The sequence below is a fragment of the Danio rerio genome, chromosome 23 (genome assembly GCF_052040795.2).
Source record: "Danio rerio strain M-AB ecotype USA chromosome 23, GRCz13ab, whole genome shotgun sequence".
Taxonomy (NCBI): domain Eukaryota; kingdom Metazoa; phylum Chordata; class Actinopteri; order Cypriniformes; family Danionidae; genus Danio; species Danio rerio.
Genome location: NC_141043.1, coordinates 12,687,733 through 12,831,911, shown reverse-complemented (window position 1 = coordinate 12,831,911; position 144,179 = coordinate 12,687,733). Strand labels below are relative to the sequence as shown.

Here is a 144,179-nt window from a genome sequence, read left to right as displayed (position 1 = left end):
AAAAAAAAAAAACAGCCGCGAAGAAACTCGACACAGAGGAACATTAACCCCTCACTGCCAACTAGCGTTTCAGAAGTGTTAATGCAGACCAACAGTGACAGCACGCAGAAGTATAAATAAATGCATGCGCTGTGGGTTATGCCGGTCACTTGACGCAGAAGTACAAACCAGGCTTTATACTGTTACAGCCATTAAAATAGACCAGACTTGTATTTAATATAAAGTGGATGTTTTTTAATTTAATTTATTAAAATAATTTAGAGAAACGTTTGGAGTTTTTTTTTTGTTTGTTTGTTTTTTTAAAATGTAAGATTTAGTTTAAGTGACATCGATATTCAAGCGGTATGTTGTCCACAGTAAGTTTACTCAATTTAACCCAGTGGTACCTGCAGCCATGCTGTATGACTATATGCACTGCGTGTGTCTACCATGAGAGGGCACAAATTAATGCAGCTTTTTTATTTATTTATTACATAATTGAAAATGATTATTAAACAGTATACACTACAATATATTGACAAAGCAAAAAATAATGAGAATAAATAAAGGTGTGCATTTGTGTGTTTTAAATATGTACTTGCATAGTGGGAGATGGGTAAATCTATTGGCTTTAGTTTTGCTGGCAGTTTTTCCACACACTAAAAAATACAATTCAGATAGCTATTGTTTAAACAAGGTTTAAAATGAGTAAACGCTCTTTAAAACAGTTAAGCTTCATTGAGACATTTGCCAAAAGCCCTAAAACTAATGAGACAAATACTGATCCCTTGCATGGGATCTCATACTGATCTCATCAGCACCTGAGCCGGGGGAACTTCAGCACTCCAGCCCGTGTCTCTTTCATCTGACAATTCAAACCCGCCAGCTGCATAACCTCCTTGCATAGAATCGCTATCATTCAAGGTGTTTTAAACAATTTTAATTTTATTTAGGCTAGATTATTATTTTATTTGATAATCCAGTTGGTGTTTTGGTGTATATATATATATATATATATATATATATATATATATATATATATATATATATATATATATATACACACACATATATATATATATACATATATATATATATATATATATATATATATATATATATATACATACATATACATATATATATACATATATATATATATATTTATATATATATATATACATATATATATATATATATATATATATACATTTATATATACTAAGAGACAAAACTATACAAAATTCGGTTTGTAAAAAGATATTTTTCCAAGACAAATATACAAATTATATTTTAGTTTGAGCCCATTCATTACTCAACTGTGGCTGAATGATTTGTTGCGGTCAGTGGAAATTAGGGATTTAGTTAATGCTTCACTACCACAATCTTCTGTCATATATTTGCAAAGTTTTAATATGTCATAATTTTAAAGATCACGCCTTGAGCGCCTGATATTTCTTTGGTGCTGCTGTGCTTTTATAACATTTAGATTTGAAAGAAACTAAATTAATATTAAAAATTAAACAAATTATGTCATAACGAATGCCCCTAAATATTGAAGCCATTGACAGCAAGCATCAGTGTTTCTTGAGATTGAAATAAGAATAAGGGATGATGAGGTGGGGTAGAGCTAAATTTGTGCATAATTGGAATAAAATCCTGCAGATGCCCCTGGATTTACATTGTGCATAACAAGTTGACTCATCATTTAAAGTTGTCACTATTTAAGAAGTTGACCAGAAGTTTGTCTTTCCTCTAGTGTTTTTCAGTTTTAAGTTCGCCATAGACAGTTTTTCTCTTTATGTTCTCTATTGTATGTGGCTGGAAATCTCTATGCACAAGGCATCACTGGCGCTTTAAGATCGCACATAATCAAAGTTTTTTCTAATGCAGGCCCGAAGCCCAATACGCTTGCTAGCTATGACGTTAATATTGGCCCGAAACCCGGCCCTAGGGGCATAAAAAAGTCAGGCCCCGTTAGACTCGGGCTTAAATGCAGGGCTCTAACCCATGTGACTGCTGTGAATTTTGATTCAAAGGTTTAAAAACCCTTGTGGGTCAGTAAAACGTATAGCAAGATATTAGGCATGGATTATATACATTTCTACTGTTTCAAAGCACTGTACCAGTCCCACGCACAGGTAAATCAACTGAAATACAATAGTAACTTACAGTAAAAAGCTTTTGAAATATACTAAAGTGTATTAGCATATTATTTACAACTATTTTTAAAGAAGGTCTCTGCATATTGTAGCATAGTGTGTAATGGAAGCCAGCTGGGGAGTGCAGCACAAAAGCCTCAATCCAATAGCTTCCTCCTTAGAGCATTTTATCGCCGATAAATTGGTCTGTGAATGAATTGGCAGGGCTCGAAATTAACCTTTTTGCTTGGTAGCACCGGTGCTCCTAACTTTAAAAATTTAGGCGCATCAGCCAAAATTTAGTCGCACCCACCAATTATGAGCACCGTTACTACAAGTTTTATACAAACAGATTTATTGTATTTGAAATCAACACTAATCAAACTAACAAGCAAAAATAAATAATAGAAATATGTGTGCGTGAGGAAAATATGTCTCAACGAAATCCCATGATCACAAGAAAATAGATTTTTATAACAGAACTGAGTGACCAAAGCATCCACGGAGCACTCACCGGCCCTGCACGCACTGCTTGAATGAATCTGTTAGTGATATAACTGTGCTGTTCTCACAAGTGCTGTCTGATATTGCACTGATGCTTTTGACACATACTGTATCTTATTACATGCATACATGTTAATAGCCATACCAGTCTTTTCATGAGTAGCGATATTAATTTACTCAGTGTAAGCCCGTTTGCGATGGTGTACGTGATGTTAAATTTGACATATAGCTGACCCTTGCACAGCGGACAGCATCTGGCAATTATATGAAGGATTAAACAGAAGCTCTTGTGCTAGATGTGGCAAACAGTTACCTGAAAACTCCATCCCACAGACTTTTTATAGCGGACTTGAAGCCAACAGAAGTCTTCTACTCTTGGAAAAGTGTAGAGGTGGATTAACATTCAGCACATGATCACTAGTAAGATGTGTCATTATTTGTAACTAGATGGTTTCTAAAACTAAATCTGTCCACGTTATCTTCAATCTCATCTTTAGCACTTTAGTTTTCCGCGGTAGTAGCTCTCTGTCATCCGAAGCCAGAAGGCGCTGACTGAGTGATTGACAGCTGATATTAACCAATCATTCGCGTTCAGTGCTAGAGCAGTGGGCCAATAAGAAGAGCGCGAAGCAGGGGCAAGCATTACGGACTTGGATTTGCAAGTTGACATGACAACTGTTTTAAACCATTCCTGAGCGCTGCGTTTCCCGTTCCAAGTGCAGACAAAGAGCTTAGAGATGCATTCTGCGTAAATGTCTCCCAAACCCACGCATGTGCTGAACATTTTGCAGTAAAAACTGGTCACACACAACAATTTTAAGCACTCGCAGAAATGCTCCCAAATATATTTTAAGGTCGCATAGATAAAATTTCGGGCTCATATGTGACCAAAATGGTCGCAATTTCGAGCCCTGATTGGTCTTGAATAAATTGGTCGGTTGTGAACGCTTGACATTTTTGCAACACAGTGCTTTCCCACACTTTAACCAGCAGAGGTCCTCATCAAGCTCCGATTTGGAAAGCTTTGGAAAGTAATGACCCTTGTTCCGATACAATTGAGGGTTCACTGGTTGAGAAAGCTTAATTTCACCATCAATACAAAATATGAAAGCTGCTAAACATTTACTTCCATAGTATTTGTTTTTCATACTATGAAAGTCAATGGTTACCAGTTTTCAGCTTTTTTCAAAACATCTTTGAGTTCAAAAAAGAAAGAAATTCATAAAGGTTTTGACAACATAAGTAAATAGGTGACTAAATTTTCATTTTAGAGTGAACTATCCCTTAAATTAGAGGTTGCATCTTAAAGGGATAATTCACCCAAAAATGGAATTTACACACCACTTATTCTCCTTTATGTGGTTCCAGTACTTCACGAGTTTATTTTTTCTATTGAATGCACAACAAAAAAGGCATCTTGAAATGGTGAAAAGATGGGAAGTGCAGAACAACATTACACAGTGGTAAACACTTATACAAAGCTAATGACAAATTTACATTTTGGAAAACATTTTTACCTATCATAAGACACAATTACATTGATAGGAAAAATCCTTTTACCAAGGACGAAACAAATATACATATTAGAAAAACAATTAACAATACGCAAAATACTTTTAGGAGTCCCGAAACAAATTTACCGCAGATTCTTTATGGAAAGGGAATGTACCACACATAATAAGTGACTGCGATGAAAAGTGTTGCTGTCGGTGAGCGCGGTAAATTCGTGTTGTGGAGTACATGGCGTAAATAAAGTTTATAGTAACTGAACATGAACAAATTGATGGTCGAGGAATGTTTAACATAAGGAGCTAAACGCTAAAAACGTGTTTGATGTTTCTAAAGGACGAAAACACCAGACATACTGCATCAATGAGTTTAATATTTTAATGAGGGCCACTCAAACACTGTAATTGTGGACATAATGCCAAATCTACATTATGTAAACATCTGCTTGAGGACTCTTAAAAGTAAACTGAACAAAGCCGGTGTTGCGGCTGTGTTAACTGGTGTCCCTTTCCAGATGTTCCAGAAGTTTGCAGATTCGTCACTTTTTCACAGCAACAAAACATGCCCATACCAAATAAATATTCTTATTACTTGGTGTCAGTGTAAATGTAAACATCATTGATAATATTTGTGTGGCAGAACAGTATATAACCAAAACTAATGTAAAGAAATAATTATAATTTACATGTCATCAATGGGATTAGAACCCAAGTTAAAGGGTCACGAAACACCAAAACACATTTTTTGAGCTGTTGACAGTCGTATATGTGTCCCACACTGCTAAAAACACTATTAGGGCACCTATATTTCACTAAAAAGTGTAAATTGGTTGTTTTTGCGTTATTTCAAGCAAATTTGTACTTCCTGTTTGAAACGAATTTTTGAAGCTGCGTCACAGTCATGACATAATAGCATGTATTCCAGCGTGCAGACTGGGCGTCTGTGCCTGAGTGAGTCTTATTACGTCTTACAGTGTGATACATTAATGCATGAGTAAGGCTTGGTTCAAACCAATCAGCGCGCTCTACTGTGCAACTTCATTAATAATCATTAGTGTCACCGTGTTTACACCACAAAGACAAACAAACAAACAAAGTTTTGTTAAGTTTCGTTTTCATTTTCTCTCTGTGAGAGCTTATCTGGATCACGTGTGGATTAACAGTGTACGTGATGCTCGACAACAATAATTTACGCGTCTAAGGGGGATTATTGTTTACCTAAGAGCTGTTCTCATCTGCAAACGCTGAGATCTGGATTCGCTTGTAGTATTCTCTCCATAAAGACGTGGCTCTAGTTGCTAGGGATTGTCCTGTCTCTACAAATTTGGTAAGTGAGCGACCAGTGCTCTTTGTTTATTCAGTTTGTTCGTATCGAATTAAGTTAACTATTGCACTGAGTGCAGAAATGTTAGCACCGCATTTTGTGACCGGAATAACACGCGCTGCTTTCCGACGCTACCTGCCGTGTGCATCTAAGTTTCCGGGAAATGCTGAGTTTTTTTTTCTCTCATTCGCCGTGCAGTATCAAACATTGCATGAAAAATACACGCTTAGAGCAGTTCCTCGAATCAAATATATCGTTTGTTGCGAGGGGCATGAATGAATTCCCTGAATGAAAGAGCCAAACTGCAGTTAAAGTCCAACATTTAATAATTTGGCAAATAATTTGACTACAGATGTCCATGTAGGTTAAACACTATCACTTCCTCTTGTGTGTATTTTGACTGAAACTGGCGCGTGCCCAAATAGACACTCCTACACCCTCCCACTTTAGTTCCTCCGACACTCCCCCCTAAACAGAGCTGGGCACGCCCACTTTTCTGACTTTTTCCAAAGTAGAGGTCTGAAAACACCCTGCTGAAACGAGGGGGTTTCATGGCCCTTTAAAAAGTTCAGCACGAGTATCAATCAATCTAATAGAGCTATTCGGGACTATACGTTGAGGCCAGATTTGATCCCTTTATCAGTCAACATATGTTATGCTTTGGTTGTGGACTCGTGAGAAATGACAAAACAAAACATGATTTTCATAGTTGTAGACTCATGCTAACCTGTGCCTTTGGACTTGTAACCTGTGTCTACAAAGTCACACACAAGCTGATATTTTCCGGTGTGTGGTACATTCCGCATCACTTCTGGTGTGTGGTACACAGAGAGGTCGCAGTTCAAACAAAGAGTTTATTCAGTATAATGATTAACAAAGGGCTGAGGACCGGATGCTGGAGCAGGTAACGGCAGATGAGGAAGCGGATCCCACAGCGAGGTGACTGAGCAGTACAGGTAAGCAAAAGGTTAAATAATAAATAATAAGACTGGACTAGACAAAAATGTAGAAAGGAGTAGCAAAGTGTCCACTAATAAGACAGGGCTGGTATAAGTAGAGAGATGGATTGGAACATAATAGCAACAGGTGAGTAATGCAAGCACGCCAGCGCTAATTGTAAGAGGGAACAGCTGACGTGAACAACAAAGAAGATATGATCAAACCTGACTCAAGACATTTCCGTAAAGAATCTGTCATTGTAAATTTGTTTCAGGACTGGTAGGTGTTATGCATCTTTTTAATTGCTTTTCAAAAATGTAAATTTGTTTCGTCCTAGGTAAAATCCGTTTTCCTATGTACTTGTGTCTTATGATAGGTAAAAATATTTTCCAAAATGTAAATTTGTCTTGAGCTTTGTAAAAGTGTTTCACACTTTGTAATGTTGTTTTGCACTTCCCGGCAACCGTAGACTTCCATAGTAGGAAAAATAATACAATGGAATTCAATGGTTACTGGCATCAAGCTGTTTTTCAAAATACCTTCTCTGTTCATCAGAGGAAAAGAAAATGCAATATGTGTTAGGGTCAGTTAAATTCCTGTTCATTTTGTGGTGAACTACGGGTTCAATAGCAGGTGTAAGCACTTACCCAGGTTGTAAAGTAGAGCGAGGGCCTGAAACTCCTCTTGATGCTGGTGTTTTCCCTCACTGTAGCTCTCCAGCAGCCAGCTCAGGCTCTCCTGCAGGTGAGTGTCATTGATGCGTGGGTCATAAAGCTGAAGTGGTTGCCCACAGAGCCTGTAGGAGGAGTAGAGGAGGAAACGCACACTTTTCTCCAGCACCGCCACACAGTCAGGCCCAGACACACGCTGGATGATCATATCCTGTCGGACACTACGTAGGCGGTCAAACACAAAACTATACACCTGTTGATGAGGAGAGAAACAAGGCAAGTCTGTGAGCAATCAAAAATTTCTATGCTAATTTCGCTAGCACACATTGATATTCTGTAGGTGCAAAATTCATCTATGCAAGTTAATCCACTGAAAAATAAACATTTTTGGTAATCTTTAATTAAAATCTGAGCATTTTCTTCTGATTTTGGCATAGCAGTGCTTCTTTAATGATGTCAGTTTGATGCCTTCAGACACAATATTATTAGCCATACCCCTCTTACCATTAGTTTGCTATTAGGAAAAAAGGCACACAAAAGAAAGTCCTGAGTCTACTCAATATTCCATGTCAGTATGAAATACATCAAAATACTGAAAAAAGTCTCTTTTTTCTGTGTTACAAACATTGTAACAAGTACTAGGATATTTCTATTTTGGACATAAATATTAACCCTTTACAAAATTGTGGTGCCATAAGGCAACATGCTATTTATGTTCATTTCCTTAGTGTAGCCAATGATGTGCTTTGGAAATCACATGACATACAGTGTTTTTCCTGTGGCGCGATTTCTGACAGTCGTTTATTGTAAGTAGTTGCTGAATGCAAATGTAAACATCACTAAAAAACAAAGCATCACATTATGTCAGATCCACAAAAAAAAAAAAAAACATTTCGGAAACATCACCTCCAGTAAGTTATGATGATGACATATTCACAACTCTTTTTATCAGATTAGTTTTTTTTTTTAAATCAATTAAACATCCAACTAAATGGCAACACTGCAATAGTAGAATGTGCAATATTGCATTAGGTTAGCGAGCTAGAAGATCAGCTGTGATCTTTTAAGTTGTAACAATAACAACATGAATGCTAGTGATATAATGTTAATTAGTCATATGGTAATGGCATTTGCATTATGGATAAAATCTAATTTTAATGACAATACTTTTTGATGGGATATTAACACAGGGAACAGTGTATTAGCGAGCACCACCATGTTCTATAGTAAGTGAAAGAAGAAAAGGACAGAACTGGCTCTTCCTGCAGATGAAAGTTAGAATGAGATGGGTTTTTGGGGATGACCATGAAAATAATTCAGATTGGACATCTGATAAGAGCAGTGATGGAGACAGCCCAACTAAATTAGCTCTGAGGCAGATAAGACAGGAGTAGTATAGTATATAGAATAATATATAAACATTGTTAGCTAGTGGTTAAATTATTTTGATGCATCTGGTTATATTTGGCTTGTTATTTATTGGTTATAACATTTAATGGAGGAATATTCACTCGTTCATTTTCGGCTTAGTCCCTTTATTAATCCAGGGTTTGCTACAGCGGAATGAACCGCCGACTTATCCAACACGTTTTTACACAGTGGATGCCCTTCCAACCGCAACCCATCTCTGGGAAACATCCACACACACTCATTCACACTCTGGACAATTTAGCCTACCCAATTATCCTGTACCGCATGTCTGGACTGTGGGGGAAACCGAAGCACCCGGAGGAAAACCCATGCTAACGCAGGGAGAACATTCAAACTCCACACAGAAACGCTAACTGACCCAGCCGAGGCTCGAACCAGTGACCTTCTTGCTGTAAGGCAACAGCACTACCTACTGCGCCACAGCGTCACCCTATCTTCTCTACAGTGCAGTGATATTTAATATATGTCAGTAATAATGCAGCTGAAACCAATGACTGTAAAAAATATGGACGACGCGACAGCCCTTTTTCCCATTGAACGCCTTGAGGGCAAAACGCCTGCTTGACGGGCACAAACTGTCGCAAAAGACTGCTGAAATTGGAGCCTTGACATGCGCAGAAGGATTGTCTGATGGAGCCAGAGGAGGAGCCGCGAAAATGAGCGGAGTCGAGCTTCCAACCAAACGCTTTATGTAAAATCAACCACGCCCCCCGAACTTCTCAGCATGCGTTTGCTGTCATATCAACACAAATGGATGTAAAAACGTTAACAAATATGAGGGTTTTATATATTCAATCGCGCCAGCTCCAGGCCGCAGCGCATAACCTACTCGCGGCGTCGCGGGCTGATTCCGGCTCGCATGCGGCAGCGCCGGCTCGCTCGGCCGCCGCATCTGGCTCGATTGACTCGGGCTGGAATTGGGTAGTGAGTCCAGGCATCCGGAGTAGGTCCAGCAGAGGTAGTCAGTCTGAGTTCTAAGAGATAAGTCTCCGGCAGGCGAGAATCTAGCCGGAACTGTGTTTTGCTATCTGGGTGGCTAGGCGTGTATCAGCAAACTAATAAAGCCCGAAAAAAGCCCTGAACTTAGCGAATAAACAGTGTTCCACCAGGATCATGTATGTCAGAAACTATAGTTTACTGCTGAACTCATTTTGTCATGGTAAAATAACACAGAAATCTAATAATAACACTTCAGTCTACTTCAGTCTCCTGCCGAAGGCTCAGACGCCGCGCTTTGAGAAACTGTCAATCACTGCTGTCAATCACGATGACACGCCCAGCATTAAATAACTGCTAAAAACAAACTGTTTACAAAAATGAAGATCTGCACCTATTTCAGCACAATAACCAGTGCCTTAATCCACCTGAACCATCTTTCGGGACATTTTATTGCAAGTGTAATAATTTTTTTTTATTTGGGCTCAAGTCTCCTTCATTAACACGGAGGAGGCGGGCTTTATGACTTGTACTGCAGCCAGCCCCCAGGGGGCGATCTAACGGCCGAGACCCTCACTCAAACGCAGGCTTGCGGCACACTTGGCTGAAACATTTGAGGTTATAGGATTATTCATGCTCTGCTGAAAGCAAGTTTTTCATCCATATATTTGATGTTTCCCTTTAATATTGGAAAAATGAACCATTAGGAAAAAAGGTGTTTTTACATACAATTCACACAAAGCATCATGTAGGAAAAATGTTGACAAAAATATACAATAAAAAATTATTGCAGCATTTCAATTGAAAATTAAAGCTGTGCAATATGGCATACAGTATACAGTGCTCATGAATACACCCCATTTTGAAAACAAATATTTTTATCCCTTTTCAGTGAATATAGGCAACATATTTTGGTGCACTTAAACAAAACAGAATTATTAAACAGATATTTATTACAATTATATTTTTATCCCCAAACATAATTAGAAATCGAAAGATAATACAATTAAATTCAAGCAAAATAATGCAAAAAATAAATTACAACCTACAAAATTTCAACAAATGTTTTATTTTTTTTTATTTTTTTTGCTTCTCTTGCTTTTTCCTTTTTTGTTAAATTTGTATTTAAAATTTTTCTATAATGTATAAAGATGGGTATACTTGTTTTGGGACAATTATCCTGAGTTATTTTGTTATGCTGAGTTCAGACTGCATGATTTTAGCTTCGATTTGGACTCCCCAACAGGTTTTGAGAAATCACGAACAAATTCCTGAAATCAAAGGCAAATCGGTGCTCGTTCACGCGAGAGAAAATCACATAGTATAAACTATTAAGGACGCGATCTGAGAGAATCGCAATAGTAGAGAATCCGATGAGTCCTGTTAGCAACTCAAATCATGCTGTGTGAAATGAGTTTTGACTGAAAATAACACTAGCGATTACCTACAGCCAATAATAGAGCAGCATTCACTAGTCTGGGTATCTGCAGGCCAAATGGAGGTTGGCAGTATATTTGGACTCAATAAGTGGAGGAAAAACTAAAGTAAAGTTGGACCCAGCACCGTGTCTGTTTGACTTGTCATCTGAGCAATTCCACAACCAGGTCAAAAAGTAAAAAAAAGTTGAGGAAAAATTGCTAATTCCCTTCAAAACCCAGGTAAGCTAAAAGAGAAAGTACATTTTCTAAAGCCTTCTTTTTCCATTATGTAGTTAATATCGAAAGATATATTTCGTGACATTGCATTGTTTCCATGTCACTTCTCGTGTTTGATTGGTTGTGAAACGTTGTTTGGACAAAGTTGTCTGCGATTCTTCCTAATTTAAAGTCATGGAGTGTGAAGCCCCCTGTCGCCAATCCATCAGACAGTGTAAAAACTGCACTGACGGAATGCTAAACCAGATAGTCATGCAGTGTGAAAACATCTGTGACACAACTCAGATAAGCTCCAGATTTGGCTTCAGTACTGACTAATCTAATGTATATGTACAAATAGCATATTGTATAGCTTTCTATTAAAAATATGAATTTAAAAGAAATTTGTGAGGGGTGTACTTACAAATGCTGAGCACAGTATATCGTATGAACAATAAAAAGTCTATTCTTTTAAATTGTGCGCCACTTATTTTGTGGTGTCACATTGTTTACATGAACACTTTTTTTTTTATCATTTATATGAACACAATATTACATACCACTACAGAGATGCAAACAAAAACATAAATAACAGCATCTTGAAAGTACAAGGTTTACTTTTGTTTTGCACGTATAATCATTAGTTTTGAAAAATGTTTTGTATTTCATTAATTTACTTTTCAGCTTAGTCACTTTGTTAATCCGGGGTTGCCACAGCAGAAGGAACCGCCAACTTAACCAGCATATGTTCTACGCAGCGGATGCCCTTCCAGTTGCAACCCATCTCTGGGAAACATCCATACACACTCACACTCACACAGTACAGACAATTTAGCCTAACCAATTCACCTGTACCACGTCTTTGGACTGTGGGGGAAACCGGAGCACCTGGAAGAAACCGACACGAACGCATGGAGAACATGCAAACTCCACACAGAAACGCCAATTGACCCAGCCGAGGCTCTAACCAGCGACCTTCTTGCTGTGAGGCGACAGTACTACCCACTGTGCCACTGCGTCGCCGTTTAGTATTTTATTCATATTTATTTTATATTTCTACATTTGTAATCAAACATTCCTAGTTTTAGTGCTTTTACAAATAGAGCATGTGGGAGAATTTTCTCCATGTATTAAAACAGGGTTCATTTGAGTAAACTGTCCCTTTAAGGTCTGTGACTGTGTGAACATTTCAATATTTCAGAGTTTAAAACATCTGGTCACAAGTAAATTAAAAGAATTAAATTTAAATAAAATAAATAATATACATTGAAAACTATGCAGAGTTGATTATTCAATATCTGTACCTGAAAAGTAAATACCTGATAACCATTATTCACTTTGATCTTTACTATATTTTATTTATCTTGTAAGTTACTTTTTATTTGTTATTCGAGATTCACTCGTCTACAAAATCCCCCCCCAATCAATCTAAAGAAACCAGTTAAGTCATCTGGTGAAATTGTGTTCACGTCGCAATCTGTATATATATATATATATATATATATATATATATATATATATATATATATATATATATATATAAATACAGAAATACAGAATATCGTAATGTCCAATTTTTCAATGTCACGCAGCCCTAATTCAGGTATACAGATATTTGTTAAACAAATTTCCATGACTTTTCCAAAACTTTGTGGGTTTTTCTGTTTTTCCAAAACTTTTCCAGGCCTAAAAAATGCAATGTCAAAATTCCATGATTTTTCCAGGTTTTTCATGACTGTATGAACCCTGTTAAAAATCTGTGGGATAACCTGGAGTGACCGTTTCTAAAACGGTAAAGGACAATCTACTCACAGTAGTTAGAAAATGTATGAGATTTCAGTCTTATCGCTCAGCCCTAACAGATTTATATAACACAGACTACCATCTCCATACCTCCGTCCATGGCTGAAATGTAGAAGACGTTGCGACCTCATCAACCAGATAAGAGACGGTCTTTAAAAGAACAGACGGTGGTCGGAGGTCACTAGCTCTGGTGGAATCTTTCCCGGCAGCGGGCCGTGAATACTCTTTTACAGCACGTGAGATGTCAGCACGTGGCAGACGGTCCTGCTCGGTGCCGGGCAGCATCTCAAACCTGTGCAGCCGGCTTTGAGCTTCCCTCTGCCGTAGCTCGTAGGCAGGGCACATCGTCATGCAGGAGCCATGAGGCACTGAGGCTTCAGCTTTCTGATCCTGGATCACTCCAGTCTGTTCCTTCTGCCGGGGTCCTCGGCCCCTCCGAGAGTGTGACCACCTAGACATCAATACATAAAACAGAGTAAAACTGGAAATGAAGATATATCCAACACAGAGCTGGTAAAAGAAACATCTTTTCCTGAACATTCATTAATTTTCCTTCAGCTTTGTCCCTTTATTTATCAGGGATCAGGGGTCAATACATGAAATAACCAATGATACGCCAGATTATCCAGCATATGTTTTATGAAGTGGATGCTCTTCCAGCTGCAACCCAGTACTGGGAAACACTCATACACTCTCACATTCATCTACATACATCCACTACGGCCAATTCAGTTTAACCAATACACCTATACCCACATGTTTGGACTGTGGGGAAAACCTAAGCGCCCAGAGGAAGCCCATGCGAACATACAAACTCCAAACTCGACTTTCTTGCTGTGAGGCAACTGTGCTAACCACCAAGCCACCGTGCTGCCCTTTTCCTAAAAGTATTCCTGAATTACAGTAAAAAATTAAAAAGTAAATATTGAATCAGAATCGGTTTTATTGCCAAGTCTGCTTATACACAAACAAGAAATTTGTTTGCCCATTGGAAGCTTCCAGTGTACATAAAGTGACAAGTGACAACACGAAAATAAATATGAAAAAATACAACAAACATTAAACAGAGATGCAATTAGACAAAAAGCTCTGGATGTTGAATTGTATGTACAGATTTGTAATAAATTTACAAGTTATAAGGTGCTGTGTAAAATTTGTTTGTTTTATTTCGGCTAGAATAAAAGCAGCTTTTAATTTTTTTAAGTCTATTTTAAGGTCAAAATTATTAGCTCCTTTAAGCTGTTTTTCCCCGATAGTCAACAAAACAAACCATCGCTATACAATAACTTGCCTAATTACTCTAACCTGCCTTGTTAACCTAATTAACCTAGTAAAGCCAGTAAATGTCACTTTAAACTGTATAGAAGTGTCTTGAAAAATATCTAGTAAAATATTATTTACTGTCATCATGGCAAAGACAAAATAAATCAGTTATTAGAAATAAGTTATTTAACCTATTATGTGTATAAATGTGTTGACCTTTACATATGCACATAGGTGTGTGCTGAAATACGTTATTTTCCTGTTAAGTTCAAAGTATTGCAGAGGTCTGATTTCTGATTTTTTTTCCTTACTGACAAAATCTCGTTTACATTTTTATTGCCAAAACGCATTACTGTATATGCATAACAATCTGTATTCTGCGTGCATTAACCTGTATTGCTTTATACTGTTACATACGCCCTACCACAATGAACTAAGGCTGTTTCTGTAAGCGAAAACACTTTGTAACCTTGTATCAGACAGAAGCGTGCTGACTGGCATTTAAATATAATGTGTTCATTGCATTTAATCGTGCGTTAATCAAAATAAAAACAAGCTTTTAGAGAACTCACGCAATGCTCATGGCTGTTTTTTGATAATTTAGTGGGCGGCTCTGCTTTGCCCTGAAGACAGCTCCGGTTCTTTTTCTTCTTCTCTTGAGTTTTATTGGGGGTTGGCATACAACTTCTAGGTGTATTGGCGCCACCTGCTGGTTAGGAGGGTGGGCCATGATCGGAGTAAGGCATGATTTTAGAAAAGTATGGAAGTTTTTTCCTAACAAAATTAAAATGAAAATTCAAATGCTTAAAAGATCAAATGATAAATCAAATGCTCAAACTATAAATCAAATGCTCAAACTGACATTGCAAATGATAAATCAAATCCTCAAACTGACATCGCAAATGGTGAATCAAATGCTCAAACTATAAATCAAATCCTTAAACAGACATCGCAAATGATGAATCAAATGCTCAAACAACTCTGCAAATGGTGAATCAAATCCTTAAACGACTCCGCAAATGGTGAATCAAATGCTCAAACTGACATCGCAAATGGTGAATCAAATCCTCAAACTGACATCGCAAATGATAAATCAAATGCAAATGAGGTTTCAATCAACCAGCATAGGCGGAGCTTTAAGGCGGAAGAGTTCATTATTGACAACTACCGGTAGCGCTATGACTTTTTCAAGGCGTTCAGATTCGCGTGCACTATTCCAAGTCGTATCCGTATGAGAAAGAAGTTTTTACTCGTGAAAGAGAAAGCGAGAAATCTCCTACTGCTTCTGTCCACATTCTGAAGTGTTCATCAGATGGGTACATCTATCATAGGAGGCCACTAAAAAGCATACGGCAAGATGATGATGCTTCGTCACATTGTGGAAAAACTGGATGGATGCAGACATCTTACAAGTTATTAAATCCAGAAAGACGGTTCCTTGAGTTAAGTTACAGTAAAATAGCAATAGTTAAGCTACTGTACAGTGAACTATAGAATTACTGAAAGTGTAAAGATGCTTTACAGTATATTTATTTTATCTTGCTGTAAATGATCGTGTAGGAACTTCTGTAAGCACATGACGTTACGTTTCAAACGTTAATTTACATAAAGACGATTATTCAATGTCTGACAGAAAAATATAAGAGGTATTGCAGATTAGCAAATTATAACATTAAACAGACGTCTGAGTGATTTGTTTGTGCTGATGTAGAATGCACTTTTGTCAATACAGCTTAGGTTAGATACATGTAATATTAATACAGTAATGTTTTCTTCTGTTCATTTGGTGATACATTTATGAAAGTATAATTTTGAGCACACAAATCACAGAGGTAACGTGACTTGTCTGGTTGTTATAGAGAAGGAAACACAAATGTTTGTGTGTTAGCTGGTGCAGAGTAACTGAACAAATGCTATCATCATATTTGTTTAACAAAATATTGTTATTTCAAACAGCTATTACAACAATTTCTTTAGTGTTGATTTATATGCCATTTCTGGGCTGGAGCAGGACTTGCAAGGCAAGAAAACAGAGAAAACCTGAATCCAAAACATGAAGTAAGATCATGTTATTACTTCCAATTCAGAACTCAAATGAAACTCAAAAAGTGTGCTGTTAAATGACTTCTTTATTAAGAGCTTTGCATAATCTGAAATGTCCTCGGACTGGTGTGTGCAGTGATGACGATGAACAACAGCAGTGTGCAGATGAAGGAAATGTTGAAGATGCTGTAGTGCCGTGGACAAGACCCTGCATCCCTCCACGTGCCTGCGTGTCCTCATCTGAGCCAGATGCTGGTGTGGTCTCTTCATCTTCAGTATGAATCGTTTTCAATTGTTGATGAATAAATTAATAATTTCAATAATGTATAACTTCATTATTTCATTTTTTGACCGAAAACTAAGATGTACTCACCTTGGCTACATTTGTCAAGTGACTATTCATGCATAGCTGTGGCATGTGTGTGTGTGTGTGTGTGTGTGTGTGTGTGTGTGTGTGTGTGTGTGTGTGTGTGTGTGTGTGTGTGTGTGTGTGTGTGTGTGTGTGTGTGTGTTTGTGAACAGCGTTTATTATTTTTGTAAGTGTTTGGGTGGGCTTTGCAGTCTAGAGTAAATACTTACATTTTTCGAGTGTAAAATTTCTCCAAAGGAAGATCTTCAAGCTGCTGTCCGACATCTTTGTGCAGATGTACCAATTTGCCAACATTAGAAAGGCTATCAGGTGGGTTATCAAGTTACTGGTGCTATTAGGTGTTATTGCTTCTGTCCCTGCTATTTTATTTGTATTATTATGGGATTGTTATCAATAACAATTATTATTAATCATTATTATGCAGAAATAAAAAATTCTTACAGGCTTAGGGAAACTGTATTGCTGTATCTTAACAATTAACAAAAACAGCAAAAAGAGAACAACTGTAATGGATTTTCTTTTAATATAAGAATATATGATTATATAATCAAACAAGACAGGAAAACGAGCTTTAAGCATGTTCTACTTGTGGATAAAAAATGTTACACAATAAAGGTAACAACAAATTAGGTGAAATTTGACAAGGATACCTTATGTAAAAAATATTAATTTAAATTAAGATTAATTAAACCTGCCATTTATTTAAAGTTGCGCTTGTACAGTTAAGTTTTTTTTTATCATCTTGCCGTATGCTTTTTAGTGGCCTCCTATGATAGATGTACCCATCTGATGAACACTTCAGAATGTGGACAGAAGCAGTAGGAGATTTCTCGCTTTCTCTTTCACGAGTAAAAACTTCTTTCTCATACGGATACGACTTGGAATAGTGCACGCGAATCTGAACGCCTTGAAAAAGTCATAGCGCTACCGGTAGTTGTCAATAATGAACTCTTCTGCTTTAAAGCTCCGCCTATGCTGGTTGATTGACATCTCATTTGCATTTGATTTATCATTTGCGATGTCAGTTTGAGCATTTGATTCACCATTTGCGGAGAGTTTAAGGATTTGATTCACCATTTGCGGAGTTGTTCGAGCATTTGATTCACCATTTGCAGAGTTGTTTGAGCATTTGATTCACCATTTGCGATGTCGGTTTAAGGATTTGATTTATAGTTTGAGCATTTGATTCACCATTTGCGATGTCAGTTTGAGGATTTGATTTATCATTTGAGGAGTCGGTTTGAGGATTTGATTCACCATTTGCAAAGTCCGTTTGAGCATTTGATTTATCATTTGAGGAGTCGGTTTGAGGATTTGATTTATCATTTGCAATGTTGGTTTGAGCATTTGATTTATAGTTTGAGCATTTGATTTATCATTTGATCTTTTAAGCATTTGAATTTTCATTTTAATTTTGTTAGGAAAAAACTTCCATAGAAAAGTTTGGACAGTTCATAATAACATGCTCCACCCACGGTTTCTTCTTGCCCACAATAATCACATTTTCCAGTCTGATGTTATTTCATTTTGTACAATGTTCTGTTGAGTCCTGGATGTAAAAATCTAATTCTTGAAATTATACACTCTTCCCTCCTACTTCTATTTGTAATTCTTCCTTTATCCACATTTCTTTGTATATTAAACAACCACCTCCCATTTTTTCCTTGCTCCTATTGTTTTTGCCATCTATTTTTTAAAAGTTGTTTGATTAAAACCTTCATCTCACTTTTACTATATTTTATTTCCATGTTGATTTTCTTGTAGCTTCTTTAGCGCCACCGTACCCTCATCTCCCAACTCATTCCCTGTTATTCCACTATGAGTTGGAACAGAACTTAACTTCTAATCCTATCATCTGAATGCAATATGTTTGCAATATCTCGATTAATATATCCTTTCTGCTTTCAGATAGTCCACTCTCTAATGTCATCAGTGAGGAATTTGAGTCCAAAAACATACCAGTGCTCCTAATGGTCTGTTTTCCTCAACCCATTGAAGTGCTATTAGTATTGAAACCATTTCTGCAGTATAAACTGATAGATCATCTAAGATTCTTTTAATAACTTTTTTTTTCTAAAATCTATTACTGTGTTTGCTACCCCCACTCTATTTCCACTATCTTTAGATGCATCTGTATATATTAAATATTTGTCTTTAAGATATGTTTGCACCATTTTAATATTAAAATTGCCCTCTGCACTCTTATCTCTATTCCTTACCAGTGATGTATCAACAATAGGTTTTGGTAGTAACCATTCGTAATTGACCATGGTACTGTTGGATTCCATTTCTTCTGCCTCTTTTGGTACAATCCACCCAAGACTTTTTTAATACTTCCTTTCTGAAGGTTTTAACACTTCCTTAACTGGATGATCAAAGTTATGTCCCTTTATATTGACCCAATAGTTCATTGTCAATTGAACTCTCCTAGGTTTTAATGGCATTTCCCCCAGTTTCAATCTGAAGAGCTGCTGAAGGGGTAGACATTATAGTCCCTGTTATTAATCGTGACGCCTTATACTGAATTTTATTCAGTTCCTTTTATATACTTACATTAGAAGATTGAAATACTATAGATCCATAATCCAGTACTGATCTTATTAAACCATTATATATTTTTTTCATTGCAACCCTTTCAGCTCCCAGTCTTTATCCAGCAAACATCTCATTATATTTTGTGCTTTCCAGCATTTATCCACAATTTTCTCAATGTGTACTTTAAAAATTGAGCTTCTCATCATACCATACAACTAAAAACTTAAAACATGAAACTCTTTCTATATCTTGTCCATATAACTTCAGAATTAACTCATCGTTATACTTTTGCTTTGAAAAAATTACAGTCTTTGTTTTTTCAGCAGAGAATCTAAACCCCCACTTATATCAAATCAAATCAAATCACTTTTATTGTCACATCATCAGCAGCATGTGTGCTATGCAGGGCCCTATAGCAAATCCAAGGGCCCCCCTTCAATTTTTTTTACCCCACAAGAGTGTGTGTGTGTGTGTGTGTGTGTGTGTGTGTGCATATATATATATATAAATATATATGTATATATATTAGTGCTGTCAATCGGTTAAAAATAATTAACTAATTAATCGCACCTTTTTTAAAAAATTTGCATTTAAAATACTGAAACTTGTAATTTTGGCTATTCAAATGTAAAATTAATGTAAACGCAAGACAAAAACTATTTAAATTCAAAATATAATTGTTTAATATAATTTTCGTTTAACTTGTAACACAGATTTCTTCATGTAAACAACATACCCACAATAAACAATCAGGTCCTGGCTTGGCAGCCATATTTTTTAAAGAAATTAAAACACAGGCATGTTAATGACATTTAAATTTCAAAACAATCAATGCCAATAAAGAAAACATTGATTTCCATGTTGGATTCTAAGTGGACTGCAAAAAAAAAGCCAAAATACAGGAATTGCAGATATGGAAAATGAAAAATTATAATAATAAACTATAGAATACAAACTGTTGCACTCACTGTAAAGTTTTATTGCCGTGAGTTAAGAACATTAATTATAAAGTAGAAACAATTTTGCTTAATCCTTCTTTACATTCATCCAGTTGCTAAGACTAGGAGTATCCCCCAAGTGCACAGAGACTCCCAAATGCCCGCAAATGATAATTTCTCACAAGCCGGTCGTTAAATAAATTTCACACCCCTCTCCCTCACATCCCTCCTAGATCTTCAGGTAGCCTGTCGCGCGCAACTCAGCCCACCGTCCTTCAGGTACGTCTCGCGCGCACACGCCCCTACTCAGATACGTCGCTCACTCCACCCCTGACATCCCTCAACGGGCTTGACACAGACACACACACAGACACACACACAAAAAAGTCTATGGCTTGGGTGGCTGGAGCCGCTGATAATTCTCTTGGCTTTCCTCATGCACCGCCTGGTGTAGATGTCTTGGAGGAAGGAAAGCTCACCTCCTACTATGCGTCCAGCAGTTCGCACAATCCTGTCACCTTGGCGATTGCTGCTGGTGCTATTTTCATACCAGGTGGTAATACAGACAGACAGGATGCTCTCCACGAGCGGAGGATGTGGGGGCTCATTCCAAACCTTCTGAGACGCCTGAAGAAGAAGAGGTGTTGTTTTGCCTTCCTCAACACTGCGTCTGTGCGAGCAGTCCATGTCAAATCCTCAGTGATGTGTACTTCAAGAAACTTGGAAGTGCTGACTCTCTCCACTGGTGTCCTGTTGATGGTGATGGGGGTGTGTTCTGCCTTCTCTCTCCTGAAATCCACCACCAGCTCCTTGGTTCTGCTGATGTTGAGTTAGAGGTAGTTTTCCTCACACCACTGCGTCAGAGTGTGCACCTCCTCTCTGTAGGCCGTCTCATCATTATTGGTGATTAGGCCCACCATCGTTGTGACGTTGGAGCTGTGTTTGGCTGTACAGTCATGTGTGTACAGGATGTAGAGGAGTGGGCTGAGAACACAGCCCTGTGGAGCACCAGTGTTAAAGATTTGTGTGGATGAGGTGATGTTGTTCATTCTGACCAACTGGCATCTGCCTGACAGGAAGTTCAGGATCCAGTTGCACAGAAAGCTGTTCAGACCCAGAGCTTGGAGCTTCACCACCAGTTTGGCTGGCACTATGGTGTTGAATGCTGAGCTGTAGTCCACAAACAGCATTCTCACATATGTGTTTTTGTTTTCCAGGTGAGACAGAGCAGTGTGCAAGGTGAAAGCAATTGCATCATCAGTGGAGCGGTTATTCCTGTATGCAAATTGCTGAGGGTCAGTGTGAGCGGGCAGTACAGAGCAGATGTGCCATTTAATCAGCTTCTCAAAGCACTTGCTGAAAATGGGTGTAAAAGCAACTGTGGTTTTAGCTGATTGCATGTGATTTTAGCTCAGGGGTGGCCAACCTGTCAGGGACTAAGAGCCACTTTTTTCTGTGTTACTGCAAAGAGCCACATCATACACATGGGCATACATAAACATCATCCCATTCCTTAATCATGTATGCACGCACACAATATCCCACACCAACATGATAATATCAGTTATTTTCAACAGTTATTATTGTGTGCACTCTCACACACAAACTCTCAGTTCAAGCAAATCCACAAACAAAAATAGAACAATTTTCAATAACATTTTTCTCTTTTTCTCAACTATGCTGCTTAGTGACACTTCTGGCATTCCTTATTTTGAACAATCCTCTTCAAATCTGGCTTGTATTCTGTTGTTGCCGCTCAAAACAATTCTTTCAAATAAGTGTCAGTCAGAACAGATCGATATAGTGCTACTCTCTCCACTTCAGTAATGTCCAGCGGCAGAGTAACAGCTCATGCAAAGGATGAGACGGACAAAAGTAATAAATGCATGCCCTTCTTTTACTTATTTTCGTGTTGTCAGGTTCACGGTGCAAACAACTCTCGGGTGGAATAACTTGAGTGAACATAAAACAAAGCAGAGTAAAACCTTTTTCCTCTGCTTCAGCTGCACAGCACACAGTGAGCTCACATCATCCAGCATGCGTGTCGAACTACACTACCCACTTCGCTGTGGACTACAACTCCCTTAAATAGCAATTCTTAAAGCGACCACTCTCCTCTCCTACAACACTAGTGTGTGTCGTAAATTTTGACGTCTCATCAATTACAAATTATCAGACCGGAGGTTTTGAATATCAGAAAATAGACTTTATTCTCCATAATAAAGCCAAGAAAGAGCAGAGCAGAGCAGACCCCAGAGCATTCTGAAGTCTCTCCTGCACCTTCTCCTTTATTTATGTTTTTGACACACCCCTATGTGTCTCTTTTTAACTTTTGACCATTTTTGAATAGGTTTTCTCGTCTAAGGGGTCCTGCTATTCTTGGCTCTCAGCCCACTAGCTCATGTCAACAGAGATGTTACAGGTCTGTGTCAGCAACTGTTTTGACACCAAAGTTCTCTCTCCATAGATGCAACTTATGTAAAAGGATTAAGTGTTTACATACATTGTCATGAAAGCATAATCACTTGATAATATGTTACTTATTCTAACTTCTGACACAAATAGCTTCATAGAAGTATTTAACATAAATAATCAGTGCTTTACATATTCAGTTATTCTGCACAATCAGTCACTCAGCCTTCTCCTAGTGTTGCTCCTGTGCAGGCATACTCATCTTACACAGACATATCACTGTATTTTTAACACAGGCTGGCATGTTTGCTGCAAACACTACATACATTTTGAGAAGAGAAAATTAACTGCTTTACACTTAGAAAATACTTCATACAGAGAGAATAAAATCTTCTTCACTCCCTCCTCTTAAGACTTTAGTCTTAATATTATTGTCTTTTAACCCCAAAGTGCAATTTCATAATCCAGTTCTCTTAATTACCTCTATCTAGTGACTGATATTAGCCACATAGCTGTTATCAATTGACTAGATTATGCCACTGTACTTTGACAGAAGTCCAGCCAAACATCTTCCCTTTCTCTTGATTTGAAGGAAGTAAAAGACTGTACTCTGTTTTTCTCTTAACACATCAAAGACAACAATGTTTTAAGCATAAGTTGTCAGAGACTGGGATAAAACCCGGGTCTCCTGCACGAGATGTTGGCCTTGAACCCACTGAGCCACACAGGCGTTGAAGAACCAAAGTCACAAAAAGGAACTTTCTCCTTAAGAGGAATTTATTAATGGCAAAAAAAAACACTTCAATAGAAGATAAAGATAGAGCAGACAAAAAACAGAGACTTTTCCAATTTCAAAAAAATGCAAAAAGCTCAAGAGGCAAAAAAATCAGGATCAGTAACTGCTCAAAATTACTACAAAAACATAATTCACAAAAAGCTTGACAAAAGGTAATTTTTCAAATAGAGGAACTCAGAGGATGACAGGCTAGGATCCACAATAACCGAGCAAAGAACTACTAAACTGAGGCTACTTAAATACAAACAGCTAAACAAGGAACATGTGAAATCAATAGCTGTGATTACAAATACAAAATAAAGACAAAGAACGAAATGAGGACATCTAGTGGTGAAGAAAAAACATTACAAGAAAAAACTGAAATAACATGGGCAAAATCCTGACATAAGTATTCAGTTGGTTCAGTGCTAGCTGCTAGTTTTCACACTCATGTAGAATATACTGAAGTGATACTATATATATAGGTACCATGAAAGCAATATGCAAACAAAATCAATATGCAAACGTAAAAAGCATCAAATGTTGATCTTGGAAATGCGTGGTTGATAGTCTGAGTTCTGAAATCTGCAGTTGTGCATTCATCATCCCTTGATTTGTGACACTTCTGTATGTGGTATTCAGGCATATTATCAGAATCACTCTTTACTTTGTTCTGATAAACTCTTGCTTCCACACGTTGCACTTAGTAGCTCAGAGCTTTGGAATATTCAGGCTCCTCTGTTTCCGGTCAGCTTTTCCTTGCTGGAGTTGTTTCCTTTCGCTCCTTTGAGGCAATGGTACCTCATCAATGGCATTCACTTTGGCAGCTGTTGGATTTGCCCTCATCCAGATATGGTACTTTCCTCCTGAGCTCTCCAGAGCATCCTCAGATAGATTCAATCATCAACACCAATTGGACCTTGTATCACTGCTCTCTCACATGGCTCCTTTCTGGTTTCCTGCACAGATATCGCTTTGCACATGGCAATTAATTGTTTCTTCATAAAAATCCCTACTGCATTAGACATCTTTGCAAATCATTCCAAGAGGTTATGTGCAAGGTTATAGGTGAGATTATATGCCAGGTTTTATGCAAAGTTTCATGTGGTTTCTTGCAAGGGTCATGCGGTTTCTTGCAAGGTTTCTTTCAAGGGTCGACCCAATAGCAGTTCATGCGATGCAGTGTTAGATGCTTGTTTCTGTCAGTTTCCATGCCATCACTCACCAATGCACTTGTTAGCAAATTAATCCCATTAAGTTTATTATTTTCACATATTTTATTGAGCGTTGGTCTTGATGGATCATCTTCATCTCTTTCAGCCATTTCTGGTAATTGAGCATAATACAATTACTCTCTTTTTTGCTTTATTCACAATTTTCCATACTCCTTTAGATGTTTTTATTTATTGATCATTCATTAACTTCATGAATACTTTATGAATGCAAACCCATTATGAACTTATTTCTGAAGGCATTTCAAAATTTAGGAAATACTTCTCTTGTCACAGATGTAATAACTATCCCTGCTTCAGAATAATTCTCTATCCAGTCAACACCAAAAACAGTCATCATCTCACTTTGTTTGGAGCAATGGTCTCCACTCAAGTCTTTTAATTGAACTAGATCTTTGTGAAGCTGCAGATAATTCAATCATCCACATATTGTGACAGTGTCCATACTATGATCTTCTCCCTAATTTTAACCCTTTATGCATTCTGGTGTATACAGTATATGCTAGTCATCAGCCTACACAAGTACAAACAAGTTTCTACCCTCCTCTGGTAGTTACCTAAAATAAACTCAATAGAAACTAAGCACTTAATTTACCATCCAAAAGAACATATCTTCACATACAATATGAACTTCAGCTGGAAAATCTTTTCTTATTGATTTTCTTAAATCATAACCTAAACATAATCTTGTTTTGTCTTCATATGTTGTTACAGCGAATTCCTTGTTGATTTCGCTGTCCCCAGCAGGTAATGTTTTTAGACGCAGGACACTTGCTTGAATTTTGATCCATTTTTATTCTTGCTTCCAAAACATGTTCCAAAACAAACAACTTACAATAAAATTCTCAATGTCCTCCAATTGAGCGTTTGAAAACTGTGTCTCTCCCCACTGGCATGCTTCTTGCTGATTAGGTTCAGCTGATATTGGCTTTCCTACAGTGCAGTGACTAGTATGCCCCATAGGTGGCAGCACAACAGCTGGCAAAAAGTAAGCCAAAAATAATACAAAATAAAATAAATTAAATACATTACTTTCTTTCTAATTCAGGGCTCCGACATCCGGCCCCTGATTGGGGATTCCACAATCATAACAATATTTCCAAATCTTAAGGAGCCAAATATAATTCTATAAAGTTACAATTTACATCAAATTTACATTGTAAAGAAAAACAATAATAATAATTCTAAACTAGAAAATGATGTAGCTCATAATAGAGGTAAACATTTAATTTTCTTATTGATTTACATTTTCATACTATGAACCTTTCAATCAGTCTTTACTGTCTATTTATTAGATTCTTCAGCCAACAGGCACAGTTTATGGATAGGTCTTTGAAGTGTACCTGTTTTGGTTTTCACTATAGCAACTCTTACAAGACCTTGGCTATCCGGTAGAGTCTTTAGGATCCTTCCCATTAACCATGAATTTCTTGGAGCAGTGTCATCAACTATGAGTACCAAGTCTCCGGGAAAGAAATTGTTCTTTATTCGTTGCCACTTACTTCTCTTCTGCATTAACAGAAGGTATTCTTTAATCCAGCGTTTCCAGAAAAGATCAGCAATATATTGTACCTGCTTCCATCTTCGTCGAGAGTATAGATCTTCTTTCTTGAAACATCCTGGAGGAAAATTTGGTTGTCGTTTTAACTGAAGGAGGTGATTGGGGGTTAAAGGTTCAAGATCGTTAGGGTCATTTGATATAGATGTAATGGGTCTGTCATTTAGGGTCATTTCCACTTCACACATTGCTGTATGCAGGCCTTCATCATCAAGTATTTGTTCTTTGGTAACAGAATATAAAACCTTTTTTACTGATTTAATCAATCTTTCCCATACACCCCCAAAATGTGCTGCAGATGGTGGGTTGAACATCCAGTTTACTCCAATATCAGTCAAAATTCTTGTAATCTTCTCATGTTTGAGCGTTTTCAATGTTTCTTGTAATTCCTTTTGTGCACCAATAAAATTAGTTCCTTGGTCTGTTCTAATAGTTGCAACTGGGCCTCTCCGGGCTATGAATCTTCTTATAGCATTTATACAGGAATCTGTATCAAGAGAATTTGCTACTTCTAGATGCACTGCACGTGATACAAGGCAAGTAAAGATGACTCCATACCTTTTTACATGTGTGCGACCTCTTTTAATTTCCATAGGGCCAAAGTAGTCTATTCCTGTGTTTGTGAAAGGCGGCAAGTCAGGGGTTATACGGTCTTGAGGTAAATTTGCCATCCTTTGTTTGCCTACTTTCCCCTGAATACGTCTACAGAAGATGCAATGATGAATTATACTTCTTGCCATGTTGTTTGCACAAGGTAGCCAGTAGCGCTGAAGTAATTTGGAAAGCATGTAGTTTCTTCCTAAATGGCCATAACTCTCATGAATGTGTTTTAAAATTAATTTAGAAACAGGAGAATTTTTCGGAAGAATAGTAGGATTTTTGATTTCCAGTGGCATTGCAGATTTGCCAAGTCTACCTCCTACCTTGAGTAATCCATTCTCAATGAAGGGATTTAGATTGGCAATAGCACTTCTGTTTTTAACTGGATTTCCATGTTGAATGTCTTTGAGTTCTTCTTTGAAGTGCTGTTCCTGTACATATCGAATGATTGATTCTTCTGCATCTTTGAGATCTTCTACAGACAAATTCGGTTCAGTTATTCGGTGTGCAACATTAGAACTTGTATCAGGGATTACCTTATTAGATTTCTGTTTCCTTTTCAGGTTGGCTTTAAGGAAGTTCTTAAATTTTAGAATCCATCCAACAGCTCTCCTGAGCTTGTTCCATTGGGAATAGTATTCAACCAGTTTGTTTGTAGCAGGTTTTTGTTCATCCATTATAGTTAGTGCATTGACATTGACAAAAATAGGTTTTTTGACCTCTGGGTCATCTGGGTCAACTGAATAGGTGATAGGCATATTAGAACAGTGATCTTCCTCTAATTTAAGGAGATCTGGTCCATGTAGCCATTGTTTCATTTCTGTTAATGCACTGGCATCTAGTCCTCGAGATGCACAATCTGCTGGATTATCTTTAGATTTCACATATCTCCACTGATTAGGGTTTGAAAGATCTCGAATAATGGAGAGTCTATTTGCTACAAAGGTGTGAAATCTAGAATGTTCATTGTTTATGTATTTGAGAATTAACTGACTGTCAGTCCAAAATACAGATTTTTCCAAGGGTAGGCAAAGTTCCCTTTTCAACATTCGATCAATACGTGATGCTAATGTAGCTGCTGTCAGTTCTAATTTGGGGATGGTTATTTGCTTAAGTGGAGCAACTCTTGCCTTGGCCAAAACAAATGCTGTTTCGGTCTCATTCTTGTTATTGCTGTATCTGAGGTAGCTCACAGTTCCATAGCCACATTCACTTGCATCACAGAAGTGATGAAGTTGAACTGTTTTGAATTCTCCAAAATCTGAGGACTTAATGCATCTTGGAATTTGAAAATTAGATAGCCAGTCCCAGTCTTTGAACCATTTTTCCCATGGACCCTGCAGATTGTCTGGGATTTTCTCATCCCAGCCACAACCTGTTTTGCAAAGTTCTTGCAAAATTAGTTTTGCCTTTAAAGTAAATGGGGCCAGAAACCCAAGGGGGTCATACACAGAGTTTACCATTGAAAGTATACCTCTCCTGGTGGGATTTTTCTGTTTTTCTTTTATGTTGAATGTGAACACATCTTCATTCGTATCCCATTCTACACCCAAGGCATGTTCAACAGATAGTCTTTTCCTGTCCAAATTCAAGTCTTGAATTGGGTTTCCTTTCTCGGTTTCTGAGAGTGAGGATACAACAACTTTGCTGTTACTGACCCACTTTGTCAACTTAAATCCACCTTTAGCACACATTTCTTTAAGATTCTTGGCTAATTCACATGCTTGTTTCTCTGTTGCAATGGATTTTAGGCAATCGTCTACATAGAAGTTGTATCTGATAGTATCTGCTACTTCTTTACCATATACATTTTCATTATCATCCGCTGTCCGTTGTAGAGCAAAATTAGCACAACTTGGTGATGATATGGCACAGAACAGATGAACTTTCATCCTGTACTCTTCAAGGTTTGTCTCAAAATTACCATTAGGCCACCATAGAAATCTTAGAAAGTCAGTGTGGTCTGGAAGAACTCTGACTTGGTGAAACATATTTTGAATGTCTGCCATAAATGCAATTGGCTCAAGACGGAATCGTAGGAGAACTCCTATAAGGTTGTTTGCCAAATCTGGTCCTTGAAGAAGTGCTTTGTTAAGGGATACATCTCTAAATGAGGAAGTGCAATCAAATACTACACGTATAGTTTTTTTGCGTTTATGATACACACCATGATATGGTATGTACCAAACCTTTCCATCTGGTTTATCAAGCTGTTCTTGGGGAATTTTTTCTGCATATCCCTTTTGCAGCATATTTTCCATGAAATCTCTAAATTCCTTATGGTAGGCTTCCTCTCCCTTCAACCTTTTCAGAAGACTTGTTGTCCGCTGAAGTGCCATTTGTTTGTTGTTGGGCAGCTTTACATCATCTTGTCGAAAGGGTAAAGGCAAGTGGTAGTGATCATCTTTTAATGTTACATTGTTGGACATAATACTCATGAATCTCTTGTCCTCCAATGACATTTCTCTTCTTTCATCATAAAGTCTTTCTGAAAAGTCCATATTGTATTGTTTAACCAATAGTTCTTCTATATTTGCAACTGATATTCTGTTCACAGTCACTTCAGCAGCATTCACATTCTGTTGCCCAAAGCCACCTAGAGGGCCGTTGACTGTCCACCCAAGGACCGTTCTTATGGCATATGGGCCATTGTTCTGACTATTTACTATTTGCCAGGGCTCCATCACTTTTGGATTATTAATGCCAATTAATAATTCAACCTCAGCATCAATTTCTGTCAATTTGACATCTTTCAGATAGGGCCATTTCATCTGATCTTTAGTAGTGAAAATATTTTCCTTAGAAACAGGAATGAGGTTTTGAGTGTATACTTTGGATAAAGGAATAAATAAGTTTCCTTCTATATCACTAACCTCCAAGTCGTTTATCTCATAGGTTTTGACTGGCTTCTCTGTTGACATCGTCTTTAGCAGTATTTCAGTCTTTCTTCCATTTGCATTGAGTTTTTCCATCAAGTTCTCGGTGCAGAATGTAGCTGAACTTCCTGGGTCTAGAAAAGCATAGGCAGTTACTATTTTTGTCCCTTTACCCATTTTTACCTGAACCGGCGTTATAGCAAGTGAGTATTCTTTCACTTTACTGTTGCCTTCACCCAGAGAAACCAACCCACTGCTCACTGTTGTTTCATCTTGGAGATCTGTATTGGTGCTGACAGTTTTTGCTTTCACACTTTGCCTCACACAGTCCTTTTGCTCAGTTCTTTGTTCAATTTCTTCTTTTGTTTTATGTAGCAAAGTAGGATGTTGTTTCTTACAAATGTCACAAATCATTCTTTTTTGGCAGCTCTTGCTTAAATGACCTTTTGCCAAACAGCCAAAACAAAGTCCTTTGGCTTTCAAGATGTTTACTTTTTCATTGTTTGGTTGGTTTTTGAATTGTTGACAATTGGTGATTAAATGATTTCCATTGCAGAACAAACAATAGAATGTAACATACCTGTTGACATCTTGGAAAGGTTGCTTCCTTATTGGTCGATCTTGATTAAATGTTGAGACTGCTGTCGCAAAGCTGCTTCTTGACTTAACAGAAGATGGTATATGAGTCACAGTTAAGACTTTCTGCTGCTGTCTGCCTGCAGATACATCAGTCAGTTTACCAAACAAAGGATCAGATGCGATCTTCACTTGTTTCTCAAGAAACTCAACCAGATTTTCAAATTTTGCTCTTTGATTTTGTCGCTCCATGATATCATAAGCTGTTGATCGCCACTTTTCTTTTATTTTATAGGGCAGTTTTGATAGGATGACTTTGAGATTTGAGGAGTTATCAAGTTCATTCAGGTAGCTGAGCTCTTGCATAGCATTACAACATCCTCTTAAATAAAGAACATACATCTGCAAGGCTTTGTTATCTTCTGTTTTAATATTCGGCCAGTTCATTGCCTTTTCCAAATATGCATTAGATATTCTTATCTCGTCCCCAAAGTTCTCTTTAAGCAGTTGCTTTGCCAATTTATAACCTCTTGCTGGCTCTACATGAAGACAGCTGTGAACCAAGTCTCTAGCTTGCCCAGATGTATACTGTTCAAGATAATAGAGTCTGTCTTTGTCATCTTGAGTTTTACTTTCAATTGCATGCTCAAATGTTCTCATAAAAGACATAAAATGAATAGGATTACCATCAAATACTGGAATCGACTTACTTGGAAGTAAAGCCAGATTTTGCTGTTTGATTAATATTTCAACCAAGTCATTTTGTTGCTTAGAATGAATATTAGGTGCAGTTTGTGGTCCTGTGACATACTCACTTGCTGATGGATCTGCTGCAGTGGATTTTGTCTTTGACTTTACAGTCTTTGGACTTTGAAGCAGCCGAGGCGATTGTCCCAACATTCTTTCTTGAAATGGTGTTTTTGGAATTGCTCCAAGCGATGTGTATTCAACAGGGGTTAACATCTGTTCGATATTAGCATCAGCTACTTGCTGTCCTTCATCAAAATACATGTTCATATCATCTCCCTGTGTTTCAATTTCAAAACTCTTGTAGACTTGGATTTTAGCATTAGCTGCAGCAATATCTGTATCCAAATCCAACTTTTCCTTCATTGCTCTTAGCTTCGCCTCCTCTAACTCCAATTGTTGTTTCTTCTCAAACACAGCGGCACGTTCCATTAAAGCAGCCTTTTTAGCTTCGGCTTTCATGCGTGCTGATGCAGCAGATGATGCTGAAGAAGAAGATTTACCTGATTTTGATGATAATTTTGAAACGTTTGATGCTGCACGCTTTTGAATAATTCCAGAAATACTGTCATCAAAGTTCACGCTATTATCAAGATTGTCTTGTTCATCTCTTTGATATGAAACTTCCACTTCCTTTTGAGTTTGAGCAATCCAAACATTTATCTCATCAATAAATCTTTTAAAACAATCAATTTTTGGCTTATACCAATTTTGTTGATCCACCTTTCTTTCTTCTACTGGCTGCAAAATTTGCACTGAATCATTAGCTTGTTCAAACTCTTCAAGAGTATTAAGAAATGTGGTTAGAAGGCGCTTTACTTCATTAACATCTCCAGTTTCAGATTGTCTTGATTTTATTTCATTCATTTTACGGGTACATGCCCCCAATTTCCCTTTACGTGCTCCAATAAGCTTTGTTAAAGAGTCTTTCTCTGTCAAAGCAACAGTCTCTTGTGATTCATCCATTTTGCCAGTAATTAAATCTTTGTACTCACAGATATTTTGTCATCTTCCAGTCTGTAATGGAAAGCAAGCCAATATTCCATCCAAATTTTCCATCATCGAGATAGTTTTCAAACTTGCTACAGCGAATTCCTTGTTGATTTCGCTGTCCCCAGCAGGTAATGTTTTTAGACGCAGGACACTTGCTTGAATTTTGATCCATTTTTATTCTTGCTTCCAAAACATGTTCCAAAACAAACAACTTACAATAAAATTCTCAATGTCCTCCAATTGAGCGTTTGAAAACTGTGTCTCTCCCCACTGGCATGCTTCTTGCTGATTAGGTTCAGCTGATATTGGCTTTCCTACAGTGCAGTGACTAGTATGCCCCATAGGTGGCAGCACAACAGCTGGCAAAAAGTAAGCCAAAAATAATACAAAATAAAATAAATTAAATACATTACTTTCTTTCTAATTCAGGGCTCCGACATATGTAATTATTGCCTTTAAATTCCATCAAAAATTATTAGTCATTTATACATTTATTACTACTTTAAATTTAAATAGAAATATCTAGGACAGATTGTATATTACAGTAAATGTTTCAATTAATGCTCTTATATTTTTACACTTTTCAATAGAGTTTTATACCTATTTCAGCATTTAGTGGTTTTCTTTCTGGGCAGATCTACATCTGATTTAATTTAAACCCTCACTGTGCTGGCTGATTTTATCTGCATCTCAGTCCTGTAATGACAATCATTTAGTTGGAATTTGACACTTCTTTCTTTGCTAATTTATTTTCTGATCTATATATTAATTCCTTTTTTATCTTTGAGTTATTTTCTTTTGGCTCATAGTTATTTCCTAAGGCACTCCCATTAAACTAGTTGTTTATACAATTTTGATGCCTTTTTTATCAGCTGACTAAAACTTACTGTATGTTTTGTAAATTTATTTTTGCTCTGTTTTAACTATTATTCCTTATTAATTCCTTATATTGTTTTCTTAAACACGTTTCTCTTTCAATTTTTCTTATAGTAATTTAGAACTGTTACTTTTTGACCTTATGTCCTGTGAATTTATTTCAAATTGTTATTTAAATCTTCTCTTTAACTATAAAGCATTTTTCTAGATTTGAATTTTTCCAGTTTTCAATATCCAATATTGATTTAGGTCATTCACAATAAGATTATGCTAAGATATTTCCTTTAACTAATATTAACTTCTATACTTAATTCAATTCTTATTTATTGTCCAAATTATTAATTGCCTTATTAAAAGCTTTTTCTCTTTTTCTTTAGTCAATCTACTGCCTTGTAATTTATCCTTCTATGTTTAAGGACTTTTATGATTAAACCTATTAAAACTTAAACCTAAATTATATTAACATTCATCATAATATACCATTTCAACATTACACATTTAAAGTTTCACCTTAAAATTACCTTATAACACTTTTTCTTACTTAAAAATTTGCATGATAATAATTTCTCTCAAATTGACAGGAGTCTGATTTGATACAAGAATGGGTAGCTACACTTTTGTTCTTAATTTTCCTTCTGTAATGCTTGAACTTAATTTGGACTTTAGGAGCTACTTTGAGATGGACTGTCAGACTATCCCCCCTCGCAACCTGAGACAACTAGCTCACAGATTGGTGCTTCTGTGGTGTCCTGAAATTCCTTCATATCAGGGCACAGTGTTTCCCCCTCTCTCTTTGGGCTGGCTTCTTTCTTTGACTGTAAAGTTCTGGTGGAGCGTTTTTTCTCTCTGATCAGTTCATCAGTCTCTTGTTAGTGTCTCTTTTGAATGTCTCTGAACACATGTAGCTTTTTCAGTCCTCAGTAAATCCTGGGTATGCAGTGCCTGCATCACTGCTGTAGCATGTCACAAGTGTCAACAGCCATTTTGCTCATTGTGTTTTTCAAACACCTTTCCATTTGACAGTGCACTCAGAGATGTCTGGTAGGTACAAGACTACAGTCCCCCAAAGTTCATCCATACGTCCTCTTAATTAATATATATAGAATTTTGCTCATGACTTAATAAATTATTTTTTTTCCCCCATTTTTTCCTTCATCAAATAAAGACTCCTTTTATCCATTTCTTTTATTAATTAATTTATTTATTTATCTATTTTTGTTTATTGTTTAACAACTTATTTTTTCTAATTCTCAATCATTTTTATCATATGTAAATATGCTTAATTTTCTATTTGTTAAATGTTCTTATAATTAATTTCTTTGGCTTCAGATTGTGCTTCACTTATTTTTCCTAATCTTATTCTAGTGTTTCCTCACTAGTTACATTACATCTTACATTATTTTAATTTCTCTAACATTTCCATACCTGTTTTAATTCAACAGTACTATATGGTGGCCTAATGTCTGATATACCTGTTCAATATCCTTACTGCAATAGCTTAGAGTTCATAGTACTATGTTAACTCCACATGTTTGTTTACTTTGTAAGAGTTGAAATATTGCAAATATTCTGATATCTTTGACAATTCAAAACATGAGCTGAAAACAGAGACTGGTAACTTCACAACCCAGCAAGGGGGAATGCGGGAAAAAACCAGTTCCTGCTGCATTTGCATCTGAGTATGCTGAAACTCAGCTTCATCCCCCAATCTCACGCATATGGTCATTTCAATGTTTGAATGTTCTAGATTAACCAAACTGACTTTAACTATCATGTTTGATATCATTTGAAATGTCTCAGTGCGACTGGTACAATGGTCTCATTCTCTCAGAAATAGACATAATCTAAACAATAAATATATAACTTCAGGCATCTTTTGAACCACTGTGAAGGGTGTGACTTTCCCTTTTGTTATTCACACCCCCTTCCTTGAGGGAATTCTTGGATTATTTAAGGTAAGGGTTGAGAAAGACTCAGCGCGATTCTGCCTAACCAGATCAGCCCATAACATGGCTTGTTCCATGTTATGTATATTTCAAAGTCAGGAATGCATCTTTTTCATCTTGGATTTATCTTTGATAATTTGATGTTTTGTATTGATCGTTTATGAATTGACTGATTGAATTTGGCATAATACATTTACCTGACTAATAAATTATGTTTTGATATATTCAAACCTCGTGTTATTATCACTGATAAATGTTGTTGTCCATAGCACTACAAGCCACTGTACAGGTTAGTAACGGACTAAAACATGTTAGACGGAGCAGCGTGGCACGCTATACAATGTTGGTAGAGATCAGACTAACAAATTGCCATTTATTCATGTATACTTGGACTGTAAAAGGCCAACTATTTAGAACAACAAAATATTGTTGAAACTACTTTAAATGTGGATATTTAGGCCTTCATCTACAATAGTATAATCCTGCGCGATTATTATTAAAATACTTTGTCTTGAATTAGTAGATAACAGATCTATGGGGACCACATAAAAAATCTCCTAAATTGAGTAAGTAGTGTTCTGCCTTTCTAGGAGAGTGGTTAATCGCCTCTGTTTAATGACCAAGACTGACAAGCTTGTATTAAGAGATTGTATACCCGGCCGGTGCAAGACTCGAGATGCTATCGGAATCTGAGTAAATGAGAATAAGGTATAATAACAAATCAAAAGAATATTCAATCATAATCTAAAATAATGTGAAAGGAAACAAAATAATCTTATCAATGTTTTATAATTGGAGTCAGATAAAACGAGGATAAATATATTAATATTCTAAACCACCTCATACTAAAATTGGAGTCAGATATGAGTTAAGTTTAATATAAATCAACATTGTGCACTGGAAAGACCGAACATGCAGTGAACCTTCATCCACCATTGGATACCGTCATTGGACCAACTGGCTGGACCCTACAACTTAAAGCATTTTTCCAATCTGAAATGCAATTTTTAATTTTAAATTAATTTTTAAGTACATAAAATATTAACTATATATATTTTTTAACTCACTCTATGATGTTCTTTTAATGTCTCCTCATTGTCTATGCTTTACATCTGAATCACTGCTTTACTACAAATAGCTGTTGGCTCAGATGACAGCCTGTAGCTGACTTTAAAACAGATGACAACAGTCAACTTACTCCACAACAATTTTTTATTGCACTTAAACATAATTTTATCTTTTAAAGCCAAATCTTAGTTTCTTCAAAATGTTACTGTTTTTTCAAATTTTTATTTTATCTGTTTAATATATATATATTTTTTAAACATCTTCTCTTTTTATTCTATTAAACAATGTTTGGACTTCTTTTTTCTCCATTTTCCTATGTTTCTTTTCCTTTTCAAAAATTAGCATTTTTGTCTCCTAGATTTTCCTAATTCATTTTTCTTTATCTTATTTTCCTTAAACATTTGATCATTAACTCTTCAATTAATCAATATTTATCAAAGTTTTCTCTTCTAATTCTTTATTTACTAAAATCATTAACTTATCTATTTTTATTCATACTGATTTAGTAAATTTATTTCCTGATCAATATAGCTATTAATCTCCATATGTAGTTATTTCTATGCTTCAATTTTTAATTTCTTAATATTTATTTGAAGATTAAGGCTGTGGTAAATTGGCCAACTCCTGATTCCCGTAAGGCCCTGCAGAGGTTTCTGGGCTTTGCCAATTTCTACCGGCGATTTATTCGCAATTTCAGCCAGCTCGCCGCACCTCTGACCGCCTTGACCTCCTCCAAAACGCCGTTCAGGTGGTCCAGCGCAGCCGAAGCTGCGTTCTCAAAACTGAAAGGCTGCTTTGTTTCAGCTCCAATACTGATAACCCCTGATCCCTCCCGGCAGTTTGTGGTGGAGGTCGACGCGTCAGAGGTCGGGGTCGGAGCTATCCTGTCCCAGCGCTCCTCCTCGGATGGCAAGATCCACCCGTGCGCGTATTATTCTCATCGGTTATCAGCCGCAGAAAGTAATTACGACATTGGTTAATCGAGAGCTGTTGGCCGTCAAGCTTGCTTTGGAGGAGTGGCGTCATTGGTTATAGGGGTCGGGGGTCCCTTTTATCGTCTGGACCGATCATAAGAATCTTGAGGACATCAAATCCGCCAAAAGATTAAACTCTAGGCAGGCTCGGTGGGCGTTATTTTTCGGACGGTTCAATTTCACCATCTCATATAGACCGGGATCTAAGAACATTAAGCCCGACGCGTTAACCCGTCTTTTTGATTCTTCGGAGCGTACATCGTCACTCGAACCCGTAGTGCCTAAGCGGATTGTTATTTCTAACATCACATGGGAGATAGAGTCGAAGGTTCGCGCAGCCTTAGATGGGGTAACGCCCCCGATTGGATGCCCACCGAGTCGGTTATTCGTGCCAGAGAGACTTCGGTCAGATGTTATTCGATGGGGACATTCCTCCAAAGTAGCCTGTCATCCTGGGGTGAGTCGCACATCATTTGTTATTAAACAACGATTCTGGTGGCCAGCATTGGCTCGTGATGTGCGTGATTTTGTATTGGCTTGCTCTGTGTGTGCTGTTTCCAAGACTTCCAATCGGCCACCCGCGGGACTCCTTCAGCCGCTGTCAGTACCTTCGAGACCCTGGTCCCACATCTTGCTAGATTTCGTTACGGGTCTGCCTCCCTCCAACGGCAACACGGTGATTTTAACCGTAGTGGACCGGTTCTCGAAGGCTGCTCATTTCGTCCCTCTGCCCAAATTACCGTCAGCCAGAGAGACAGCGGTTGCTGTCATTAATCGCGTCTTTCGCATTCATGGCCTCCCGACGAACGTGGTTTCTGACAGGAGGCCTCAGTTTATCTCTAAATTTTGGAGGGAATTCTGTCGTTTATTGGGGGCTACTGTGAGTCTTTCGTCTGGCTTTCATCCCCAGAGTAACGGTCAGACCGAGAGAGCCAATCAGGATCTTGAGCGCACATTGCGATGTTTGGTCTCACAGAATCCCTCCTCCTGGAGTCAGCAGCTTTCGTGGGTGGAGTACGCACATAATTCGTTACGAGTGTCGGCCACGGGCCTTTCTCCGTTTCAGTGTAGTCTAGGTTACCAGCCACCAGTTTTTCCCAGTCTGGAATCTGAAGTCGCGGTCCCCTCCGTTCACGCCTTTGTCCAGAGGTGCCGCCGCACTTGGAGCAGGGCCAGACAGACCCTCCTCCAAGTGGGTGTGCGCACCAAGGCTAAAGCCGATCGCCACCGGTCTAAGCCTCCCGTTTACGTTGTCGGTCAAAAAGTGTGGCTTTCTTCTAAGAATATTCCGCTCCGCACCGTTTGTAATAAGCTAGCTCCTAAATTTATTGGCCCATTTATTGTCACTAAAATCATTAGTCCTGTGGCAATTTGCCTCAAATTACCTCCAGCGTACAGGAGAATTCATCCCGTGTTCCATGTATCTAAAGTAAAGCCTGTTTTTCATACGGCAATTAATCCGCACACACCAGTTCCCCCCACTGCCGCGTCTCGTAGATGGGGAGACTGCTTATTCGGTTAAGCGCATCCTGGATTCTAGACGGAGGGGACGAGGATTCCAGTACTTGGTGGACTGGGAGGGTTACGGTCCTGAGCATAGAAGTTGGGTTCCGTCCGGGGACATACTGGATCACTCTCTTATCGATGATTACAATCGCCAGGTATGCTCGTCTGGGAACGCCAGGAGGCGTTCCTAGGAGAGAGGGTATTGTCACGATTGTGGATCTGTCTGTTCTTCTATGATGTGTCTGCGTGTGTGTATGTGTGTGTGTGCGGTGTGGTGCAATATGCGTTTTACGTATATGCGTGTATGAGTGTGTGTGTTGGGTGTCTCTTTGTCTGTGTTAGTGTCGCGTTGCTGTCAGTTGTGTTTACCTTATCAGCTGGGTGGTCACGTGTACGCTGTCACCAGCCTTGCCGTGCGCAGCACCGCTCAGCTGTAATCAGCGGACCACAGGTGCAGCGCATTACCGCGCCTATATATGTTCAGCGTTTCTGTCTCACAGTGTCAGTTCGTTTTCTTCACGTCTGTTTGTCTGTGTCCTGTCAGGTTCCGGTCGCTAAGTTCTGGTCGTGTGTCGCGGGGAGAGCTCTGTGTTTGGACTCTTGTACCTTATCTGTTGGCGGCTCTCTGATCTTGTTCTTCAGTGCTCCCTGTTCGATTATTACATTTCCTGCTGCTCACTTGACTCACTCATCATCTTCCTGCGTTCTTCCTTCCGTTATTCTGTCTGAGTCAATAAATATATTTTACTTGCAATTGGGTCTCCCTGTATTTCGTGACAATCTTATTACATTATTTTATAATATTTCTATTTATTTAATACCTTATAATATATCTTTACTCTTTAGCTTCTATCTGTCCTGTGAAACTTTTGTTCTTAAAATAGACAGATTCTTACCACTCCTGAAGCAGACCTTCTTCCAAACTGTCGACATGTCAGGAATTTCAGTCCCCTCTCTGCCTAGTTCATACTTAAAACACTTCAAACACACAGAGATTATTCAGAAAATGTTTAACTCGTATATTTTTGTTTTTAGTCTGTGTCTTTCAAATGCAATATGATCTCAATTAATTTTATGAGGCTTAAACCTCCTCTGTATCACAATCTCTTCCCTAAACTGCATCACTCTCTATCTTATTGTTCTTAAATCACACAACATATGCAGTTTTTCTTTTATATTATAATAACCTCATCTCTTACACTGTGTAACCTGAACCTCACCTCTATTCTAGTCTCTCTAGATCAAAGGTGATAGCTTCTAAGCACCCCAGCAACACAGACAAATACACAAATACTTACAATTACATAAATACACCTCACTCCTCTTGAGTGACCTGTCCGAGCAGCCTCTAACCTTAGAGCTGTAACCACAGAATTCTCCACTACACTCCTCTTTACATTTACATTACATTTAGTCATTTAGCAGACGCTTTTATCCAAAGCGACTTACAAATGAGGACAAGGAAGCAATTTACACAACCAAGAGCAACAATGAATAAGTGCTATAAGCAAGTTTCAGGTCTATAAAGTCTAAGAAGGGAATTATTAGTAGTATTATTATTATTTATTTTTTATTTTTTTTTTTTGTACAGTTAGTGTGATATTCAGAGAGGCAATTCCAGATTAGGAAGTGTAGTGGAGACTAAATAGTTGAGTTTTTAGTCGTTTCTTGAAAGTAGCGAGTGACTCTGCTGTTCTGATGCAGTTAGGGAGTCCATTCCACCAACTGGGCAGATTGAGCGTGAGCGTTCGCGAAAGTGATTTCTTCCCCCTTTGGGATGGAACCACGAGGCGACGTTCATTCACAGAACGCAAGTTTCTGGAGGGCACATAGATCTGCAGAAGCGAGAGCAGATAAAAAGGAGCAAGGCCAGAAGTCACTTTGTAGGCAAACATCAGAGCTTTGAATTTGATGCGAGCAGCAACTGGCAGCCAGTGCAAACGGACTAGCAGCGGAGTGACATGAGCTCGTTTAGGTTCATTGAAGACCACTCGTGCTGCTGCATTCTGGAGCAGTTGAAGAGGCTTGATAGAGTTAGCTGGAAGCCCAGCTAGTAGAGAGTTACAGTAATCCAGTTTGGAGAGAACAAGAGCTTGAACAAGGAGTTGAGCTGCATGTTCAGATAAGAAGGGTCGGATCTTTCTGATGTTATAGAGTGTGAATCTGCACGATCGAGCAGTTCTAGAGATGTGGTCAGAGAAGATTAACATCAATCGTTACTCCAAGGCTTTTCACCATTTTGGATGCAGTAATGGTTGCCCCGTCCATCTGGATTGAAAAGTTATGGTGTAGAGTCGAGTTGGCAGAAACTACAAGCATTTCCGTTTTTGCGAGGTTCAGCTGAAGATGATGATCTTTCATCCAATGTGAAATATCCAACAGGCAGGCTGAAATGCGAGCTGGAACCGAGGGATCATCAGGATGAAAAGAGAGGTATAGCTGGGTATCATCAGCATAGCAGTGGTAGGAGAATTCATGTCTCTGGATGACTGGTCCTAGAGATGATGTGTAGATGGAGAAGAGAAGTGGCCCAAGAACAGAGCCTTGAGGTACCCCAGTGTTTAGATGCTGTAGTTTGGACACCTCACCCCTCCAAGACACCCTGAATGATCTGTCAGTGAGGTAAGATCTGAACCATTGTATAACAGTGCCCGCAACGCCCAGTGACTCGAGCGTAGATAGCAGGATCTGGTGGTTGACAGTGTCAAAAGCAGCTGACAAGTCCAGCAAAATGAGGACTGATGATTTAGAGTCTGCTTTAGCCAGTCTGAGATCCTCCACGACCGAGAGCAGGGCAGTCTCAGTTGAGTGGCCTTTCTTAAAGCCGGATTGCTTGTTGTCCATGAGATTGTTTTGAGTAAGAAAGTCCAGGACTTGATTGAACACTACTTTCTCCAGAATCTTGGCCATGAATGGAAGCAGGGATACTGGTCTGTAGTTTTCAAGTAGCGTATGGTCCAGGTTGGGTTTCTTTAGCAGTGGGGTTACCCTAGCCTGCTTAAATGAAGTGGGGAATAAACCAGAGTCAAGAGATGTGTTAATTATGTGAGTCAGTGTTGGTATGACTGCAGGAGAGATGGCTTGCAAGAGATGAGAGGGAATGGGATCGAGTGGACAGGTGGTTGCATGGCTAGATAGCACGAGTTTGGACACCTCAGACTCAGAGAGCTGAGAAAAAGAGGTGAGTGTGTGTGGTGTTGATGGTGTACCTTGCGTGTTTGTTGTAGGTGCAGCAAATTGAGCACTGATTTTTGCAGTTTTGGTGCAAAAGAATGTAGCAAAGTCATCAGTAGTAAGTGTGGAGGATGCGGGTGGAGGAGGAGGATAGAAGAGGGAGGAAAATGTTTTAAAAAGTAGGCGAGGATTAGAGGCATTGTTGATTTTCAGACGGTAATATGTCTGCTTTGCCGAAGTAACCTCAGCTGAGAAAGAGGACAGAAGAGTTTGGTATGTTAAGAGCTGTGCAGGATTTTTAGTTTTCCGCCAAATTCTTTCTGCAGCTCGAAGTTTTGAGCGATGCTCACGGAGAGCATCCGAGAGCCAGGGTGCAGGAGGACTCGTGCCAGTCTGGCACCAGGCCTGGATGCAAGAGGACATAATTGGTCTAGACATGATGCTAGTGTGGAGCAGAGTGTATCAGTGGCACTGTTCGAATCAAGTGCAGAGAGTTTGCAAGATGGAGGAAGAGAGTCTGAAACAATGGTGGATAGTCTATTGGGTGAGAGAGATCGTAGGTTTCTGCGAAAGGTAACCAGTGTTGGAGTGTGTGGCGGCTCAGGAGTAATGTGGATGTTGAGAGACAGAAGGAAATGATCCGATATTTGTAGTGGAGTTACTATTGTTTGATCAGCGAAGCAGTGTCGTGTGTAAATAAGGTCTAGCTGATTACCTGATTTGTGGGTAGCAGAGGTAGGTGCTCTTTTTAGGTCAAAAGAGGCAAGCAGAGTCTGAAAGTCTGCAGCAGACTCTTGAGTGACTCTTGAGTGACCTGTTACTTCTGCTCCCGTCTTTACTGTTCTTCAGTAAAAATAGCATTTCACAGGATTTGTGCCTTTTTTCCCCCAGCCTTCTGAATAATAATATTTATTATTATTAAAACAGAATGGGTACTCCGAGGTCTTTGCGCGCTTCTCTCTATACCTTAATCTGTTTTAACTTATTAATTGTCACCACACTTTAAGAACTTCCTCTTAAAGCTTAAAAATGTTCTAGGCATATTCTTCATCATTAAAAAATTTCCCAAACATGAGTAACAGTTACTAGTTAACGTTTATCCTATCCGTCAAGGTCCTCTTAGGAAAACACAGATCATTTGCATGCAAATTGTTATTTTCTCCTGGTATTCAAAACCCCATTGTTTTCCTTTTATATCTTTACTTTTTTATGTTTACTTTTACTTTTTTAGTTTTACTTGTAGTTCGTTATAGCTGAAGAAACAGTTCAAGTGACTTTTTACCGTTACAAGCAGGTCCTTGGCAGAAAAAACACAAACGTATAAGCGGAAATTGCTTACCGTTTTTTATCGTGGCCACATATTTGTGTTTTTCCTCCAAGCCCCAGCACGTCGGTCCGTGTATCATCCGTTCATTTGATTATTCCTTTTATTACGGAAAACGAAACGTCAGAAAAACGATGAATATTTCGTTTTTCTGTTTATTCTGTAGGCAGAAAAAACGGAAACTCATCTGTTATTCTGCTTATTAACTTAAAACGAAATATTAAAACAAACACAAAACCAAAACGAAATAATGAGTCAAAATATGGTCCGTGTACGGTCCGTGTACATTTTGTTCATTTGTTTTCCATTTTCAAACGGAATAAAGGAATTGGAGAAAACGGCCATTTTTCCGTTTTTCTTTTGCTCACGAGAAAACGAAAAAACGAGATTTTGGCTGGATTTTCGTTTTTTGGTTTAGGGTAGGAAAACGGATAAACGACTTTAAAATTCATTTTACACATGTAGGCGGTGCTGAAACGCCCACTTTCCTCTAATTGGTTAACCAAATCTGCGCTCCTGACGTCACCCTCAAAATAAAAGCCTTACACGCAGGCTTTTAATTATTATTATTTAATTATATATTAACTAAGTTTACATATTCTATCATTTGAACCACACACAGTTAGCAGGCTTACATTCATTGCGTATGTATAAATTAAATAAAAACGTAAATCAGCAGTATTCTTAGACATTTGTCATTAAAATAAGGTCATAGTTCACTGCTGTGCACCTGATGCTGAGCAAAGAAAGCCATTTCCGAGCAGCACCTGGTTTACATGATTGTTTCAGAGCTATTGTAGGCCTAAATAATAGCCTACTCTGTATAAAATAATAATTTATTATTATTATTATTATTATTATTATTATTATAAGGCCTATTATTATTAGTATTGTTATTATTATTATTTACTTAGTTATTCAATGGTGTAAGAACACATTGGGCCCTGCATGGGGCTATAATAAATATTTGTTTCTATTGGATTTTCTCCTATTTTAATTTAATATATGCCTTTAGCCGATTGTAAATATTTATTTGATAATTAATACTTTTTTATTGCAACGTCAAAGTAGGCCTGTCTTATTATTATTATTTTTTGTTAATCTTTTGTCGTTGTTGTTGTTATTATTATTGTAGCAGGGACATATAGCCACAGGTGTGGCAGAGTGTGCTGGTGCCACCCAAAGTGGCATCTTGCACCTGAAAATAGATGCCTTCGCGCTCAAGCGTGCGCAAAAAACTTGCACAGGCAAAAGTAATGATGAATGTGTTGAAGGAAAAAAAAACATTCTAATTATTTGTTAATAAAATAGTGCAACATTATTCTCAGTCAGTGTAGGCTGAAAAAATTAAGATCGCCAGCATTTCAAGGGTGGTTTTATTTTTAGTTCATTGCTGTGACGCGCTATATTTCACTAAGGCTGCATGAGACTGCGCATCTTGCTTATTTTCTCTATTTTACATACATAACATATCATACAGTCCAGGTTCTACCGTTCTAGTGAGTGTGGGGCATTGCTTTACAGTGGTAAAGTGGATTTTTTCTTGGCAAATTCATAATGATTCGCTTTGTTTAGTAATAAATTTCATAGTTATAAAATAACTACATTTCAAGAATATGTTAACCCTTTCAACTATTTAGGATTATTTATTGCATCAAAATTAATTTCAAAGTAACATTAAATGTACGTATAAACTGCTTAATTTGTGTGTGTAAACACCTAAGATGCAAAAAGCTTATTTAGACCAGAATAGGCCTACTAAATGCAACGGTCAATGTATGTAAACTTATGACCTAAAATGTCTTAAATGACTAAATTTAAGCCTTATTAAGTTTTTAAATAATTTAAGTTTAACATAAATGATTTAAACTTTAAACTTCAAATTAACAGAGTATGGCAAATAAATTGTTTATTAAATGGAGGTCAGGTGTCTATCTTAATTACAATTATTAAATATTATGACACTATAATTCAGTGGTGTATTGGAGAGTACGCACCTTTTAATTAATTAATTTTAAATAAGTGGTTTATCCTAAATAAAATGCAATGGGATCGGTGTGCAATGAATAGTTTGAAAACCCCTGGTTCAGACTAGACGAGCCAGCTGTCTGTGCGCTGCGCTAATAACTTGGCATTTGCTCTTTTCGGTGCTGCCAGATGCATTTATAGTGCATAAAAAATAAAAAAGGTAATTCGGTAAAGCGCGCGATGCGCGCAGAAATAAGCGCACTATATGCATATGTCGAATTAAGTTCTCTTTTTCTTTAATCAAGACTTTTACATTCGAGGAATTACAGTTATTAATAGCTTAGTCCTTATTATTATATATTATATATAAAATACACAATTTACGGATCAAGCCTAATGAAGAATAAGAAGAATATGCAACGCATTATGATCCTTGAATGATCAGAGCACATTTATATAAACTATATATTTTATATAATCAATAATATTAAAAAACATTATACATTTAAAGTAATGGAACATTATATGTTATAAAATCTAAACTATTATTTAGGCTACAGGCTAAATAAAGGCGACTTTTCGGGGCTGTTCAGCGCGTGCGTCAAAGAAAAGACATGACACAATCTCTATAAAAACTTGTTGTTTATTTACAATATCTAAAGGGATATAAAACATCTAACATGCCTCTCCATTCTCAACGAGTTTCTGTGTTCTGCATCCTTCACAGACCGAGGTCTCATTCCGAGGTAATCTGTAAATATTCTCATTTGGTTCTGGCACATTCTTGATTAAAGGTGAAACTGACCGGCGCAACGGATGATTTGTCATCTAGGGTGACTACAGTTATAATACAGGTTATGGAACTATTTCACTTTAATTTCATATTATTTTTTTATTAAACAAACAAACCAGTTTTTGTTTTGGCTCTGCATGCAGCATATTGGATCTTTGAAGCATTGCACTTCAAATGTTATTCCTTTTTTTTATTGTATTTTTAATATTTTTAATTATACAACACAAAATTGGTTCTAAACAGATACATTTTCCTATAGGCTATGATGAAGTGTATATTTTTGTTCACACAGGTCCTATACAAAACTGTGTGGATGGATGATTTGTTTCTCCGTGAAAATCACTCATTTAATAAGCAGAACAGGCCAAAATGTTGTTTAGCTTGCGTCAAACTGGATGGACAATTTATAAACATATTGAATACAATGGCTGGTTATTTTATGCAATGAGGGACAATAGGCCTATTACAAATTAAAGAAAATTATTTGCATATTAAAACGAAAATATATAATACAACAACAGATCCTACCTCGTAAGAAATAACTTTAGATAATGTAAATAAGCATCAAGTTTTTTTTTTGAGATTGTGTGTCTAATTCAGTAGTGTAGTGCGTTCGCGTGGGTTTCCTCCGGGTGCTCCGGTTTTCCCCACAGTCCAAAGACATGCGGTACAGGTGAATTGGGTAGGCTAAATTGTCCGTACTGTATAAGTGTGTGTGTATGTGTGTATGTTTCCCAGAGATGGGTTGTGGCTGGAAGGGCATCCGCTGCGTAAAAACTTGCTAAATAAGTTGGCGGTTCATTCCGCGGTGGCGACCCCAGATTAATAAAGGGACTAAGCCGACAAGAAAATGAATGAATAATGTGCAATACTAATTTAAAATACGTATCACTAACCTTATATGTGAAATAGCAGGGCCCGCTGTAGCACTTTCTAAAAATGTCAAATTATTAGCGCAACGCACATGTAGCGAGCTCATCTGTTTTTTTTTCTGTTTTTCTCACAATTTTTTTTTATCAACTATAATGTGTTTAATTAGTTAATTTGAAATTTATTTCATTATTCCAGCAATAATTGTTGAGTGAAAGAATGCGCTAGAAATATGCATTGCGGCTCCCTTTATTGTACAGGCTTATTGCACTTAAACTTTTTTAGGTTCGGCTCTCGAATTAGTAAGGTTATGAGTAAATGTTATTTAAAATATTTAAGCCTGCCATCTAGCCTACAATAACAGCAAATTTAATAATAAAAAATAATAATAAGACAGGCCTACTTTGGCGTTGCAATAAAATAGTATTAATTATTAAATAAATAATTACAATATATAATTAAAATAGGAAGAAATAAATGAAAACAAATGGTACCCTTTGTTTTTATAGCAGGGCCCAAAGTGTTCTTATTCTGGTTCTGCTAACAACTATTAAAAAGAAAAAAAACACACCAAACAATAAAAGCACTGGTAACTGGTAATAATAATAATAATTATTATTATTATTATTATTATTATTATTATTATTATTATTATTATAAAGCCCTTGCTCTGAAACAATCATGTAAACCAGGTGCTGCTCGGAAATGGCTTTCTTTGCTCTGCATCAGGTGCACAGCAGCAAGAAGCTTGGCAGTGAACTATGACCTTATTTTAATGACAAATGTCTAAGAATACTGCTTTACGTTTTTATTTAATTTATACATACGCAATGAATGTAAGCCTGCTAACTGTGTGTGGTTCAAATGATAGAATATGTAAACTTAGTTAATATATAATTAAATAATAATAATTAAAAGCCTGCGTGTAAGGCTTTTATTTTGAGGGTGACGTCACGAGCGCAGATTTGGTTGACCAATTAGAGGAAAGTGGGCGTTTCATCACCGCCTACATGTGTAAAATGAATTTTAAAGTCGTTTATCCGTTTTCCTACCCTAAACCAAAAAACGAAAATCCAGCCAAAATCTCGTTTTTTCGTTTTCTCGTGAGCAAAAGAAAAACGGCCGTTTTCTCCATTTCCTTTATTCCGTTTGAAAATGGAAAACAAATGAACAAAATGTACACGGACCGTACACGGACCATATTTTGACTCATTATTTCGTTTTGGTTTTGTGTTTGTTTTAATATTTCGTTTTAAGTTAATAAGCAGAATAACAAATGAGTTTCCGTTTTTTCTGCCTACAGAATAAACAGAAAAAACGAAATATTTATCGTTTTTCTGATGTTTCGTTTTCCGTAATAAAAGGAATAATCAAATGAACGGATGATACACGGACCCACGTCCAGTGTCACCCGATCGTCTCTTTCCAGCCCCACGTTGGGCGCCATTTGTCGTAAATTTTGACATCTCATCAATTACAAATTATCAGACCAGAGGTTTTGAATATCAGAAAATAGACTTTATTCTCCATAATAAAGCCGAGAAAGAGCAGAGCAGACCCCAGAGCATTCTGAAGTCTCTCCTGGACACCTTCTAAAGTCTCTCCTGCACCTTCTCCTTTATTTATGTTTTTGACACACCCCTATGTGTCTCTTTTTAACTTTTGACCATTTTTGAATAGGTTGTCTAGTCTAAGGGGTCCTGCTATTCTTGGCTCTCAGCCCACTAGCTCATGTCAACAGAGATGTTACAGGTCTGTGTCAGCAACTGTTTTGACACCAAAGTTCTCTCTCCATAGATGCAACTTATGCAAAAGGATTAAGTGTTTACATACATTGTCATGAAAGCATAATCACTTGATAATATGTTACTTATTCTAACTTCTGACACATATAGCTTCATAGAAGTATTTAACATAAATAATCAGTGCTTTACATATTCAGTTATTCTACACAATCAGTCACTCAGCCTTCTCCTAGTGTTGCTCCTGTGCAGGCATACTCATCTTACACAGACATATCACTGTATTTTTAACACAGGCTGGCATGTTTGCTGCAAACACTACATACATTTTGAGAAGAGAAAATTAACCGCTTTACACTTAGAAAATACTTCATACAGAGAGAATAAAATCTTCACGTGCAACTTAAGCAAAACTGATACTAAAATTGTTTAATATTTGGTTATGTAGTTCGGGCCTAAATAAATGTTTGCTGCAGTTTTTAATCGTTTAAGTTCATTTGATTGAATATATATATATATATATATATATATATATATATATATATATATATATATATATATATATATCAGTTCATATTATTAACACATTTATTGGGTAAAATTGCTGCTTTTTACTGTCATTCAATGTGTTTTGGTCATTATCAATACACAAAATAAACAATAAGAAATATAACGTATTATGACTCCAGAATAATTATTTTTTTTAGGAAACACTGTAAACTTTTTCAGAAACCTTATTTTCAATGAATGGGAGAGCAAAATAAATTGACTTCAACTCTAGGCCTTTTAAAAGTTTACAGATGCAACAATGTGCCTTGATGTACTTGAATCTTAGAAATGTGTTATCCTACACCAGTATAACGTTACTTGTCAAATAAATAAACAAGGAAGATTATTTTAAGTTTAAGTTATTTAATTATCTTGTTTATGAAGACTGCAGAGTGATGCATGAAAAAAAAATGAATTTAAATAATGTTTTAGGTATTTTGGGATATACATGTTAAAATGTGCTCCTAAAAGTACGTGGCCACTGCCCGCCCCCCACAGGTTAATAGTAAGCTAATGTAATTTCATAATGCAAATCTTAAATTCATGCTAACCAACAAATGATCAAAGGAAATGTATTAATGTAATACAATATGAATTTATGTTGACTTTAAACTGTAATTATATTGTTCTATTAAAAGGATTTTTTAAAAATATTTTGTCATCCACCATCATTTTGTGGCTAAAAAAGTTTAGATTCAGGCACCGTTTTGGCACCGGTATCGTTTTAAAAGTATCGATTTAGCACCGGTATTGAAAAAATAAAAAAACGATACCCAACCCTAACCAGTTCAGGCAGCATTTTTAACTTACCCTGCAGGATCAGGTTCAGTCTGTCCAAGTGACACAGCATGTCGACTAAAAATGCCAGATCCATAATCCACTCGAGGTCCGAGAGCTCGGGATAGTCCTTGTCCTTCCCTTCCATAATTAGTTTCACGGCATCCAAAAGCTCAAAGAAGCGAGACAGCTTTTTGACAACCACCTCACAGTGCAGTGCCGCGGCAGGTCACCTGGAAGGCCTTGGTCCAGCTCAGCGATGAAGCCTGAATTTTCTGAGGTTAAGCGCATGTGTGCAGATGTAGTTGACGATTTCTATCACAGGCTTCATGACATTGTCTAAATTTAATGATTTAGACATGAGTTGCTTCCTTTGGATGATGCAGTGGAAATTTCAAAAGTTGGGAAATGTTTGATCAGCTTTGCACAGCCCCACAAGCTCATTCACGGATCCGATCATGGCTGGCGCTCCATCGTGGCTATTGCAGTTGGTTTCGGAATGGGCATCATTGTTTCTTTCACATCTATGCCACGGGTTCTGTCTTTTAATGGCACAATATCAAGGAGTTCTTCTTTTATCATACATTCATTTGACACAGACCGTGCAAATATTGCCAACTGAGGCTTGTCTTGTATGTCACAACTCTCATCCTATGCCTCACTAAAATACTCACATGCTTGAAAGTCAGAGTGCAACTGTGATTCAAAGCCGTATTTTTTTAATGAAGTCCCCTTCGTTGTATGACTTTTTAGCCCGTGCTATGCTCTAAGCCAGTTGATATGATGCAAGCAATACGGTCTCTGAGTTTTTCGTAAATATTTGGAAACATTGCATCTGCTTTTCTGCCTGACTTTTCAAAGCAACCAACTTGTGCTTGCAAAGTTAAGTCCCTTTTGGAACAGGGGCGCCTCCAAGGGGTGGCCAGGGGTGGCCACGGCCACCCCTCGGTAAACTCTGGCCACCCCTGTGGCCACCCCTTTGGCCACCCCAATATAATTTTGCGGTTGACATTATTGATTTAAATGAACTTATAAATTCCCAATATTTAGATAAATAAATAAATAAATAAAATGCAGTCACTAAATTATTGTTGGTGTTACTGACGTAGCTCTCCCCCTCTGGTTCAATGCTGGTGAAAGCAAACTGACGCATGCGCGCAGAAAACCATTCCCGCGCGCCTCACGCACTCCTGTGTGAATCCCGGTTGGTTGTTTGCATGCACGCCGACATAATAGGCACCGCTCATGCGCCGTGAAACCGGAGTAACAGCCTTTTGTGTAGAAGTGTCGGCACGCAGCGAGTTTTGAAAGTCGGTTAAAGTTTATATAATATGATGATGATGATGATGATGATGTTACTTTCACTAAGCATGCCTTTAAAGCAGAAAGAAGGGATAATGAGTCAGGGAGGTAAGACTTCATAACATGATTTATCAGCCATGATCTGGTCTAAGACCACAGATAATTCTATAATACATTTTTTGTATTCTTTAGAATTGTCATAATTCATTTTCATGCAAAAGGTTTCTTAAGTGATGTTGGCATATCACTCCAGTTGTTGTTTTCCAATAATATTTAGGACTGATTTCTGTTATTTATTCAGAATATTAATTGTATATTAATATTATTTGTATTTATTTAGAATAAATATAAATAAATTGTTATATTTATTGAATAACAAATCTAACAATTCAAGAGAGGTGGGGGTGTATAGGGTGTTTCGCCCAGGGTGTCATTTAAACTAGAACCACCACTACCCTCCCCGATCGTCCTTGACAGCACGCACACACCTTCAATAGACAGCAATGGCAATTTAATATTTACCTTAAGCTACAGTATATCAATAGAAGAAGCTGCATTAATAAAATGGCTCAAAAAGCAATATGGATAAATGATATTATTAGGTATAGTGAGTGTGTATAGTAATGCCTTTTGTTCAGTTTGTTCATTTGTTTGGGTAATTAATAAACTCATTATTCTTTCATTCATTTTCTTTTCGGCTTAGTCCCTTTATTAATCCAGGGTCACCACAGCAGAATGAACCGCCAACTTATCTAGCACATTTTTACACAGCGGCAGCCCTTCCAGCTGCAACCAATCACTGGGAATAATAAACTCATTAATCTTCATTAATTTTAGACATGGCATATCATGATGTACAATAAAGGCACGTAAAAAAAAGAAGTTATTTATACAGTATATGAAAAGTGTTTTTAAACTAAACATAGATTTTTATTTGGTTTGCACATGTACTTGCTGAATTATTTCAAAGAATGAATTGCAATATTTCAAGTAGAATTAATTAAATGAATAAAAACTACATTATTTCATTTACCAGAAACAAAAATATAACATTACACTGAATTCATTATTTTTTTTGTGTGCCACCCCAAGATTTGGTGCGGCCTCTTCTGGCCACCCCTAAGAAAATTTTCTGGGGGCGCCACTGTTTTGGAAATTCCTGTTCGATGTTAGGATGGAGTGAGCTGAAGTGACGCTGAAGATTTGAAGCTTTGAAATGCGCTAATGCTGCGTGACATATAAGGCAGATCGGCTTGCCATTACGTTCAACAAAAAATATAAACCCTCCCACTCTGTCAAAAACGTCCTGTGTTCTTCTTCATATTTTCGTTTGGCTGTGCTTTTTTCCCAGCCATTTCGAGAGCTAACTTAACGGAAATTGTTTACAACGCAAATGATGTCGAACCTATTATAAAAATCCAGTAAAACATCTTTAGATATTTCACTTAAATTAGACATTATTATATAGCAAACTTGATCTTTACCTGGTGCAGACACTCTATTGTTCCTTAATACATAATTTAACTCGTCAAAATTAAAAGGTAAATTCAATACCACATTTACATTTTCATGATCATTACAAATCTCTGTATTTTGATAATGTGTCCTCATGTCCTCTTTTTTACCTTTCTATAAGGTTTTCTGTACAATGAATTAAAAAAAAATTATTGCACTAGCATTTCTGCTTTTTCTTTTTCTGTAACAGCTATTTTTCCACTATTAGTTAATGTTGGGAAACTATATTCTCTCCTTATACCATTCATTTTCCTTATCAAACCCCAAACCCTCGGAATATCAATTTCTCTACCCAAAGTATTGCAGAATAATCTCCAATACTCTCTTTTCGCTATCTTTATTGTTCTTCTAACCAATGCTTGTGCCTTTCTATAACTAATTAATTCCTCAAAATTAATGGTTCTTTTTAGTCTTTTAAATGCTTTGTTTCTTTAATTGAATTTCCACATTCATTTGTCCACCACAGAACCAATTCGGTAACGCTTTCTTTTACAACCCGCAAAGTACCGCGTAAGTACAGTGAAATTACAGTGTACTTTTCTGTACGTACTGTGTAAGTATAATGAACGTATGTGTAGGTATGAGGGAACAAACCGTAATGCTTGGGTAAAAAGGGGGTAACAACCAGATGTTCATCACGAAAATGACCGCGTAAGTACAGTGAAATAACGGTGTACTTTTCTGTACCTATAGTGTAAGTATAAATAACGTTTACGTAAGTATAAGGGAACAAACTGTAATGCTCGGGTAATAAGGGGATAACAACCAGATATTTAGCATAAAAGGTACCGCGTAAGTACAGTGAAATAACGTTGTACTTTTCTTTAAATTGCAAAAGAACAAACCATAATGTTTGTGTAAAAGGGGAGTAACAATAAGATATCCATCACGCAAAGAAGTATATCAAGTTTACGATGTACATTTCTTCAAGTATTGTATACATATAAAGAATTATGCAAGGATGGTGACAACCTATTGCTATCTGCAAATGTACTGTATATGCACCTGCGTGAGTACATTAGTTCTCTTATTCAGTGCTTGGGTTTTATATGGGGTGTTTAATGAATAAAAGGTTTACAACCTGTGAAATTATGAACCCTTATTGTATACTGTATGTATTTTAAATCTGCAATTCAATATAAAATATATTTCCATACACTACTTACCTTATGTTTACTCGTCGATCTCACCAAAGCCATCAATGTCTCCATAACTCACTATCAACAAATAACTTTGCATGACATAGGCCTACCGTCAGGGTTCAATGCAGATTAAAACAGGCTCGCATCTTTACTGCTGTTGCACAGGGGGGCTAACTGTTGCATTTCAGTAAATGTATAGCTGATGCTTTATAGAAAAATCTAGTAATTTGGTCTTCAATCAATAAAAACTGCTGCTGTAGTTTACTCTGTTCTTAGTGTTCAAGTATACACTAGTATGTTAAAGTTCAGCTTCTTCCCTCTTTGTTCCCTGTAGTTAAAGGGTAAATACAGTATTTGTTCCCTCCTTGTTCCCTGTACTTACAGGATAAATACCACATTTGAGGGTTGTAAATTAAAGTGAAGCTTTGTTCCTCTCTTGTTACCTCCTTGTTCCCTGTACTTACAGGGTAAATACCACATTTGAGGGTTGTAAATTAAAGTGAAGCTTTGTTCCTCTCTTGTTACCTCCTTGTTCCCTGTACTTACAGGGTAAATACCACATTTGAGGGTTGTAAATTAAAGTGAAGCTTTGTTCCTCTCTTGTTACCTCCTTGTTACCTGTACTTACAGGGTAAATACCACATTTGAGGGTTGTAAATTAAAGTAAAGCTTTGTTCCTCTCTTGTTACCTGTAGTTAAAGGGTAAATACAACATTTGTTCCCCCCTTGTTCCCTTTAGTTTACAATGTAAAATCTTAAAGGCAGTGAAATAAATATACAAACACACAATATATTTCTTCTTTACTTTGTAACCTTTATTTTAATAAATAAGCATTTTAAAAGACTTCATATTAATCAAACATTGTCTTGTCTATCATTGCCTATACTCATTCATTTTCTCTTTGGCTTTGTTAATCTGGGGTCGCCACAGTGGAATAAACCACCATCTTATCCAGCATATGTTTTACGCAGTGGATGCCCTTCAAGCTGCAACCCATCTCTGGGAAACATCCATACACACTCACTCACACGCATTCACTACGGACAATTTAGTCTACCCAATTCACCTGTACCGCATGTCTTTGGACTGTGAGGGAAACCGGAGCACCCGGAGGAAACCCACGCGAACGCAGGGAGAACTCCATGCAGAAACCTTCTTGATGTGAGGAAACAGCACTACCTACTGTGCCACCGTGTTGCCACCCAGCTGCAACCCATCACTGGGAAACATCCATACATACTCATTCACACACATACACTACGGACAATTTTACCTTACCCAATGTCACCACATATTTTTGGACTTGTGGGAGCACCCGGAGGAAACCCACGCTAACATGGGGAGAACATGCAAACTCCACACAGAAATGCCAACTGACCCAGCCTAGGCTCGAACCAGCGACCTTCTTGCTGTGAGGCGATTGTGCTACCCACTGCGCCTGCCTATACTCAAACAGCAAAATAACACATTATTTCCTTCCCCCTTTTTTTCTGGCATCTCTTGCTTGGCTTCCTCTTCTGCTCTTCTCAGCTTCCACTGAGGACTCTGATGGTGAGTGGCTCATGAAATCCCATGGGTCTTGCTGCTCTGCATTTATATAAAATATATAAACAGACAGAAAGGCTTTTAGTAAGCTATAGACATGTTTATTTTCCTGTTTAATGTGTGTGTAGTGGTTGTCCAACAATTTCACACACTAAACATTTACAGATACCATACAGACACTATACATTACTATCAAACAAAAGTACTATCATCAGATCATATGGGAGATTGTGATCATTTATAGTGATAATAATTAAAGCGCAGAGGGGAAAAGGCTTAAATAGTAGGCTACTGTGCTAAAGTCCTAGGCAAACGTTACAAGTAATTAGGTGGGTGGGGGGGGGGGGGGGGGCTATTGATATATCAAACTGGCATGCTACAGAAAATATCAATTAACATTTCCAAACATTAATTTGTCATTAACTTTGCTGTAATTAACGTATAAAGGGAGAAAATCGTCTGCACAGTCAGTATGACAACAGCCACAGAGATCTGACCTGCTCATCATCCAGTCTTTCTGGAATGACATGAAGAAACTAAATCCATAGGAACTTTGGCAACATTTCTAAGATGTGCAAAGTAAACGACAGTAAACATTGGTAAATATTCGCTGCTGGCCGTTTAGATTCGGCCATGAACTAACGTTAATGTTACGCTAAAAACAAATGAAACAAAATAAATATAATCTGGTTAATGCACAATTTCTAATCGTAACAATAGCCTTATTTACTGACAACGATTTACTCACATGTGTTACATGGTGACAAGACGGAGCAATTCCAAACGTCCCAAAAGTCTGAGCAAAACCTCGTGGCGTGCTGCTGCAGTTTGATTCGGATCTTTAGAGGCTTCTTGATTCACAACTCGTTTGAATCAACGAATCAGTAGGCGCGTACCTGAAGTGATACAATATCGCGAGATGGATTCAAATGCACACGGAGCTGTCTGTTGTTCTCGCGATGTTTTGATGTCACACTGATCGGTTTGTTGAAGACGAATCGATTCAACTCTCCGTCCTCCATTCCCAGAATTTCCTGTTCACGGCAGTACAAGGACGGCAGCGCGAGGTAAATAAAACAAGTATTTTTATGACGTTATGTACATAGAAGTGTTTGTTTAGGTTTTTGTTTATATCTGATGTTTGTACCTATTTTTAACAATTACACCCTTTTCACAACACTGTTATGACGCGTTTAACGATCATCAGGATCTAAAATCCTTGAGTTTTTTATATGATTTTTTTTATAAAATAACATTTATTTGTATCTACGTATGCATTATATAATATGATTACATGTGCGAGGTGTTTCAAACAGTGTCTATGGTCATGAGTAAATTAGAAGTTATTCTCTCTTCTTGCTGGCGTTATCAGTTTCACACTATATTTTTATTTTTCTAATTGTCGAGACAACACCATCGTAAAGTTTTCATTTTATTTGAGCAAAGAAGATTGTAAAAAAAATGTGTTGTACTTTCCCATTCACTGTGCTGAAATGTAAAAAGGGTCCATAACAGTACATCAACCATATTATGTTATCTTTCACTTTATTTAGGACTAATGATGGGTTAAGACATGTACTTTAATCAAAAACTAACCTTAGGGGTAGTTAACCCAAACGTTACATTTACTTACCATTTAATGAGTGACACAGAATTTAAATATGTACACTGAACTGCAAATAATCTTTACTTCAAAGTCTATACTGCCTGCACATATACTTAAGCCTTTTCCCTCTGCGCTTTAATTATTATCACTATAAATGATCACAATCTCCCATATGATCTGATGATAGTACTTTTGTTTGATAGTAATGTATAGTGTCTGTATGGTATCTGTAAATGTTTAGTGTGTGAAATTGTTGGACAACCACTACACACACATTAAACAGGAAAATAAACATGTCTATAGCTTACTAAAAGCCTTTCTGTCTGTTTATATATTTTATATAAATGCAGAGCAGCAAGACCCATGGGATTTCATCAGCCACTCACCATCAGAGTCCTCAGTGGAAGCTGAGAAGAGCAGAAGAGGAAGCCAAGCAAGAGATGCCAGAAAAAAAGGGGGAAGGAAATAATGTGTTATTTTGCTGTTTGAGTATAGGCAGGCGCAGTGGGTAGCACAATCGCCTCACAGCAAGAAGGTCGCTGGTTCGAGCCTCGGCTGGGTCAGTTGGCATTTCTGTGTGGAGTTTGCATGTTCTCCCCATGTTAGCATGGGTTTCCTCCGGGTGCTCCCACAAGTCCAAAAATATGTGGTGACATTGGGTAAGGTAAAATTGTCCGTAGTGTATGTGTGTGAATGAGTATGTATGGATGGATGTTTCCCAGTGATGGGTTGCAGCTGGGTGGCAACACGGTGGCACAGTAGGTAGTGCTGTTTCCTCACATCAAGAAGGTTTCTGCATGGAGTTCTCCCTGCGTTCGCGTGGGTTTCCTTCGGGTGCTCCGGTTTCCCTCACAGTCCAAAGACATGCGGTACAGGTGAATTGGGTAGACTAAATTGTCCGTAGTGAATGCGTGTGAGTGAGTGTGTATGGATGTTTCCCAGAGATGGGTTGCAGCTGGAAGGGCATCCACTGCGTAAAACATATGCTGGATAAGATGGGGGTTTATTCCACTGTGGCGACCCCAGATTAACAAAGCCAAAGAGAAAATGAATGAGTATAGGCAATGATAGACAAGACAATGTTTGATTAATATGAAGTCTTTTAAAATGCTTATTTATTAAAATAAAGGTTACAAAGTAAAGAAGAAATATATTGTGTGTTTGTATATTTATTTCACTGCCTTCAAGATTTTACATTGTAAACTAAAGGGAACAAGGGGGGAACAAATGTTGTATTTACCCTTTAACTACAGGTAACAAGAGAGGAACAAAGCTTCACTTTAATTTACAACCCTCAAATGTGGTATTTACCCTGTAAGTACAGGTAACAAGGACGTAACAAGAGAGGAACAAAGCTTCACTTTAATTTACAACCCTCAAATGTGGTATTTACCCTGTAAGTACAGGGAACAAGGAGGGAACAAATACTGTATTTACCCTTTAACTACAGGGAACAAAGAGGGAAGAAGCTGAACTTTAACATACTAGTGTATACTTGAACACTAAGAACAGAGTAAACTACAGCAGCAGTTTTTATTGATTGAAGACCAAATTACTAGATTTTTCTATAAAGCATCAGCTATACATTTACTGAAATGCAACAGTTAGCCCCCCTGTGCAACAGCAGTAAAGATGCGAGCCTGTTTTAATCTGCATTGAACCCTGACGGTAGGCCTATGTCATGCAAAGTTATTTGTTGATAGTGAGTTATGGAGACATTGATGGCTTTGGTGAGATCGACGAGTAAACATAAGGTAAGTAGTGTATGGAAATATATTTTATATTGAATTGCAGATTTAAAATACATACAGTATACAATAAGGGTTCATAATTTCACAGGTTGTAAACCTTTTATTCATTAAACACCCCATATAAAACCCAAGCACTGAATAAGAGAACTAATGTACTCACGCAGGTGCATATACAGTACATTTGCAGATAGCAATAGGTTGTCACCATCCTTGCATAATTCTTTATATGTATACAATACTTGAAGAAATGTACATCGTAAACTTGATATACTTCTTTGCGTGATGGATATCTTATTGTTACTCCCCTTTTACACAAACATTATGGTTTGTTCTTTTGCAATTTAAAGAAAAGTACAACGTTATTTCACTGTACTTACGCGGTACCTTTTATGCTAAATATCTGGTTGTTATCCCCTTATTACCCGAGCATTACAGTTTGTTCCCTTATACTTACGTAAACGTTATTTATACTTACACTATAGGTACAGAAAAGTACACCGTTATTTCACTGTACTTACGCGGTCATTTTCGTGATGAACATCTGGTTGTTACCCCCTTTTTACCCAAGCATTACGGTTTGTTCCCTCATACCTACACATACGTTCATTATACTTACACAGTACGTACAGAAAAGTACACTGTAATTTCACTGTACTTACGCGGTACTTTGCGGGTTGTAAAAGAAAGCGTTACCAACAATTCTTCTTTTCTTATTTCCTACTCGCTTTGGAATTTATTGAATGGCAGCTTCTATTATAGCTTCACTTATACACTGATTAACTTCTATTCCTTAACCACTGTTGATTTTTCACCACAAACTCCTCACTAATTTCTCTAAATTTAATCAAATCTGCTTCATTAAATATCCACCCTCCAGGTTTATTTTTTTTATCCGACTTCACTCTCACCCCTACTTCCACAAAAATTGGGTAATGATCACTCCCTACAGTGCTTTCTTTTTTAACTTCCTACCAAAAATCCACAGCCATTGATTCAAAAACAAGAGTAATATTCATGGCAGTTTCTTTCTTTCATACTAAATCTTTCCTATCCATTAATTCCTCCATAACCTCTTTATTCATGTCATTATAATTATGCCATAGTTTATGACCATTAAAGTCTCCACAACAAATTACTTTACCTTCCAGTTGGGCTGTAAGTTCCTGTAGAGTTTCTAAAGTTAATTTCTGGCATGGATTATAAAAAATGTGCTATTTTGAAATTACCTTCCTCTGTCCTATTGTTCTTTGCCTATTTCCAGTATCTTACATTGTATGTTTTGTTTAATAAAAACTGCACATACTCCCCATTACCCTTATCTCCATCTCTACGTATGCTCTCATATCCTGCTATTACATAATCTAATGATGGTTTTAGCCAAGTTTCCTGATGAATCCTTTGAATTCTTGACCATTAGCTATTAAGCTACTGGCATTCCATTGGATAATCAGCTTGACCCTTGCCCACCGTGACTGGCAGCTTTACTTTCCAGCTCAAGTGTTTTATTGATATGTTCCCATCCAATGTGTCTCACTAATAAAAAATTATCAGCACCTTTCACTATCACTTAAATTTTCTCTGTTTTATGCCTCACCTGATCAGCACAATTGATGACATATGCTATGAACAGGATTAAAATCTCCACACTAACAGAAATGTCCCTCGGCTATTTTTGTTCACCCATCCTATTTACTTCACTCACCCTTTCAATATTTACACGTTGTTCCTGAATTTTTTTAACTGCCTCTGCGTAGCTAATGTTGTTTTTTGTTTTAATTTTTTAACTTCCACTGTTTTTTTTTCTTACCTCACATCCCCCATACGCTACATTGTCGTCTCCTCCACAGTTACATCATTTTGGTTTCACATTGTCTTCACAGTCTTTATATCTATGTTCTCCACCACATTTTGGGCATCTTTGTTTACTTTTACACACCGCAGCTATATCTTTGGCATTTGTAATACCTCAGTGGTGGCTGAACCTACTCTGTAACTGGGTAACTGAAATAACCACACCTTGACCCTATCCGGAAGTTTATCTTCTTCAAACTCAATTATCACAGACAAACTCGCAACTCTTTCTCCATTTAGTGTTTCATTTCGGGCCCGTTTACACTAGTGCGTTTTAGTTTTAAAACAATGTTTTAGATCAAAAACAATCCGCGTCCACACTAGCGTTTCACCTAGCGTCTCTGAACATATATCCGTCAACACTACGCCACCAAAAATGTATATCACGTGACCATTCGCGCACTATGGGCATGCGCGTTCTAGTATAAACAGAAAGCATGTGTCTCGCTCGGCATTTGGTTATTGTTAGTCAACAAACGCTGGTTGAACATTAAACGCGATGGCAAAGAAAGCAAGAGAGGTATTTTTGTGAACAGACGACGAGGTCGAGTTGTTACTAAACGTAACAAATGAATAACTGCACAATGGCGCCTAAAACAGACAATAGTGCAAACAACGCTCCTATTTCTGTGCCCATGTTGTTGTTTACAGTACTGTCTTCCGGTAGCGTTAAAGCCATGTGTTATAGTCATGTGATAGGGACTTGACGAATAAGGTAAGGATACGCAATGACACAAAAGCCCCAATCAGGTAGCGAATCTCGGCAGTCCCGCCTCCGTTTTTAGATGTCTTCGTCTTTCCTCATCCACACTGAGACGGAGTAGCAGCGTTTTAGAATGAAAACGGCCTCTTCAGCGTTTCCAAAACGCTCTGTTTTCGGCGCTCAAGAACTCCGGCATAGTGTGGACGGATGGCGTAACCGTAGCAAAACTTATGCGTTTTAAAACGAAAACGCATTAGTGTAAACGGCGCCATAGTCTTCTTACATTCTTTGCTTTTCCTCCTTGAATGTTCTTTTTTAAAGCTTTCCAAATTCTCTTCCTGTGGAATACCCCATATTACTTTCAAAGTTCCTTTGCTTCCATTTATTACTTTTTTATCCACTACCTTGTTTTTGCAGATAATTCCCAAGAGAACATTTTATCATAATGTTTCCATCTCAAAGTATTTTTGCTATTTCTATTTTACCAAGCTTCTTTTTTAGTTCTTATGTGAGTGCAACTGGGCTTACACAAATGTGTTTATCATCCTTCCTAAACATAATGATCACTGCATGAAAGAATGGAATGAAATCTTCCTCATCCATTTTCCTCACTACTATTTTCCTCCAGACCCCTTTTTTGGCTTATAGTTATTATTTTCCCATTCATTGACCCCATCTCTATGTTTTCTTCCTCTACCTTTGCCTTTCCCACTTCCAGCTGCCACCCAGATATCACTATCCACATTGTCCTCATCTTCATACCCAGATCATGCCATCATGTCCCATTCACTAACCGGCTCATGCCAACTGCCTCCTTCTTTGCACTCTTTGTCTCAATCCAGCTTGTCTTTCTGAATTTTGTTCCGACAGCTCTGGTTGGGCACCGGTTTTCATTATATTGTACTCCGTTTAGTACTACGTAATAGGCTCGTTTGAGATGGCCAAAATCTGCGCAGAATCGATCACCAGTGATCACCGCAAAATGCATTGCGTTTAGAAATGTGTTCGAGTTGCTCTTGCATAAAGAGCTTAGAATGACTAAGAGGCGACACTCAAAAGAACCTTCTATGGCAACAGTCAGCAGCACCCAGCAACAGCCCTGGATTCTGCCATTTTTGAGTGAAAGTGCTTGGCCGTCCATTGGATCCTATTGCTGTCGCGATGGCAAGCAGTTGCTTTGTTTTTTATGTATTTATTTAAAAAGCGCATTACAGCTGAGATACCACCCACCTGCATAAAAAACTAGCTTAAACCAGCCTAAGCTGGTTTTAGCTGGCTGACCAGGTTTTAGAGGGGTTTTGGTTCACTCCGTGAACATTCGTGTATTTTTTCTATTAATCTCAGTTATCTTTGTCTTAAATCTGTAAAGTAAGTAATGCTGCATCACATCTAAATGTAAAAATGCCAAAACCGGGTAAATCAGGACGAAATATCGCTGAAATGTTGGCTAAAAGAGGAGGCGAGCAGGCCGCTGACGCCTCGCCGATGGAGGATGCGCTAACACCTGCTTCTCTGAAGGAGATAATTACGACCACCCTTCGCACGGAAGTGTCAACATTACGAACTGAATTCTTATCCGAGCTTCGTTCTGCCATGTCCATGCTGCAATCAACCCTTTTTACTACAAGCTCAGAAGATTGTGGATATTGAAACCGCACTTAATGACTCAGACGACCGCTTGACAGCAATTGAGGCACTGTGCAACGAACTGAAAAAAGAAAACGGCTCCCTTAAACTCAAAGTGGATTATTTAGAGAACCGCTCGCGGAGGCAATTGGAATACCAGAGGGATTAGAGGGTCAAAGTCCGATTACACTCATGATATCACTCTTTATTGAACTTTTCGGAGACAGTGCCTTTGAGAGACCACTACAAATTGACCGCGCTAATCGCACCGGCCAAAAAACACACCCGAACGCATATCCTAGGCATATGCTCGTCCGTCTCCACCATTATCAAACCAAAGAACTCATTCTGAAACTAAGTCGCTAACGAGGCTGTAACATAACTGGTAACATATATTGTAACATATATGCTGGAGGTAAACATTCCGTGAAAACGGTCTGGGTTCAATTTCCAGGACAATTCAGATCACTTGGAGCCCAAAAGTCTGGCCGAGACTTTTCGTTGACAAGTTAACGAGTTTGCGACACTTCACAGAACTCTCCTAAACCACTCTCTGCCGACTTCAAAAGAACATGGCAGATAAGATAAAAAAAACCATCTTTAGTCAGCCTTCTGCTCACAGACAAAAGACATTCCTCAAAATTAAACTTTTAGAACCCAAATCTCTTGTTTAATTACACTTAACTTTTGTAATGTGTACAATTCCTCATAGTTTGTACAAATTCGTACTTTTAGGCCCTTTTTTTGTTTAAATAATGTAAGTGTGGGAGTTATGTTGATGTGTTTGTGATGCACCTTTTACTGTTGATGTACCTGTCCATGTCTGGTGTCGTTGGACTGCATTTGACATTTTACAACACATGATGCATAGAGCAAGATAATAACTCGCACTGCTTTATTCTTTAATTCCCTGCATTAAATGCCTCTCTGCATGCTTTGGGCGGACACTCAAATTTGCATATGAGCAGCTGAGACAAAGGAAGTTTCCCACTCAATGCGACCCCCGACTCTTAACAGACCTTCTTTGTCCACAAAGGGGTCGAAAGGGGGGAGTGTGCTACATTGTGAGATTTTACCATTCTTGGTCAGACTCTCAAATTCTTTTCGGAACACTTCTCGCTGTACAGTTTTAATTATGGTCGACTTAGCTTGTGAGGTCTCAACATCTGAGGTCTTTGTACACAAATGCCACTTTCGACAAGGACTGTTGGGTGAAGGTTGTGAGAAGGATTTTGGGATGTGAGTAAGAGTTGTGACAGCTCTCACCAGATACTGCCATCTCGAGAAACGTTGGAATCTGCTTGAGTCTAGAGACTGTTCAATAATGCTCGTTGCCAGAACTTTCACTTCAGGGCGAATTTCAACATCCTCTTCTACTTGAACAAGTCCATAGGATTCATCCACATTACATCTCACAGGACCACATATCCTAAGGAACTCTGGACCTGAATACCAGTTGGCAAGAGGTAAGTTGGCGGCTGGCACGATTCTAGTGGCATTGTCCGCTGGATTCTGTTCGGAACAGATGTAGTGCCACTGATTCGGTTCTGTGGCTTTCCTTATGCGTTCAACTCTGTTAGCCACATACATATAGAATCTGCGTGTGACATTGTGAATGTATCCGAGCACTATGCGGCTATCTGTATAAAAGTGGAAGTCATGAAGCTCCAGGTCAATTTCGCCATTATGAATTCCCGACCTTTAACCCCAATTTCTACAGATGCAAGTATGCCTCAAGTGCTCTCACCAGCAATGCTCTTAACTCAAAAAGCAAGTGTTGCCCCAACTCCACCAGAAAACTTTGAGTTAGGACACTTGCACAAAAGTCAGTGGCGTCAAGTCCAGATGTTAGCAGATTCATTCTGGAAGCGATGGAAGCAGAAGTACTTGTCCACCTTGCAATCCAGAAGAAAATGGACTGAGGAGAGAGATAATATTCAGGAAGGAGACGTTGTTCTGTTAAAGGATGGGGAAGCTAAGTGCAGTGTAAGGCTGGTATCAGAAATGATTACTGTAAGGTTGATATCAGAAATGATTACTGTAAGACTGCTTTTGGAAATGATCAAATATTCAGGCTCTAACAGGAACAGACACCTGATAAACATCAAAGAACTCTCACCCACCACCCTCAGTGTGGGAACGAAACCTCTCACGGACACTTATCATCTGACAAGCATTATTTCTTTTTATCTCTGTCTTAAGATGTTCAAATGTCAACACATTGAAGGTTCCGGTGGGTCTGGCAAAGAAGGTCTCACTCCTTTAAACATTAAAATACTCGCCTTAGGACCAGTAATAAAACTGTAAATCAAGCATCACAGCCCAAACCCCCTTCTACCTAAAACAAAGGAACAACCAAATGCTAATATCACGAGAACCCCGGCCAAGACCTCTTCCCACTAAAACAAAAGAACACGAAACTTCTATATCAATAGAGTGATGTTGAAATGGTAAATATCAAAGAAACACCCTGTGGTGCAAAAATGGGTATTTAGGGGAAGATGGCAGAGAACTCAGGGAATCTGTATGCAGATATCCCGCACAACTTCTGTGTGTAGTTTTCATCTCCAGGTAAACATTTCTAAAACCTCTTTTCATTATGTTTACAGATTTGATTTGATTAATTTGATGATGTTTTTATTGTTTTAGATTAGATTATATTTGTCTGTTGTTTGAATTGGATTTAAACGATTACCTTTGTTTACCTGTTTAATAAATTGTTATGTTTGAACATATTTTGCTCACTCTGTAATTATTAGTCCTAGTAGATTACGCTGAATCCTTGTTTCCGCACGTCTTGTGTCAGGTCAGTAGACGGACTAAAATCCAGTTGAGATGGAGCATTGGGCACACTAATTGTGTTTTAGGGATCTGACTGACTCTTGATATTGATTCAAGTGTACTTAGGTGGAAAGGGCGTTAACTTCCGTCTAGGTCAACAAGGTGTTGTACGACTAACCTAGATTGGGTACCCGACCTTTGTTTGAAGGTAATATTATTCTAAATTAAGTTCATAAGGGAAACCATGGGCTTGGTGAAAACCAAAGTTACTATAGAGTCCAGTAGTCGGGTACATTTATAATAATACCCTAACCTCTAATTAGAAATGATGATTGTCTTAACTCAAGGGTGTACACCTAAGCGGGACTAACTAAAGTATTTTAGAACGAGCGCGCTGGTAGCGACCATCTAAAGTATTAGTCAATTACCTCTGTTTAATAATCAAGACTGACCGGAGTGTGACCGTGGGGGACGCCTTCGGCCAAGGCGATTTCTCTGAGCGACATGAGCACCCGAATGAACGGATGTAATGGTTAATAGTGAAAACAAAAAGTTCAAACATTCTTCCAAATTCTATCTAAATGAACAAATTATAAATCATCATTATTATTATTAACTATTATAAATAATATATATAACATGGAGTCAGATAAAATTATGAGATAATACATAAAAGGGTATATTTTACGTTAATGTAATGTCTGCTGTTTATGAAAAGATAGTGACGCGCAAAGACCCTTCTCCCGTGCCATTGGCTGCCGCCGTTGGACCAGTGGGCCGGATCTTACAGCAGTAAGTGGCCAATTGGCCTCGTAACAAAAACTGTAGCCTCATCTGATGGGAAAGTCCGAAAGGTCATGGTAAAGACTGCTAAGCAAGGGGCTGTCAGGGAATACTTAAGGCCTATATGTGACGTAGCTTTACTTTTATCTAGTGATTAAAAGCCTAGTGGTATATCCAATACACCAGGCGGGGAGTGTACTGTATGGTGTTGTTTCGTTTTGTAAGCTGTGCATTGATTTATTTAAGTGGTGTAATTGTGACATCTAGTGGCGGAAAATGTCATTGCGCCATTCTTTAGAACAACCGGATGTTTAAAAAGTCATAAAAGAAGAGACTGTGATCGCTATGCAGAGACGCGTTGTTGTTTGCTTTCAGCCCTTGTGATAGAAACGACTGTAAGTTACTAATTTTATTTTGAAAACATCTGCAATACTTCCTTTGGGTTAAATTGATTAAGGAGGGTCAGTGTTGAAATGTTTAATGCTTGATGTTCTGTTCTAAATGCTAACAAGCTTGCATATAGATGCACGTCATTAAAGTGCCTGGATTGTTTATTTAGCTGTTGATATCAGTTTAAATATGTCAGTTTGTGTTTACAAATGTGAAAGATGTATATTATTTGTAATATTGCGTAATCACTTTGTAATTTTTACCTTTTGTATTTTTCCTTTTTAGTTTTACAAGCAAATCAAGTAAAAGTGCTTCACATTCGCAAGAAGAAAGTGTGATGGTGCTTTATTTCTGTTAACTATCTGTCAGCTTTGGTTTTGAACACCATTGCCAGGGCAGAATATTAACGGTGTGACGATTCACGTTTTTTCGGACATGTCTGCTGAAGTGGCGAGGCAGCGAGCTGAGTTCAAAGATGTAAAAGCTTCTTTTCGCAGCACTGGCGTGATGGCATGCTACATCCTGCTAAACTACGCGTCGATTACAAGGGACAGCGGCATTTCTTCCAGACCCCACAGGCTGCGATAGAATTCTTCATTGTTAACATCAAGAATGCAGCGAATCAGATTTGATCAACGTAACAATTAAATGGTCCGAATCAAGAACTGAAGTAAAATTAAGAACTAAACTGACATTTTTGCAAAACAAGTGAAGCCTCAAATAAATAAAATACGCAATACCATAGCCTAAATTTATGCACAACACCCAACCACATCACTATTTAATGAAATAATTTTTCTACAATCTGAATATAACCAACTTTCTACTGCCCAAGCTGAGCAGCTTTTTCTTAAATCACGATACCTTTTTTTTATGAGTTTGGTGATAAACCAAGTAAAGCACTTGCAATGCAACTTAGGTTTAAAACAGCAAAAAAACTTTATCACCCAAATTCAAACCCAAGAAGGCATTATTGTTTCAGACCCTCAAGAAATTAATAATACATTTAAATATTTTTATTCTTCATTTTACCACTCAGACTCCCTTAAAGAATGCAGAGCTGACGGATTTCCCAGAGTTTTAAAAAAAGTTTTCCCCTCAGATTTCACCTTTGCTTCTCTCTGTTTTTCTTTAAATAATGGTAGTCTGCCTTCTTCTTTGCGCCAGGCATCAACCTCTCTTCTTTTAAAACCTGATAAAAATCCATTGGAGTGTGGGTCCTACTGTCTTATCTCTCTTCTTAATGTAGATGTAAAAATCTTGGCTAAGATTCTCGCTCTTAGATTAGAAACTGTTTAACCTGAGGAGGTTGATGAACATTATTTACACCTCATCTGACTCTTCCTTGCCTGAGGCCTTAGTCTCGCTTGACGCTGAGAAAGCTTTCGACTGCGTTGAGTGGGACTATGTATTCTACACATTAAAAAAAATTGGGTTTGGTGACAAATTTGTTTCCTGGGTAAGACTCCTATACTCTTCTCCCTTGGCATCTGTGAAAACAAACAGCAATAGTTCTGATTATTTTTCTCTTCACAGTGGCACTAGACAGGGTTGCCCACTTTCCCCTCTCTTATTTGCTTTAGCTATAGAGCCTCTTGCAATTTGCTTTCACAATAATCCTGAGATTACTGGTATTTTCAGAGCCGGAAAAGAACAGAAAATTTCTCTTCATGCTGATGATGTGGTATTGTATATTTCAGACCCAGAAACTCATCTCCCGTATGTTTTGGAACTTTTGAGACAGTTCAGCGACGTCTCTGGTTATAAGTTAAATCTGCATAAGAGTGAGTTTTTTCTTATAAATCCTGCTGCAAGATCCTTTCCCGTGTCAATATTCCCGTGTCAAAACTTTCGATATTTGGGAGAAACAATAACCCGAAAATATACTGATCTTTTTAAACATAATTTCGTTGTAATATTAGAGAAAACAAAACAAGATCTCGCTAAATGGAAAACTCTCCCACTTTCTCTTGTAGGCAGAATAAACACAATAAAAATGAATATTCTCCCAAAATTTCTTTTCCTCTTTAAAAGTATTCCAATTTTCATACGAAAGTAATTTTTTAAGTCCTTGGATCAAGTCATTTCTGATTTTATTTGGAACAGTGGCCCAATAAGAATACAGAAATCATTTCTTTAACAACCCAAAAGGTTAGGTGGTTTGGCACTTCCTTATTTCTTACTCTACTATTGGGCGACTAACATCCACAGTATTTTATATTGGAGCCAGTCACACTACGGACTCTGCCACTGGGTTCCAGCATGGGTTGAAATGGAATGCGATTCTTGCACCCAAGTATCTTTGCATGCGTTACTATGCTCTTCATTACCATTCAAGACATCAAACTACTCCTCTAACCCTATAGTACTTAATAGTCTTCGAATTTGGTTACAATTTAGAAAACATTTTGGCTTTTAAACAATATCTAGTCTGTCCCCCATATATAAAAACTAGGGATGGGAAGATTTATCAATATGTATCGATACGCGGTCATGCGCGTGCACGATGCGAGTGCATCGGTTGAGCAGCAGAGGATGAATGAAATTTTGGAAGCAAATCGAGATGCATCGGTTTTTGCGAGATGCATCGATTTTTCCGAGATACAGCTTATATTTTTAATATAGAATGTATTTTTTATTTATTAACAAGTGTTGTCAACCTGTTTTTGGCGCATAATTTAATCGACCTACATAAAGTAAGCCTTAGCAACGGATTTGCGGATGTGTACACACACTACAACTCAGTGTATCAGGTGTGCTGATGAAGTGGAGCGCCCTCAGAAAGCGCGAGAAGCAAAACAAACATTTTATTCCTCACTGAGTTTTAAATATAAAGTATGGCAAGCAACATTATGGATTTAAGGATGGACGACATGACAGGACAGATGCAATTTGCAAAATGTGCCGCGCATCTGTAAAATACGCGGGCAGTATGACTAATCTAAAATCTCACTTGAAGCGGCGCCACGGTGTTGTTGTGAAAGCATCTTCCAGCGTTCCTGCATCCCCGGCTTTCGCACTGCTTCAACCAGCTCCAAAAGTGGTCAGAAAAGCATTGCAAGTTTTTTTTTTTTCCGTGCGCAACAGTTTTGTGCGCTCTACGCCAATAACGAATGCTATTGCATTGTTCATCTGCAAAGATATTCAGCCTAGTGTCACGGAGAACGAAGGTTTTAAACACCTCCTGTTAATTTTTATTTAATTATAATAATAATAATAATGATAAAAATAATGGGTGTCACGGTGGCACAGTGGGTAGTTTGACCACCTCACAGCAAGAAGATTGCTGGTTTGTTATATTTTTATTAGCCTGTTGTTTACAGTGACAGTGATGTTTCAAAGCAGCATAACACTGCTAGTTCACAACCTTAAGTTTTGAATAATCAGTGGCAAAATATCTTTGTAAAACTTGCTTTCATAGTTGAAAAGTTAAATCACAATTCTTGTTGTGCAATGTAAATCTTTATGTTGAAAGAGTGCAAATATATATATATATATATATATATATATATATATATATATATATATATATATATATATATATATATATATATATATTTAATATATAGCTATTGCACTTATACATTCTGTTTATCTTGAAAATACTTAAATAATATGTGCTATATGTTCTAAAATGGCCCTCTACTGTAAACTGACACACTGGCTCTGAGAGAAGAGCCAGTTTGTAAAAAAAGTCTTGGTTTTGCTTGGTTAATAAATAATCAAACTCATTCAATGGCACAGCATCCTCTTTCACATCATCTCATAAACTTGATCTAATTAGTTAGTGCTGAAATATCGCATCGTATCGTGATATGGGTGTGAATCGTATCGTGTTGCATCGCAATATGTCACAAATGTATCGCTAATATATCGGATCGTATTCTTTGTTTGGAGATGCATATCGGATCGGCATTATAGCTTAGATGCCCAACTCTAATAAAAACCCTTCTTTCCTGCCCTCTATCTCAGACCAATATTTTGTATTATGGTTTAGAAATGGCATTGTAAGCATTAATGACCTTTTTGTGATGATACATTTGTTACATTTTCCTATTTATCAGAAAAATTTAACCTTCCCAAAACCCATTTTTTTCAATAGCTTCAGACACGCAAATTTATACGAAATACATTTTCCCATTTTCCCCTTGCACCTCCCAAACAAAAAATCGATCAGGTTTTAGAGACAAAACTTTGTAAAGGTGCAGTCTCTAAAATTTATTTTAAAAAAATTTCATTTATTAGACAGTTAGATTCCTCATCCTTTTTTAAAATAAAGCAGAGCTGGGAATCAGATTTCAATTATGTTTTCACAGACGAGGAATGGTCCAAGGCTCTGTCTCGTGTACAAACCTCTTCTATTTGTGCTCGTCATTCCCTTATACAATTCAAATTATTGCATAGAGTATATTGGATAAGGCAAAAATATCTAAAATGAACCCTGGTTTTGATCCAACTTGTGATCAGTGTCGAGAAGCTCCAGCCACTCTTCTTCATACTTTCTGGCTTTGTCCAGCGCGAAGCACTTTTTGGGCATCAATTTTTAAATCAATTACTGAATGCTTTCTTTTAGATATTGAGCCATGCCCCCTAGTAGCATTATTTGGACTTAACCCTACAAATGTTTCTTTGTCATCTACACAATCAAATGCACTTGCCTTTTGTTTAATAATTGCTAAAAGGCTCATAACACTAAACTGGAAAAATCCTTCCCCACCCAGTCCAAAGACAAGTGTGTGTGGATAAAAACGTGCTGGATAGGTTGGCGGTTCATTCTGCTGTAGCGACTCCAGATTAATGTTTCCCATTGTTCCATACTGTACTGTAATTAAAAATAAAAAAATAAAAAATACTGTAAAATTTTTTTTAAAAAAATTCATTTCCAAATTTTATTAATAGACAAAAAAGATGGCTACATCATAAAGTCATGTAAACTACAATGTTGCAACTCAAAAGCAGCAGATACAATTAACGGGTTTATTTTTCTTGGTTAGAAAACCATTTTGACAATTCAAAATAAAATGATACATGTAATGTCCAGAATATATTTTCAAAATAGGGTATAAATTTATAGAAAAAAGAAAAACAAACAGTATCTGCGACCAACTTAAAGAGATTGTTCACTAAAAATGTAACTTACTGCCAGCAAGCTGTTGGTAACTTTTTCTTTTTCGTGAAATATAAACTCTAAAAAATAATTAAAGGACATAAATGTCTTCACTGAAACCATTATCTTTAGTGTATCATAAAAAAGTCAACCAGCTCTTTGAGTCTGACACATAACTACAGCTAAAAATCTGCAAAAAATATACTTAATGCTTACTATAAAAAAACAAGTTTAAAATGGCCCGGCAGTTTGTTTAATTAGTAACAATTAATCAAACATAGTTTTAGGGGTAAGCCATGCTTTTAACCATTGAAAGCATCCAGAGCATTTTACACAATTAATTTCCTAAGTCATTTATTGACAAGTTAAGGTTAAAAAACTTGCCCATGGTTTCAGATATATCACTCAACCTACAGACAGACAGACAGACAGACACGCACGCATGCACGCAAACACATAATTAAGGTTTAATCATCGTAATTAAAAAAATTTTAACCCTAAAAACCCTAGATGTCCAGAACATACAGTGCATCCCAAAAGTATTCAACCCTTCACTTTTTACACATTTATTTATGTTACAGCCTTTTTCCAAAATGGATTCAACTCAATTTTCATTATACAAATAAAACACCTGAAAAAAAATCTCATGAACATAAGTATTCACTTTGCCATGAAGCTCTAAATTGAGCTCAGGTACATTGTTTCTACTGATTATTCTAGAGACATTTAAGTAGCTTCATTGTTCACCTGTGGTAAATTCAGTTGATTGGACATGATTTGAAAAGGCATGCACTTGTCTATATAAGGTCCCAGGGTTGACAGTGCATGTCAAAGCACAAACCAAGAAGACAAATAAATTGTCTGTAGACCTCCAAGAAAGGATCGTCTCGAGGCACAAGGCTGGGAAGGTTCCTGAAAAATTTCTGCTGCTCTGAAATTTTCAATAAGCACAGTGGCCTCCACCATCCAGAAGTGGAAGATGTTTGGAACCACCACGACTCTTCCTAGAGCGGGCCAGCCATTTAAGCGGAGTGATCAGGGGAGAAAGCCCTTAGCCAGGGAGCTGTTCAATAACCTGATGGTGATCTTGTCTGAGCTCTATCGTTCTTCTGTTGAAAGAGAAGAACCGAAGGACAGCCATCTGTGAAGCAATCCACCGATCAGGCCTGTATGGTTGAGTGGCCAGACGGAAGCCACTGGCTGCGTGGACTTTGCCAAAAGACATCTGAAGGACCCTCAGACCATAAGAAACAAAATTCTCTGGTCTGATGAGACTAAAATTAAACTCTTTAAAGTGAATGCGTTATGTTTGGAGAAAACCAGGCACCGCTCATCACCAGGCTAATACCATCCCTACAGTAGAAGCATGGTGGTGGCAGCATCATGCCGTGGGGATGTTTTTCAGCAGCAGGAACCGGAAGACTAGTCAGAATAAAGGGAAAGATGAATGCAGCAATGTACAGAGACATCCTGAATGAAAACATGCTTCAGAGTGCTCTTGACCTCAGACTGGGGCGACGGTTCATCTTCCAGCAGGACAATGTCACAAAGTACACCACCAAAATATTAATGGAGTGGCTTCACAACAACTCTGTGAATGTCCTGGCTGAGTGCCCCAGCCAGAGCCCAGACCTAAATCCTATTGAACATCTCTGGAGAGGTCTGAAAATGGCTGTAAACCGTCAATTACCTGATAGAGCTTAAGAGGTACTGCAAAGAGGAATGGGCAAAAATTTCAAGCTTGTGGCATCATACTCAAAAAGACTTGAAGCTGTAATTGCAGTCAAAGGTGCATCAACAAAGTATTGAACAAAAGCTGTGAATACTGATGTACATATGATTTTTCAGGTTTTTTAAATTTTATAAATTTGCAACAATTTCAAAAAATCTTTTTTTCACATTGTCATTATGGGGTATTGTATGTAGAATTTTGAAGAAATAATTGAATAAAGGGAATAAGGCTGTAACATAAAACGTGTGGAAAAAGTGAAGCGCTATGAATACTTTCTGGATGCACTGCAAACAGACAACAATAAACCCTTTCAACACTTTCAAATAACACAACACAAATTCCTCAAATCACTCTGCAATCCATTCAATATTATTTACAATACAATGATATTTTTTTAATTTTAGTTGAACAACACATGCAATATTCATACAGCATTTCATGAGGTGGCAGGACAGAAGAGTGTATGTGCTGTGCTCTCTCCAATCTGCTCTTCCTCCAGTGACTGCTGAACTAAAACTGTCTCCCGGCTTACTAACGAAGAAACCTCCATAAGATCTGAAAATCCCCTGAAATCAACCACATCATCGGTTACAATTCAAAATAAAGACTTGCACAGTGAATATATGAAAGGTAAAGTGCTTTTACCTGGTCAACTGCTGGCTGATGTCAATTGCTCTGTTTTTAATATCTCTGAGACACACTGTTGAAGCCTCACAATCAGTGGGAATGTCTTTAGTATACTGCTTTAAGACATTCTCGCTTTCATTCAGACATTTGACTGCTTCATCTGTGTTAAGACAAATCATTATCAGTAAATCGAAATGATCAAAAGTTTAATAATCACCAATTGAAAACAAAGTGAAGGTTCATTAGTGATCTTGAGCGCAACTAGTGCAGAAAAGCTGAGCGTATGTGGAGAAAGACGAAACTAGTAGTCCATTATAGTATCTATAAAGACAGTCTTCATGCTTTTAATATGGAACTAAACACTGCTAGGCAGACTTTCTTTTCAAGCCTTATAAACAACAACTTAAATAATGCTCGCACACTCTTTGCAACGATAGAGAGACTCACAAACCCCCCCAGTCGGATTTAAAGTGAGCTCTTCTCTGAAAGCAAATGTAATGAGTTTGCTCATTTCTTTACTGATAAGATCAATAATATCAGAAAGGCAATCAGCTCATCCAATCAGCCAAGTTGTGTCGAAGTCAAACTAGCTCAACCACAACTTAAGAAATCAGACATTATGTCTGATTTCATGGCAATTAATGGTAAAATCTTAGAAGAGACTGTGCAAGTTATGAAAACATCAACCTGCAGTCTTGACACGCTCCCCACATCATTCTTCAAAACGGTGTTTACCGGTTTAGAAATGGATCTTCTAAAAGTGGTAAATGCTTCAATTCTTTCAGGCATTTTTCCAAACTCACTTAAAACTGCAGTTGTTAAACCCCTCTTGAAGAAGAGCAACCTTGATAACTATTGAGCAATTACAGGTTAATCTCAAATCTTCCTTTCATTGGCAAAGTCATTGAAAAAGTTGTTTTTAACCAGGTTAACAAGTTCTTAAACTTCAGGGGGTGTTTAGACAATTTTCAATCTGGTTTTAGAGCATATCACAGTACAGAGAGCGCTCTTATAAAGATAATCAATGATATCCGCCTAAACACAGATTCAGGTAAAATAACAGTGCTGGTACTGCTCGATCTCAGTGCTGCATTTGACACTGTCGATCACAGCATACTTCTGGATAGGCTGGAAAACTGGGTTGGGCTGTCTGGCACGGTCCTCAAATGGTTTAGATCTTACCCTGAAGGTAGAGGTTACCATGTCAGTATATGTGACCATAGGTCGAGGTGGACACCCATGACATGTGGAGTCCCACAAGGCTCGATTCTGGCACCTCTCCTGTTCAACCTTTACATGCTCCCTCTGAGCAAAATAATGAGAAAGAACCAAATCTCCTACCACAGCTATGCTGATGACACTCAGATCTACCTAGCCTTACTGCCTAATGTCTACAGCCCCATTAGCTGAGTTTCCACTATCGTGCCTAAAGCGAGCGAGCCAGGGCGAGCCAAGGCCAGTCGCGTTTCCACTGTCACTTCCGGGGCCTAATCGGGCCAAATTGGGGCTTTCTTGGTGCTAGTGGCCAGCCTTTTTCGGCCCGCCGAATACCTTGGGCCAAAGAGGGCCAGTCGGGGCTTCGGGGCGGAGTGAAAGGAGAGGCAGGCAGTTTTCTGTTCGCACATGAGTACATGCGCATAAATACATAAACAAACAAATAAATAAGGAAAAGAAAACATCTGGAACAAATTATAGGCTGGGGTCTTTTTGTATGATCACCTTTATGTTTCTCTTTTAAATGTAAGGCTGTTGCATAAAAATAATAAAGTAGTTTTAATTTATAAGTGACTTTGCTGCATCCTCCTGTTTCAATAACACATAATAATCTTTACACCATATTAAAGACACAGCAGACAGTAAAGGTTTTCGAGAGTTTTTGTCAAGTTTAAAAGGTGTGTTTGTGCGCGTTTAGATGCCTGTATGTGTGTGTGAGACCGAGGAAAAGAGCGCTCCCTTCACAGCTCTGTTTATGCCGCGCGGCTTTTTTCTTTTCTTTTTTGATGTTTTTATTTATTTTGGAGATAATACACAATATGAATACAACAGAAAGACATTAAACTTTACAAATTTTGTGTCCACTTTTGTAGGCTCAAAACAATAGTCATATCTAGATAAAATAGCCTAGCTATATTGAAATAATTTAAAGAATTACAAATGTCAGATATAATAAAATCACATTAAATAAATAAACCAATTTAAAACTAACAAAAGCTATAACAATTAGGTACTAAAACAAACTGCCATATTAAACTTAATATTAAAAAAGCCATATTAAACTTTCATTTTTCAAAAGCCTTTCTGAAAAAAAAAAGATTTTAGATATTTTCTAAAAACAATAAACAGCAGAAAAATGTTTTAAATATTATTTATAAAGTATTTGGATACGATGATATTAATCAAATCATGCAAACAGAGCATTTCGGGGTGAGTGAAAGCAGAAACTAGGCGACCTTTTTTTCTGTCTGCAGCTGCGTAGCACTTTTTTGATGCATCGAGGAAAACTGCAAGTTCAAAATGTGTTCTGAATCTGTGTCCTCAAACAAGTGTGTATGTTTTTACTGTATATGACGTGGTAAAATTAAAAAAGGAAATTTTAAATACACAGAGCTTTATTAGTGCATAGATGCTGAGCGCAACAAAATATAGGCTATATTTTATTACGTGCTGCTCTTATGTGCTGAAACACTTAACACTTTCCTTTACTTACGATATAATAAGCAACATCTTTAAATAAAAGGAATCACCTATTAAGTGTCATAAAACCTATAGGGAAAATTTTGTTTCAGTTCTCTCCGGAGCATTTGGGATGAATGTTGGACAGCGTCTGTCTAACTGAGGACGTCATAAAATACATTTTATAATGAGTTATTTACGGAGAATTTTATATATGGGGTTTTATATTATAGATGTGTGTGCTCCCTGCGCTGGGCAGTGTTGTGCAAGTTTCTTCCAAACTTTAATACATTACAGATTACTTATTACTGTTATTTAAATGTAATCCCTTACCTTACAATATTACTGTCTCAGAATTGTAATATGTTACATTACTCTTATATTACTTTTTAGTTACTTTCACCAAAATAACTACAGAACTAGAACTTAACATTATAAAATTCTAGAATGTTCTATAATGAGCATTTTACATCCAGTAGAAAGTGATTTGATGTAGCAGAATGACTGTGACCTCTCCAGGCTACTAACAATATAGTATTTAATTGGCAATGTTAAGGCTCAAGACAATGCAAGAAAGGATGACAGCCAGAATCACAAATGATCTGTTAAAAGTATGGTAGAGGTAAAGTGTTTATCTGGCAATATCTGTGAATGGCTTGGCTATATTCATATTAGACACAACAGGCCGATATGTAAACTCCAATGCCATGACAAAATGTAGATTTTGTTTATTTTTCTTATTGTTGCCATTATCGTATTTACTTTACATTCAAGTGTTTACAACACAAAAAGGTCATGCACAAAGTGAGCATGATGAACAGCTTTCTCAGTATAATGTTTGTGCATCGATTTCCTCTATTTATGGACAAAACTGCTTGCAAGCTCTCACATACGCTGCTCGCACACAAATTCTCACGATCTCTCAAATATGCACTGCTCACGCACAAATTTTCTTGCGTGCTCTCAGTACACTGCTCTCTCAGTGAGATTGTATGCAGACTCACAATTTGTGTCTTGTGATCCCTTTTCCTTTCGAGCTTTTTGATATGAATTATATTAGGACACTATTTATTAACAATAACCAAAATACTAAAATAGACATAAATTTTAATCTAATAAACCATAACATTTTTGGATGCATGTTATATGATGAGATATTTCCAGTTTTAAACACTTAAATATACAGAGAACAGACGTTGGATGTAAAGAATAAGTTTTATTTGAAAAACATTTATTCCATCCAAAAGGTTTTAAACATCCAAAAGGTGCACCATACTAATCAAATAAAAAAACATTTAGACAAAAATAAAAACTAACGCAAGAAAAAAATCTAACTAATAGAAACACTTGATAAGGTATTATATAGCCTACTGTACTATTCACTCTTTAAATAAATCTCATTATCAATCTCATTTTATCATGGCAACTAAAACAAAGTGAACTAGTGTCTGTTGTCTTCCACATTGTTGATGAGATTGTGGAGGACATTTTCTCTGTCATGCTCTTCATTTTGAGAAGAAGCCGTTCCACAGGGCCACTGAATACACATATTGTCATTAAGTACTTTATTTACTCTGTTGTGGTAATACTATAGTTGCTATGGTAACACAACAAGTGTAATAGGGCTGCACGATATATCGTTTCAGCATCGAAATCGAATCGCAGGAGGGTGCGATGCAAAAAAAAAAAAAAAAAAAAAAAAGATATATATATTATGGGTGGAGCCGAACCGGAATACGGTATTCGGAAAAGCAGGAATAGCGTGTTTTTACGAATACTTATTTCAAACAATACTTGATAAATTATTTGTATTTGGGAACAAGAAAAACATATCAAAAAGCTGCGTTTCCTCATGAGACCGCAGTGCATGCCCACGTGAGTGAGTGAGTTAGTGAGTGAGAAGTTCAGGAGTCGGTGGGCGGGGTGGGGCCGGGGTAAGGAGACTGAGCAGGCTGCTTCTCTATACAGCAACAGAGAAGGCTTGGCAGAGCGAAAAATACTTTTCTGCATTACTATTTTTGTTTATTTTATCATACTAAAATTACACGTGACAGAAGTTCACTCAAAAGTGAAAGTTCTTTCTGTTATTAATTACTAACACTCCCGTCGTTCCTACTACTTTCAGAACATAAATTTTGATATTTTACCATATGAAAATGCAATGCAGTTATGAAAATTGAGAAATTAAAGCAATACAGAGATCTGGTCCCCGCGTCAGGTCAGGGTGCACCTGTAACCTTAAAAACGCAGACGCGGCGGAGGCGCACTAAACTCACACGGGAAAGAACTGGGCATTCAATTCATGTTTTAGTGAAATAATTCTTTAAATACAGCTCTTTTGATCTCTAAAGGGGAAAAAAGCTAAAGAAATTTGTCGTTAAATTAATTTTAGCAAAGACGCAACTGCCTGTCATTTTCACATTCGTTTTTCAGTTAGGGATTTGGTCTATTAGAGTAACCTAATAAAATTGTTTTGTTGAACACTTTAGTCTACACAATAATCGATATTATAATTTATTATATACATTAGCTATTATTAAAACTAAACTAAACAATTGATAAAACAAAACCCTTTTTAATGATTGCTTTCATTTTGACACCGCTAACAGTTGTAATAAGAAACATCACATTATGCAGAAGCATGCAGTCTCAAGTTAAAAACACCTTTTGAGTTTAAAGATGATCAGCCTGCCAAGTCAAGTTTACAGTCTCATAAATGAAATGGGTAGCATGAGTAAAGGGGATTTGCCCAGCACACAACCTCATGCGCTGCAGGTAGGCTGAATGATAATCTTTAAAAATATATAGGCTATGCAATACAAAACTTTAAACATTTATTTATTTTTTAATGAAAAGAAAAGAAATCAGGAGAGTAAAATATAATTTAAACCACTGGTCTGGCGCTGATACTTTATTGTTTGTATCCAGAAGAAGGGGAAAAAAGCAGAAGAAAACCTGGCTGGGGAGACGGCGATAACATATCAGTTCTTCAGCAAAGATCACGACATCATTGTGATGCGTTTATCATACAACGCAGTTCGTGTTTATAATCATTAATATTAACTAGTATTAATTCTCTCTCTAGACTTAGTTTTAGGGCTTGTTCTTGTCGACGCAATATAGCCTCGGCTTATTGCACGTACGAATCCGATTGTGAAGAATGATTAAGCGCTTGCATTTTTTATTGCATCCTTTTCGCAAGATATTCATTTGTTTTGTTTTTTAAGTGGTGCGAACATTATTTACTGGCAAACATGTTCCTCGATCTCGTACATCAACAAATAATGTAGCCTACTTAAGTTAATTTACCTTTTATGTAAAAATTAAGGAATAACCAAATTTAATATTAATAAATAAAACATCCGTATAAACGTACGTTTATTTTTGAACTTTTGTTAATAAAACAACACAAAACTGTTTATAAATATTGTAGTTAAATATTAAATTACTTTAACTGCTTGAAACTGTATAATAATAACAATTAAACGTTACATTTTTAAGAACTTAACAAAAAGTCTAAATGGCACTTTACTAATCAGTGTAATAATAGCTAATATAAATATTAATAATTATAAGTAAAAAGTAAATATTAACCTAGTAACAATATAAGTCAGATGTTTAAAAAAAACAGCTTAGTTTCTCTCCACCTTTTGTAGTCATATTTTAAATTATTTGCCAGAAAAACTAACATGTTGACTTTGTCCGGTTTAAGTGAAGAATGGAGTTTCCAGCAATACACTGTCAGACGGTGTGCTTGTAGCGAAAATGCACAGACAGGCTACTTTTTCACAACATGCGAGAGGGCTTCTCCTTCTGTTCCGCCGCCCGCATTTCTCGCTACGCAGGTTTCTCTACTCTGCGGAGCGGCGCGTTCTTAAGTAGTTACCAAATAGCCTATGCTCAATTTCTCGTCAATGTCTTCCATTTATCACTTTCTCTTTTGTATCTGGTCATTTTTGCAAATGCCTCTGCCATGCCTGGCTGAGCTGGGCTTCTGCATTTAGAAGACAGGAGTTGATTAAGCCTACATGGCTTTTTTTCCCTCGCCGTCAATCACCACTAGCTTGCATGGTTCGGGACCCGTGGATCTGCGTATCGATGGATTTGCTCCTCAGTGTTTGGACTCTCAGCACTCAGCAGTGAATATTAAAACACACTTTACTTAAAACCCCCATACAAAAAGCTTAATCCAAATTGATTCGTTCACCTTTCTCGGTCGGCACGAATCCAAAATGTTCCCAGATGTAAGAGTTCGTTTTCTAACAAGATTCATGGTTGAACTTGAACTTGCTGAATCGCGCCTAATGTTATATTCTAACAGATATGTAATACTTGGCAACATAACAGTAATTTGTGTTTTAAAGAGCGTGACTTCACGTATTACGGCCGGTGGCAATGGACAACCGAGGTGGCAATGACCACCGCGGTGACGCGGTTGTCATGGTGACCGTCACAGCCCTAGTTTTAAGTAAATATATATATATATATATATATATATATATATATATATATATATATAATATCGCAATATATATCGCAGGGGAAAAAAGTATCGCAATGTCAATTTTTTTCCAATATCGTGCAGCCCTAAAGTGTAATATAAACAAATGATCCAGTGCTGTATTTTTTTTTTCTTGTTTGTTTTTTTACAATATGGGGTATATTGTACTACAATTCACCACACTATACTGTAGTAAAACTACACTTCATATATCATTTTATGAGTTCACTATTCTTAATGCGACAGTATGCTTTAGCATTCATTGTAAATACTAGCCTAAAGCATAGGCAGTATATGTTTAGGTTATATGCATAGGCCTTACACTCAAAAACACTAGTATTTATTATAGAATTTATCTTAACCTGTAGGTAAATAGCAATATATAAATCATATAAACATTCGTGGGATAACAATTAAATAGGAGCATCTCTGGAGAGCAACAGAACAAAAGGAAGAGGAAACACAAGGCACAGATTGTGAGTCTGGATCATCTGATGGAGCGAGAGCAGGTCGTTAGCACATGAGCAGCCCAGCCAGTGTTGAGTGAACGCGAGGAGTTTTGTCCACTGAGCAAACCAGCACGTTCACTCGCTCGTTTTACATGAATGAGCTTATGACATTTGTCAGTGAAATAACGCCATATGCACTTTCGCGAATGCACTGTTATCTGCCATTTTCATCTATTTGCCGCTTTTCCGCCGCACGTACTGCGAACCGGGCTAAGCCAATAGCCCCAAACCTTGAGCTCAGATGCTGAAATCACTCTGCGTTCAAAGTAAAAAGGTCCCATTGCCAGAGGGAGATAAATGACAACACGCGCATATATTTGCTAGCCACGAACAGGAAATAGAACTGCGGTATTTTTTATTTGTTAATGTCTTGCGAGCGAAAAGTTTGTTGTATCGCACGCGTTACTGAACATGTACCGAGTAAAATATTACTGATAATGATAATGCTTTATCATTACTGTAATACATTACTTTTGTAATGCATTACTCCCAACACTGGCGCTGGGTTCCTCCATTAGTGGCAAGACCACTGGATTTTGATGCCAACAGCCGGTCAGCGAGTAAATGAATATGATGAATGAGAACACACAGGTATGTGTGTATAGACATACATTGTACTGCTGTACAGTAACGTGTCATTTGTTTGTTTTGGTTGTCCTAATTTTAATAGTTTCGTGATGATGTGGTGTGCTTTATATGCCTGATTCCCACTGAAGTGGGCGGATTGAGTTACATTCGATTCAGGGGATGTTCTGGGGGCAGGGTTTGCGTGACGCACTGTGAGCTAATAGCCCGACTGTGCACTGCAAATTTTAGATAGTAGATTTAACTACCTTGGAGTTAAAATTAACACTCCCTCAGAGTTTATATGGGAACCACTATAAGTGTTAAAAATAACACTTTTGAAAGTGTTAACATTGTCAACACCAAGAGAGTGTTAATTAGCAAACTCTTATTATGTAAAATATCTGTTAAATTTCCGAATACCAGCAGCTATGGTTGCCAGAATCTTTCTGTGAAAAACATGGAAGTTTTATATAACTGTACATACACAACTAATACGTTGTTCATTTTACAAAATCATAGCTTAGTGGACAAAAATGTAAAGTCTTTAGATGCAATAATGTGTTCATGTATGATTGCAATTAGCAAACAGATTTTGACTGCATTAGTAACTAGACAGTTACCTTTAAACAAAAGAAGATGCAGCATAACATCAAATGCTCTCAGTTCATCTTGGACTTGAACAGAGACGCTATTATCCTCCACAATGGTGACTCAAAAATTGTTTTGCTGTTTTTCTTTCTTTTTTTTCATTTTTAGATTTTACGGAAAAATACCAGCAGCTGTGGTTGCCAGTAATCTGCTGTTTTTAACATTCATAAATTCAGTTTACAGAATATTTCTGTTAAAAACACATTCAACAGTCTGTATTTTTTATCGAATTCACACTGCAAATTTTAGATTTGGTAGATTTAACTACCTTAGAGTTAAAATTAACACTCCCTCAGTGTTTATATGGGAACCACAATAAGAGTTAAAATAACACTTTTGAAAGTGTTAAAATTTTTAACACTCAGAGTGTTAATTAGCAAACTCTTATTGTGTAAAATATCTGTTAAATGTATGTCAAAATACTGGCAGCAGTGGTTGCCAGTAATCTGCTGTTTTCAACATTTTACATTCGTAAATACATTCGTTTCCAGAATATTTCTGTTAAAAATACATCCCATAGTCTGTATTTTTCATTCGAACACACTTAAGCCTTAAATTCCTGAGCAAAATCCTAACTAGTGTCCTCACTACAGAGGGCTGAACACTCAGACAGTGATGAAGTTAATGAGACAATTAAGTGTCTAATTAAAGGATGATTGAGAATTATTGATGAACAACTGTTAACAAGCAGAATCACTGAAGAAAAGAAAAACACAAGCCAAAACCAAAGATGAAATCAACCGAGAAAAAAAAAACTCTAAATAAAATAATAATCAATAAAAAATTTTATTTTTCAACATCTTTAAAAAAAACTCATCACATTAAACAACTTATCATGGAGCTTCACCTATTACTGACCTTTGACTTGATTTCTGTCATGTGAACAAAAGCTCTTAGTAAAATTTCTGTTGTTCATTTGAAGTCACCATGATGGAGGACAGAGTCTGCTTTAGTCAGGCTCTTCAACTTCTTACTATAAATGTCTTTTATTTTGGCAGCTATAGTTAGTGTTAATTACACTATTTATACATTTAGCATGGAAAGCCAAAATAAAATTAAAATGTCAGTCTGATTATTTATGACATCATAGCCATCCTTTCCTGCTTGTTTTCTAATTCAGTATCATATTAGTTATGTGTGAGAAATAAATAATATACATAAATGAAACCACTGAAGCTCCAACAATTAATGACCTTATAACAGGTTTAAAAACACCATTTACAATGAGAATGTTTGATCTATGGCAAAACTTAAAAACACCCAGACATCAACAATTAGTCTTTGAATCTCAATAATGGTGACAAACAAAAAATAAAAATCAATAAAAAAAAAACACTACTGAAATATCACCTCCCAAAAACAACACAAAATAAAGGAAAAGAAAAGAGATTGTAAGAACATAAAGCTGCATAATTTATTCATGCTGCAATGCATGCTGGGAGCTTTGTACTATGCTGGCACCCAGCATGCATTGCGGCATGAACTATGCAGCTTTTTTTTTTTTAGCAACCACGGTTGAGGTTCATATCCTGATTCTTGATGTCTGTGTGTCATAATGATCAAGCTGGAGCTTGAATGTTTAGTGCATGACACTCTTAATTATTAATTGCATCCTAATTGTTTGTTGAATCTTCTATGAAAAGCAGCTGACTGCCAGTATTACTGTCCCATGCAGTTTTAATGCAACTAAATTTGCATATTTTTATCAATCAACTTATTAAACACCTGAAATTATATCTAGAACAATTAGGCATAAACAGTAGAGTTTCTCTTGACCTTTCTTGCTATAACTGATGAGTTTTAGAAACACAGCTATAACTGTCAGAGAAACATTAGGATATAAGAATAAAGCTTCAAGAGCTTAAATAAGCAGCCTCTGATCTCCATGATGGTGAGATCAAATGAAATAATTTTTAATAAAAAAATCTAAACCTCTGTTCATTGTCAAATATTCTTACAGAAATGAAGTCAAACTGTAATCAGTGAAGCTGCTTATACTATTATTTAATGGAGTTGTTTAATTCTCTGTTTTAATTCAGTTGGTTTGGTGTGAGGATGTGTCTGTAGTTTTATTTCTTCCTTCAATTTCTTATTCCTTCAGTGATTGTGCTTGTTAACAGCAGGTGTTCAACAGCAGGTGTCTGAATTCACTTATTTGTGGTCATTCCCTCTGTCTAGTGGACTAAACTAATTGACCAATTTAAGGGCCAGGTGAATGAGGGTATGGCGAGATTTCACACACTCTGATTAGTTTCTCAAATACAAGGGTTTTCTACAAAGGTAGATACATGTTACTCTGTATGACAAGGAGGCAAATCAGCTTCTAACGCCGAGAGGGTTATTTTACCTTTATCTAACTCTAGAATTTGAACACTTTACTCTGAATTACCACAACACTTGAAATTTAACACCAATGAATTTGCGGTGTGAAAACGCGACATGATTTCGGCCTCACTGCTCAACCTCCTGGACGATTGGCCAGGCCTGGCCCGATAAAAGCCCTGGCTTGCACTGGCCCGATAGTGGAAATGCGGCTATTGACATCAGGGTAGATTACTGTAATGGACTCCTCACTGGCCTTCCCAAAAAGACAGTCAGACAGCTGCAGCTTATCCAGAACGCTGCAGCCAGAATTCTGACCAGAACCAGAAAATCAGAGCACATCACACCTGTCCTCAGGTCTCTACACTGGCTCCCAGTTACATTCAGAATAGATTTTAAAGTATTTTTACTGGTCTATAAATCACTAAATGGCCTAGGACCTAAATACATTACAGATATGCCCACTGAATACAAACCCAACAGCTCACTCAGATTATTAGGATCATATAAACTAGAAGTTCCAAGAGTTCAGTCAAAGCAGGATGAATCAGCTTTCAGCCACTATGCCCCTCGCTGCTGGAATCAGCTTCCAGAAATGATCAGATGTGCTCCAACATTAGGCACGTTCAAATCAAGACTGAAAATACATCTGTTTAGCTGTGCCTTTACTGAATGAGCACTGTGCTGCGTCCGACAGATTGTACTTTTATGTTTTTCTCTTCTTCTTCATTCTTTCATAATCACATTTTACCGTTTTTGTTTTACTTATTTTTATTATTTGTTTTTATTTTATTTTACTTGTTTTTTTTATTCTTGTTTATGTAAAGCACTTTGAATTGCCACTGTGTATGAAATGTGCTATATAAATAAACTTGCCTTGCCAAGTGGCTTTTGTAATATTACATGGGGTATATGCACAGCTAGTGTTTTTCAGGCAATGATAAACTTCCAGTAAAAGCTTAATGTGTCTATATTCAATTTCATAAGGTTCCTTTTTTACAGTATCGATGTTGTAATGTAGTTACAATACATTCAGTTAAACAAACTTAAGCATTCATTTAGTTGTTTAAGCGTAAAACGAGATGAAAGACCGTGTAAATCCAAGTGCTGTTAGGATCAGCAGGCGAGCGCAGACATTCCATTGAAAATACTGCAGTAAAAATAATCTGTCATATTTTAAAGACATGGCCAGGGGAAATGTAATTTAATGCAGTGCTTCTTGTCCAGTATGAGACCTGCTTTATATTGTATATCAATCAGGCAAATCAAACATTAAACATGCCAATTTTATAATGGACAGACAGTTTACCGGAAGCGCAGAGGCTGGCTGGCTGGCTGAAATTAAAAGTGTGTGTGCATATATACACCATTTATATTGATCAAATATACCCATTTTTTGCCTGCATCAAAAAATTTAATTAAGTGAAAAAGAATTAGACATTTATTTCAAGTATCTAGTTTTTTAAAGGTTTTGCAACTAATAATAATTACATTAGTAATTACAAATGTCTTCCTAAAATATGTAAAATCCTCAAGTTTAAAAGATAGTGGTAAAGAATAAAGGCTGAAAATAACAATTAATTAGTATATCAGGGATGCACAAATACTCAAATGACATTATAGTGAGTGTCTTTGGTAAATCATGCGAAAAAAAGGATTCTAGTTATTTTTAGTTCAGAAAATAAGTTAAAAAGGACACCTTCTAGTGTATGGAAAAATTTAGCTTTATTATACTTTTCTTTTACAGACTAAAAGCAGTCTATGACCAAAATACAGTTAAAGACAAAATTAATATCCCTTCTGTGAAAATTTTAATTCTTTTTCCAATATTTTACAAGTACGCTTTAATGGAGAGAATTAACTAATTTCTAATTTTGTCTTTGCCATGGTGACGGTGCATAATATTTTACTAATTATTTAGCAAGATACTAGTATTCATCTTAAAGTGCCATTTAAAAGGCTGAACTAGGCTGATTAGGTGAACTAGGCAAGTTAGGTTATTTTGGTGAGTCATTGGACAACAGTGGTTTGTTATGCAGATAATCAAAAAAAAAAGTTATAAAGGAGGCTATTAATAGTGACCTTAAACATTTAAAGGTGCCGTATGTAAGTCTGACACCCAGTGGTTGAACTAGGCATTGCATTCCAAGATCAAAACACATTTTCACTTGGCTCCTTCTCAGATGCTGTGTTCACACCAGATGCGGAACGTGCGGATAAATCACGCTATTTGCGCATAAATTGCCGCATGAACATTTGAGTTAACTCGCTTCATTCGCGCGTCAAATTCACTTCAGAACAGACGCGGATTCGTGTGATGGACAGGGCTTCTGTCTGCCTGGTGACTCTAGATTCATTGCTAAATGGCTAACTTGGATTTAATGAAGAAAATAACATTGCTTATGTGTTTTATGAAGGCTGAAAAACAGCATCAATACGGGTCGTGTCTGACTCCACTACATCCTTTCAGAGGTGCATCTAGCTCTGCGAGTTCATAAACTCCAAAAACTGAACCTGGATGATGGAGGCTTTCAGCGGTGCTTCTGACTGAGCCAAGCCCAGTTTGATGAACTGTAATGTATCGCCTGTTGTAGGTGTTCCGGGGGAAAATCCTCCAGCCGACACCGACAACAGGCGATACGTCACAATCACGGCCCCACAAGAGCAAGCTCCTGATTGGTTAACGTGGCGCGAATGTCCGCTGAAGTTCAGATTTTCGAACTTGAGCGATTCGCGTGAAACGCGCGTTAAGCGCATCGAACGCGCAAAACGCTCAATTCGTGCCGCGCCATTCGCGTGTATCGCACTATTCGAACTGCGCAATTTGCATCATTCACGCGTATTGCGCCGCAGGATGTCTATTCGCGCGTTTGCATTGACTAAACATGTAAATCACTCGCTTGACACGCGTTCCGCGTCTGGTGTGAACGCAGCATGACGAGTCCAAACAAGTTTTTTTTTAAGGGATGCACCGATAAGGATTTTTTGCCCGATACCAATAACTGATAATTCTTCAGACTTGGAGACCGATAGCTGATTTGTATAGGTCGATAATTATAAATATTTCAAAATGTTATATTCTTAAACAGCAAACTTCATAATAGGGCTGTAACAATACACCAAACTCACGATTCGGTTCGTATCACAATTTTTAACCCACGATTCGGTTCGTATCACGATTTTTTTTTTTTTTCGTGTGGGGTGGGAAAAAAATATTTTTAAAACAATTTTTTATTAAATAACATTTGAAAAATCTATATAAACTAAACATCAAAGAACAATATTAACTATGCAAATTATTAACAATAAAAATAGCCATATATAAAATAAATAAATAGCCAAAGCTATATCACTTCTGTTTTCTTTGTAACAAAATACTGTTGAAAAACCAAACAGAACTAAACTCCATTGTGTAGATGGTTCAAGCATGTTGAAAATTCTTTTTCAATCAAGTTCTCTTACATAGAAAAAGTAAATTAAATAGCTAATTCGTTAATTTTACTAACTGACAACCGCCGCTCATTAATCGGTTATTAACAGTTAACTGGTCAGATTACTATTAATTTTATATTAAACAAATTGACGTGTCTATTTTGTGTCTGACACATTAAATATTGCATTTTAAAATACTGATTTATTTTTATATGTTAGCATATTAATAGCGGAACAGAACAACAGAGCATTTTCACACACCTGCAGTGTTTAGCACAGAAGAGCAGAGTAATCTAAATAAAATGAATAAAATAAATAGGACTGCCCTAAATAATTTTCACTTAATTAATTAATTTAAATTACAAAACGAAAATACTGACTGATTCTTTTTAATAACCGGCATAGGCTTTTTTTTCCAATAATGTTTTTTTCTTCCGTCAAATAAAAATCGCAGACTTCCTCAAATTGCCCGCTCCACGGAAAATATGCCTTTATTTAATGCCCCGCTGTTATTATTATAATCACAAAACCTTTTTAAATTTTTAATAGAAATCATTATTTTAAAGATTATGTCCTGATATAGCCTATGATTTCCTCTCTCTCACTCGCGGTTCAAGTGCGCGCACTGCATAATGAAAAGACAGCAACAACGCGCGCATATGTAGACTTTTTGTAAACAGTTTTGTTGTTTAAATATAATATTGCATTAATCTGCGTACATGCTTTATATAAGCTGTAAAATAAAAAGTAAAGCCTATTTGTTGCGTTTATCCAGGTCAACATAAGCGCTGGTTTAGCATCAACAGGTCTATATCAAACAGCAATATTCTTCTTCCATTATGCTTCTTTGGCAAATGCGTCTGTAGGCACGGGTTACACGTTATTGTCCCGCAAATTAAGTATGCCTTGCACCTCACTGCCTTTATGTTGACAAGGAAAAAAAAAAGAGGCGCGGTCCTCTTATGAAACGACTGAATCAGCTGGGTATCGATTGTGCATAAGTGTTGCTGTCTGTGTCGTTACAATTGTAATATTTAATACTATTGTGATATTCAAGATTTGTATATTCATACAGCTCTGGATAACTTAAAACAGCGATTAGACCTTCAAAGCGGCATTAATGAGTCCTGAAGTAAAGCGAAACGGCTATAAACTCCAGCAAGATAGAGTGATTGTATGCAGAGCCATATACCTTTATCTCTAAATAAAGTATAACTATAGAAACTGTGTTCATCTTAACTGAAAGCCTCGTCGTGTTTTCTGACCTCACGTATCGCGCACCTGTCAGTCAGCACTCTCAAAGGTTCAAACACAAAGAGCACAGCACAGTTACAGAAAAGTTTAAGCTGTTACCTGACATCTGGTGAACGCCCATCCCTCTCTGCGCAGCCACATTAACAGTGTGAGCAAATCATCGTATATGCGCTGAAAATCCGGCCGCTTTGACAGCATTGGCAATGTTTCTGGCGTTGTCCGTTGTCAAGCGGGGTTAAGTTGGTTTTGTTTTTGATATTCCTGACATTCAGACGGTCCCTTACTAAGAGCTCAGTGCGAGCTCTCCCGGCTAAATATTGCGAGGGCTTAAACGGAGCAGTGCTTGTAATGTCGAACGAAAAAAAGTGTTAATTAGCTCAACTTTTGCAGGCACGCGTGACGTTATTGAAGAGGTAGTCACGGGGTGTGTCGCGATTCTCCCTTATCACACCGCGACACCGGATCGTAGATCTGAGTGTCGCGATTTCGATTTTATATCGTGTATCGTTACAGCCCTACTTCATAAAAGATTGAACTGCTCTTATGAATCAAATAGTCTATACTCAAAGCAAAAAAGTTATAACTTAAAAATTGCAAGGTGATTATAGACCTATATTAACAATTACACATAAATCAGCATGCAAATTTTTTTTTTCTTTTTCTTCATAGTAAATTAACATGCAACTTGACCGTTACATAAAAATAATAGGTTAAATAACAAAATGGGATTTAATTAAAAAGCAAGTTAAATCAATTTAAATAAAATGAAAATGAAAGAGCTAAGGACTGAAACCAGCTCAAATCGTCTTGAATAACAGTGATGTACACGTACAAATATGTCATGTCTGAAAAAGTCTTTTTTAGAGGTGTTTTGACAGTGTAGAGGCACCGTACCAGTGAACAGCTAAATACAGCCGCTTCTGCGCTCGTTCTTGCTGTCAAAAGTTTATGATAAACCGCTGTGAGTTTCACTTAACTGTAGAGGCAGAGTTGCCATCAGAGTCAGATTTTGATACAAAACCTTCATTGAGCTGACTTTATGACAAACACAGAGCAGAATATAAAGACAGAATAAGTGGCTAGTTGGGAGCCCCTTTAACTGGATTTACCTCTCACCTCTCCCCCGTGCTCCAATGTGTGTGTGTGTGTGTGCGTGTGTGTGTGTGTGTGTGTGTGTGCGCGCGCGTGCGTGCGTGCGTGCGTGCGTGCGTGGTGTGCTCTCACGCGCGTTCGTTATAACCAATATGAATATTCCGATCAAATATAATACAATCTTACATCAACAACACATGGCAAGCAACGTGTTGATAATAAAAAATGATCAGATTACAAACAACCGTTATGTTTACACTAGTTATAAAATGTGCGTGTCCTTTAAGGGACTGGGCTGCAGTTTGGGGTGTGTGTGAAGCGGAGAGGGAGAGAGAGAAGAGTAGCGTTTTTTTCACAATGAGACTATTTTCTGTGATGTTCCCTCTTTAATAAGTGATTTGTTGTACCACACGGAAAGTAGTAAATATTTTGGACCAATTTACATGTGTCCTCTTTCATTCATCAGCTGCAACGAAAAGAAACAGGAGTTCACCCCGAAACTAATATTATTTTGCCCTGGAGTAATAAGTGAATCTCCCCTGCTATTTCTAACACAACAATGAGACAAAGCAGGAAAGGTTTACACATGTAATATTTTTCCTTAAGGTGAAAATTTAAAGCAAAATACACAATGACACTCAATCAAACATATCTACAATGATAAGGAACATGGTTACTTACGGAGTTATTAACGCTGTCACCGACTCTGTCCCAGTAACTCCCCTCGCTGGCCAGCAGAGGCCACCATCTCCGAACTTTTAGCATTACGTCATCCATCTACACTGATTGCGCATAAACCTGATTGGAATCTGGCTAATGACCCACGTACCTCTTATAAGCCGCACTCAAACACTCGTTCAGTGCGAAGTCTTGTTTAGCCCCGGCCAGCATTTCTGAGCGTTATCTCCAGCCTGATCTCCTGTGCACGACTCCAGCCTGTCTCTTACTTTGCTTCGCCTTCTGCCTGCCCACGACCCACGCTTGTTATATGGACTCTGACTCTTTCTCTGCCTGTCCACGAACCACGCCTGTTATACGGACTCTGATCATTGCTGCCTGCCATTGACCCAAGCCTGAATAACGGATCCTGGTTCTCGCTCACTCCCTTCCACTCATGCCTGGTAACTCACTCTGGGTCTGTTCATCATCAGTCTTGATAACCATACTACTACTGTGGATGTGTGTGTGCACTCCGGTGCATATTGTGTGTTTGAGGGAAGTTGTGATTAATAAATACTGCATAATGGATCCCTCCGTGTCAGTCTCCTCGTTACAAACACACAGCAATACCACATGAAGAAAGGACGGACTTTAAAGGAATAAAAAGTGTGAGGAGAGCGCCATTACAGTGCACTGGGCAAGTCTGAACAAGATCCGCCCACGCGAGCGCGGCAGGCAGGTCTGTAAAATTACATAATTTATCGGCTTACAGATATCGGCCTAATTTAGACATCAGATCGATAACGATGATCTTAAAAACTGCATTTATTGGCCGATAACGACACGGCCGCTGATATATCGTGCATCCCTATCTTTTTTTTACGAGTCCACGCAAGTGCAGATTGACAAAAAAAAAAGACAGATTGACAGAAAGCAATGGCATGCAGTAGAAGGAATACTTTCCATACTAAAATAAGCCTTTGTCCTAACCAACACAGGGAATTGATATATTAGAAACTGCTTCTATTTCTTGCAGCTGAAAAACAGAAAACTGACAAGGATCGCCTCTGGTACACCTTATGTGCTTTATTCAGTGTTAAATGCTAATAATGTGAGTTTGAATGCCATTTTACATGACATTTATTGTCAAATACTGAAAGCAGCAGCAGATAGTTCACCTTAGATCTTAAAAATAAAATAAACTATTTCAAACTGAACTTTGACTCAGAGCAAACCAAGTTAACAAATATCAATCACTCAGTGTGTACATTATAAGTTGTGTAGCCTATAAATGATAGGCCTATTATTTCGAATAAAATGAAAACAAAAATTAACAATTTATTGCATTTTTCGTTTGATAAAAATATACGTAAACGAAAAAAAATCAAAGGGTGGCTAATTTGTATTAATGTGTTTTAATTTTAATGAAAATATGCTCAGCATATTTAATTAACGGCTATACGCCGTCAATAGACAAGCCATTCTAAACATTATTTTACCGTGTACTGGGTTATAATGTATATTTTACAATAAAAACTAAACGTAGCATGTCTCGCTGTCATTTAAAACGTGTAATTCATACCACACCAGAGCTGTGGACCTGTAGTGTTTAAACTTACAGGGCGGTTGGTCAATAGTCTTAATTCGCACTGAACTCCAATCCGAGGGACTCGATAGTTACTCGATAGACAACATTAAACTTGAGAGAATTAAAAAATAAAAGTTTTTTTTTAAAGGAACAACGTGCAAATCTGCAACAAATAAAATAAAAATAAAACGTCTTGGCAGTGCTGTGTGTATTCCGCCACTGACAGTGTGAGACGCCCTTATGCTGCGCCTGTAACTGCCGCTTGTAAGAGAGATCAAAGCTGTATCGATAAAACCAAAAAGCAAGATCATTTAGTTATAAATATTCCATAACAATACTTATCGAAATATTTATACATTTACATGTTGTTTATTGAGATTGTGTGATCTGTATAGGTTGTCTGATCTTTCCAGAAGCTGTAAACTGACACATGCGGTGTTTAGCTCTGACGAGGCGCTTTTATTTAGCCTGCCCTTTGATTTTTTACATAATGTTTCAATTCTTAATTTTTTTTCATATAGTTTAATTATAAAATGAGTGCTCGCTTGTTTAGTTGTGATTATTATGCAAGGATCATATTTCATATTCGGTTTATTCTTCAATAGCCTAAATTCGTTAATAATGTATTTTATAAACGGATTGTTCATAAGGACTAAGCTGTTAATATATAACATAGGCGTTTATGGTTGTTATTTGTATGGTTCAAACTTACACAGTTTTTTCAGCCTGTAGCAGTGTTGTGTTTTATTCGTTATGTAGGCCTAAATAAAAGTTATGTTTTGTTTAATAACAGGGATTTTTTTTGTAGTTTCCTTTCCGTCCATTCAAACAATTGACACCGGATTGGCAACTCCCGCAAAACTGAAAGTGAAAGTATTATACGCACGCATTTATAAGCTATTTAAAATCAGAAAAAAGAGGAAATGAAAAAATGCCCACTCCCACGGTGATACCGGTATTACCGGTGTTGTCACATGTCGATTAACCGGTGGGGAAATTTCCTCACCGTCACAACCCTACCCGCAGCCACAGTACGCCGGAAATCCGGCGTGGTGCCGGAACGCTATCACCCCTGGTACATATAATAATGTTACCATTTCGTTGGAGTGCAGTAAGTGCACTATTCTGTGCTTCTCAATGTCTATTTAAATTTCTGTCATGTTTCGTCTGGTGCAAACAGCCCAATTGTTTATCACTGCAAATCTCTTCACAAAGCATGTTGTTAGGACCTGTGATTACAATGTAACCTGCTCGCCTAATGTTTACCTTTGTAATATTTATATTATTTTCTAATTAATAACCTCATGTGAAACTCTGAATCTGCGTCTCATTTTAGAGTCTGCTACTGTCCACCGGAGGTAGCATTTTGGTCACAGATGCAAACTTTAAGAGCCTACCTGACTAAATTAATGAAATACACTGTTTTCCATGAAGGTAACCCGGGGTGCTGAAATATAATTGGCTAAAGTGGCAGTAGCCGGGTTAAAAGAACCAAAATAAAAACAGATAGTCTGGCACGTAACATACATTTTCAAAGCAGAATATTTGACTTCAGCATAGTTTTTCAGATAAACAAGAATGTTAACTTTGTATGTTTCTTAAATATCTGCAAACATATTATGGAATTTTTATGCTTTAGAAGAGTCATGAACTTACATACTGTACCTTATAAACTTCTGATATTAAAACATGTCAAATATTTAATATAACCATAACAAAAAATGGTAACATCAGAACTGCACTGATTTACACCATGAAGTGATATCTACATTACTGTAGGATTCTTTTAAAATAAAACCTCACCTAAAAACTGCCCTGCGTCCTCTCCAATGTGCACGTCTTTCACAGGAAGCTTGTGTCTGGTGGCATCAATGGCTGTGGCGAATGACTTGTACTCCTCTGCAAATGTGTTTGCCTCAGCAGCAACAGGAGTTAAAGCCTCAATCTGCATAAATAGTGTCGTCAGTCAAGGTGAGATGGGTTAACATGAAGAGATCAAAGAAATAATACACTCCAAAATTACTATTACCCAATAATTAACTCAACCTCAAAACATTCGGTAACACTTTATTTTGACGTTCCATTTGAGTATTAGTAGGAGGTCTGTTTATTATTTGTTGATACTGCTCCTTCAACAGACATTTAACTGACTATAAGAAACTTTGCAAGTACATGTCAACTAAAACTAAACCCAACCCCAACCTAACAATCTACTTATAATCTAATGGAAATTAGTTGACATGTAAATGCAATGTAACAAACAGACCAACATAATAAAGTGTGACCAAACATTCTTAGTGTATATGATTTTTATCTGTAGTAGTTTTACATTTTATTCTGGTTCTTCAATGCTGTATGATGGTGTTGTGTAGAGGACCTTTTTTGAACCTTTAAAAGTACATAAATCTGTCATAAAACTGACCTATTCGCCACAAGGGGGTTAGTGGATGTTCTTGAAACGTCTTGGCTAACCTCTGACTCGATATATGATGCATAATGAAGGACTTTAGAGTTAATGGTATGAAAATTTCATATCACAATTGTAGTGACCAAAATTATTAATTCAGACAAACTTTAGCATACTGATATAAAATGTAATACCTTGTAAAAAAAGCATTAAAGTCTTTCTAATATTTTTTAAGGGCCTTAAATTTCTCTAAATTGATTAATCATTATCATTATTTAACTTTAAAAGCTTTTTAAGACCCCGAAGTACTTTAGAGATAATGGTATGAAAATTTCATATCACGATTGTAGTGACCAAAATGATCGCAGATGCCAATATTATCATGGTTTTGCTCAAAATTCTTGAAAATGGTCAAAACTAAAAGGTAGCATACGCACCAGTTTTTGTTTCTGAGGATGAACAAACAGATCAGTTGGCACCTTTATGCAATTTTGTACGAAAAAATACCCATAAACACATTTTTTGGTAACGATTAGTTACCTGCACTCAGTTATTCTTGTTAGTCTACTCTCACTGGAGATTACTCTATGAACGCGTGAGGTAACACAGGTCAAGCAAGAAGTTGTAGAGAATGTGTATTGGGCATTTATTAATTGGGGTTTATATATATATTTAAAAAATGATAATACAAATCCTTTTTTGTTCTTTTTTTTTTTTACAAAAACACATTGATCCAGTTCATAAGACATGCTTTAAGCCCCTGGCATTGCATGGATTACTTTTACAATGTATGTGCTTTTGGCAGTGTCACTTACCACAGGGTATATACTGGAATCGGAAAGTGATACTTTCCATAAATTAAGATGTCATTGCCACTTTAGGACTCAGTGGTAACATTGGCGACAATTTAACTTAATACATTTATTAAATACTGATTGTAAGAAACTAATCCTAAATTAAGTCATAATTCATATACCAAGTGTGACGCGGCTGGGATGAGAATCAGCACCTCTAAGTCCGAGGCCATGGTGCTCCACCGGAAAAAGGTGGTTTGCTATCTCCAGGTTGAAGGAAAGTCCTTACCCCAAGTGGAGAAGTTCAAGTTTCCTGGGGTTTTGTTCACGAGGAAGGGAAGAATAAAACGTGAGATTGACAGGCGGACTTGTGCAGTGGTAGCAGTAATGAGGTTGATGAACCGGTCCGTTGTGGTAAAGAAGGAGCTGAGCCTAAAGCTTTCGATTTACCAGTCAATCTACATTCCTACTGTCACCTATAGTCATGACCGCAAGGACAAGATCTCGGATACAAGCAGCCGAAATGAGTTTCCTTCGCAGGGTGGTAGGGCGAACAGTAATGGATAGGGTAAGGAGCTCTGACACCCGGGAGGAGTGAGGTGCTGCTGCTCCACATCGAGAGAAGTCAGCTGAGGTGGCTCGGGCATCTGTTTCAGATGCCTTCTGGACGCCTACCTAGGGAAGTGTTCCAGGCATGTCCCACCAGGAAAAGGCCTCAGGGAAGTCCCAGGACATGCTGAGGGGCCTATGTCTCAGGATCCCCCTAGAGGAGCTGGAGGAAGAGTCTGGGGAGATGGAGGTCTGGGGTTCTCTACTAAGACTGCTGCCCCCGCGACCCGGCCCCGGAAAAGCGGTAGAAAATAAATAAATGAACAATTAAATGAATAAAAATGCTAATACAGGAGGTCGTGCCTACAACAGCAGGAATAAAAGTGTTGCCTTGTTTACAGTAAACAAAGCAGTGTGATGTCAAATCCAGCAGGATTTTTTGATTTCATAAACTACACAACATCTTAATAGTCGCAGATTAAATTCAGTCAACTTTAGCATACTGATATAAAATGTAATACCTTGTAAAAAAGCATTTGAGACTTTTTGAAACTTTTTAAGTGCCTTAAAGTTCTCTCAATTGATTCATCAATTTTTAACACTTTTTAAGACCCTGCGGACATTCTGTACCACCGACAAAATTATTGAAGAGCCAGGATACATTTATATTCTTGGGTGAACTATTCCTTTAAGAACATGTTAAATATTTGAAAATGACCTGTAAGTCCAGTAAACTGTTGAGCTCTTTCTGCTTTTGCAGCAGCAGATACTGACGCTTCTTGGGGTTTACTTCTGTGTGTTGCTGCTGCTCTTTCTGCATCACGGTCAGAATATTCTTCTCTGCCTCCTCTCTCAGTTTCCGGTTACTATGCTCCATCTAGACAATGAAACAAAAAACATGAACAACTGACAGCTTTAAATATGAATTTTCAGCACAAAATATAGTACTAGGACGGAAACACACTGAAACGAACAAACTTAACATCTCAATCCTTGTCTGCTGTTAAGGATGTTTTCATCCACTCTGGGATGATTTTGAGTCTTAATTTGGTCACAACTTTCTGTTTCAGCAAATTAAATGATTTTTGGTGACAAACCTGATTTTGACACATATTTTGGGAAAATTATTTTTTCAATAATTCAACAATACACTCTGGGTAAATTTACTACTCTTTCGTTATGTTGGTGGCTGTTTTTGCCCCATTGAAATCCATTATAATGACATTTTTTGATTGCACAGCCATGACACCATATAATCATTCATTCTAGATTGGTGGTTTTCTGGTTGTGAAAAAGGTTAAAAACTTTTTTCGTTGATGATTAGTTGCAGTGCAAAAAAAAGCTTTGTTTCCGAATAAAAATTATATGTTTTTTATGTTGTGTGTGAGTGTATGAGAGGGATCTTTGCGCACCTACCTTGATATGTATGAGTAAATAAAATTAAGCAGCTCAGCTATCAGGCCATAGTAAACATAGTAAGAGTAATTATGCATGCATTCTATAATTTGCCGTTTTAATCCATGGAACTGCATATAAAAGTCAGAATCTGTTTTGCACAAGGTTAATGTTGCTAACTTATGATCAACAGTAAAAATGCAAAGTTTTACCTCTTCTCAACAGGGAAAAACATCAATAATCAAGAATGCTTAATTACATGGTGTCAAGGCTTTGCAATTAAAAAATGTTATAATAAAAGTCAATGGGACAAAAACACCCACAAACATAATAAAAGTATAGTCAATTTGAACAGTACACAAGAGTTAATTGAGAAGAAAGAATTACAATTCTATGGGGCAATGCAATTGACACCATCTAATTAAAGAAGATGAAACAATTATTTCAGAAAATTTTAGAGTATTGTTAGAATGTAAGGAAACCTGATAACATAACTTGAGGTGAGAATTTGATAACATAATTTTAAGCTGATTTTTGCTTGCTGTGACTCTTTTATTGGTGGACATTTCTGCACAACGTTATAGGTAATGTGGTTTAAAAATGAACATTAATAACTAAGTTGAATTAATTTGACCAGATGAGATCAACAAAAGCATACAACTGACCAACATCTTTATAAGGTTTATCATTTATTATTGATTAGAATTTTCCAGATCGCACTGTGGCTTACCTTTCTGGTCCAATATCACATATAAAATGTTTGTTATGACAGGATATATATTTGTGAGTACATTAATCTACATAATTATAAAAAAGCAGCTCAATAAAAAAATTAAGGCAGCACTTCAAACATATTAACTATTAATTGTTTCAGAAAAGTTCCAAATAAGAACATTTTGTGTTCACAAGTGCACTTATTTTGGAGAAAATTATAGTAAGTCAATGTAAAATATCCCATGTTATAAAACCTTAAATATCAGAACAAAATAAATACCAATATATAATAATCAACCTTAATTAATACCTAAACAACATTAAATATTTATAGGTAAATTTTATATGTAAATTTAGCGTGATAAAAATGTGACATCTGATCGATGAATTTTAACAATAAAAGTCTTCTCATTTTCAATAGCTATGCTATAATTTCATTATTTTATAAATATCTTATAATTATTTTATGTCTCTTATGGTTTCATTGTCCATGTACACCTTGCTTAAATTTTTTATTTTTGTCCCAGGCCGTTCCAAATTATGATTGTAAATGTTATTCCTCATCCTTTGATCAATATTAGATTGGTGGGGTGTGAGATAGAGTTCACTATGAGTACTTCCAAGAGAATTCTGATATATGGTCCATTTCTTTCTTGTAAGGATTTAGGCCAGTGGTGTCTAAACTCGCTCCTTTAGGGCCGGTGTCCTGCATAGTTTAGCTCAAACTTCCTCCAACACACCTACCTGGAAGTCTAGTATACCTAGAAAGAGCTTGATTAGCTGGTTCAGGTGTGCTGAATTGGGGTTGGAACTAAAATATGAAGGACACCGGCCCTCCAGGACCGAGTTTAGACACCACTGATTTAGGCGGTACTGTATGTATGAAGATTTTTTCAATGAAAATGAAAATAAAGAGTTTTAAAAATAAATAATAATCATACATTAGCAGTGATAAAGGCCAATAAAAATGTCTCCATCCCAATGTCCCGATCTTCATTCTTGGGGTCCGCTGTGCTCGGTGGTGGAACTTTATCTGCAAAACACAGACAGTGTAGTTCAGGTTTTAGTGTTTAAGTTCAGTTCAGTTTAGCTCAGTTCAGTGTGATTCAGTGTGAACAAAATCAATGCCAAAAGTATTGAATTAAAAATATTGTTGAATAACACAAACTGAAAAAAATAATACACCGAATTAACAAGTGCTTGCATTTTAATGACTTGAATTCCAGGGTTTGTATTTTTAGGTCCTGCAATTTAACATATCTGTTTATTTAAGCTGTGAATATTTCAACGAAAAATATTTCAAACACATTTTCATACTTATGAATTCAATAATTCATATTCAATTTACAGATTTCACTTAAGAAATATTCAATACTCTTTAAAAATACGATGTATAATATTCAAAAGGCAATTTTCAGTTAATTTTAATTAAGTTCAAATATTCGCTTCCATAAATTCAGTGGTTCAAATTCGACTGTTAAAATTCAACATTACATCCAGGAACTGCAGAAAAAGCAATAGATTGCAGATTGAAGATCGCCAGCTGCTCTATTACCAGCAGGTGGAGATTAAATAATTTGAGATTTTTAACCCAGTAAATAGGCAAGAAAAAAACTGATAAAGGGACAAAAGTTGCATTGAATATTAATATCAATGTCTTGGCCATTAAAAGTAATAAAAGAAGAGTGAGAAAAATAAGTAAATGATGTTTTGGTCGTCTATATTTGCCCTTATGTAACGGAAGCTAGCTGGTGATCGTATAAACCTCACTCCTCTGATCCAGCGATAGTTATGCATTCTTTAGCCTCCTCGCCGGCTCGTGCCCTGCTCGGACTGGTGGGGTTACATTCACATAAACTGTCTTTTGACAAACATGATGTTACACATTCTCTTTCTTTAATAACTCTTTCTTCCAGAGAGGTAAAGTATTATATTGAGAATTGATGAATGAATGAATGAATGAATGAATGAATGAATGAAATGATTGGTGTTTTTATACTAGTACTGTGCGGCTTGCACGTGACAAAGGCGAATGGAGTGGCCGCAAGCTCTGGTGGCCGGTCAGAGTCAGCACTGCACGTCAAACTGGTTAAGAGATGCTGGATGGCTGCCATTATATGATAGGAATTCTTCCGAAGTTTCAGATGATATGTGGGCTTGTGCATAATTATGAATGTGAAAAGTGAAAGCCGTGACATTACTCTATGCCATAATGGCCAAGCATAAGAATACAAGAGTGTTGCCATTATTATATAAATCATGACATATTTCATGCTTGAGACTACTGTATGTGAATAACACCTCGCTGTTTACTGTTTCTGAAAGTGTAGCTGTCGTTGCAAAATGTTGCTTGTATAATTGTAAAAAGAATGATGAACATTAATGGCTTTTTACATCTGTCATTTCTGATAATATAGTCTAGTAATTGATTTAACTATTGTAAGCTTATATTTTGAGTATCCAACACTCATTTAGCAATAATGCATCCAAAATCCTAAACCATTGACTTTGTCATAGAAAGAAAAAATGCAGATTTTATACTCATTTTTTTTAAACAAGAAAAAAGACAATATTAGCTACCATTAGCAATTGTTTATTTAAATATGATCATCTCAAATATATAAAATAAAAACATAATGGCTTTACTTTGTAAAAATCATAAATCACACTTGTAGAATTGAGTTGATAGAAAAAATTAGCAAATTCATTCTCTGCCAGTAGATGGCGATTATAGCTCAGTAATAACCCCATGAACACTAAGCTGCTTTGCAGGAACCACGCATGTCAAACCACGCATTCTAAACATTAATCTTATGAAATTAGCTGAAGCGACAACAATATTAAATTTAAACCAGTTTAATTTAAGTTTAGATGTTTAATAACTGCAAAAAAGATCAACATTTGTAATTATAAAATACAAACGGTAGTTGAAAAGTAATTAAGAGTACTGTAAAAACTTTTCAAATAAGGGTTTTCTTATTTTATACGGAAAACAAATTAAAGTCAGTTATGATAGCCTATAATCAAACCACAGGCCACTCATTTTGTTACTTATAATTGGCTGAGACAATAATGAAAATATATAGCCTATGCCAATCCTGACATAGCTGCATTTAAACAGCGCAAACACTTCATAGTCTAATAAACTCTTATAGTTTGTTATGCCATTTATTAGATGGTTCTGTATGAATAACTGACAGTTGCACCTTTAATGCATCAGCACGTTTTGTTGAATTATTTTAAATTACGTCCCATCATCTTATCGATGCCCAACCTTAAATCATAGCCATGTCCAAATAAACTGTTTTGTGTGAAATTCTCATAAAATCTCTCTGGTTTTACATATCTTTGTTCTTAATTGTTCTTAGCCCTGGCAATTATGTTTACCTATTTTGTATTATTATAATATTTCCTCTGCTGTTTCTCTTACGTTTATATTCTTTAGCTGTCAATATAATACTTTACGTCTATGGAAGAAAAAGTTATTAAAGATAGAGAATGTGAAACATCATATTTGTCAAAAGACGGTTTATGTGAATGTAGCCCCACCGGTCTGAGCAAGGCACGAGCCGGCGAGGAGGCTAAAGATTGCAGAACAACGTCTATCGCTGGATCAGAGGAGTGAGGTTTATGCAATCACCAGCTGGCTTCCATTACATAAGGGCAAATATAGATGACCAAAACATAATTTACTCATTTTACTCATACGCCTTTTATTACTTATAATGGCCAAGACATTGATATTAATATTAAATGCTACTTTTGTGCCTTTATTAGCTTATTTCTTGCCTATTTACTGGGTTAAAAATCTTAAATTATTCCATCTCCACCTGCTATTAAACAATCTATTGCTTTTCCTGCAGTCCCAAATGTAATGTTGAATTTTAACAGTCGAATTTGAACCACTGAATTTATGGAAGCAAATATTTAAACTGAAATAAAGTTAACTGAAAATTGCCTTTTGAATATTATACATCGTATTTTTCAAGGGGATTGAATATTTTGTAAGTGAAATCTGTATACTGAATATGAATTATTGAATTTATAAGTATGAAAACGTGTTTGAAATATTTTTCGTTGAAATATTCACAACTTAAATAAACAGATATGTTAAATTGCAGGACCCAAAAATACAAACCCTGGAATTAAAGTCATTAAAATGCAAGCACTTATTATTTTTTCAGTTGGTGTTTTTCAACAATCTTTTTAATTCAATACTTTTGGCATTGATTTTGTTCCATAACAGTGAGCATATGTTAAATATTAATTTTATATCACAATACAGACTAGACAAGTACCACACCTTTAATGACAGAGACATCAAAATCTGGACGTATGCAGTGGCCATCCAAAACAGTGGACTGAAAGACACTTCCTCCCAAATTGGAGGATTCCAGGAGACTGGAAACCACTGAGTGAAAACAAGATAGAAAAATCGTATTGTTAAACATCCTATAGATGCAGAAATGCAATATATAATGTCCAAAATCTAAAAAGTACACCAAACACTCACAGGTAGAATCTATGCCCATTGTACGTCTGGATAGTACGCTATCTTTTGTCTTTCGTGTGTTGTTTACTCTGGGAGAAGAAGGTTTGGGTGGCTTCAGTGTTGACTGCTGCTGTAAAACACTCTGCAGCACATATGATATTATTTTAAGCATTATTATAAAACCCCTAAAAAGAAATCCAGCAATAAAGATATCAAAAGACATCATTACTGAGGAGAAATAATGAATGCACAGCTTTTTCAAGTTATTCTATGGTTATTTACCTTGACAGGAGCCTTTGTTTCAGTTTGCATGTATCTGGATTTTACAACTGTAGCTGAAGCGAAAAACAAATAAAATAAATCTGATATGGCTGTCAGTATAACACTGAAGAGTTAATAAATGTTAAAGGTCAAGCTCTTACTTTTGGTTTTCCTCCTTGCACCACTGTTATTTCCGTTGCTGGCTTCATTTTCAGTGGATAAGCTGAAAAATAGAGGCTGTCTGAAAATCTGCATAAATCATAACTGATATGCGAGAATTATCAATTAAATTAAATTAACACTGATGTGAGGTCATTTGTCCATGGTTTATTATAGTATAAGTGTACTAACCATGTTTGAAAGCACATTAATTATCATTTGTATTACCACATTTGTTTTACAACAAATGCCATGGTTAAACTATGGTTAGTGTACAATGTGTTAACCATGATTAACATAAATGGTTGACCATGCATGTTTGTTTTATTAACACTAAAATCACAATTTCGATTAGGGAAAACAACAAAAAACGGTTTGTTATTTCTTTAGTTATTACAGTTAATAAGAAATACTAACTTATAGTAATAAAAGCTGTACAATTTTGCCATGACTATATCAACATAAATTATTTGCATTTTTTTTGTTTTGATATATTTTGATTCATTTTAAAGTATTTAATTTTGCAAGACCAAAAATGTGTTTCACAATTGATAATAATACACAATATAAGATAACACAAATAAGTAAACAAGACACTTTATATACATTAAACAGGATAACGTTACATAACGGACTGATGACATAAATTAATGTATGGACGCTTACTTTTTTGAGTCACTTGACGCCGTTTTCTCAACTTTACGTATATTTAAGGGCTTCTTGGATGCCATTACTTTACATAAATCAAACTCGCTGTGAAGATTGTTGTTGTGATGTTTTAACCCGCGTTTTGTCGATTTTCTTCCTCTGCGCTTGAAGCGATGACATGAGCTGCGTCCAGCGCCATCTGTCAAACTGGAGATTAATTGCAAGAAATAAAATAAAACTCCCACTTTCTTAATTTTCCTAAAACATTTCAAAGTGCAATGCAATTAAATTAAATTGTTAATTGTAATGATTCCTAGACGAGGAAACCTGCAAAAACAATAAATAAATAAATAAATACACAAAAATATAAATGAATGAGTAAATAAATCTATGCATAAATAAAACAATAAATAAATAAATAAATATGCAAATAAATAAATTATGTATATATAAAATCCACAAATCCCTGCATACATAAATAAATAATTATTGTGCGGGCAGAAAAATTATTAAATAAATTACAGAATGTTGATGGAATAAGAAAATGCTAAATTGAAAGTAATTTTTTTCCACCTTTTTAACATTTATTAATTTTAATTTCCTCAGCTCAACGTCCTTAGGAGAGGCTGTCAATTACCAGAACCCAGTCAAAAAAATTATTGCAACATTTTCTAACGATCAACTAATGTGGAGGACAACACTTGGCAAAAACAACAAATAAATAAATACTCAAATATATAAATAAATGAGTAAAAAATCAATAAAACCTTAAATAAATAAATATGCAAAGAAAAAAATTAAAGTATGTAAAATGTATATAAAATTACACAAATGTTGGGGGAAAGTGAAAGTTTATTTCCCTCTCTTCAAACGTTTATTAATTTCTTGAACATAGTTTCGTAGTTACTTTTCCTCAGGTCAACATGCCAATAAGAATGAATGAATAAACAATTAAAACGGGGTAAAATAAACCTTTAGTTTAGCATTTTCTTATTCCCCTAACATTCATGTAATTTATTTAAATATTTACCAGCCCACACTATTCATTATTTCTATATTTATTCATGCAGGAATTTGTGGATTTTTATATACATTTATTTGCATATTTATTTTTATTTATGTATTGATTATTTTATTTATTTAAATTAAACTTAATTTCTGTCATTTAATGCTCTTTACTTTAGGTAAATTTCTGTATTTTAATTACCGTTAGTTTTCCAAAAATAAATCGTAAAATTACAGACTTTTTTTGCAGTGTATATATATGTATGAGTGCAGCCCACACTATTAATTATGTATTTATTTTTGCAGGAATTTGTAGATTTTATATACATTTATTTGCATATTTATTTATTGTTTTATACACGCAGGGATTTATGGATTTATTTACTCACTTATTTATTTATTATTTATTTATTTATGTATTTATTATTTATTGTTTTTGCAGGTTACATAATCCCCTTGCTAAAGATTAATATGTAAGATGCTTTTAACGTAAAAATTGCTTTAGATTATGATACAATTATATAATCTTAGCGGTGCACATTAAACAGTTTATTACTAAAACTATTTAAAATATGCGACTGTCAGGATAAACTAAACAATCCAGAGATCAACGCACAAATTTATAGTGCACAAGTTGAATATAAAAATATATCATAAAATGTAGAGTTAGTAAAATGTGTAGCCTACTTTAGTAATACGCATATGTGTTTGTCGTTGTGAAGCGCGTGTCCGCCCACTTGTTAACAAGTACTCGTCTGTTTACATCACTCTTATTCGTCTTTAGCACAAGAAAATGAGGTATCCTGCAACATGACGAGCTGATTTTAAGTAGTTTAGAGGTCTGCAATTCTGGTAAGTCTAAATATTCGTACATTTTAATGTTTGTCTATCAGTTTTAAAGTTACGTTATAAATGTTATATTAGCCACAGTTAGCAAGAAAAGTTCTAAGTAAGCCTTACACTTTGTGCTTGACTATTTTTATCACTTCTCATACAATGTTTTGGTCGTTTTAAGAAATAAATGTAAATATTTACAGCCAGATTTCTTCTTATTACGATGTTATTTGTAATTGCTGCTGATTCAGCGCTGATTAGCACGTTAGTTAGCAAGCTAACGTAAAGAGATTCACAGACCGTCCTCTCCTTTCTGGAGTTTTCACAAGTTTCTTCATGTCTGAATAACGAAACGGTGATGAATGTAATGTGCTTGTGGGAGTTACGAGGACACGCTTGAAACTGAAAATGTCCAGTGAATGTGAAACCCTGCGTAATATGTTCATTCAGAGTTTCTGTGGGTCTTCACTCAGCATTCCACATGTCAAAGGCTCACAAGGTGTACAAAGATATTGCACTAAATCAGGGATTCCTAAACTATTTTTTATGAAAGGCCAAAAACCAAACTTGAATGAGGCAAGTGGTACCAAATATAAATATATTTGGCATGTGTAATTTTCTAATTTATTTAAAAAAACTAGAAAACGGTGCTTTATTTTAACTAATACAGTATATTTTTATTATATTACATTTTATAATGAACTTGTTACAGTAAAAACAATCTCATTTATAACAGAATGGAGTTACACTATTTTGTGTCTTGATTTGCTTGCTGATGTTTTCTAAAAATAAAATCATACAAAAAGCAATTCTTTTGAACAAAATACATTTCATCATGGTAGAAATGGAGTGGGCTGAAGCATAATTAGCTTATTGTTTTCCTATAATTATCTCTTCTTTTTATCTGAGACATACGTGAGCTTTACACAAGGCATATTTCATCCTTATGGCATCTTTGACATATTGTATGGTTAATTCACTGTTTGTACATTGACATATCCTAACATAGGTTTACTTTGTACATTAACAATGATTATTCATACAGCAGTGGATATTAACTGCAAAAAGCAGTTTAAAGCTAAACGCACGCTGTGTGTGTATATGTATGTGTGTCTGTGTGTGTATATCGCAGCAAATCTATCTATCGCAGTGTCAGATTTTTCCAATATCGTGCAAGCCCTAATGTGTATAATTTACTTAAATTTTTTTGTTGCTTAGTTTTGATGTTCTGTACTCTTAACTTTTGCAAAAGCAAATAAAAATATATAATAATAAAAGTCTTTGGAACATTTTTTTCAAAATAACTTCTTTTTGTGCTCAACAGAAAAAAAGAAACTCTTTAAGAGTTGTTGAAAGTTTGAGTAAATGATGACAGAGTTTTCAGTTTTGTGTGAACTGTTTCTTTAATAATACCCTGAGTAACCCAGTTAAAATGCTTGCAACGATAAACACTAGCGAGGACATCTGTTTTTACTTGCTCTTCCATGGAAATAACAGAAATCCAATGCTATTGTGAGGCTCTTTTCGCCAAACCCCTCGATAAATAATAAATATTTTGGTTGCACTCTCGTTTCACAGCTCAATGAAAGTCAACCAGAGGTTTGAAGTTACAGCATTTCCATTACTGCCCTCAGTCAGTAGTTTTACAGGACTTTAAAAGCCATAAGTAAATGTCATGATATGAACGATACTAATAATTATATTCAGGAATGCTCCTCAAGGTGGCGGTGGGATCATGTGTGTTTTGTGCTCTTCAGGGTTGGAGAAAAGCTGGGATGGCCTCTAAACTATTCGACAGACTTCGGCGTACTCTGTTTAAAGAGGGAGAACTTTCTTCTGAGTCGGACGGTCAGGGCACGGACGATTTTCCAGAGTCTTCTGAACTTGAGGATGATATAGACTGTGTGTCGGCCAGGCTTGGAGGAACACTGTGCTTTGAGGCTGATGGGGTCTTGGACTCAGAGGACGCTGGGGACGTGTCAGGGCCAGACAGCGACTCTGACTTTTTTGGAGAGTCCATCGATAATGCTTGTAGCAGCACAGGTACACTCAAAAATTTAATTTGCTACTTATTTGAAATAAGCTGAAATAACAATTATTGAGTTTTTTTGGAGGGGAAAATTTAATTGTTTTATGTTCAATTCACTTAAATTTGTTAAAACTAATAAGATAACCTAATTTCTTCATTTCCCAACACAAATTGATTGAGTGGAACCAAGCATTTTTTACAGTGTAGTCTATGATAAAACATCTGTTTGAAAAAAAAAAAAAAAACTAAAAATTGATAATACATGTCTTTGACAGACCTGCAACTGTATTGATTAGTCATGATTAGACCCACAAGGAATCTGCATGCACAGAAATCAGCAGATTTCGCAGATTTTTAGCCCATCATTGAGTCCATTTATTTACTCAGTTTTTAAATGATATTATTGACTAATATGAAAATGTTCTTATGATTTATTTACAATACAGTTTGTAAAGTACTATTTTCTGCCTTTTGGTAGATATATGATAGACTTGCTTTGTTAACCATATAAGTTGATCTAAAAGGATTTGCTTTGAAAACATTCAACAAAAGTTTGAAAGGTATTATTTTTTTATTTCATATTTTCGTATTAAGTTTTTAATTATTATTAGGCATGGGCCGGTGTAGGATTCTAATGGTATGATAACCTTGGATAAAAATGTCACGGTTTTACAGTATCATGGTTTTGCTCACTGCTCCAACATATATTCTTTTTAAATATCTGGGTAAAAAAACTAAAACTTTTTTTTCCCTTTGAAAAGAATATATATATATATATATATATATTTTTTTTTTTTAAGATTTATAATATTTTGTAATATTAATATTTTTCTGTAAACCTGTCGGGCTAAATAAGTCAAATGAGTCATTCTACTGTTTTCATTTGTTTCAAAAACACAGATTTCTTAAATTTGTAATATTTTTTTTTAATTTAAAACAAATTTAAAACGGCATCTTTAGATGTAATTGTTCTGCTGGATATACTGTTGTCTTAAAAACAAAACAAAACTGTAAATAAAAAAATTTTACACATACCTTAGGAACGTTATTACAGAAAAAATGTGTCAGTTTTAAAACCTTGGGCCTTATCATACACCCGTGATTTTTAAAGTTGAATGTTCAGCATTATTACCTCAGTCTTCTGTGTAATATGATGCACAACAATTCTAAAAACTGGGATTATTGCTTAATATTTTTGCCATTTTAAAATAAATTTTAGATTATCCACCACATAATATGTTCATGTAACAACTTAGTTTTGTAGTATATTTGATCTGCATGTAAAAAAGGATTGAAATCAGAGCCATTTGGTAAACACAAGCACAGAACAGAAGGTCCAAAACAGTTGAATACATGAACCATACACCACCTCGCCCTGCCCATCCCATCCAGCCTCCTTTTGGTGATTTTAAAATGTTAACACTTCAATTTAGTTTTTTTTTATTTGCAAAACTAACTAATTTAAACACTTTAAATGAACAGCCCTACCAATAACTCAGTTTTATAGGTTGTTATGACTTGGTTATGTGAGCTAATGACATCATTTTATTGTATTGTTTAAGATTTGCTGGCTGAAGTCTATTGCAGATATATACATATGAATGCATTGCCTACTTGCTTTTAAGTGTTCCAATACAGCAGACACCTTATATAGCAGCACATGGAGTTGCTTTTCTTTTTTTTCTAAAGTAGTATTATTCTAAAGAATTTTTCTAAAGACGTATCATTCATCTAAATATGAATGATACTTCAGAGCATTAATTATGTAGATGTTTCTGTTTACAAATCTGTTGCATGAATTTAGATGACTGCCATAGTGCAGAAGTTGAATAAAATCAAACTGAACTAAGCTCTATCTTTACAAATTCATTTTAGTACATTAAACAATTTGGGATAAGCTCACTTTCAGCTTTATCATACTTGATATAGTGTTTAATGTGTTCTTATTTACAAAAATCTATTTGCAGATAGATTTCACTTCTTCTTTTTGGTTAATTTTTATTTCACTTGAAACTTCTCACTTGCAGTTCATTTTGTCTTTGGTTTGTAGAGACCAGCCCCATAGGTCCTTCTCCAAAGTCCTCAAACATGCTCACCAGACAACTGCAAGAGAACTGGCGAAACTCAAGAGCTCGATGCGTTCCTGAAAAACTAATTTTTGAGGTGACTGACGCCAGTGTTGTGCATGAGACAAACTCCAAGTATGTGGTAAGTACACAAACCAATTCAAATAAAAGGTCAGCACATAATTTTATAAAAACATTGAATATTTGGGATGAAAAGAAGCGTGTTTTCAAAATCTTATTTTAAAAAGTAAACATGGCATACAGAGTTAAATCACCACAAAAATACTCTTTCCTTATGTCATTCAAATCATCTGAAACCTTTAGATGAAATACAAGAGCTCTCTCATCCACTATAGACATCAATAGTGTAAGAATCAGCTCTTTGGTTTAAATCATGTTTAAACTTTGGGGATTCGAATCAAAGATTCGAACATGATTCACATAGAATTATTTAAAGCTTACACTTAACTTAAGTATTTGTCCAGCAAATAGAACGTTTAGTGTAAAGCAATCCTGTATTATATTATTATGTGGCCAACAATAACAATATAAAAACAGTATCTAATTATTTAATAAGCAAGGTAGCAGTATCTGAAGCTGAGGCATTAACTTATAAAGCACACAACACACCAACACGGATCTTAAAACGAAACAAAAGTTTATTGCTACTCTATAACACAAAGTACTAATCTACGTAAAACAAACAAACGCACATACATACACACACGCACAAGCAGTTTCAGGAGAGTTTTGGCTGAGTGGATTTAACTTCTAGCCTTTGCTAAGTTCTTGGCATTGCAACCTGAGAGAAACCATAAAAGCAGAGAATTTTGCTATTCTTTACTACTTAAACATAATTCACACCAGATTCAGTAATGGGTAGAAACCTTGTTTGTGCTACTTGCGTTCTGATGTAATTTTTGGTTTCCTCGACTGGTCCAAAGGGAAATCCCGGCGAAGCTGATTGGTCAGCGTAGCAACTTCAGTGACGTGATGGAATTCCCTTGTCGGTGAAGAGGGGGTTCCTTAGTTGAAGCGGTTGCACAAGCAGATCGGGGGTCGAGCCGGCAGCAAGTGAAGGTCGCGGTCTGCTCCGTGATGTAACGAGGCTTCCGGCGAGGCGATGTAACGGCCACAGCACGAGAAGAGCGACGTCCGGGCAGCGACGGCGGTGACGACTGGCAAAGATGACCGGCAAAAGACGACGATGAAATTCCTTTGTTCAAAGTTTTATAGGCTTTGGTAGAGGCTGGGTCTACACAACACTTGTCCAATCAGAGAAGGTGCGGGGTGGAGTCACACCCCAATTCTGCCCTCTAGAAGGCCGGGTTGACACCTGGTGTGGGTGCTGCTTTGATAGCATAGTGGTTAAAATAAAGTCTTATAACGTCGACACTTTTCATAGTATAGTTTCTTCATATAAACCAATGCATATGAAATGTTCCTAGCTTTCAATCGATACCAAACATGAAGTATTTCACAAACATTCTGTAGATTTCATTTATCACTAAGGGCTATTACTCATTAACTATCCATAACAGTTTTGTTTAACACATGGAACATGTACACACAAAAATCTACAGAAACATAAAGCAAACATACATTACTCAAATAAACACAGTTTTACTGTATGTCCATTAAACTTTGCAAGCGTTTCTGATCGCTTCTGTGTCTGCCTGAGAATGTGTATTCCTTGCAGACGCCAAAGGACACGCAAACCAAAAGGTACTTCTCAAAAACCGGTTTGGTGGGTTTTTGATTGTAGAGCCTCTTATTGTTTTAAGGTGTAAAGTTAATTAACACGCAACTGTGATGTTGACTGGATAGTCGTCCTGTGGATTGCCTTTTGCTGGGTGCCTGTGGATTGCTTTGAAAATGAAATCAAAGCTCAGACATTTAGGCACCAACCAATCTTTTAAGGATAACATGGTCTGTGGCTTGTTCGGTTCTGGAACGATCCGTTGACTCCCCACATCCCCCATTTGGATGGTGATGTTCCTGGCATGAACATCGGCAGACACTGGAACAAGAGGCATAGGTAGAGAGAGAACAGACACACAAGACACAAACCACATTTCCATTCCATAGACTGAGTTCTGGTGCAGGTTTTAGCTTAAATTGTTCGGGTCAAGAACACAAGGTGTAGTGTAACATTGCCTGAAATAATTCAAATTTAGTTATTTAGCTAGTTTACTTCATTGCAAGTATGGAGTGGCGCTAGCTTCAACTTAAATAAGCAATAATTCTGCAGCAATTGACACTAATTTGGGAGAAGGAGTCAATCCTACTTTTAGGCCCTGTGCATGAATTTGCAGGAGTTCCCTGTCGAGGGGACTGGAACTGCAAATTAGTTAGGGAGAGAGAGAGAAAGGAAATGAAGAGGCACAGTGATGCAACAAAACAAGGTAGGTTAAAAACCAGCAAAACAGTGTTGCAAATGTGGAGTGGATCCTCGCTACTAGAAGTTGCTCTAGCAGTGCTGTAGAGGAGAAAGTATTAGTGTTGTGTTTAACTAGGTGTTTCCCTAGAATGTCAAAGGTTATGTTAGTGTGAAGAGGGTAGAACAGTTGATCTGTGTCAAGTTGTGGTCCTCCCCCATTTGTTGTTCAATGATGATGGAGCAGTCAAATGTTCATCCAGTAACGGAGGTAGCGGAGTTTGGCATGGGTCAGGAAGGGTTTCAGGACTGAACTGAGGTTTGTCGGAGGAGTGGCAGACGACCCGAACTGCACTTTTGGGAGCCTGAGGGCTTTCACCTGCAAGTGTTTGTTGGTTCAGGTGGTTGTTGCTTCTCCGCTCGGCAACTAGTCAGGCTGAATCTGCTTTTTCCTTTTCCCGTTTCCTGTCCTCCTCTATGCATTTGAGAAACTCTTTCATCATCAATTTCACCAGTTCTTGAGGGTTAAATCCCGGTGGGGCATTTTTCTCTTGCTGGGATTGAGTCTGAGCGTTGTCAGGGTGGAAGTTTTTGGAGTACCTTCGTTGACTCCTTGGACTTGATGATCCAGGGTTTTGATGTCTTCCCTTAGATGGTGACCAGCTTTTGTTTGACCCCCATTGGTTTCTTTCCCGGTGGTGTTCAGGTGAGCGTCGTTGTCCATGCGGTCCATGCCAGTGACTGTTCCTTTGTTTAGGTCTTGTGTCATCATAGGAGTTCCGTTGTCTATTGGACGAAGACGCATTCCACGCTGGGGATGGTGGTCTCACGCTGTTTGAGCGTTGGGCACCTTCTAGTGCCAGTTCTGGATGGGCGTTAAAGTCAAAAACTGTTGCAGTTTTAGTGTTTTTCTCTAACACCATCTTTTGTTTGTTGTGGGCTTTCTGTGTCAAATCTCGCAATTGCTGGATGCTCATTGTTCGTGGGCATGCGAGTACTCCGAGATGTTGGCTTACTGCAGGATGGAGGTTTCTCAGGAAGAGAATCTTAAAGTTCAGGTCTTCTTCCATATTCGGTTCGTTGCGAGTTCCGAAAAAGGCTTGCCTGAGTCGGTTGTAGTAAGCATGTGGGGACTCATTGCGAGCTTGTTTTGTCTCCAGAGCACTTAACAGTCCTTGATCTGATTCAGGGTTTGCAAACTCTCTGATGAGGGCTTCTTGGAGCAAGCGGTAATCATTCTTTACCCGAGCCGGTTGTCGGTCCAGGAAGCTGCGCACCTCAGGGCTGGATGTGGCTCGAAGCAAATACAGTCTTTCTTTTTCAGAGACATTGGGTCTTATTTCCAGGTGGAAATCAATGTCTTGCAAATAAGCGTGGACCTCCAAACCACCTGACACACTTGGAGTAAACTTGCCAATGTTTCTGGCCAGCTTGTCAAGGTCTTTAAGGTCCAGACTGTATGACGATCTGTGACTGGCTATCACAGGCTCTCGTCGCTGTGGGGTAAGGTAAGGCTCTTCAGAAGGTGTTGGCGAAGATCTTCGGCATGGTTTCTCACCTCTTTCAATAGGTGAGAGCTCAGGAACAGGGGATCCTGTCCTGCTTGGCAGGGGCGAGGCTGGTGCACATCTTGTCTTTGGAGGTTCATAGCGCAGTGCATAGGCATGCCTGAGTTCACTGGCGGACTCCTCTTTGATGTCATCCACTTCCTGCATTAGTCTGTCGATCTCATGTCTTGCTTCGCTCAGGTGAGTTTCAAGGGCTTTGATTCTGGCCTTCTTGTCTCTTAAGTCCACCTTCGCTTCCTTCAGTAGCTGTTCAGCGTAATCTAGCTTGTTAGCGACGTCAGCGTGGTCTGCTCTGGCTTGTTCTCTTTGTTCTGTGATGGCTGTTAGGGCTTCTTGTAGTTTGTTGATCTCCTCTTTGGTACCTTCATCCACCTCATTTGGTTGTTCCAGACGTTCCTGAGCCTCTAGCTCTAGCTGCTCGGTGCGGGCTTGCAGGCGTGTCAGCTTGTGTTGGAGTTGGGAGGCGTGTCTGTCACTCAATTTGAGGGTGGCTATGAGTGTGTGACTCAAAGTACCAGTGATTTTGGCCAGCTCCTTGTGGTTAAAGCTTTGACTTGGGTCTTGCTTCATGATGCTGTCTATGTTCTCATCCAATTGGTTTTGCGTCAGGGGCTGCAGTGTTTCGGCAGCTTTAGGGAGGAGACTGCCTGTTACAACGCTCAGCCATGTTTCCAGGTCCTTCCAGTGGCCAACAGGGTCTTTGGGGTGAGCCATGTTTTGCGGCGGGGGGGAGGACTTAGGATTTTACTGACACAGACCTTGAAGAGAGATAGAGAGGAGAAAGAAAAAAAACAAGGTAGAACAATGCAAACAGAAAAGGAGAAATGTTAATGTGCAATGTTAAGTGTATACTAATGTTGAGTTAAGTGTGGTTCTCTGGAACTGTGGCCCTCTGGTGGGTACGCGTGTCTAACTGGTAGTCTCTGTGGAAAGAGTCAGTAGCACAGACACAGTGAGAGAACAAAGAAAACAAAAGTGATAAGGAGACTAAGGAGTAGGGTGAAAATCTGTAGTTTCCACTTTCCTAGAGAGAGGGTTCCTTTAGCTTTTGTTAAATATAAAAATAAGATTTCTAAATACCAGGACTGAAGTTGCTATTAACTTTCCTCTGAAGTGACAGAAAGTAGGACAACAATAACAGTATTGGCTTCTGAATAGGATTGACTCCGTACACCAAATAAATTGTTTCTGGATGCGTGTTTAGAATTGGATCTAACGACGCCTATCCTCTTGTTGACCTGATGAGTGAGAAAGGAGGGGTGAGATCAGACAATTTCAACAACTAAAAGTGTTCAAGTGTCCCAAACATCTATTAAATGTTTCTAAAATTCTCTGCTTTTTCACTCTCACAAGCACAATCCTTAAACCAGCATCAATAGTCTAGTTAAAAGAAGATAGTAAGTAAAGAGAGAGAACAAAGGAGTTAGTTTTCTCTTAGCATTAGGTGTATTTAGGATGTCAAAGCGGTGGCGCTGTTGAGTTGACACTACAAGAAGTGTTGGTTTTATTGTGTTATATAGTAACTGCTTAGCCTACGTAGTAGAAAAATCTGAATTTTCCTTTTGAAGTTTGGCTAATTGGAGGGCTCCACTAGATGAAAAGTCAATTTAAATTCAAATTAAATTCAAATTTGAATTGAACTTAACTTTAAACCTGTAAAGAAGTAATAACTTTTATAAATTATCATTAAGGTTGATAAGAACACTTATGACTAAATTAAATTATTAATTATTGCTAAAATGATAACGCCATGCATAAATGAACCATTAATGAAATTAAAATTTCAAAACAATGAAGTTGGTTAGAGTAACATTTAATGCAGTTTATCATTAAATTAAACAATTACAATTTATTTAATCAGTGAGTCTTATCCGTATAAATCAACAGTTATAGGAAATGGGTGTTCCTAGATGTTGATGAATGGAAAAAGTATTTATTCTTGAACAGGTCAGAGAGCATTAATTTATAGTAATGAAAACAAAACTATAATTCATCACTAATAAAACCAACAGCTTATGTGAGTTCAAACTGATCAAATTCAACAGGCCAAGTACAGCAGGAAAAAATATAATAATAATAAAATGATGGTGATTAAACTCAGCAGTTAGATCGTGCACACTTTTATTAACTTTGCATTTGTCAACTTTTCCAAGGTGAGTAAAGAGAAACAACTTAGATGCAAGAGTTATTTCAAACATCAGCCATTCAATGCATTAAAGACCACTAAATGCTACGTGCTATCTATTAGCCTTCGCTGCTACTGGAAATGCATAGACTTCAATGCAAACGCGTTAGCGTTAGTTTAGCTTAGCTTCACGCTATGCTCTTTGTTTACAATTCAAGCTGGCGCTGGCGGACTGCACATGCGCGCTTGAATGCAATTCCGGCAAGTCTCTCTGTACTTCCGGACCAAGGTTGCTGCTATGGCAACGACCACAAAGTGGAATAATAGCAAATTTCACAGTATCACTTGAGATGGCGGCGCATCTCACACTGTTCAAGCAAAAAGCACTAGTTAGATTTTATATCTTAACAGTACTGAATGATTCTCAACTTATGAAAGTGAGACACAATTAATCAACAGGATTTCTGAGATTAATACAAATTGTGACAGAGATATGGGGGATCTCAGCACTCTGTGTTAAGTCTGTTTAGACTGCAAACACATCCGTGGATTCAAACCACAATTTCAATTGATCAATTTCAAAACTTCTCCTATAAACTACGCTAGGCAGCTCTCTCTGAGCTCCGCGTTTTAAATAATTTACTAAGTATTAGCAAATTACAGGGCAACAAGAATTTAGTTAGCTATGCTAAATCGGTTACCAGGAGAAAACACAGCTGAGTTTCCATCCGGGAATCGCGGCGTACGAAATCATACTGTGAAGGCCTTATATAACGTTATGAGATAAGCACAAAGGAATACGCTTTGTCTTTCTCTACATGCGCTTTAGAGCGGCTTACAGTTTGTCTCGGCGGACAATTTAAATAATGTTTTACTTTCTTAACAACACTAAATGTAGTCAAGCAATAAAACAAATGGTACCACAATGAAATTGTGCAGTAACAAAACTTCTGTTCTTTCTAATCTATTCTTTCCGGACAAAAATAGAAAAGATTAACAATGTGATTTCTTGGTTTTGTGCTTTAAAAGTTAGATCTGCGTGCCCGAATTATTCTCCACCACTATGTAAGAATCAGCTCTTTGGTTTAAATCATGTTTAAACTTTGGGGATTCGAATCAAAGATTCGAACATGATTCACATAGAATTATTTAAAGCTTACACTTAACTTAAGTATTTGTCCAGCAAATAGAACGTTTAGTGTAAAGCAATCCTGTATTAAATTATTACGTGGCCAACAATAACAATATAAAAACAGTATCTAATTATTTAATAAGCAAGGTAGCAGTATCTGAAGCTGAGGCATTAACTTATAAAGCACACAACACACCAACACGGATCTTAAAACGAAACAAAAGTTTATTGCTACTCTATAACACAAAGTACTAATCTACGTAAAACAAACAAACGCACATACACACGCACAAGCAGTTTCAGGAGAGTTTTGGCTGAGTGGATTTAACTTCTAGCCTTTGCTAAGTTCTTGGCATTGCAACCTGAGAGAAACCATAAAAGCAGAGAATTTTGCTATTCTTTACTACTTAAACATAATTCACACCAGATTCAGTAATGGGTAGAAACCTTGTTTGTGCTACTTGCGTTCTGATGTAATTTTTGGTTTCCTCGACTGGTCCAAAGGGAAATCCCGGCGAAGCTGATTGGTCAGCGTAGCAACTTCAGTGACGTGATGGAATTCCCTTGTCGGTGAAGAGGGGTTTCCTTAGTCGGTTGCTAGGGATACAGATGTTGGACAAAGCGGCGTTCGAAGTCCTTCCTGGGTTCCTGTAGTTATGATGAGTTTCAGAGTTTGGATGTGTTGACCCGATGGCTTGTTGTTGAAGCGGTTGCACAAGCAGATCGGGGGTCGAGCCGGCAGCAAGTGAAGGTCGCGGTCTGCTCCGTGATGTAACGAGGCTTCCGGCGAAGCGATGTAACTGCCACAGCACGAGAAGAGCGACGTCCGGGCAGCGACGGCGGTGACGACTGGCAAAGATGACCGGCAAAAGACGACGATAAAATTCCTTTGTTCAAAGTTTTATAGGCTTTGGTAGAGGCTGGGTCTACACAATACTTGTCCAATCAGAGAAGGTGCGGGGTGGAGTCACACCCCAATTCTGCCCTCTAGAAGGCCGGGTTGACACCTGGTGTGGGTGCTGCTTTGATAGCATAGTGGTTAAAATAAAGTCTTATAACGTCGACACTTTTCATAGTATAGTTTCTTCATATAAACCAATGCATATGAAATGTTCCTAGCTTTCAATCGATACCAAACATGAAGTATTTCACAAACATTCTGTAGATTTCATTTATCACTAAGGGCTATTACTCATTAACTATCCATAACAGTTTTGTTAAACACATGGAACATGTACACACAAAAATCTACAGAAACATAAAGCAAACATACATTACTCAAATAAACACAGTTTTACTGTATGTCCATTAAACTTTGCAAGCGTTTCTGATCGCTTCTGTGTCTGCCTGAGAATGTGTATTCCTTGCAGACGCCAAAGGACACGCAAACCAAAAGGTACTTCTCAAAAACCGGTTTGGTGGGTTTTTGATTGTAGAGCCTCTTATTGTTTTAAGGTGTAAAGTTAATTAACACGCAACTGTGATGTTGACTGGATAGTCGTCCTGTGGATTGCCTTTTGCTGGGTGCCTGTGGATTGCTTTGAAAATGAAATCAAAGCTCAGACATTTAGGCACCAACCAATCTTTTAAGGATAACATGGTCTGTGGCTTGTTCGGTTCTGGAACGATCCGTTGACTCCCCACAATAGTCCTGACTTGTAAAAAAAAATCCAAAAGAACATCCCTAAAACAGATCATATGCCTTAAGTGGTTTAATCAGAATATTATCAAGCTATGAGATCACTTTTGTATACACATACAACAAAAATAGTGAATTTATTCAACAGTTTCTTTTTTTTAGTGTCAGTATAAGGTGCACGTTCACAAGAGCTTGGCTTACTCTCATAAGGCAGAGTAAATAATAGAATTTGACATTTTTGGGGGGAACTAACCCTCTAAGGCCCCAATATACTACACGTTTAATTGAGGAACAAACTGCTGTAACTACATTTCGAAAGAAAACAGGCTAAAATTAGGGCTTTTTGAGGAATTACAAAGAGTTTCACTAAGTGATCTTTCCAGAAGAGCTCCTCTTTGCTGGTAAACAATTTCAGATTATGTAATAGTTTGATCTGAGGCTCCATCGTCTTTAATGTAGAAATCTTTCAGTTAGATTACTCTGACATCAAGCATTTAGAAATAAAGCAAAGAGCATTGTTATAATTGAAAATTGATGAGTTATCATGATTAAAAACACTAACATTTTTTTGACTGTCTTATTGTGTAAAGCAGCTTCATGAAATGCTGTATTCAGAAATCAGATGTGTTCTTTTTTTGACTGAAGTGCAAAATTCCAGTGCTTGTGCTAACATATCAATATGATTATAATCAGATTTTCATGCAGTGAATGCAGAATCATCAACATCATCATTTAAATAGTGCTGTCTTAGTATTACTGTAAAGAAGTGATAACATACAACAGCAAAGCTTCTGACAAATTTCCTGATGTAATTTTTGAGCTACTGATGCTGATGTTTGTGCTATGACATCAATGCAAAGTTTAGAATCTCATGTAAACCTGGGGCCTCGTATCAACGCTGCGCACACACAAAAACTTTGCGTATGGCAGGTTTGGATTTACTAACAATGAAATTAACGTGCGTGTGCATTGGTCTGCGCCAGCTTCGTGTCTGGCGTACTTGTATTTCTCTAGTTTGGGTAACTGCAGTCTGAAGCAATGGGCGTGGCAAAAGGTAGGGGCGGTTTTTTTCCGGTAGGGGCGTGGTAAAAGGTTTTTCATTGGTCAAAGGTTTTATTTCTGGTCAAATGCATTGCCCATTTAGATTAGAATATTAAAGGGTCACGAAACACCAAAACACATTTTTTGTGTCCCACACTGATAAAAACACTATTAGGACACCTATATTTCACTAAAAAGTGTAAATTGGTTGTTTTTGCATTATTTCAAGCAAATTCGTACTTCCGGTTTGAAACGAATTTTTGAAGCTGCGTCACGACCATGACATAATAGCGTTGTATTCCAGCGTGCAGACTGGGCGTCTGTGCCAGAGTGAGTCTTATTACGTCTTTCAGTGTGTTGTGTAGTGGCAATTTTCTTTAAAGAGGCGCTCTCTGTGGTCAAGAAACTCGGAATGTCTTTTTAAAGTTTTATTCTTTGCAAAGAAGGTCACAGTCATACAGCAACAACAGTTTCTGCAGAGTGAGACACTGAAGTAAAGTGTGTTCACCCTTTTATCTGGTTTTTACTGCTTACAAGGTCAAACCCTAATAATGCCCATTCTGACGACAGTTTCTACAGAATGAGACACTGAAGCAAAGTGTGTTCACTGTTCTATCTAGTTTGTACTGCTTGCAAGGTCAAATCCTAATAAAGCCCATTCTGTACGTGCGTCAGGTGCTCCGCTGTTTCTGCTGTAAGTTTCCACCACATGTTTATCTAAAAATTAATTTCCATTACAGTTGCATTAATGCATGAGTAAGGCTTGGTTCAAACCAATCAGCGCGCTCTATTGTGCAACTTCATTAATATTCATTACTGTCAGAGTGTAGACGGCAAAGACGCCACGTTGTGTTGGCAAAACAAGCGTGAAGTGTTGCTTTTATAGTTTGCTGCAGTCAAGTTTCGTTTTCATTTTCTCTCTGTGAGAGCGCAGACTCGTGCGTGGATTAACAGTGTACGCGACGCGCGACAACAATAACTTGCGTGTCTAAGGAGGATTATTGTTTACCTGAGAGCTGTTCTCATCTGCAAATGCTGAGATCCGGATTCGCTTGTAGTCTCCTCTAAATAAAGACGCGGCTCTAGTTGCTGGTGATTGTCCTGTCTCTACAGATTTGGTAAGTGAGCGACCAGTGCTCTTTGTTTATTCAGTTCGTATTTTATTCGTATCAAACAAACTATTGCACGGAGTGTAAACAAGTTAGCACTAACAGTTACAACCAAACTATAACCTCGTGTTGGATTTTGTGACCGGAATAACATACGCGGCTTTCTGACGCTACCTGCCGTGTGTATCTAAGTTTCCGGGAAATGCTAATGAGTTTTTTTCTCTCTCATTCGCCGTGCGGTATCAAACATTCTATGAAAAATACACGCTTAGAGCAGCGCCTCGAATCAAATATCACGTTTGTCGGGAAAGACATGAATGAATTCCCTGAATGAAAGAGCCAAACTGCAGTTAAAGTCCACCATTTAATAATTTGGCAAATAATTCGACTACAGATGTCCATGTAAACACAGTCACATTGTCCGCTGTGGGTGTGTGTTTTGACTCTGAAATTCAGCGCGCCCAAATAGACACTCCCATACCAAGCTTCTTTTCTTCCTCCGACACTCCCCCCTAAACAGAGCTGGACACGCCCACTTTTCAGACTTTTTCCAAAGTAGAGGTGTGAAAACACACTGCTGAATCGAGGGGGTTTCATGGCCCTTTAAAGAAGCTGCTCATTTAACTTAAGAATGGATCATTCTACTTTATGCTACTGGTGTTTAAAATAAAGAATGAATTAAACGTATTCACAAGTTTCATTAAAGTAATGGGTAAATCAGCATTCTAATGCATACAAATGCTTTAATGTCTTTAAACAAATTATACGTTTGTGTTCTTTTGACTGGCTATTTATAAATGCACTACTTAGAAAAGGGTTTTATCCAGTACTATTTTAAACTGTGATTTAATTGTTTCCCAGTGTCACTAAAATTATTACCTAAAATAATTTAAATTAAGAAGATTTTGTCAAATAAAATGTTTGCCTGGTAAATATATATTGTTCAAATATCATATATTTATATTATAAGGATAACTCATTAGTAACCTTATGTTAAGTGATATTAATCAATAAAAAAAACAAAAACAAAAAAACAAAAACAAATGAAACAACCTCTTAAAAAACATGCCATCCACTGATTAAAAATCCATACATCCGTCAATTCACCATTGTTCCCATCCATTAAGTACAAATTCATCCATTCATCATGTAGTACCAGTGGATTACTCAAACAAGTACTTGGGTCATGCATGTACTTACATTTGTGATGAACTATGCAAAGTTTGTTACTTTGCAGATGAGTGTGTATCATGTTTAGAGGTCTCAAAATATTAGGACAAAACGGACACTTAAACAAATTACCACAGTTTTTATCGAAAAATAAAACTATCTTAATTCACTTTTTTGTATACAGCTGTCAGCAGCACATCTTACCGTCGCGTTTGGCGATTGCTGATTAGCCGACTCATTTAACTGGAATAAAACCAATTAAATACCTTTTGCCACGCCCCTACTGGAAAAAAAAAACTTGACCAATGAAAAACCTTTGACCACGCCCCTACCTTTTGCCATGCCCATTGTTCCAGACTGCAGTTACCCATACCTCGTATTTCTTGTATGTGTTTGTTTTATTTCCATTGGTGACTATGCCGAAGCATTCTAATAGGGCTTTTAATTTGCCAGTAACCTGGGTTAAGTGATTCTGGTGAACTGTATGCCAATGCAAAAATCGGCGCGTTTAAGGTCAGTTTTCTTTAAAAATCAGCGATCTGCACTGCCTGAGTGAAATCTGATATAAAGTGGGTCTCAGATTGTACAAAAAGCACTGCATTTAATTACATTTCCCGCCATGTCTTTATAATATGAGCATTTATTTTACCCCAGTATGTTCTATGGAGCTTCTGCACTAGCCTGCTGATTCTGATAGGCGAGTGTGAGTAAAAGGCCTTTTGTCTCATTTTACGCTTGAACAGCTAGATGAATGGCAAAGTTTTTTTTACCTGAATGTATTTTTTTAAATATAATTCTGTTTATTCAGGGCTCGAAATTGCGACCATTTTGGTCGCATATGCGCCCGAAAATTAATCGATGCGACCTCATAATATATTTGGGCGCATAAGTGCGACCTGTTTTGATTTTTTTTAAAAACGTGCTGAATCGCTCTTCCCTGCCGCTATATTGGTTCATATTAGCTGTCAATCACTCAAGGCTTTCCACTGTTAGTTGACAGGGAGGGAGCTTTTATGTCCACGGGAAATGCAAACGGCTAAAAAATGAAAACTTAAAGCACACAGGTTTGCAAAGTGCAAACCCCACCTAAAGTTGAGGCGCAGATGAGAGCGATCATGACACGTGGTAAATATTGATCCGCCAGCTGAGATCAATCGAGTACGTGCTTTTCGGAGAAGGTGGCCGAGTCTCAATGCGTTGCATTCACTGCGTGTTCAGCGCAAATGTCCGCTAAAAGTCAAATCTAATGTATCATCGCCAAAGAAGCTCGCCTTTACTAAGTTTACACTGAAACTGCGTCTCATAACAAACAGCGGTATTGCGCTGGTGCTCAACCTGCTCATAAATTGGGTCGGCTGACTCGCCTGCTTTTCCACAAACACAGAAAAATGAAAATCAGCTCAGACGGAACATTTAAATTGACACAAACTGAAACCAAAACTTTTAAAGAGTGATAGAAGTGAGACTTTACTTACTTTCTTTTGCCTATTCTTTCATGAGATGTATATATTTTTTTATTTAGTTACTGATGACTGTTTTGCAGCTTTCAGCCTTGAATTTAATATTTTATTATAATCTTTTGTTTGTTTTGCAGCAGAAATATTATTTATTAAACTGACATGCATATATATGCTGTTTAGCAGTACAAAATAAATATTTCTTACTGCAATGCTTCATTTTTGTTTGATGCAAACTATACATTTATTTTTCATAAAGTTAAATACATTCATGCACATTCAAGGCAGCATGATGATGAGAAATGTAATTCATTGTTACTATTATTGTCATTTTCATCATCATTAGTATTCTAGAATTATAAGACATAGACATTTTGGAATTATTGCACACAAATATCAATGTCATCTCAGCATTAGTTATAGTTGTTTCTGGTTTTTGTTAGTCCTAATTGATGTTGTTTTAAAATACAATAAGTCCCTTAAAATACAATTTGCAGCGGTGCTCAATCATTTTTGGTGGGTGCTCCTAAATTTTTTCTGGTGCTTCTAAATTTTTAAAGTTGGGAGCACCGGTGCTACCAAGTAAAAAAGTTAATTTCGAGCCCTGTTATTGGATTTTTACTACAATACAGACATAACAAAAAATCTTCAAAAGATACACACACAACAACAACAACAACATCAAAAATAATAACAACACAGAACAATGAGAAAGGAAAAAAAAAGCTCAGATGACATATTAAACAGCAATACCCCACATTAAACAGATCTGGAAAAAAGGATAATAACATTTCTTGTTTTTCAGATACAATAGTTACAATATTCCTTTCAGCATGATAGGGCAAAGACCAGGTTCCAAATAGTCCAAATATGAGTCCAAACTTTGAAAAAATATTTTATTTTTTTTTTTGGTGTAAAACATTGGTAAGATGTTCCAGAGGAATCAACTCAAAAATGATCTTGTGCCAACCTTTAAGTAATGGAGATTTATCACTAACCCAATTAAGTAAAATAATTTTTTTTCTGGCAGTAAAGGTCAATATATTAAATAATTTCTTATTAGCTGATGAAAAATTGCATCCATTAGGTATACCCAAAATCAGGGAAACTGGGTCAAAATCCAATGGCATGTTAAAGATCTTTTCCATTTCCTCTAGCACCAAGGACAAGAATCTTTGTAGTTTGTTACATGACCACATACAATGCGTTAAAGTACCTACTTCAGTTTTACATTTTAAATACATAGGTGAATTAGAAGGGTTAAATAGATGTCTGCGGTTAGACATGATACATTTTAATATTTGGAAAGTCCAACCCTCCCAAAGAACTTGGCAGATAAAGTACAGACATTTTTAACCTAGGTTTGCGCTTACTCCATATAAAGGAAGTCAGCCAGCTATTTTGACCCTTTAATGCTCTGTTAGAAAACAATATAGGAACCATTCGAATAGGATATAGTAATTTGGGTAACACAATAATTTTTACTAGTGCTATTGGACCTACCCAAGACACTGGCAAGCAATTGCAACTTTCTAAATCTTGCTGTATTTTATCAAACAAAGGAACAAAATTACATTTGTACATCTGCTTTAAAGATGTCGCTATAGAAATTCCTAAATAAACAAAGCCTAGAGGTGACCACTTAAAAGGAAATCAGGGCACAGTGTTAGGTTTGGAAATAAGATTACCTAATGGCATAGCTTCAGATTTAGTTACATTTATCTTATAACCAGAGAAGGTACCAAACCGATTAATTAACTCAATTAGAATGGGAACTGACTTCTCAGGCTTCGATAAAAAAGCAATAAAAAGCATCTTCTGCATATAATGCAATCTTATGATGTTTATGTCCTATCTGCAAACCTAAAATGTATGTTTCTGATCTGATTGCCTCAGCTAGAGGCTCTATAGCCAACGCAAATAAAACTGGAGACAGGGGGCAACCCTGCCTGGTGCCCCTATGCTTAGGAAAATAATCAGATCTGAGGCCATCCGTCAATACAGCAGACTATAGGTTTGTATACAGAACAGTTAAAGGTGTAAATAAAATTTAAAAGACGCCTAATGTTGTCAGATGAATTCCTATTCTGTAGAAATGCTGTTTGATCAATTCTAATTATTGAAGGCAGAATTTTTTCAAGGCGACTTGCTAAATTTTTAGATAGCAACTTCCGATCTATATTCAGTAAAGTAATTAGTCTGTAAGAAAAACATATTTCTGGATTTTTTCCTTTCTTTAATATAAGCGAAATGGTCACACTTTACAATAAGGTTTATTAGTTAATGTTAATTAATGCATTTACTAACATGAACAAACAAGGAAAATTCATTGACTACTGTATTTGTTCATGTAAGTTAACGTTAGTTAATGTAAATACAGTAGTTCATTGTTTATTTATGTTAACTCATGGTGCATTAACTAATGTTAACAAGCATGGACTTGTCTTGGATGTTAATAATGCATTAGTAAATGTTTAATTATGATCAATAAATGCTGTACATGTGTTGTTCATGTTAGTAAATGCATTAACTAATGAAACTTATTGTAAATTGTTACCAGCGAAATACAGGCTTCTCCAAGTGACTTTGGTAACTCTTTAACTGTAAGTGAATAATTAAACATATTAAGCAGTGGGTCAACTAGCAACTCTTGAAATTCCTTAAACTCTCCACAAAATCCATCTGGGCATGGTGATTTCCCATTCTTCAGAGCATTAATGGGATTGATAACCTCTAATCTAGAAATTGGACTATAAGGAGATTCTTTTTGTGCACCTTAATTTTTTGGAAGATTAATACCAGAAAAGAAGTTTAACATTTGTTTAAGATGGTCACTTGTTTTCTTGAATATAAATTAATATAAAAATCCTTAAATAATTTATTTATATTTGTATTATCATGGAAACTATTATCTTCTGAATGAACAATAGCAGTAATATATTGGGATGCTGCATGTTGTTTAGTAATATACTGTATGCTAGAAATCTCCCAGGCTTGTCCCCATGCTCATAAAATCTTTGTTTTGAATATCTTATTTTCTTCTCTGCCTCCATGGTAAGAAGATCCAAAGCTGATCTAATTGCTGGTAACTCTTTTAGTAAATCTTCTGAAGGAGATCTATTATACATAATTTCCTTAACCTATAACTGAGCCTCCAAATCCCTTTGATTTGCCATTCTTTGACGCTTTTTAGTAGAAGTATATGAAATTAATCAAACCTCTAGTGTAAGCTTTACAGGTTTCCCATAATAAGGATTGGTTATCTTTAGATAAAAAATGAATAGAAAGAAAATATTTAAATTCAAATTAAAAATAAACAAAAAAATGCTGTATCTCTGCGGGTTGCAATACTAAGTCTCCACTGTATAGAATAATCAATTGTATTACTAAATTGAAGCTCCATAGTGACACTAGCATGATCTGACAATAAAATACTGAAGATAATACTAAGTGAAGATCTGTTTTTGACATGAAAAAGTAATCTAATCTTGACTGACAATTATAAGAGTTAGAAAAAAATGTATATTCTTTATTATCAGGGTGAAGAGTTCTCCAAACATCTAGCCAAGCCAAGATCTTTACAAATGTTATGAAGAGATTTTGCCTGAGTAGTTACGAACGCAGATTATGTGGGCATCTATATACAATGGGGTTCAATACACAATTAAAATCTCCCCCTACAATTGTTGGGTCTGCTGATCTGGAAATCAAGTCCAAAAATACTTTAACAAAGTCAGATGGGTGAGCTTTGTGGATAATGCATATTTAGTATAAGAATCGTTTTATTTTGAAATAAGCCTTCAATAATAACATAGCGACCATCTCTGTCTTTAATACAATTTGTAACTTTCAGTGGTAAATTACGTTTAATGAGAAAAGCAACCCCTCTGCTTCTAGATGTAAAAGATGAAAAATATGTCTGCCCGAGCCCACCCTGTTGTAATTTTAAATGTTCTGTGTCACTCAAATGAGTCTCTTGTAAATGGGCAATTTCAATTTTTCTTTTTTTTTTAAAAGCTAGTATCTTTCTTTGTTTGATAGGATTATGTATACCATGAATATTCCAAGTACCCTAAGCTTTCTAGATATTATATAATGCAGAAACAATCAATGCAGATAAAATACAGACAAACATATCTATTCCAACAAACAAACCCTTCAGAAAAGAGCTTTAAACAAACAAACAAACAAACAAAAAACATATACAAATATACAAGCGAACAATCCTGCTAAACATGCAGGAAGAACTATTCTCTTCTTTTGAAGGCAACTGCACCATCCATATCCTTAAAATAGGGTAAACACAAACCTCACCATGCTCTCAGCAAAATTATAAAACCTCACTCAGTGAGTTATTGTGTTCATGTCCCACAGCTATCTGACCACTTTTCACGCTAGCCCTTGCTGTCAACGAACGAAGTTACGTCATCAGGTGAGGTGAATCGCTTCACAGTCCCGTTGATGTTCAACCTTAGGGCCTACTCACACTATGCTATTCTTACCGTGCCCAGGCCCGTTTCCCGGATAGTTTGAGAAGTGTGAGTGCGCTTAATCAGGCTCAATCAGTTGGAAGAGGTGTGCCTGAGCGCAGTTCACTTGAGCCCGAAACTGAAAGCGAGACGTGACTTTTAAGGGACTGTTTCATATGGATTTATTAATCATTCTTACTGTTTAGTGAACACAAACTGTGGTAGTTTAGGGCTGGACGATATGGCAAAAAATTATATCACAATATATTTCTTAATTTCGGTCGATACAATATAATTCCGATTTTGATATGGACAATATTAAAAACACAGGAAAAAAGTGCCAAAACGCACAATAGATGTCTGTACCTACAAATCTCTGCAAACTGAATATGCAAAGTATAACGTTTTGTTTTTTTAAATAAAAACAATACAAAAATTTTTTACTTTTTATTTGTATTAGCCTTTACAAACACAAAAATGTGAAATAAACTTTCAAATAACTAAAACTCAGCTTATTTATTTAGATAAATAATATATAGACATAGTTTATGGAAGTAAGCTTGACCAACGTGAGCAGAAACTTTTATCAGCGTTTTATTTATTTATTTATTCTTGAAAATGCTGAAAATTTAACAATCAAAATAATACAAAAATCTTACAATTATGACATCCACATTGTAAAAAAACATAGAAAAAGATTAATAGTTATAATAATAAAAAAATCAAAAAGAGTATAGGCTACATTAACATTTGCAAAGGAAAAGAGTCATAGTTCTGGTCACTTATCATCTTGAACATCATTTCATGTGTTAAATCTGACTATTTAAATTTGTGTGTAATTACCTAATTAAATTAAAATGTTTAACATAAAATATGTCATATTTTATAGTCTATTTATATTTTAAATTATTTTATATAACACATTTTCATTATTTAACAGATTGAATACCTGTTAATCTCGCTTTCAATTTCATCAGCTTTGCAATAACCAGATTGCTTATAAATATGTTTTTATATTGTTTTAATATAATTTTTTTTTACTAGTTTAGAACATATAAAAGCATTTGTAAATGGGTACAACCCTTAGTCTATGGCACTGTTGTCTAGTTTTACGATTGGGCAGCTGAAATGATGGTGACGCTGCCTTTAGAGCGGAGTGGTCCTGCTATACCGCCCTAACAAAGTTTTACATTTTCTCAGTTTCACGTTAGTTCGGATGAACAAAGAGAATATGTGTGGGATTCCGCATACGCAGTGTTTCAAACATCTGAATTTTTTACTGCGTACGCACATTTACAGCTTTGTCCGTATGCAATGTTTTAGTATTAATTTAATGCAATTCTTTGTACTTGAGCCCCCTGGTGTTTTTCCTGTGTAGCCAGTTTGCATTTGATAAAATAAAAAAAAAAAAGGTTTTCGAAATTATCATATTTTTGATAGTTCTCTGCTTATTTTGTGCTTGTAAACACACTCTGTGAAGAGATTTCTTTAATTTGTGTAACTAATCAGATTTGGGGTTTGCTAGAAAATCTCAGCATAGTTTTGTTCCATTCCAGTTTCACAAATAAAAATGCAATAAAATTTAAATTCATTAAATCATTACATCCACGTTGTAAAAACGTCTTATAATTCTCATTTGACAAAAAAATTGAATATCTAGATCTTTCACAGTTACACCAGTAGGTGGCGCCAAGCAGTTTTTAAAAAAAAATATTTTTTGTATTTGAATCTGAAAATATTGCACAAATTAAGTTTAGTAATCTAATTTACTGAGTCCGATTTACATTTAATATTATATTATATTTTAATATATGTAATATTTTTTGTGATCTTCTCCAGCTCTACACAATTCACGTCATCCACGCTGGAACATTTGACAAAACTCCCGCAGTCATCACACGCCGCTACACTGACTTCGAACGTCTCCACAGCCGCTTGCGCCGCCATTACGGGGGCAACATAGACGGTGTTTACTTTCCACGAAAAAAACTGCGCAAAAACTTTGCCGCCGAGACCATCGCTAAACGCAGCCGGGCCTTTGAGCAATACCTGACCCACCTTCACTCCCTGCCAGATTTGCGAACCACACCGACGTTCCTGGAGTTCTTCTACCTGGGTGACCTCCGTGCGGGACAGATGCTAATGCGAGTGGGGCGATACCAAGATGCGTTACACTCTCTTCTCAATTCCTTGAGGCTCCAGGAGAAATTGGGATGTCATCAGCTTCTCCAGCTCAACCAGCTTCAGAGGGTTCACTGGTTCTTCACGCTGTCCGCTTTGGTGACTTGCTTCCAGGATCTGGAGCAACTCAATGAGGCTCAGGAACATTGCGATCGAGCGTTGCAAGATTTAGCGCCTACCCAGGAGGCTTTGCAACATCATCAATTGCACCCATTGCTTGTCCCTCTCCTTCAGTCTAATGTCCGGCTGTCCTGGAAGATCTCCAAGGATAAGAGGCGCTGGGAGGCTCTTCTGCAGGAGATCCAGGAGCAGGGGATTGACATCGGGAATCAGCCCAATCTAAAGGAGTGTCTTATTAAGGAGAGCATTGAGGATAGCGAAGGGCCGGTCAGGGCTAAAAAAACTGAAGATGTCCTGTAAGCATTTACCAGTGTTTTTTAAATATATACATATTAGAATTAGTAGTTATGCTGGAAGATTTTGAAAGCAATATTTTGTATGTATCTATGGTTGTTTACTAAAGAAACCCCCGGAATTGATACTAACTCTTTTAATGCACTATTTGTATCACTTTATATGCATACATTTCACAGGCACTTTTCAATAGTATTTGTTAGAGACTTTTTTTTATTACTTGGGGAACACTAATTAAGATTTGATTGTGTAACATTAGTTAATGAATTGGGTTTTTTAAATGAACCATAAGCAATACTTAATGTTGCTTTAAAATGCCCTTTCAACTTTCAATCTCAATTAATTGAAAAATTTCTATATAGAACAATTCCTGGAGGGCCGCAGCTCTGCAGAGTTTAGATCAAGCCACACCCAACTCACACCTGCTTAATAGTCTATAGTAGTCTTGAACGCCATGATTAGTTGATCAGCTGTGTTTGACTGGAGCAAAACTGTGCAGAGCTGCGGCCCTCCAGGAATCGAGTTTGAGACCTACAATCTAAAGGTAATCTAATAAAAAACTTGTTCCAAAAATTAGTAGCCTAAATTTGTATATGTTTGGGACAAATATTAAATATAAAAATGACAATAAGAAAATGAAAAATCTATATAATAAATCAAATAAATAAAGTTTAGTTTCAATTTTTTTATCCGTTCAATATATCTATTTAATTCAAACGCACCTAATTACATTATCTATATAAACTGAGAAATGGAAAAAGATATTTAAGTTATATAATTTTAGGAATATAAAAATATCTCTCTGCATGACTGTTTTCTGCATGACTCTGCAACACTTTTTATGGCGCCAGATCTATCTCAAAAATAATACACTTACAAAATACAATTCATAGATCACAACAAAATTCACGTTTACAAAATCTAATTGGTAATTCAAAACTTGATTAAAAAATACGCAAATCCAATTCATAAAATTTAAAACACGATTAGAAAATACACAAATCCAATTCGTAAATTCCAAACACAATTCAAAATACACAAATGCAATTTGTAAATTCAAAACACGATTCAAAAAATGCAAATACAATTCATAAATTCAAAACACAATTCATAAACGCACAAATCCAATTCGTAAATTCAAAACAGTATTCAAAAAATATGCAAATACAATTTGTAAATTCAAAACATGATTCATAAACGCACAAATTCAATTCGTTAATTCAAAACATGATTTAAAAATACACAAATCCAATTCATAAATTCAAAACTAGATTCAGAAATATGCAAATCCAATTTGTAAATTCAAGACGGTATTCATAAACACACAAGTCCAATTCGTAAATTCAAAACATAATTTATAATCACAAATCCAATGTGTAAATTCAAAACATGAATCAAAAATATACAAATCCAATTTCTAAATTTAAAACATGATTCATAAAGAAGCAAACCCAATTAATTTGGTGAAAATCTAAATGATTTTTTTTGGTGATTTCACAAATTATATTTACAAATTGGATTTTGTAAATGTGAATTGTGCTGTGCATATATGAATTTTATTATGTAATTGTATTAGTTTTGAAACTGATCTGGCTCCATATTTTTTGACTATTAATAATAAAATATCATTTAAGTTTTTTTATTTCACAAATTAATTTTGTTTAAGGAGGTTAAATCATCTTGTATCACTTTGACATATTCACTTTATGACCTCAATATACACACACACACACATACAGTTGAAGTCAGAATTATTAGCCCCCTTTTGATTTTTTTTTTTTTCTATTTCTCAAATGATGTTTAACAAAGCAAGGAAATTTTCACATTCCACATTTCACATTTTTTCATTTGTTTTATTTTGGCTAGAATAAAAGCAGTTTTTAATTTTTTAAAAACCATTTTTGGGACAAAATTATTAGCCCCTTTAAGCGAAATTTTTTTTTTTCTGTATAGAAGTGTCTTGAAAAATATAAAGTAAAATATTATTTACTGTAATTATGGCAAAGATTACATAAATCAATTTTTTAGAAATAAGTTTTTAAAACTATTATGCTTAGAAATGTGCTGAAACAATCTTCCCTCCATTAAACAGAAATTGGGGGACAAAATAAACAGGGGTGCTAATAATTCAGGGGGGCTAATAATTCTGACTTTAACTGTATATATATATATATATATATATATATATATATATATATATATATATATATATATATATATATATATATATATATATATATATATATGTATATATATATATATATATGTGTGTATGTGTGTGTGTGTGTGTGTGTGTGAATATATTTATATTATAATAAATTTAGTTTTTTTTAAATTAAGATAATAGATTATTCACATTTAACTTTAAACATCAAAAATATTTTTAATTCAGAAAAAGATATTCAGGTCAGTGCATTTAATTAATAGCCTAATAACAGCTAGCTGTTATCTAGTGTTCGTTAAATATACAATATAAATCTTTTCTAAAAATCAAAAGTTTTCTTTTCAAAATTGTCATGTTTTAATGATTTTTAAAAAATTATATCAGGATACATCAATCACTCCAAGATTAAGTGGTCACAATTTACATTACAGGTTTCATTAATTTATTAATTTACTCACATAAACCAACAATAAACAAAATATTATTGTGCTGCATTTATTAATCATAGTTCAACATTTACTAATGGATTATTAAAAAGAAATCATGTTTGTGAAGATTAAAACTTTAAAATAACAAGAAACAACTTTATTTCCATTAACTGTTAATATTCATTAATGAATGCCATAATAAATGTATTGATCATTGTTTGTTTTTTGTTAGTAAATGCATTAACTCATACAACCTTATTGTAAAGAGTTACTGATTCATAAAAAATGAAATTATGCAGGATATAAATCAATATTCAGCAATAAATAACACTTCAGTTTATGACCATTTATAGTGTAATACCTAACAGTTCACATTTATAGGTAACATTAACAAACTACGAATAAGTTAACAATAATATGTATAATATGTATATTATATATAACATTATACAATGTATAATGTTATAATAATTCATGTGTATAATTGTTATCACTAGTAAAAGCAGCAATAAACTAGTTTATTAGTTCATGATGCCCAATGCAATATCTAATGTTTAATGAACTAAACTTGTTAAGTGTTACCCCTTTTTCTGATCTATAAGGGAAGGGAATAGGCCTTTATTTTGACACAACATTTAAATCACAAGTCCATATTTTCACCAGTCACTAGTTTCACAGACATGTGTTTTTTTCTTCAGTAGCTTCCTTGAACTACAGAAGCTACACATCAGCCTTGACTTTAGTGCACATTATTGAGAGTGTAAAGCATGAAGCCCGGCTGTTAACTCTAAACTGTGCTGTTTACATTTTGCTGCCTTTCTGTAAATGATACCGTATGAATGCTTAAAGGGAATTTCCACTTTGGATGTAAATTATAAATGAATTAGTGAGATACTGCTATAGTGGCTTTCAGATCGTAATGTTATCTCTTTGAGATGCTGTAAAATACACTATTAGCTTTTGTATAGTTTTGTTATTGACTTCAGAGTGCTTGAAAATGAAAATAACACTACACTTGTAGATTTTTTAGGACTTTTTTTTCACAAATCAAACTAACCCGAGGGACTTTTATTATAATATTTATTATTATGTATCATTTTACCAATTATTGCATATCATTTCAAAAATCCAAGTTATGGCATCTGAGCCTTTATATAATCTTGTTGTTACTTGCAAAAATGTTTGGATCATTTTGTATTCTGGTTAAAGATGTTACTTTTTCTTTCCCTCTTAGAAGCTAAATTTGAAGCTTAATTAACTTGAATATATTTATTGTATTTATTTACTGATGTTGGGTATAGTTGACTTATTAAAGACACAAATTGAAAGCCATCCTCTGATTTCTTTCAAATTTCACAAAATATTTTACATTTGCTTTTTGTCAGACTAAAAAAACTATATATATATATATATATATATATATATATATATATATATATATATATAATATATATAATATATATATATATATTACATTATAATTTAGCCTCGCACACAATACTGTTTATAAAGGTCGCACTGGCAGGTTTTTCTGTTGCACTGCTCAAAATGCCTTTGTTATTTTATAAACCTCTCGTCTGTCATCTAGTGGTCATAGAAAAGTTTACAGCATTATGAAGAATTGAATTTAACTATGAAGATGTATGCGAAATATTTGAGTTATATTATTCACTATATATATATATTATATATATATATATATATATATATATATATATATATATATATATATATATATATATATATATATTGGCATTGATTTTGTTCCATAGATTCTGTTGAGATTGCATATCAAAATATGTATCCCATCCTCTGAGTAAATATCTGTTTTTTTCTTCTTTTTTTAAATATAATATTTATAAACCAAAGATGGCATTTGCCACCAATTTTGCCTTTTCCTGACAGGCTTTTGCCACTTTTTAATGTATTACAATGAAACCACAGTTGCAATTAAGTCAATTCTTTGACACAAAGTTATAGTTATGAGATGTTAACTACAGTAACTACACGAAAGAAAGTCAGATTTGTGGATGAAAAGTAGCAATCACTTTTTTTAAAAAAATCTGTGCAAACAAGCTTCCAAAACAGACCACATTGAATCTTTAAAACCCCGGGTTTACCCATAATTAAAATGAAATATTTGCTTTTAATTTACTCAAAAAAGGCTGTTCAATATGGGTGCTTGGGTGGCTTTACTCTTCACCAGAACATTAAAGAAGAGTTTTAGCTGACACAGAGCTCATAAGATGCAATAGCCTAAATATCTACCAGCACTTTGAAGGGCATAAAAACCTTCCAGGTGTGCAATCATATTTAATACAATGGGTCAAATATTCGGAAGTGTTTACTGATGAGCGAAACCGTGTCGAGACTTCGCGGACGATTTAATCCAGACTGTAGTTTTGTTTAGCTCTGGTTCTGGATTTCTCTCCGCCCCTCCTGCTCTCGAGCAGCAGCAGCAGCAGCGGGGCTTCCCAGTGTGTGCTCGCAATTCGGGATGATGACCGCCCGGCTCTCCTGCTCGCTCAGCGCGCTGTTTTTCCTGTGTCTGTCTGGATGCTGGAGCTCACTACTTGCCGCTCCACGACTTAACGACACAGGTGAGATTTGTAAATCAACTTGATGTTTCTGTTTTCTCATTTTAGTTTAAAGTCTCAGTAATTTGTTTGTGTCGTTTTTATGACTTGTTTATTTGAAACTTTGTTAGTTTTACTGAATGAAAAACAAAACAATCCTGTTAAACTTCATTTAGTTTATAACTGCATTTAGTTTATATATATAAATATAATTACATTTTTTAAACTTCATTTTTAGCTAAAAAAATATCTTGATGTTATTTATGAAACTAAAAAGAAAACTAACCAAAACAGAAAATGTAAACCAAATAAAAATAAAATACACTTTTTAAACTTAAGCTGTATAGAAGTGTCTTAAAAATATCTTATAAAATATTATTCACTGTCTTCATGGCAAAGATAAAAGAAATCGGTTATTTGAAGATAAGTTATTAAAACTATTATGTTTAGAAATGTGTTGAAAAAAATCTTCTCTCCGTTAAACAGAAATTGGGGAAAAAAATAAACAGAGCGAATAATTCAGGGAGGCTAATAATTCTAACTTTAACTGTATATCATAAAAAAATATATGGTTATCTCAAAACTAAACAACAATATTGCATTTTTTTCAGTATTGTGCTTTCCTGTAAAAATATCAGTAAATTAGCAGTTTTACATATTTTGTGATTTGTTTTTATTTTTATTTTTCGTTTATTTGTGCTTTTGAATTGCATTAAGAGACTTTGATTTTTCTTCCAACAACTTTTAACCTTGAAAAGTTTGTAAAAAGTGCCTTTTTAAACATTTTTAATAGTTTAAAGTGATAAAATGTTTGCATTGTAATACACTAAATGTAATACGCTACCAGTACATTTTCTGTTATTTTACACTCTTATTTCTCTCTATATTTTATTTATTATACATTATATTATTATTTTAAACTACTACAATGTCAATAAAAGACACTTTGTTAAACTGTGGAATTGTTTTTTCAACATCAAAAGAAAACCCTTTTGAATAAAAAAATATGGAAACTATTAATAAACAGATATTGTTTACAGTGTATCTTAGCTGCTTTTGCATTTGAAGCAGACAGATATGGATATGACATGAAAGTGTGAGACACACACTACAGATTTACTGACTGACAGATGCTAAAGGATTGTTTTATTAATATGGTGTGTATTTGCGCAGTGGTCCTTCACTGTCCGGGGAAGCTGACGGTGATGCCATCCAGTCGAGGATGTGCTTCAGACAGAGACTGTTCAGGAGGACATAAGTGCTGTGTGTTTGACTGTGGAGCTGTGTGTGTCCCACCAGCTTTCAGTGAGTCTGATTCAACACACACTTCACTACTGGACATTTATTAATAACTAATGATGCAGTAATCTTGATTTCTTGTGGCCAATACTGATTGAATTTTTGTCAATTTTTCCTGTATAATTATATAATAAAAATAATCAAAAAAGATTGTTTATTTTCAAAATATAAATTAAAAACATACCAATTGATTTTATTTCAGCTTTTACATAACAACTGTACTACACAATAATAGTAGGCTGAATAAAAATAGCTAATTCGTTGTGCACCAGTAGGTGGCGCAGATAGAATAGCAGGAATAATGGCATTTTCCTTATACAGAGAACTACAGTGGCCAAGAAAGCTGAAATGCACTGCAAGTTAAGAAAACACATGGTCTGCATCTAAAATCGCATACTTCCCTACTATATATTAAATTAAAAACAGTATGCGAGTTTAGTACTGTATCTGAATTCATAGTAAACTGTATGCGAGAAGTACCAGAATGAGCTACTTTTGGTGAGATTCAGTAGTGTGCATGGAGAGTAACTGGATAATCAATGGTGGATGTAGTACATCTGAATTCCATTCATACTACTCACATTGCTACTCTGTGTTTGTACTGCAAAACTCCTCTTACTATAAAACTAATTTACTAGACTGTCGTGCTTTTAATGATTCCAGAAGACATTTTTTTTTTATTAAATAAACTTTCTTAATTACATTTTTAGCAAAGTGACACCAGAAAAGAATTTAGTATTTTTACCATATATTAATACAAAAAATCTTATTTAATTTATTTTTTCATTTGTTTTTTTTATTTTTTATTGTACATTTATTATTGAAATGTTCCTGCCATGAAAATACCCTTGGTTACTAACATGGCATTAAATAAAAAAATACATTACATTACTGCTCACATTCAGTATGCAGCAGGGAAATACGTATTGAACACATCACTATTTTTCTCAGAAAACCTATTTCTTAAGATGCTGTTGACTGGGAATTTTCACCAGATGTTGGTATCAACCAAAGTAATCCACATTTGCAAAGAAAACAAATCTAATTAGTTTACAAATGGAATTAATATTAAATGATGTAAAGACAAAGCAGTGAAAGCCCAGACAGCAGCTGACAATCTCTCAGTAGTTAGTCAGAAACCATCTGCCCTTAGTCAATTAATATTAGCTGCTTCCATCCAACATTAGATAACCCAGTTCACCTGTACCATATGTCTTTGGACTGTGGGGGAAACCGGAGCACCCGAAGGAAAACCACACGAACGCAGGGAGAACATGCAAACTCCACACAGAAATGCCATCTGACCCAGTCGAGGCTCGAACCAGCGACCTTCTTGCTGTGAGGCGACAGTACTACCTACTGCGCTGCGCACTGTGGACGCAGCCATGAATATGGAAAAACATGTACAAATTGAAAAATAAAACATCTTCATCACTTTGACAACACACACGCACACACAAAAAATGTCCCTACACATGCAAATACAGAAATGTGCTGCAAACAGAGCAGACCACATCGAAAATGTGTCAGGGGACCCCAATAATTGACGAACCCAACTGCTTTCTGCTTCAGTCATCAGTATATAGACCATTTCAATGTGGTCATGTCATTGGCCCATGAACATTTCATGCTTGTTATCAAATTATTTCATAACTGTAAGAACAGGCAATTCAATCATAACTTAATGTTAAAACAGCTGTCACAACATTATTCATCAATATCTGACTCTTTTTGGATTCCCTAAAGCTTTAGAAATGAAAAATGTAAAACAAGAAATACAAGACCATTGTTTTTGTTTACATCCCTCAAAAGGGTCTATACAAAAATCAAAGAACTGTATGACAAGGATGTTAAAATAAAGAAAAACTTTAAATATGAAACAGTCAGGTTTATAATTTTTTGGATTCCCCTGACACATTTCCACTCTATTTGGGGCGTATTTCTGCATGTGTTGTGAGAATTAGCATGCACTATTTATATTATCACTCAGGTATTGCTTCATTTTAAGTGACAAGTAGTTTTGTGGTAGATGTTCTTATTAGAAGGTATAGTCTAATAATCTTAATCAAAAGCGTTCTAAATTTACAAGCGGTTCATCAGTTAGTGATGTAGTTTCTGTTGTTTGTGAATCAGCGAAGCCAGGAGTTTGTCCACACAGAAGATTTGGAGCAGGAATGTGTGCCGAGTACTGTGTCAATGACAGCAATTGTCCCAGCAATGAGAAATGCTGCAGCAATGGATGTGGACATGAATGTACACCTCCATATACAGGTATTATATTATATTATATTATATTATATTATATTATATTATATTATATTATATTATATTATATTATATTATATTATATTATAATGTGCTGTCAAAAGATTAATCTTGAAGGTTCAAAAATACTTGGTCATTGGCACAATTCTAACATTTTAGACTCTATACACTAACACAATGAACTTGAAATGAAACGAACAAGATGTGCTTTAACTGCAGACTGTGAGTTTTTTTTTTACATCTAAATCAGGTGAACGGCGTAGGAATTACAACAGTTTGCATATGTGCCTGCCACTTGTTAAGGACCAAAAGTAACTTCTAAACTGTTCCATGGCCAGGCATGTGTTATTTCCTCATTATCCTAATTACAATGAGCAGATATAACTGGAACATCATCCTATGGACAGATGCAATCAAGATCAACTTGTACTAGAGTGATGGGAAGAGAATAGTATGAAGATGGAAAGGAACTGCTCATGATCCCTAAAGCAGTGAAGCATGGAGATAGTAGTGACATGGTGTAGGCATGTATGGCTGTCAGTGGAACTGATTCTCTTGCATTTATTGATGACATGACTTTTGACAAAAGCAGCAGGATGAATTTTGAAGTGTTTCAGGCAATATTATCTGCTCATATTAAGCCAAATACTTCGAAACTCATTGGACGGTGCTTCACAGATGGAGAATGACCCAAAGCATACTGCAAAAGCAACCAAAAAGTTTTTAAAGGGAAAGAAGTAGATTGTTGTGCAATGGCCAAGTCAATTACCTGATCCGAATCCAATTTAGCTTGCATTTCACTTGCTAAATATAAAACTGAAATGTCCCTAGAACAAGCAGGAACTGAAGACAGGTAGTAATTTAAAATGTGCTTATTTGCTATTAATTGATTGACAGCACTAATTATCATATTATATTATATTATTATATTAATTATATTATATTATTTGGGACGGCTTTTAATTACATTTAATAGTATTATTTTATGGGATTTTATAATTTTTTGATATTATTATACAGATTTAACTATTAAATCACAATTTATTATTTTATATTACATTATAAAGTTTAAGTTTTTGTACTCTCTATGGCAAAAAAATTAACCTGAATTGAACTTTATCACCCCTGTCCAGGCATATGGTGGCTTTAATAAACATGAGAAGAAGTAGAACCCAACTTGCCAAGTGTGTAAAACTGCTCACTGTTGCTCAGTGTGTCTCTGCTCACATTTTTGTGCTGTCCACGCAGTGAAGCCTGGTCGATGTGCCTTACCGAGGGGAACCCCAATGTGTGCTGAATACTGTTATCATGATGGCCAGTGTCCTGCTAAACAGAAGTGCTGCCCGACCACCTGCGGTCACGCATGTGATGACCCCTGCTGATTTAAACATCCCCAACATTGATTTCACCTCATAACTCATACTTGAGTCATTTTAACCCAGTATTTCATTCAGAGGGAACAATGTCTGTTTATAACCACCAAATAAACCTCATAGTTTTAGTAAACAGTTTTTTTCCAGAGCTTGAGCTTTTTGGCCACTGAAAAACAAAGGAAGTTGCTTCATTGAAGAGTCAGTATTTATTTTTTTTTTGTATGCCAGCGTTCCTTTGGCTGTTCTCTTCTCACATAACAGCTCATTGGCATTAGTGCTCAGGAATGTTCCCCTCCCTGGGACCCAAACACATGCGGGACGTCCTGTAATGAAAGAGACCTCTGTTTCCACCCTTTACAAAAGCTTCAAAGCAATTTAACAATAATATGACTACATTCATGTTAATACACAATCCCAATTTTTAAAATAACTAGGTGTGCCATGCTAACCAATAACTCAGAAATGATAGTAAACAATGTTTATAACACATTAGTAATAAAACCCAGCTAAAAGTTTGCAACTGTGGGAAGACTGATTCTAGAGCTTAAAGGTGCAGTATGTAAGACTGACACCCAGATGTCAAACAAGGTATTGCACTCCAAATTCAAAACACTTTTTCACTCTGCCCCTCCTCTGACAACTCCACACAAATGCAGGTTACCAGATTGACGACACCAGCAGGAGATAGCGTGTCTGACTATCGAGCCTACAGAATATCATAACTATACATGATAGAAGGAATATTTTCCATGTTAAAATTAATTTTTGTCCTAGCAATCAACTAAAATTTCCATTTTAGAAACGGCCTCAATTTCACATGGCTGAACAGCACCATAAATTATATGACAAGGATCACTTCAGGTAATGATTATGTGTTTCACTCTGTGTTAAATGTTATAAATATTAGTTTGAATGTCATTTTACATGACATTTATTGCCATGCCACTGAAGCAGCAGCAGACAGTTCACCTCAGATCTTAAAAATAAAAGAAACCATTTGAAATTGAACTTTAGAGCTGTGACTCCAACAAACCAGCAAATATCAGTCACTGAGCATTTACTTTTACTAATTTACTATGTTAACCCTTTCATGCACAAGCTATAAAATAGATATAGAACAAATAAGCTTAGACGAGTCACTTAAGACCCATGTAGTGCATCAAAGGGTTAAAGAGGTTTAGGCCCAATCCCAATTCTACCCCTTAGCCCTTCCCTTTAGCCCTATCCCTTTTTTGCTTGTTCCCATGATGGGGTAGGGATGTCCCAATTCTCTTTAGCTTAAAGGCATGGGGCTAAGGGGAAGGGCTACATACCACTTCGAACTGAGATTTTTCAGGTCCACACTCGAAACCAAGGAGTGAGAAAATTTCCCAGAAAACATCAGCCACAGCTGCACTCGGAAGGAGACCCACAAATTAGTATTTTTTGTCGTTATTATGAATTTTTACAACAAACAAGCATGTTTAAATACATTCATAACCGTGTTCATGTTTTACCGTCATGCTTTTTAAGAAAACTCTCTAAAACAAAAACTGCTAAAATTTCAAGATCTTTAATCCCTAATAATAACTCTTGTATAGCAGTCCCACAACATTCTGACACTCGATGACACTCAAATACCCTGTCAGAAAAGTCTAGTGGCTGGGAATGGGCTTTTTACAGTGTCTGCTATAATGTTAATGTTGTTTTTTGTGTTTACATAGATAATATGGCCACGGTGTAAATGCACAGTACAGTTACTGTATAATTGCCACAAGATATCATTATGACAATATGATATTGTTGCCTTCAGTGATTTACTGAAGACAAATACAAAAAAAAAAAAAAAAAACCAACTGGAATAACAACAGCAGTCATGATCATCTGATCTCATTTGAAGCAGGAGATCGCGATAACATAGGATGACATGTGCAGGTGCTGCAGTGCTGTCCCATTTCACACTCTGTTTCAAGGGCCAAGGGAAAGGGGTAGAGGTAAAGAATAGAAATGGGATTGGACATGTTAAAAAGACACAGCGTTACAGTGTACCATGCTCAGCTAATGTTTACATTTGTAATATTTATATTGTTTACTATTTAAACACCACGGGCCTGTTTCAGTAAGGAGGTTAAACTAACTCAGAGTTTAAACTTGAACTCTGAGTGGATTTACCGAACTCTGAGTTTTCAGTTTCATATTAGTGAATCTGAGTTAGGTCAATCAACTTTGAGCAGACCAACTCAAGAGTTAAGCCAGCACACTGTGACTATAAAAAGGCCTTATCAATAGAGCGCAGATATTACGAGTGACCATGACAACATCTGAAAAAGGTCATCATTTCTTTCTCCAGCTGAACTTGATGTGCTCAAGCAAAGTTATAGCAAATGTGAGCATCATACATCTTAAAAAGCAACACCACTGCATCTGTGAAACAGAGACAGTTAGCGAGGGAAAACAGCTGAAGTTAATGCGCAATTTTTAATTTAAAGTATTTAAATATTTAATATAATAATTAATAATAAAATAAGTAATGTTATGTGTGACATTTATACACATTTTTACACACGTTCTTACTTTTATACACGTTGATCTGTTTTAATAGATTTAAAAGTGCACTTGTGTCTGGCTTTTTTATTGATCAAGTGATAGAGGTTGATATGACATTTAAAATGGAAGCAGAACTAAACAATAGTTTTTAGAAAGAAACTTAATCCCATTAATCTAGTTACAGTACATGTCCCTTTCGAAGGTCAGTGAATTTAAGCTCATTATTTATTAAAAAAAAGGACAAGCCATTCTCGTACGTTACTTGGTGCTTTGTGTGACTAAAATGTAGTTAATAGCTGTTTCCATTTAAATGTATTAATTAAATTTATGTGCAAAACTGGAATAACGCATAAAAGATGTGCGAATAAAGCAGCGTTTCCATCCAACGATTCAAAGAGAACAAAATCATCACTTCCTGATAAAACGGGCACCAAATATCAACATGGAAAA

At 36.4% G+C, this 144,179-nt stretch overlaps 5 protein-coding genes and 3 long non-coding RNA genes across 10 annotated transcripts in view; 4 read left to right on the top strand and 4 right to left on the bottom strand.

The window, feature by feature from the left end:
• Positions 1–14,781, bottom strand: part of sac3d1 (SAC3 domain containing 1) — a 62,279-nt gene extending 47,498 nt beyond the window's left edge. The window contains exons 1-3 of the mRNA NM_001386495.1: positions 14,706–14,781; positions 12,961–13,321; positions 7,043–7,319 (exon numbers count right to left, since the gene is read on the bottom strand). Coding sequence (NP_001373424.1) covers positions 7,043–7,319; positions 12,961–13,321; positions 14,706–14,716 — 649 coding nt within the window. The 5' untranslated portion in view covers positions 14,717–14,781. The remainder of the gene's footprint in view (positions 1–7,042; positions 7,320–12,960; positions 13,322–14,705) is intronic.
• Positions 14,782–54,576: 39,795 nt separating this feature from the next.
• LOC147838175 (uncharacterized) lies at positions 54,577–55,658 on the bottom strand. Its single transcript, XR_015523274.1, has 2 exons — positions 55,609–55,658; positions 54,577–54,902 (listed from the first exon to the last, which is right to left on the bottom strand). It is a non-coding gene; the product is annotated as an uncharacterized LOC147838175 (long non-coding RNA).
• A 222-nt stretch (positions 55,659–55,880) lies between these two features.
• On the top strand, positions 55,881–57,615 carry LOC141380652 (uncharacterized). The gene is made up of 2 exons (XR_015523273.1): positions 55,881–55,927; positions 56,817–57,615. It is a non-coding gene; the product is annotated as an uncharacterized LOC141380652 (long non-coding RNA).
• An 8,695-nt stretch (positions 57,616–66,310) lies between these two features.
• LOC141380653 (uncharacterized) lies at positions 66,311–67,090 on the top strand. Its single transcript, XR_015523275.1, has 2 exons — positions 66,311–66,356; positions 66,637–67,090. It is a non-coding gene; the product is annotated as an uncharacterized LOC141380653 (long non-coding RNA).
• A 4,121-nt stretch (positions 67,091–71,211) lies between these two features.
• haus8 (HAUS augmin like complex subunit 8) lies at positions 71,212–104,632 on the bottom strand. 2 transcript variants are annotated; one of them, XM_087306679.1, is made up of 10 exons: positions 104,501–104,632; positions 103,837–103,898; positions 103,697–103,749; positions 103,436–103,556; positions 103,226–103,333; positions 99,864–99,955; positions 97,532–97,690; positions 94,867–95,008; positions 73,836–73,977; positions 71,212–73,756 (listed from the first exon to the last, which is right to left on the bottom strand). In XM_087306679.1, the coding sequence occupies exons 1-10, from the start codon at positions 104,563–104,565 to the stop codon at positions 73,627–73,629; spliced, it is 1,074 nt and encodes a 357-aa protein (XP_087162805.1). In that variant the 5' UTR covers positions 104,566–104,632; the 3' UTR covers positions 71,212–73,626. The 2 variants fall into 2 exon arrangements, 1 of the variants encoding a protein (XP_087162805.1); XR_015523272.1 differs by lacking the exons at positions 71,212–73,756; positions 73,836–73,977 and adding an exon at positions 90,388–92,343 and having other exon boundaries at positions 92,435–95,008.
• Positions 104,633–106,203: 1,571 nt separating this feature from the next.
• On the top strand, positions 106,204–133,093 carry snx21 (sorting nexin family member 21). Of its 2 annotated transcripts, XR_015522835.1 has the most exons (5): positions 106,204–106,339; positions 108,079–108,364; positions 110,401–110,558; positions 130,343–131,414; positions 131,598–133,093. XR_015522835.1 is itself a non-coding variant. In NM_001077368.2 (4 exons), the coding sequence occupies exons 2-4, from the start codon at positions 108,097–108,099 to the stop codon at positions 131,102–131,104; spliced, it is 1,188 nt and encodes a 395-aa protein (NP_001070836.1). In that variant the 5' UTR covers positions 106,250–106,339; positions 108,079–108,096; the 3' UTR covers positions 131,105–131,226. The 2 variants fall into 2 exon arrangements, 1 of the variants encoding a protein (NP_001070836.1); NM_001077368.2 differs by lacking the exon at positions 131,598–133,093 and having other exon boundaries at positions 106,250–106,339; positions 130,343–131,226.
• Positions 111,058–118,492, bottom strand: LOC141380651 (uncharacterized). The gene is made up of 2 exons (XM_087306678.1): positions 118,066–118,492; positions 111,058–115,599 (listed from the first exon to the last, which is right to left on the bottom strand). The coding sequence occupies exon 2, from the start codon at positions 115,073–115,075 to the stop codon at positions 113,225–113,227; it is 1,851 nt and encodes a 616-aa protein (XP_087162804.1). The 5' UTR covers positions 115,076–115,599; positions 118,066–118,492; the 3' UTR covers positions 111,058–113,224.
• A 3,080-nt stretch (positions 133,094–136,173) lies between the features above and the next one.
• On the top strand, positions 136,174–141,338 carry wfdc2 (WAP four-disulfide core domain 2). The gene is made up of 4 exons (NM_001386475.1): positions 136,174–136,290; positions 137,440–137,571; positions 139,699–139,836; positions 141,079–141,338. The coding sequence occupies exons 1-4, from the start codon at positions 136,188–136,190 to the stop codon at positions 141,210–141,212; spliced, it is 507 nt and encodes a 168-aa protein (NP_001373404.1). The 5' UTR covers positions 136,174–136,187; the 3' UTR covers positions 141,213–141,338.
• Positions 141,339–144,179: the final 2,841 nt, after the last annotated feature.

Bases quoted from the DNA above. Each gene is read 5' to 3' on its own strand.
- haus8 (XM_087306679.1), bottom strand. From the start codon at position 104,565: ATGGCATCCAAGAAGCCCTTAAATATACGTAAAGTTGAGAAAACGGCG. The intron at 103,334-103,435 runs GTGAGTGTTTGG...GTTTTCACTCAG, and splicing joins AATGGGCATAGATTCTACCT to TGGTTTCCAGTCTCCTGGAA. The intron at 73,978-94,866 runs GTGAGGTTTTAT...GTCTTAACACAG, and splicing joins GGACGCAGGGCAGTTTTTAG to ATGAAGCAGTCAAATGTCTG.
- snx21 (NM_001077368.2), top strand. From the start codon at position 108,097: ATGGCCTCTAAACTATTCGACAGACTTCGGCGTACTCTGTTTAAAGAG. The intron at 108,365-110,400 runs GTACACTCAAAA...TTTGGTTTGTAG, and splicing joins TAATGCTTGTAGCAGCACAG to AGACCAGCCCCATAGGTCCT. The intron at 110,559-130,342 runs GTAAGTACACAA...GATCTTCTCCAG, and splicing joins AGACAAACTCCAAGTATGTG to CTCTACACAATTCACGTCAT.
- LOC141380651 (XM_087306678.1), bottom strand. From the start codon at position 115,075: ATGGCTCACCCCAAAGACCCTGTTGGCCACTGGAAGGACCTGGAAACA.
- wfdc2 (NM_001386475.1), top strand. From the start codon at position 136,188: ATGATGACCGCCCGGCTCTCCTGCTCGCTCAGCGCGCTGTTTTTCCTG. The intron at 137,572-139,698 runs GTGAGTCTGATT...TTTGTGAATCAG, and splicing joins GTGTGTCCCACCAGCTTTCA to CGAAGCCAGGAGTTTGTCCA. The intron at 139,837-141,078 runs GTATTATATTAT...CTGTCCACGCAG, and splicing joins ATGTACACCTCCATATACAG to TGAAGCCTGGTCGATGTGCC.